Source organism: Microtus pennsylvanicus, chromosome 4 (assembly GCF_037038515.1).
Source record: "Microtus pennsylvanicus isolate mMicPen1 chromosome 4, mMicPen1.hap1, whole genome shotgun sequence".
In the NCBI taxonomy this organism is placed as follows: Eukaryota; Metazoa; Chordata; class Mammalia; order Rodentia; family Cricetidae; genus Microtus; species Microtus pennsylvanicus.
In genome coordinates, this window is record NC_134582.1 from 143372296 (window position 1) to 143516474 (window position 144179).

The 144179-nt window shown below is 42.0% G+C and overlaps 1 protein-coding gene and 2 pseudogenes across 3 annotated transcripts; all 3 read right to left on the reverse strand.

Moving 5' to 3' along the window:
• Window positions 1-15067: 15067 nt before the first annotated feature.
• On the reverse strand, window positions 15068-115268 carry Epc1 (enhancer of polycomb 1). 3 transcript variants are annotated; one of them, XM_075970761.1, is made up of 14 exons: window positions 114799-115268; window positions 56469-56628; window positions 35584-35729; window positions 34575-34781; window positions 33940-34088; window positions 32578-32737; window positions 31493-31666; window positions 31322-31411; window positions 31092-31240; window positions 29997-30346; window positions 23034-23152; window positions 21871-22012; window positions 21398-21761; window positions 15068-16411 (listed from the first exon to the last, which is right to left on the reverse strand). In XM_075970761.1, exons 1-14 carry the CDS (start codon window positions 114799-114801, stop codon window positions 16339-16341), a joined length of 2286 nt encoding a protein of 761 aa, XP_075826876.1. In that variant the 5' UTR covers window positions 114802-115268; the 3' UTR covers window positions 15068-16338. The 3 variants fall into 3 exon arrangements, with proteins under 3 accessions (XP_075826876.1, XP_075826875.1, XP_075826877.1); XM_075970760.1 differs by lacking the exon at window positions 114799-115268 and adding an exon at window positions 87465-87889; XM_075970762.1 differs by lacking the exons at window positions 15068-16411; window positions 21398-21761; window positions 21871-22012; ... (9 more) ...; window positions 56469-56628; window positions 114799-115268 and adding exons at window positions 86157-86324; window positions 87465-87758.
• A 3526-nt stretch (window positions 115269-118794) lies between these two features.
• LOC142849088 (large ribosomal subunit protein uL1 pseudogene) lies at window positions 118795-119307 on the reverse strand (annotated as a pseudogene).
• Window positions 119308-135141: 15834 nt separating this feature from the next.
• Window positions 135142-135781, reverse strand: LOC142848512 (large ribosomal subunit protein uL13 pseudogene; annotated as a pseudogene).
• Window positions 135782-144179: the final 8398 nt, after the last annotated feature.

The window sequence follows — 144179 nt, forward strand, 5'->3', positions numbered from 1 at the left end:
TTAGATGAGATCTTCATCTCTGCTGTTGATGAGTTTAAAACTCTTTCCCAGCCGGGCGGTGGTGGCGCACGCCTTTAATCCCAGCACTCGGGAGGCAGAGGCAGGTGGATCTCTGTGAGTTCGAGACCAGCCTGGTCTACAAGAGCTAGTTCCAGGACAGGAACCAAAAGCTACAGAGAAACCCTGTCTCGAAAAATCAAAAAAAAAAAAAAAAAAAGAAAGAAAAAAAAAACTCTTTCCCAAAAGGGGAAAAATGAGAAGGAGAAAAATGCCCAAAGCTGGAGCCTGAATTTGCAGTTTTGTCTCAAGAGATGGGAAAACACCTGGTCCCAGCAGACTTTCTATTGAATTTTATACGGCTTTCAAAAATAGACAAAATCTTAGCTGACTGCAAGGTTGGGGTACATGTGCTTGTCCTTCCCCTGCCCCCAGCTTACCCAGCTCAGACGATCACATGAGATTTTACTCCTGTCTTTACCAGCAGGGAGAGGGATACAGAGTTAGGTTCCATCTTTGCTAGACTAAGTCACCATTTTGACGGTTCAGGAGGTGAGAGAGGTGACTTCAGAGGAGGGAGTGCTAGAGGCACTCACCTGCAACCCCAGCACTGGGGAAGTGGAGGGAGGAGGGTCAGGAGGCTTAAGGATAGTCTCCACCATACAGTCAGTTTGGGGCTAGCCTAGACTACATAAAACTTTGCTTCCAAAAGCAAAACAAAATCAACAACTATGATCTTCACCTTCACCCACAGCCTGCACTACTGACAGAACCAGAATTTTCACAGTCCCCTAATGTTTCGCATTCACGAAAGTTTGGTCCCCAGCTGGCTATGCTGGGGAGTCATTAGATCCTGAGAGGTAACTGTTAAGTCTCAATGCCTGGGACAAATGGCTGACGGGCCTATTTAACAAAATGGTGCCTATTTATCAAAGTGAACCTGACTGCTAGGTTCTCCCAGCATCCCTCAGTCCCTACCTGTTTCAGGGTATGGCTGATATACCCATTGTCTCCCCCAAACCTTCTCCAAGGGCTGAGTTGCCCTTCCCCTGCAGGCTCTTCCCTATATAATACAGCCATTTTGGTTACACACCCCTTTTTTGCACCTTTGCCATCCTGGCTGCTGCACCGGGTTCTCTTCCCTCCTCTCTCCCTTCCCTTCCCTCCTCTCCTCACGTGGTTCAGGGTCATGTCCACTCTGAACTCTCTCAGATCTCTCTGACTCTGGCTATGTTCTTTTATCCACAGTAACTTTCTCCTCCACCATTCTTAAAAGCAGTTCCATCCTTTTCTTTTTATTTCTTCTCCATCCAGTTAGTTCCTCAGTGATTTCATTCACTGATGAGTTCTTGCTGAGCTGCCCACTAAGCGGTGGCCCACCGGGGACGTGCCTTGGAAGGTGGGTCTTTTTGTTGCTCTTGTTTTGTTTTGTTTTGTTTCGTTTTTGTTCGTCTGTTTGTTTCCAAGACAAGGTTTCTCTGTGTCACCCTGAGTGTCCTGGAACTCACTCTGTAGGCCAGGCTGGTCTTGAACTCAGAGATCCACCTGCCTCTGCCTCCCAAATGTTGGGATTAAAGGTGTGTGCCACCACATCCAGCTGGAAGGTGGTGGATTTTGTAGTCATTCCTTACTGCCCTGTCTCTGTTTCTCGGCCACAATGAGGGGAGCAGTCTCTGCTCTCTCCCTCTGCCTCCCCCCACAGTGTCCTGCTTTATCTTAGGCCCACCCAGCCTGCCATTAACTAAAGCCTCTGAAATTTTGGAATGCTTAGTAAAGTTTGGAGAGAGTTTCAGGCACCCTTCAGATGACATTTTAGTCTACTTATTAAAACCGCATCTTCTTAATCTCTGCATTTATGAAATGGAGTAGGTGTATCATTATGCATTCAAGGCCAGTGGCAAATAAAAACCAATTTTATTGAAAAAATAAAATAAAACCGCATCTTTCTGGATCTTGCCCAGCATCTGAAAAAGCTGCCCTTGCAGTGCGAAGGATTTGAACTATATCCCCAGCGCAGCATGTCTCCCTCCCACCTCCAAACCAGACTCGTTGAGACAGTAAACTGTCACACTGATACTGAGCTCCTTCTACATCCCAGAGAGACCTTGATCTTGGAATCCTCCTATCTCAGCATCTCAAATATCTGGGATTCCAGGCATGGGGTACCAGGCTTGGCTTCCGGGGATGATTCTAAGAGGCAGGCTTTCTCAACGCCATGCACTGGGGTCTAGAGGGCTATGAGCAGCCAAGTCCGGTGCTGGTGGGGATAGGGGTCCCGTGACTCCCACACCCAGGTAGAATGGACCTGCAAGAATGTCTGCCTTCTCGCTTCATCTCTCTATCTCAACACAAACATAGTGGAGTTTGAAACAAGAAAGAAACCCAGGGGAGACAATCTGTGCCAATAAATCGTCAGAGTCCACTCCAGGCTGACCCTGGGCTTTTCTTGGGGTAGGGGGCTGCAGTATAGTCCAGAGGTCCAGGGACGCCTGTGAAGACTCCTTGCACTTTATGCAACAGTGTGAATTATCTGTCAGCTTCGGGTAACAGCCAGTGTGTGATCTCAGAGAAGGCAGGGCTCTGGCAGCGAAGTCCTGCAAGGGATTCCAGTCCTAGGAAAAGGAGCCTTGAAGAAGTACTTCCTAGGAGCTGAAGGCAGACTCCGGGAAGCTTGGGAAGAACCTCGCTTCCCTGCCCCAGGTGCCCAACCAACTACCTGGCAAAGGTGAGCTGAAGTTATCAGGACGCAGGGACTGTCGTAGTCTGTGTTAGTATTCAGGCATCTGTACTGGCCTGCCCTTGGGGTCCTGACAGGAGTCCTCAGCTGCAGCCACTAAGGGCTCCTCCTGTGCACATTCGCTACGTCCCCTTTAAAAAGTAGGTCTTGCCTACCTCCCTTCTCTCTCTTTCTCCCTCTATGTCTGTCTGTCTGTCTCTTTCTTTCTTCCTCTTTTCGCTCTCTTCCTCTCTCTCTTTCTCTTCTGCCACTCTTGTCCCCAGGCACCAGTCTCTGCTCCCCTCTCTGTCCACTTCTCTACCCCTTCTCTCTCCTCTTCTATAAACCTCCTATGTGAGTCTTGTCGCATGTCATCTTTCTCTCTCATGCCACTTTTTCTAAATTACAGCAGTCTGTCCTGCCCACTTAGTCTACAGCCCAGAGAGGTGTAAAGTGGGAGGTATTGGGATATTGCCATTGTGGACAGAGACATCAAGATGGTAGGAAGTCCGGTGAAAGGCTGGCTGGCACCCACAAATCTTCCTGGCTCACTAGCCCACCTCCCCCGTCAAGAGCGCTTGCTGCTTAATTCCCTGCCTCTGTATCTTTTCCTAACCACTCCTCCAATTCGTTGACACAAGGACCCAGACTGGGTGTCTGCTGAACTCTACACCTCTGCCAGACAGTATTACCGAACTCATACCCCAGACTCGCCTTGCTGGGTTCCCTCAAACAGAACCACCCAGCTGACCTGTAACAGGCTGAGCACGGCCTAGGACAGCCATCTAAGAAAGGAAGTTGGTATTGGAACTACAGCTTTAATCTTCTATAATGAAATATCAATTTTGCAGTTAATATGCTTTTTCTGAACTATGTATGTTCTATCCAAACATCATAGGCTGTATTTTGTCTCCTGTGACGTGGGTAGATTTTTACAAACGGCCTTCAATAAAGGCAGTTGTAACCAGGACAACCCCTGGAATTCCGTGCACTTCTTGGGGTTTGCGTGGGTCCCGGGTCTCACCGTCGTATCCAAAGGGCTCCTTTTTCACATCCACGTCCTCTCTCTGAGTTTATTCAGTAGAGTGTGGCGATGTTAGAGAGCTTGCATTTGACTCCCGCCAGGTGATTTGATAAATCACTTTAGGCCGCATCTGCCCAATGGGTGACATCTTCTTGTGCAGGGACAGGTTGCTTTGATTTCTTCCCCTTTTGTTTTTACAAGGCAGAGTCTGTCATGTATCCCAGGCTGATCACCTGTTCTTGACCCTCCTGAATCACTCTCCAAAGTGCTGGGATTCCAGATGGGTGCGGCTATTTTCTAGTCCTTAAAAGCACGTTTTAAAGTATCAGGTTCACAGGGTAATGATCCTGGACATGGTCTACGCCTATTCTACGCAGGCCCCGCCCACTTAGTAACACACAGGACGCCTCTGCTTTTGCTTTTTCCCCCACTTTCTCGGCAGCCCCGTGGTTTCGCTCTATCCTCAAGATTGCCACCAGGGGGCACCCGTGGCTACCTACCGCTGACAGCGGGCTGGAGAGGCTGAACCGGACAGCAATAGGCTGCTGGCTGCTGGCTAAGAGCAATAGCAAAGAGTATTTTATCAACCAGCTATTGTCAGCAGCTTCAGAGATCTGGATCTTGTTGCTTCTGATTGGAATGGATTCCAGAAATTTCAGTTTTGGGTTATCTCTGTATTGCTAGTAAGTAAAGAGGCGTGATTGCCTTTGATGTGCAGTATGCAAGAACAAGACTAGACATCTGCCTGAGGGTTCACAAAGGTGCCCAGGTAGAGAACATCAATTTTAAGGGCTTTTTGTTACTTCATTTAAATTTTAAGATTTATTTATTTTACTTTGTGTGTATGAATGTTTTGCCTGAGCACTTGTCTGTCTTTGGATCCCTGGATCTGGAGCCACGGATAGTGATAAGCCAATGTGTGGACACCAGGAACTAGATATGAGTTTTCTGCAAGATAACAAGTGCTCTTCGCCACTGAACCATCTCCCTAACCCTTCTATTTTATTTATTTATTTATTTTTGTTGTTTTTTTGAGACAGAGTTTCTCTGTGTAACAGCCCTGGCTGTCCTGGACTCCCTCTGTAGACCAGGCTGGCCTTGAACTCACAGAGATCCGCTTACCTCTGCCTCCCAAGTGCTGGGACTAATGTATGCGCCACTACCATCCAGCTCTCCTATTTTTAGAGATTTATGTTTGTTTATTTTAAAGTGTGTGTGTGTTTGAGTGTGTGCATATGAGTGCATGCACTGAGGAGGCAGAGATATCAGGTCTCTTGAAGCTCTAGTTACAACTGACTGAGCTGCCCAATGTGGTGCTGGGAACAGAACACAGGTCCTCTGGGGAACAGTGGTCCTCTTAGCTCTTCAGCACCGAGACATCTCTCCAGCATCTCGCCAGCCCTGCACAGGTAGAAAGGACAGCTGTGACTGATGCAGAAGCTAAGCTGAGGTCTGAATGCAGAGCTGCAGGCTGGATGCACTCGCTGCATGTTTTTGTTGTCCTGTTTACTTTCCTTCCCAAGTGTCTTGCTCCGAAAGAAGTCAGGGACAGAAATAACCTTACCTATACCAACCTCCCAACTCCCCAGAGACATCAAAAGTGCCTGTGAAGAAAGCCACCTCCTACATCCCTGCCTAGTTTATTGTACCCCACAGGGGTCCCTGCCTTAGTCTGTGTGGGACATTGGTAAATATTTTATGACCAGTTCTCCACACAACAACCTGTCTCTCCTATTTTTGATTCTGTGGGGCAAGTCAGCATCAATGTGATTCCACTGAGCCCTGAGCAGGGACTGGCTGTCAGCAGTCCGTGTGTACAAAGTAGGATCCAAACATGGGTGTGGCCTCAAGAGCCCTGCTCATAATAAATGCAATGAGACTAGAAAATGATGAGTTTTGATTGCTTAGGGTCACTGCTTTTTAATTTTTTAATGTGATAAAATACGACAAAGTTTACCATCTTAACCATTTTTAATTGCTTAATTTAGTTTATTACACATTGTCACAGGACTACTGACCAGAACTCTTTGTCTACCAGTGGCTCTGGTTTTTCCCTCCACCACCCTGTGGTGACGCCCACTTTACCTCTGTGAGAAGAATGCTGTAGATAGTGTATATCCATACATTGTTTCACTCAGTATAATGTGCTCAGAGCTGCTCTGGGTTACTCGGGACTGCCTTCAGTCTCTCGGCTCAGTAATATTCCTGGGTGTGTATGCAAATTCCACCTTTGCTTTGTGGAGGGACATCTGCCTGCTCATACCTCTTGACCGTTATGAATAAAGCTGCTATAAACACGTGTACATAATCATCTTTTAGACAATGGAATGGGTGATACTCTGTTGCAGTGGGTGACAAAATACAGGCATCTATATTTCTGGACTGTATGGACATCCATAAAGACTGTTTTCTATAGTCACAGCTCTGTCCTGATTGGTCTGGGTCCACTCAGGAACAGCCCTGAGGGCTCCACCGGCTCCCAGTATGGGGCAAGCTGCAGGACACTGTCTACATCAATATTTAGTACTTGCCACATCCATTTCATAATCTTGAGGGGAAAAAAACTTTATTTTTATTTTTATTTTTGCTTTTTCGAGACAGGGTTTCTCTGTGGTTTTGGAGCCTGGTCTCGAACTCACAAAGATCCGCCTGCCTCTGCCTCCCAAGTGCTGGGATTAAAGACGTGTGCCACCACCGCCCGACAAAACTTTTTTATTTTATATTATTGCAATAATTCCATGTGGCCTAGCTGTGTGCTGTGGGTTTTGGCATTTTTACAGGTGAGTATTTTTAGTGGTTTTATGACCTCCAAAGGTTTTTCCGGTCTGTAGTACATGCACGTGGGTGTGTGGGAACATGGACCAGTGCTTGCAGAGGGCAGAGCCGGCACTGGGTACCCTCTTGTATATTATCTTGCAGAGGGCAGAGCCGGCACTGGGTACCCTCTTGTATATTATCTTGCAGAGGGCAGAGCCGGCACTGAGTACCCTCTTGTATATTATCTTGAAACAAAGCCTCTCCCCCTGAACTAGAAGCAGCAGGCCGACAACCTCTTGAGGTCTCCCTCTCTTCCCTCCATTACACAAAGCCATTTGCACGGCACCGAGAGTTTGAACTCAGGCCCTCATGCTACAAACAAGAGTTCTTATCCAGTCACCTCCCAGCTATGAGGTTTTCCTAGTAAAAGAAAGAAGCAGCAATAGCTTGCCAGAGTCTGACCAGGGGCTCAGTAAGACATTCAGCCTGGGTGAGCCACACACCCAGGTGCTCAAAGAGATTGTAAAAAGTCCTCACTCTGAGAGGAGTAAAAAGCAGTAACCATGGAAACAGAGCATCAGGGATGTTTTTGCTCCTTGTAGCATGCCACTGAGGATGTTGTTTACTATGTAGCCATTCTACTTCAGGAATAAATAGTGAGCTTCTTTTGTCTCGGTTCCAGTGTTTGCCTTTTAGCCCTCTTGCTTCAAGAAGGCCACCACCAGTTGGGAAGCACCTTGGCCACCTATAAGTCTCCCTTGATCATCAGCTCTTTCTAACCCCTCCCAACGGCTTTGGACAATTTGCATTTCTGCTTTTTTCTGCCTCAGCATTCTCAATTTGGATTGGTTTACTGTGGGGCAAGCAGCCAGACCTGGATTCAGGGACACACTCTGTGTTCTTTAATTAGCGCAAGACAAGAGGAAACAGATGCAAGATAGTTGCACGGCTGCTTTTGCTTTTGTTTTTAAAGTCAAGTGCCAGTATGCCAGACAATGTATTGAGGTGTTAGGATGCTAGAAACATACCAATAGGGGCTCTTATTCCAGAAGAAATGGATTGACTGGGCCACTGATAACCCATGCCCGGAAGCTGTCCTGGAGAGTAATTAGCTCGAATTTCGTTCCCTGCAGAGGGAACCGACACCAGAACCTACAGGTCTCAGTTTACTGGTGTGCGGTTTTTGGAAGGATAGAGCAATGCAGAACCCACCATCACATGCGAAACGGCTGTGCCAGGCTGTCAAATGCACTCTCGGATGCTGCAGCCCTGCCTGTGTGCAGACACCGTCAGTGTGTGGGTGGCTTCTTTGGAAGGAAACGGACAGCTTGGCACGAACTCTTTCTGCTCATTTGTTCTCCATCAGTTCTTCACTTTAAAGAAGTAGCTTGCTGCGGCTCTCTCAACCACCCACCACCCTTTGCCTTCTGCACTTCCTTTGGTTAGCTGTTTCTGTGCCCCACTTTTCATGAGAAACCAGCAAATAGCTAGTAAACTGATTTGTTATATATGCATCATATGCAACTCATGTATCGATCTAGTTAGCTGTTTACATATACGGTTTTCATGTAACTTTTACTAACAATTCTTACATTCACCGACCTAGAGCCCCATTGCGTGGTGGTTTTTTTGGAGGTTTACTAAGTAGATAGGAACAATTAAGCCATTGGCCACTGGTGACTGAGATGATCTCAGGATCAGTTCCCTCCCTTAAGGTCTGGGAGCTGGGCGGGAAGTTCCAAGTGCTTAGACACATGGTTAGTAATCAGGCTTGTTTGTGCATACTGTTACATCGTTAAAGCTTTTGGTATTTGTGTGTATGTGTCCATGTGAACATGGATGCTATGATACTTATGGACACATTGTTCTGTAATTGGTTTGTTTGGTTTTTGAGACATCTATCATGAAGCCCTGGCTGTCCTGGAACTCACTCTGTAGCCCAGGCTGGCCTCCACCTCAGAGGCCCACAGGCCTCTGCCTCCGACTGCTGGAATTAAGGGCATGCGCCACCCCATTCAGTTTTTCTTTTCTTGTAATTATTTTGTTTTATTTTGTTTAGTACAGCATCTTGCTATGTAGTCCAGGCTGGCTTTGAACTCAGGGTCCTCTGGCCTCCTGTTCCCAAGTGCTGGGATCACAAACACACACAGCACAACCTGGCTGACCCTTCTTTCCTTTGTGGTTTGTTGTGTATGCAGCTGCACACGTGTGGACAACCTTGGGTGTCTATCTGCATTTTCTGCCTTGCTAAAGGCAGAGTGTCATGTCTGGCTGCTGCACACACCAAGATGGATGGTCCACAACTTTCCTGGGATTCTCCTGACTGTAGAGGAACAGTAGGATGCTGGGTTACCACATCTGTCTTCATGCGGGGACAGAGGATTTGAACTCAGGCTCTCATACTTACATGCCAAGCACTTTACTCGCTGAGCTATCTCCCTAGCTTGCACCTAGCATTTAAAAGAAAATTCTTGTTACTAAAAACAAAAAAAACTGGAAAGAGTTGTATTAGTGTTTGAAGGAAGCCGTGTTTCTTTTAAGCTGTGAGATTTATTGGGGTATATTTTTAGTATTTTCTTCTTGTTTTATTTCAGTCACATTTCTAATACTGTGTTGTGGGAGCTCCTCCCGCTCCTTCAGCCAATAGCTGCTGAGATACCAGCCCATTGGGGCGTGGTCTTTCTCCCTTTAAAAAAGCGGCCACTTCCCTCTCCTCTCTCTTACTTCCTGCTCCGCTAATGGTGACTAGACTCCCTTCCTGATTGCACAGAGGGCTGTTGTCTGGGACGGTGATCTGTAAGTTTTTCCCCTTTAAATAAATAACCATTCTATTAATCATAATTCCAAACTGGTGTGGGATTGTTTGTGACTTCCGCCTTCGCTTTCAATACTGTGTCCTCCAGAAGGCCTAATCGTGTTTCCTTTTATTCCGATCAGCCTGGTTTATCTACCTTCCAGAGCTACTTAAAGACTTAGCTTTGGGCCTCTGTTTCTCATGCCTTCTGTGTTATTTTGGGCCTCCAGGCTCCTGCCCTGATGTCCTTCATGATGGACTGTCAGCTGGAAGATGAATTAACCCTTTCCTTCCCATGTTGTTTTTGTCATGGTTTCCTCATGGCGAAAGAAAGCGAACTGGCAGTCCTCACGGTGGAAGCCATCTTTGCTGTTATAAACTGACCTAGTTCCCAAGCCATGTTCTTTACTTTGTAATCTGTGTCTGCTATTAACGCATCCTTTACTCTAGACTTCTTGGCTTTAGCTTGGGTCAAGCAGACACAAAACTAGCCAGCAAGCTGGGTGATGGTGGCGCACACCTTTAATCCCGGCACTAGAGAGACCCAGCCTGATCAACAAGGCAAGTTCCAGGACAGGCTCCAAATCTACTCAGAGAAACCCTGTCTCGAAAAACGAAAACAAAACAAACAAAAACAACAACAACAACAACAACAAAAACTAGCCAGCTGATTGACTCGTCAATTTGCCATTCCAGCGTGGAAATGGCTGTTTTAGTCCAGTGAGTGCCACTATAACAAAATACCTGAGACTGGGGGAATTTTATAGAAAATTGCTTTTAAGTTTCTAGAGACTGGCAAGTTAAGATTAGTGTCAGCAGGCGGTGTCACCTGATAAGGAAGGGCTGCACCCCCCACACGGTGGAAGGGCAAAGGCAAGGGTAAGTGAGTGGATGCTGTGTGAAGTATCTACTGGAAGCGGCTTCTCTAGTCCCACTTATATCCGAGATGCAAACCTTTCCAGCTCAGTCTTCCCTTTTATAAAAAATATTATTTTTATGTGAAATGGTGTCTTGACTGCCATGTATGTCTGTGTGATGGTGCCAGGTCCCCCGGAAGAGCAGCTGGTGCTCTTAACTATTAATTATGTGTATGCGTGTGTGTGTGTGTGTGATGCAGGTATGTGCACATGTGCCCTTGAAGTCGGTAAGAAGGTACCAACCAGAGCCTCTGGAACTGGAGTTGGAAGTGGTTGTGAGACGCTGGACATGGGTACTGGGAACTGAGCCCACGTTCTCTTGTAGGAGCAATAAGCAATCTTAACTGACTGGATCATTTGTATTATTAACATACAATTTTATGATGGGTGGGAAGCATTGACATGAACTAAAACAGCTACTCCTTTCTGTTTTATATATCAGACTTCTAGATATGGATTCTTTCAATAAAAGTTTTGCCATGTTGAGCCTGTGAGATGTGCCTGCTTCCAAGGGTGATGACCCAAGTCTGCCCACCCACTGGGAGAGCTGTCCTGACTTGGGCACTCATGGGTGATGACCCAAGTCTGCCCACCCACTGGGAGAGCTGTCCTGACTTGGGCACTCATGGGTGATGACCCAAGTCTGCCCACCCACTGGGAGAGCTGTCCTGACTTGGGCACTCATGGGTGATGACCCAAGTCTGCCCACCCACTGGGAGAGCTGTCCTGACTTGGGCACTCATGGGTGATGACCCAAGTCTGCCCACCCACTGGGAGAGCTGTCCTGACTTGGGCACTCATGGGTGATGACCCAAGTCTGCCCACCCACTGGGAGAGCTGTCCTGACTTGGGCACTCATGGGTGATGACCCAAGTCTGCCCACCCACTGGGAGAGCTGTCCTGACTTGGGCACTCATGGGTGATGACCTAAGTCTGCCCACCCACTGGGAGAGCTGTCCTGACTTGGGCACTCATGGGTGATGACCTAAGTCTGCCCACCCACTGGGAGAGCTGTCCTGACTTGGGCACTCATGCTTGTGCACACACAAATACAAACTTATAATTAAAAAGGCTTTTACTTTTAGAAAGTTTTTAAGTTTGAAAATCACAGGAATGGCCAAACAGCATATTCACCCAACATACACTCATTAGCAAGGCTGTCAAATTTCATGTATGTGACCCATGAATTGAGGTGAAGGTGCCACTGTGTATATGTGGGATGTTAGGACCACACAGGTGAAGGGTCTAACATGTAGGCAGAATCATCCCCAAGGGCCTTGATTGATTGAGATGACATGAAGATTATTGAGAACATTCTCTAAGGGCCCAGTTAGCAGCACTATACAGGGCTGGGGTAGAGAGGGGGTGGGGGTTATTTACAGGAGAGATTAGCATTGGGAGCTTTGAGATCAGAAAAGGCGATGAGAAAATGCAGGGATGCCAGTTAGCCACCAGCAGCTGGACAAGACACGAGGCTTAGCTACTTCAGAGGTGTGGGACTGCAGTTACCTTGATTTCAAACACAGTGAAATAAATGTATTCAGCACTTAGGGCTTCTTCCGGAACTGAGAGAAAACACATTTTTGCGAGGCATGTCCAACCTTTGACATGCCTGACACAATGCTGCCACTCATAAAGCTCATACACATGGTGCAATCAAGTTACCAAAAATTGTTTTGTGTTGTGTTGTCTTCAGTTTTCCCTGGCTGGAGAGTGCTGGAAGCTATTAAATGTGTAGCCATGTTACTGCGGGTCGAATAAAGGTGTCAGCATGCTAGATGGTTGTCAGGAAAGGCCTTCCATGCAAGCATGAGGTCATGAGTTCGAAACCCCAGCACACACGTAACAGCTGGATGTGGTGGCCTAAGACTGTAATGCCAGAGAGGCAGAGACGAGATCCTGGAGTTCACCAGCCTAGCCAATCTGCGAGTGTTTGGTTCAGTGAGAGACCCAGTCTTCAAGTTGTTCTTTACACACATGCTATGGCACGCGCACACCCACACTCAAATGAAGTAATACTAAATATTGGAGAGGACACTGAACTCTGGCTTCCATGTGCATATGTACATTGCTACATACCCACTCCACACATATGCACACCATGCCCACTCCCCCACCCACACCTGTAGCATGAATTCTAATTATTTTTAATAAAAACCCGGAGTCAGATATTAGGGGGTGAAAGCTGAGAGATTAGAGAAGCAGAGCCGCCGGCCACTAGAGCCCTTTTACCTCTACCTATGCTCAGACCAAAGGGGTGATCTGTCCTCAGACTATGTCTCCTCTCTCCACCCAGTCATATCACTCCTGTCTCCGCGTCCCTAGTGCTGGGATTAAAGGTGCGGGAATCCTAAGTATTAGGATTAAAGGTGTGAGCTACCACTGCCTGGCCTCTAGTGGTTTAGCTCTGCACTCTGATCTTCAGGTAAGCTTTATTTGTTAAAACAAACAAAATACCACTGCACATGCCCACAGGTACCCACACTCATACAGAACCCACCACGTGTACACCTGCCCGCACCCAGAAAAGCAAGACAGCCTTCGAAACACCAGAATTCTGCAATATTAGAGGTCCTGCTCTTTTATAGAACTACAGATGTAGACCATCCCCCACTTTTAGTTTTTGTACCTATTCAGAATATTCTGGAATTATCATGTTTTATTCAGCCATGTAGTCCATAATTACAGAGAGATTGGGCATTGCATTTACCTGAAAAAAACTTAAGAAAGTGATAGCGTTAAAATATTCTGATTTCAACTTAGTAATGTTAACATAATGGCGCTTTACTTGGCCTTGTCTAATCTGTCACAGAGCCTACCAGGATGTAGGCAGTGTGGGAGCTGGGGCTGACTCCTGTCTCAAAATCTACAGGAGCACCTGACACAGTTACTATGCAATTGCTGGCCTGATGTGCGGTTTGTCTAGTTCTCTGCTGCTGTTATTTTTGAATTAACCCTCCTCACTAAAAAAAAAAAAAAAAACAAACAAACAAAAAAAAAACCTCACAAACAACAAAACCTCAAACCCTTATAATTTGGAGTTTAAAAGAGAACAAAATTACTTTACTTAGGTAAAAGCCAGTGTCTGTGAGGTATCTAGGGATCTTGTTCATCAATCGGACCAAAGCTTAGTGATAAGTGTCCTCTGCTGTTACCTTGGTAACCATGGTAAGGATGGTTACCAGGGAAACTGCATCTGTCTAACCACCGAACAGCTGTAGACAAACACTGCCACCTTTGGGGGTCTGGCTGGAGTGAGTTGCAGCCTGGGACCATGGGTCACTGCGACCTTTCCTTGCTCTCCCCAGGGCCCTTGCTTAAGCTGCTCTTTTACCACCGTGTTATTTATTTTGTGCTCTTACAACATGGTGGCAGAAGTGCGGGAAACAGTGTAGGGTCTCCCAAACTTGTTTTGAAGGCATCTCCTTTTAAGAAAATGTGCATATTAGTTTGTATGCTCCCTGAATCTCAGTTGTGATGCACAGAAGATGCTGTGTGGACCACAACCATTACCTGTCAAGCTGCAGCCCAAGAGCCAGGACTCACTTCCTCGTTCCCCACAACACTTATGAATTTGCCTGTGGACATAGCAGGCAGGCTTCTGAGGACCTTGGCTTCATCATATCTGCAGTGTGACTTGAGAAATACCGATCCTGACCTCGGTTATTCCACAGCACACTTATGCCGGCAGTTTATAGATGTTTTTCAGTCATACTGACTAGACACCGGAATAGAAAGGCAAACCTTTGCTTTCTCCTTTGAGGTAAAATCAACTCCAAACTGCCTTGCCACTATGGCTGCAGTCCTCTCATGCCCCTGATGCCTCCACCTGCAACCACAGATTCTCCAGCTCAGCCCCACTTGTTTCTACATCACGCTTTCATCTTGACTTGGATGTTTAGTATCTCAAACTTTCCTGATTCCCCAGACCTGCTTTCTCTTAAATTACTTTAAACCACTGTCATCTGCTCATGTAAAATATCTTGAACTTAAGTTTTGTCTATATGTCCATGTGGAGGCCAGAGGGCTCCCTCAGATGCGGCTCATGTTCTCAGTCCCCATGGCCTAGTTCCCAGAGTAGGCTGGTCCAGCTGAGCAGTGACCCTGGGATGACAAGCATATGTCACTACCTGGTGTGTACCTGAATTCTGGGAGCCAAACTCCTGTCCTTACTGCACCTTTGAAGTCATTCTTAAGTTCCTTACTGAACAGATTCATTAAGCAAGTGTTTTCTACTTTGAGATAGTATCTCTTTCTATAGACCACGTTAGACTCAAACTCACAGAAAGCCTCCTGCCTCTGCAGGCGTGTGCCGCATGTGGCCAGTAAGCAACTTCTAACAGGTCCCTCTAAAATCAGAAATAGACCCAACCACTTCAGGTTATCCCTTGAACCACCGTGGTCACTACCAGGAGCTCCCCAGAAACCTAGTCTGGTCAGTGAGGCAGTAGAACTCTGCTCCGAGCTCTCTTCTGTACAGAAGAGAGGCAGAGTCTTCGCCTGCATGCAGAGCTCCATCTCCAGACCCCTTCTGTGCCACACACTGCTGCTGTTCCTGCCCCAGCCTGATAGGGTGAGCACCCTCGGCTTTCTAGTCTCACTCACTGGCCCTGCCTTTTCCCTCTTTGCTTCCTATTAGGTATGACACATTTTAGATCTCAGTTTCTCTCACCTCCATGAGATTATAAATCGAGGGCGGGGATTTCTTTCACTGATGTAGGCAAACAGTCATGTCAAAATACCACTGAAAACACCAACTTTAAGTCCCCCTCCTCCCTTTTCTAAGCAAGCCCCTTTACTGAAATAACGGAAAGTCACACAGAGTTCTGGGGTTGGAAATAAAAGCCAAAGACCACTGCACGTTAGTTTGTCAACATGTAATGCCCTGGGTTTATTTTGTGAGAATTCTATCACAATTTTCCAGGTGGGATTAAAAACCTTAAGGATAACGTATGCCATTGGACTGGGCATTCAGACTTCGGTACTGACAAAGCACTAGTAGTAGTCTGGTAAGTACCGTTCTCTTCACAGAAGAGAGGTCAAATATTTCCAAAGGAAGGCACCCGATATTTGTGGCTCTGGCCTCGCAGCCTTCTGGAGAATCTTAAAAGGAAAAAAGCTGGCTGGCTGTTTTACAAACTGGAATGACGATACACGGACAGCAATTACTGCATTCTTCTCCCCTATACCCTTTCTGTAAGAACAAGTAAAGAATGAAGTCTTCAAACGATTCCACAATAAAAAAAAGTACATCTTTTTGTGCTAAAAAAAAGGGCAAGACAACATAAACTCCAGTTGTAAGGACTCCGTTTGCGTACTTGATTTAACACTTTTTGGTGTGGAAGGAAATGGGACGACTGGGCTGTTTGCAGAGCAGCAACATAACATTAGTGCTTAAGTACCAGGGGCCGCCCACACATGCAGGCGGTGGGGACGGGAAGGTTCAAGAGACTTCATTTTTAGCTTGTTGCGCGTCCTAATGGTGTAGACCGGAAGATCCCCATTGAACAGTACATTCCCCGTTTAAAAAACTGATGCTTTTTTTTTTTTTGTAAAATTCTGTATGTATGTCACCATTTTTTTTTTCACATGATACACAAAAAACTCAAGGACCCAGAGGGAACCAAGTTATGTTATACCATTACAAAATACCAAGGAGTCCACAGCTACCTAACACATTTACTACAGCACAGGAACCAATGAGGGTACAGTGTACAAAACCTGTAAACACGGCACAATAAATAGACAGCAGGTTCCGCACCATGCACATGATGTGATGACACCAGCTACACAGCTCACAGCTCACACTCTTGTTGCAGTTTGTTCCCCACCCCCCGCCCCCAAGTGCAAAGCATCACAAATGAACATTTCTGTATTCAAGTAACATATATACAAGGGTATTACAAATATGCAGTACTATACAGATAATTGCTGCATTCTTAATTTACAGATGTTGATTTTTTTCCTATTAACAGTAAGAAAAGAAAAGTTGAAGCATGAGAGATGCGCAGTGCTGCCGAGTCCCCACAGCTGCCATGGAAACGCGTGTGCATTCCATCCTCCCCCGCGTTCCAACGCCTCTGATGCATAGCACCTGATCATGTCCCCAGGCTGCAGTCCTGTTCCCAGGAAGCTACGTCACCTCCATGGCGACTGTGTTGTCTGCTATGTTGTTTAGTGCTGGCTTTTCCGACTCGTGATTTTCCCTGTTGGAATAAGAATCCAGTTACTTAACTCTCATGGACGAACTGAGACCACAAAGAAAAAGCATTATTTATCTTTAACGATGGGAACAAACTTTATTTATGGGACAGTGGGGTAAAGACGAGTATGCATTTTTATAACTATGAAAAACAGGCAAGCAGAAAGCAGGTGTCAACAGTCAGTTCCACGGCCAACTGTACTGCCGACAGACTGGAGAAGGGTCCAAGTGACCCAGCACACTAACTGTCCAAACTTCTCAAGCTCTCAAGTTCCAGCTGCAGCTGTCTTCCACACTCAACTTCTCTTCTTACATTTGTTTATTTAGTGTATGTGTGCATGCACAAGTGTGCTCATGAGTATACACAGCTGAACTTCTGGGGAGTCAGTTTTCTTCTACTATGTAGATGATTCTGGGGATCAAACAGCTTGTGAGGCTTGGTGGCAAGTCCCTTTACCTACAGAACCACCTTGGCGGCCCTAAGCCTTCATTCTTCTTTGTTGTGTATGAGGGCATGTGGAGACCCGGGTAGACAGGGGACGGCACCTTTCCTATCACTCTTCACCTTATTTTCTCAGATACGGTTTCTCCCCTAACCTGCAGATCACAGAGCTGGCTAGGCTGCCAAGGAGCTTTAGGATCTCCCAGCCCCATCCTCCTTATTCCTGTTGGAATAACAGTGTAGGGGGTGTAGGCACTCAACACTACATGTAGTTTTTTTTTTTTTAAAGTGGGCTCTGGGGGCTGGAGAGATGGCTCAGTAGTTAAGAGCACTGGCTGCTCTTCCAGCAGACCAGGGTTCAATCCCAAGCACCCACATGGCAGCTCACAACTGTTTGTAACTCCAGTTCCAGTAGATCCGATGCCCTTAAAACCAATGCAAATAAAAAAAAAATGTGGGATCTGGGGGATCTGAACTCAGTTGCCCATGCTTGTACTGGCAAGCAACTTACCAACTGAATCATCTTTCTAGGCTGTGAACCATTTTTAATCTTTATATAAACTGTGTGTCTATGTGCGTGCGCACACGTGCCAGTGTGGAGGTCAGAGGACAACTTGCAGGTTTGGTTCTCTTCTTCACTGTGTGGACACAGTGGGTCACACACAGGCTGTCAGGCTTGATGGCAAGCACCTTTACCCATAGTGCCATTTCCCGCTTCCAACCCCAAAGCTTTTCTCAGTAATTTAACATAGAACAAACCAATACGACTAAACTTCAGGTCAGGAGTTTGAATCTGGGTCCTAATGAGCCTCACTAAGGGAGACAGACACAGGATTATGAATCAGAACACTAGGCTTTAACGATTCCTGGAAAGTACAGTGAACTCTAGGAATAGTAGAGATATAGCTCTGTGAAGTCCCACAGACTGTAAATGTTCCTGTATTTGTACAATTCTGCAGCAATGAAAGTCACGATGGCTGGAGATGGGGAAGAGGAGGACTATACTCGACTGATCAGTCATGATCAGCCCAATGGGACCCAATGGGACACTGGTGCCGAGCAGACAGAGACCTGTGGGCGCGCAGAGTAAAGGCTGTCAACAAGCTGCTGCAAAACTGTCCCCATCCCCTCTCGGCTGAAGTCTCAATGTTGGCCTAACACAGCCGCTGTGGCCTGCCCACCTCCTGTCATCCCTTTTATACTAAGCTTCCTGAGTCCCTAGGAAAACCAAGTACTTGGTAACCGCTTGTATTTCCCCAACATTCTATTTCCGTTAGCCTACTCTAGCTTCTGGAGATGCCCCCTTCTCTTCATCCAATCGATCAGTACTCCAGGTGGAAGCTGATGCTTTGCAGAGCATATTTAGGATTCCCTGGTTGTGAAATGACAGTGACTGTTTACTGTTTACAAGCTGGATGGCACACAAAGCTTTCACATCTAGAACGGCCTTCACTATTCCCTGCACTTTCCTCATATCAACTTTCATTGTAGGCTTATTTCTTCTAATCTGAAAAACGCAGGTCTTTGATTCTTTTTCTCCTAATACCTTGCAGCAGCAGGATTTAATTATAGTATTCCAGTTGATACTGAAAGTGTAATAGAGCCTCAACAAAACACTAAGGTATCTACTGAAATTCAAGAAGGCAAGTGAGCAGAGAAATAATGGCTTGATTAAATGTTACTAGGCACTGACATCATTTCAACTATTAAGATTAGGGAAGGAAGGTTTACCAATCCTAAACACACAGTAAACTACAGACAAAATCAACAACACTAATATCCTAAAGAAAACACCTTCCACCCAATGCCTGGAGAGGAGCGGAACATTCAAAGTTATTGTTGTATTAAGAGAGGGCCCAGGGGCTTGAGAGATGACTCAGTAGTTAAGAGCACTGACTGCTCTTTCAGAGGACTTGGGTTTAGTTCTGAGCACCCACACGGCAGCTAATGACTGTCCATGACTCCAAGATCTGTATCACCATGATACAGACATACATGCAGGCAAAACACTAATGCAAACAAAATAAAAATAAATTATTATTAAAAAAAAAAGACTTGAGGTCCTAGCTAGAGCAAAAGACACAAAAAGGAGATCAAGGGGATACAAACTGGAAAAAAAAGAAGTCAAACTCTCACTGTTTGCTGATAATATGATAGTTTACATAACTGATGCCAAAAATTCTACCAAGGAACTTCTACAACTCATAAACACTTTCAGCAATGTATCAGGATACAAGATTAACTCAAAAAAGTCAGTAGCCCTCCTGTACACAGATGATAAAAGGGCTGGGGAAGAAATCAGAGAATCAACACCCTTCACAACAGCCACAAATAGCATAATACATCTCGGAGTAATTCTAACCAAACAAGTGGAAGACTTGTATGACAGGAACTTTAAATCTTTGAAGAAAGAAATTGAAGAAGACACCAGAAAGTGGAAAGATATCTCCCATGCTCCTGGGTAGGCAGAATTAACATAGTAAAAATGGCAATCTTACCAAAAGCAATCTACAGATTCAGTGCAATGCCCATTAAAATCCCAGCAAAATTCTTTAAAGACCTCAAAAGAACAGTACTTAACTTCATATGGAAGAGCAAAAAACCCAGGATAGCCAAAACAATCCTGTACAATAAAAGAACCTCTGGAGGCATCACAATCCCTGACTTCAAACTCTACTACAGAGCTACAGTACTAAAAACAGCCTGGTATCGGCATAGGAACAGACAGGAGGACCAATGGAACCGGGAAGACCCGGATATCAATCCGCACATCTTTGAACACCTGATTTTTGACAAAGAAGCCAAAAATATCAAATGGAAAAAAGAAAGCGTATTTAACAAGTGGTGCTGGCAATTAATAAATGAGACCTCCTGAAACTGAAAAGCTTCTGGAAAGCAAAGGATACAGTCAACAAGACAAAATGACAGCCTACAGAATGGGAAAAGATCTTCACTAACCCCACATCAAACAGAGGTCTGATCTCCAAAATATACAAAGAACTCAAGAAATTGGTCACTGGCCAGGCGGTGGTGGCGCACGCCTTTAAACCCAGCACTAGGATCTCTGGGAGTTCGAGGCCAGCCTGGTCTACAAGAGCTAGTTCCGGGACAGGCACCAAAGCTACAGAGAAAAAAGAAATTGGCCAACAAAAGAACACACAATTCAATAAAAAAAAAAAAAAAAAAAAAAAAAAAGGAGTACAGACCTAAACAGAGAACTCTCAACAGAGGAATCTAAAATGGCTGAAAGACATTTAAGGAAATGTTCAACATCCTTAGTCATCAGAGAAATGCAAATCAAAGAACTCTGAGATTCCATCTTACACCTGTAAGAATGGCCAAGATTAAAAACACTGATGACAACTTATGCTGGAGAGGTTGTAAAGGGAACACTCCTCCATTGCTGGTGGGAATGAAAACTGGTACAACCTCTCTGGATGTCAGTGTGGCGATTTCTCAGAAAATTAGGAAACAACCTTTCTCAAGACCCAGCAAGTGGTGGTGGCGCATGCCTTTATTCCCAGCACTCGGGAGGCAGAGGCAGGCGGATCTCTGTGAGTTCGAGGCCAGCCTGGTCTACAAGAGCTAGTGTCAGGACCAGAACCGAAAGCTACAGAGAAACCCTGTCTCGAAAACACAAAAAAAAAAAAAAAAAAAAAAAAAAAAAAAGACCCAGCAATCCCACTTCTGGGTATATATCCAGAGGATGCTCAATTGTGCCACAAGGACATGTGCTCAGTTATGTTCATGGCAGCATTGTTTGTCATAGCCAGAACCTGGAAACAGTCTAAATGCCCCTCAACCAAAGAATGGATAAGGAAAATGTGGTACATTTACACAATGGAGAAAAAAATAACCACATCTTGAATTTTGCAGGAAAATAGAGCTAGAAAACATTATTTTGAGTAAGGTAACCCAGACACAGAATGACAATTATCACATGTACTGACTCATAGGTGATTTTTAAACATAAAGCAAAGAAAGCCAGCCTGCAAACCACAATCCCAGAGAACTTAGACAACAATGAGGACATTAAGAGAAACTCACACAGACCTAATCTACATGGGAAGTAGAAAGTAGAAAAAGACAAGATCTCCTGAGTAAACTGGGAGTATGGGGTCCTTGGGGGAGAGGAGCAGAGAAAAATATAGAGCTCAATATCAATAAAAAAATTGTAGTGACAAAAAAATAGTTATTCAAAAAGATATTGAGTATTCTTATAGCAAAGTTATCTGTGTCTAGCACCCCAAACTATAAAAGAGACAATAAATGGTTAAACGGAAAAAAGAGAGAGAGTGAGAGAGAGAGAGAGAGGCCCAAGTCACATAAGCAACATTCACTATCTCACTGAGTGGACTGGCTCATTCTCAACTAGAGCTGGTCAACTAACACAGAATCACAACATCTACTTATTTAACAAACAAGGGATACTTATATGCACACATTTTCCATACACAGAAGGGAAAGAAGAAAAAACTCAGCCATTCCAGAAGGCTGAAGTTAGGGGCCTTACTGCGCAAACATTTTACGCTTAGAATAACTACTCACCTTGGAACTGAATCCACAGAGGATGACGAAGGGACCTTGGACACTTGACAGTTTGCTGCGGCAGCCAGCTTTAAGGCAGATGATGGAACAGCACTTAAAGTCCTAGGTATATGTCGTGCGTTTATTGGGGCGATAGAGTTTACAGTGGGGACTGATGAAGGTACAGTTAATCGGATGCTGTTCCCAAACAGAACCTGAGCTGTTGCAGAATTGGCAGCAGTTACTTGATGACTCAGTGCACTGTGGGAACCTGAAGTCTGTGTGATATTTGAAGGCTGTAACAAAGCTGAACCTGCTGTCGACGGACTCGGATGTACAAGCGCTGTTGGTGTAGTGCTGCTGAGGTGTAAGCCCTTGTATACTCCTGGGGAGAGAAACAAAGTATGTCAACCCTGCATTTGGTGCCTGTGTCTATGTGTATAAGCATGTATGCATGTCAATCCCACGGGGCCATGCAGAGCCTTTGTCCTCACCTGAGGCTGGAAGGACGCCATTCACCCCAATCCCAAGCACCACATCATCCTTCATCTTGAATCCCATCAACTGTTCTGACGTCATCAAAGCAGAAGCAGCAAATTGTGCACTAGCAGAATCCAAAGTCTTAGAAACAAAACCCTGAAAGGAAAACACCAAAGAAAGGTCATCAGTGTATTGGCCTCAAAATCAGCTTCCACAGCACTAAGAGCTGGATAGCCACTGAAACCTTAGTCTCTTCTAGTAAACAGAAAAGCTCACTGTCTAAAGGTTTATATGTCTGAGCATCCTATAAGACAATATAGAATACATAAGGCACTTATAAAAATAAACCCTTTAGTACAGAATGCAATAACAGCAAAAAGTCCAACTGAGAGGTTAGAAATATATTTCTCAAATAGTTCAGTGCTAGACAAATACATAAGGCAAATATGTAAGCGCGTCTATGTAACCTCTACACCTATTCTCTACCTCCCGCTCTCCCCTTACCCACCCTCCCTGCTCATATACAACCTATACATAACCAAAGACATTTTTGTTTGTTTTTTGAGACACGGTTTCTCTGTAGCTTTGGGGCCTGTCCCGGAACTAGCTCTTGTAGACCAGGATGGCCTCGAACTGACAGAGATCAGCCTGCCTCTGCCTCCCGAGTGCTGGGATTAAAGGCGTGCGCCACCACTGCCCAGCCAAGACATCCTTGAAATAGTAAGACAATCATCCCTTAGTAAAGAAGTAAGATATAATTTAATTTAAAAATTAAGAAGCCTCTTGGGAAATTACCTTTAAGATGCCTAGAAAACTCAATTCTCAGTCTTTTAGTCCCAAATCTATCTATGCATGATTTTCATGCTTTAAGTTTAAAAGTGGTTTTAAAGAGTAGAAGAGGTTTGGGTTTTATTCTGAAACTGCAGAGCGAGCTGCTCAGGGCTCTAGGCTGTGGACAGGGCCGGTACAGACTCCAGGCAGGCAGCAGCAACGTCCAGTTAGGGGAACTGTGCTCTTATGCTCTTATGGGCAGCAGAAGGAACAGCTTCCACACTCACCTGGAATGTTCTTTCTAAACCCTGTGTACATTCAGGCCAAAGCCACTTTTCTGCTGGTTAGATGCAAGGTTCTAGGACAACACTCAGTGAGGACAGTCATACGACACACAAGCCCTCACCTGTGGCGCGGCGGTGGCGGAGTTGCTGTTTGCTTGCTGCTGCTGAGTTTGTGCAAGCTGCTGCTGCTGCATCAGTGCCAGTTGCTGCTGGTGCTGCTGGTATTGTTCGGCTGTGAATGCTGAACATAAAACGAGACGATTCACAGAAATGCAGGCACCACAGACACCTTACGACACTAAAAATCCAGCATCAGAAAAGGACGGTTTTGTGCAAAATTGAAGCATCTGAATAGACATGATCCTGCTAGAGATCACTTCTAGATGAAAACCCCAGCTTTTTCCATTACATTTAACAAAAGTGGCTTCAATTTAAAGAAAAAAAAGAAAGAAAACGAAGCTTCCCGAGTCGCACACAGGAAACTAGCCAGTGTAGAAAGTGCTCTTGCGTTGTCAGTCCACAGGCTTGGAGATGCACTCTGTGCCGAGCATGAGGTGAGACCTGGTGACCACCATCCACTTGGGGTTTATCCAGACTGCCACGCCAAGGCGCCCAGGCCGTCCCAAGAGCGCTGTCTACATAGCTTCTTATCTTAGTCATTACAAAGGTTTCCTTTAATAAAAGGTAAATTGGACAGCTTATGACTTAAAGAGAGAGAGAAAGAGAGAGAAAGAGAAAGAGAGAGAGAGAGAGAGAGAGAGAGAGAGAGAGAGGGAGAGAGAGAACGAATCTTTTAACAGGAAGAAAAGAAGTTCCAACGTTAAGTTAATGAATTTTCCCCACCCAGTTAACCCACCTGGACAAAATCCAGTCAATAAGAACGGAGTTATGCTGATTACTGTACAGAGTGATGGCTGAGGAAAGACACTGTGTTATGCTACTTATGTGTGTCTATGGAGAGCTCAGTTCTAAAAAAGACAAACAAAAAAATGTTCATTTATTACCCCCAAAAGTGTGTGCAGTTTTAAAAAGGAAACCTGTTTCTTTATTCTTTTCCTTTTGTCAATTTAAAAAAGGGGGAGGGGAGAAAAAAAAGAGAAGCACACAACCCCAGAACCGCCTGACTGCAAGGGCTCCTTAAAGATGCCTTTCCTGTCTGAGGAGGAGCTATTTTAAGGAAAACCAAAAACCAAAAACCAGTTTATCCCCAGGTACCGGGGCACCTACTACCTATCCAAAGTTTCAGAGTTTGACTCTGCAGACACACTAACCCAGTTTGCTATGATGTCGGCCTCCCAGCCCATCCAGTTTTCTAATTTTCACTGTAACTTCGGCAGGATCTTTACTAACCCCCAGGACCGTGTTTCTGCCCGCTACCAGGAGACGACAGCTAAAACTCCCACCACACTTTGAATGGACCTGGAAGCCAAGGGCTTAAGAAAGCCCTGTACAACTATTAGACAACTATTAGCACCTACACACATTCTTGAACTGAACTGGAGAACTGCTCCTGCTGGTCCTCCTCTGTGTGTGCTACAGCTTCATTTAATTGGCGTCCACCTTGTGTAAGCTACAGATCAAGCCAATATTCTATGGGAGGCCTTACTTATGTTAGGATGTTCCCTAAATGCTGACATAAGTCATGAACACATCAACAGGTAATAGAAGTGAGCTGGGTCAAAGCCATGAAAAACCTACAAAAATGAATGCTGCCTGAAATGCAGGTTCATAGTAAACATGATTATTTATAGAAAACAACTGCTTAAACCTTAAGATACCTAATTTATTAGATATATTTTTTTTAACCAATGGGTTTGAAAGTTATACTTTAACTTCCTTTACTTTTCCAATAGGGAATATTTAGTAATTAAAAAAATACTTCTAGAAGGATCAGGTCATTACATACTTAGAAAAATCATAATTCAGCATTCACTCAAGACCTCCGATATGAGTGAAAGCAAACAGAAGTGTTCATATTACAACACCCTTTTCCTGTAAAATTCTTTTGTGTATCTTTGATATTTGTGTTTTAGTTGAGCATTTAGTGGTAATTAACAAATGCTTTTGCCCTAGTTAAATCAAGTTCATCTAGTTTCTACAGGTAGGCAAGTCAATCTCATTTTAACATCTGTCTCCCGCCGATGCAGATGCAAAGATAAGATTTAGTCAGTCAACTCCACATCTGAGATGGCTGTTTCTTGATGAAGCTATTGTGTCTGGAGTCTAGTTGTAAAATCTGGCCTGGATGTTTCTGGCAAACGATCTGTAATTAACAGAGCAACAAAAAGACTGGCAGTGGAGCGATAAAAGCCCATCACAAACAGAATCTTCAAAGAACACGCCACCTTTTGTGGGTCTGCGTCTTCATTTAAATGTGACAAGAATTAAGCGAGAGGCCTGCCGAAGTCATCTTAGCTCCCTCAAAGGACGTGAATTTGTACAAAGGTAAGGTAGCGAATGTGGATAATTAAAACGTGAGCTGATTTTATATCCAAGGTCTAAACAAGCACTCCATGGAATGAAGCCAAAGTGGCTATACTTTCTGAAGTTTCTACTAATGAACGGGGGCACCAACGCAAAAAGTTTCCAGTTATATATCTTCCTCAGATAAAGTGTAGCAACCAAATTTAACTCACTTACAAATGGTGGGCAAACCCAACCAAGCAAATCTAGACTCACAACTGCTCTGCAGAAACAAAAGACCAGGAGAAGCCCTTGGTACCTGACTTCCTCCTCACACTGGAGATGAAAACTGAGGTTCTGAAGTCACAAAGCATAGAGAAAGAACCACCACCATCACAAGTTAGCTAGACTTCAAATTTAAAACAGAGAAAAATAACTTTAGATTTAGAATCTACAAGATATAATAAAAACCTTAACAATTCACCTGTATGAGCAATATGTTAAAAAAAGAATCCTCACATGTAGGGTACCTGACCAGCAAGAGTGTAATGTGGGAAGGTAATTGTGTGGAGTAAAAGCAGACCTGGGCCAGAGGAGGACGTGGGATGTGACTTCAGATTTTTGGAAGACAGAGTGACAGTGGAGACAGTGTGACACTTAGCATGCTCCCATAAGAAAACACGAGTTTGAACTTGTTTGAGGCAGCTTTTGGCAGAACATATGGATAAGCTTTCTAAGCAAGATCCTTCAATGTAGAATAACTTGATCTGTTCTACTTCCCCTCATTAGAAATACCCAAGCAGATGTCAGAAACCACCACATGGAAATGTGACCCAGTGCTTGGAATGATCTAAGGTCACAGGCACACCCCTCCCTGTAGCTGCGGCAATCTAACTGAGGCACTCAAAGGGGTGAAGGGATACCAGCAAGAAATGAACCATTTCAAAATGGAGTATGGATTATTTAAAGACATTTATACTTCATTAAAAACAAACAAAGCCACAAATCTGTTTAAAACACACCTTTGAATCAGAAACTTCTGATTCTAACAGGCCTAACAAAAAAGGTGATTAAAACAAAAGCTGGGGATATGGCTTCGTGGTAGAGCACATGCCTGGCGTGCAGGAGACAGATTCGACCCCCAGCCCTACAAAAACAAACAAGCATAAAACAACAACAACAAACCAAGCAAAATGTGGAGTGATTCTAGTTAGTAGAACCCTTGCATTAAGGAAATTAAATCAAAGGGTTCCCAAGCTCTTAGCTACCGAAAAACCCAAATGGAAAACCAAGGTGTGTTGTAATTCAATTGATGGCAAGCCGTGTTAGACCTGAGTACACCTGGTTATGGATGACTTCAATGTGACATTTCTCTAGCCCAGTGCTGCTCTGCCGTGACTGCCCTTGCAACATACACACACACCTGCTGAACTCACAGTGCACCTTCCACAACAGATTCTGGATTAGCAAGTCTTTGAATAAAGCTTAGAGTCCTAGAGACTTACAAATGTAATACCAATCAGTGCAAAGACTACAGTCCCTTCCACACACAGATTAAGCCAAACATAATAATTGTATGCACAGAATGTCTGTCACAGAAATAAAGCAGATTTTTACAGATGGCATGAGTTTAGATAAACCACTTCCAATGATGCTGAATTCGACTGAAGCTAGGATCTTAGGGCGCATCACTGGAGTGGGAGACATCTACACACACAGACACTTCCTTCCCTCTTGTCTGTCTCTGTGTGTTTGTGTCTCTCTTGCTCTCTATGAGAGAGACAGAGTATGCAAGGGCACCAGGAGGACAAAGGACAAGTTGTCCGACTTGATTCTCTTCTTCCACCACGTGGGTACTGGGGATAGAACTCAGGATGGAAGGCTTGGCAGCAAGCAGCCTTTACCTACTGAGCCATGTTGACAGCCCCTCTAACAGAGTCTCATCTAATTATGGTAATTTGATATCCTTTCAATTTCAAATGCACAAAATGAATGTGTACTGAATTTGAAAAGTGCTGGTATAGATGAAAAAGCCTAGAAAGCTATTTGGAAACAATCCAAATCACATATTAACTAATGATTATTAAGAAGAAATAATTGATCCTTAAGTAGAGCTAGTCCTAAAAATTCTAAATCCCAACCAGCAAGTCTTTCCACGATGCCCCTTCTGTTACACGGAACAAAGGGGACGACACAGGATTCCCCGACACCGCCACAGAGGCTACCCAACATCACACATGTCCTACTCAGGCCCTTCTCTGTGCTTGCACAGCCTGGGAAATGGCCAAGACTGGCATCCCAAGCAGTAGGAACAAACTATACAACTGGGCACTCTTCAAGGAAATGAGTGGACGCATGGCGCCTCCATTCAGAGCTTCTGGTTCAAAACTAACTGCTTAGAAAAGGAGCCTGGTGGTGCTGTCTCTAAGTATAAATTCCAATTACTTGAATCAGTAATTGAATAATCAAAAAGTGATACCATTTTAAACCATCATTTAGTCTAAGCAGAAGGAAAGTATGTTAACCGACTCCCATCTGACAGGATGGCTAGAAGAGACTCAGTCTCTCAGTATAGCCAGTGTTTCCTCCGGCATCGACTAAATCAGGCTTCTTTTGGCACCAAACGTGGTTTACATCTGGGGGTTATGGTGCAAAGGAAAATTGTTTTTCAAACTGCAAGTATAATGGAGTGAGATGATTGGCCTAGGAGGCCATATTTGGACTCTGCAGGCCAATATCAAATGAGATTCCTGTCTGGAGAACGCTTTCTTTAAGGAGAAATGTGCTCCAACTCCCACAGATCACGTCAACAGCTAGGTCTTCTTTTCCGGTTTTGGGGGCTGCTAGCTGAACTCACTATGTTGAATGTACACCTGACGTAATTTACGGAGCCACAGAAAGAGTGCCAAGATCTCATGGATATTCACAAACATGAAAACAGTGTGTAGTCTGTTGGCGTTTATTCTCTAAGTATATGTGAAAATACAGCATTTCAAGAGGCCCCATTGACAAAAAAACAAAAAACAGTGATTAAGATGCAAAACTACATGATTGGTGAACTTTTGCTACAGCTGATGTTCATCTTTTAATGATACTTGAGAAATAAACCAGGAAAGTTTGCAACTGACACCATGTCCACATAAGCACCGTGCAGTAAATTACCTCCACAGAACAGTCAGAATGGGACTGGAGTCTGCTACACGCTTCAGTGTCTGCACTTTAGGAAGGACATGATGTGGATTGATGGAACATGGCTATTTTCTCTATAAAGTTCCAAAAAGTTTATACATCTTCTAAACTATTTTTTTGGGCAGTCAGTACAAGCTTACATTTCTAAACTCTCCTATTGCGCTTATTAATTAAGCCTCCACGTCAAACAGCCCTGCAGCCTGATGTTAAGGACTATACAGGACAGAGAAACAATCACTAAAATTAGTGAAACTACAATCAGTTAAACCTCAGAAATATATTTTCCAACTGATTCTCAAGTTTGGTCAGTTCACAGAATTATTTTTTTTTAAATAACTAACAAGTAAATTAGTTTATGAAGTATTTTCTGAAGACTTCTGAAAATGACAACAAATTCTCATGCTTAGAAAGCACTTTAACTGTAACCTAAATAGGTAATTAAGGAAGCAATCCTCTTTTTTTTTTTTAAAAAAAAAATCTGTATCAAAATTAGCCTAGAAGAGCTTTAACAACATAATTTAAAAAGCCAGGCAGATCTCTGTGAGTTCGAGGCCAGCCTGGTCTACAAAGTAGATTCCAGGATATCCAGAGACCCTATCTTAAAATCAAAACAAACAATTAATATTTACTCATTTATTATATTTATTTTTAAAATAATTTATTTATATTTATTTCATATACATTGGCTTGCTTGTGTGAAGGTGCTGGATCCTTACGAACAGGAATTATAGACAATTATGAGCTGTCATGTAGGTGCCAGGAATTGAACCCAGGTCTTCTGGAAGAAGCAGTCAGTGCTTGCAACCACTGAGCCATCTCTCCAGCCCCCTTTTGCTGTATTTATGTATGTGTGTGTACATGCATACATGTATGCAAGTCAAAAGACAACCTGAACAAATGGGTTCTTTCCTTCTACTGTGTGGGTCTTGGGAACTGAACTCAGGTTGTTAGGCGTGATGCTGAGGACCTGGACCAGCTGAGCCATCATCTTGATAGTGAACTTACATAATTTAGATAATGAGGACTCAAATGATTTAAAAAAGAAAGCCAAGGACATTGTAGTATTTTCAGTATTTTACTCAAATCGTACCGAAAAATTATCTAAAAGTCATTCCAAAGGATTAAAATTAAGTATCTCTCGCATGTATTCTGAATGACTATGTCAGCAAGTTATGTGTAGCTATTGACTACTTACTGGCCCCTAAATTTAGAGCAGATTAGGTGTTTAAATACACACCACCAACAACTTGGGGTCCCTTTTACTTTCTTATTACTTGAAAATTAAATTTATGAGTCTTGTGGTTCATTAACTATAACACACCATCTCTTTGTGATTTTGGTTAAGGAAGGACACACACACAAACTCACACAGCAACAATGCCATTGAGCAGAATTCAAAGCGCTACTTAAGGCATCTACAGCATAACGGGCCACACTCAACAAGATGGAATACCCGGCCCTGACATAGCAACGGAAGCCACAAAGGAACGTACCACAGTGTGTGGAGCCACTGCTGCTTTTACTCTGCGTGGAGGTACCAGTGTGGGTCCCAGGCTGTGCTGTTCCTGCTCGATTTATACTCCTGTGTAATTTTCTACTGGAGAGTTCATCAGTGTCACTGTCATGTAGGGATGGTGTCCGAGGCCTAAAGTGCCGCCATCTACATGATTTGATATCGACTAGTATCTGACTGAGGTCTTTAGAGGAAGATCTGTCCGAGGTATTGGTTTTTGAGGTATTGGCAAACTGATTGACCGGAGAAGGTTGTGGTGAGGAAAGCATGTCCAAATCCAGGTGGTGAAACACACTGTCATAGTCTGAATGCGCTCTGTCCAGCAGGACCCTGCACAAGGAGCAGACGTCAGAGATTACATCAAGAGGTTGTTTCCTTTCCCGAAAGCCCCAAAAGCTGAATAAAAGTATACTGAATACTTAAAAGCCATACTGTTCATCACTGAAGTATTTAGCTCTTTTACACAGAGGGTGCATGGCACAGGGCACGTGGCATAGCACACATGCAGAGGTCAGAGGATAATTTTCAGGAGTTGGCTCTCTCCTTCCACCATGTAGGTACTGGCATAGAACTCAGCTGTCATCTTGGTGGCAAGGGCCTCTTTCCACTGAGCCATCTTGTTGGCTCTGGTTCTTTTAGCCTCAAATCTCAGTGTTGGATTAAAATTTTCCTGTGCTTTGCGGTTCCTTCTTCCCTCCTCTCTATGCATGAAGGTATTCTCCTTCAGACCCTGGCCAACCGAGGCCACGGACAGAAGAGATAATCACTCAAGTAGTGAATGCCAACTTTTCCCCAGAATTCAACGACTTTTTTTTTTTTGTAGTTTCCTGAACCAAATCCTCAGTGTGTAAACACAATTTACACGTGTCCTTTCTTAGGATTTTAGCCTGTGATAACTGAGTTTAGATGTTAAGAAGTTGGGAAAGAACCTACATGGGCTCCATCAGAACTGCGCAGTAGGTGAGGATGGCGGGAGAACTGAGGGGAGCATGCACAGCAAGCTGGAGCGGCCTCAGTTCAAACTCTGATTTCAATGTCTAAAGCACGCGATGCAAGGAAAGCAGAAGCGAGTTACCTTCCACCGCGCCCAACCCGTCTTCGTGCAAATCCAAGACACCTCTGGGGGACGGTGAGAGTTGTTAAGCAGTATCTATAGCGAACATCCCCCAGTCCTCCATCTTTAGGGCTAGTCCAGGGCCAATTGCCAGTTTGGTCTAAATGAGGCTTAAAAAAAAAAAATCCAAATTATTGTATTTTGTCAGTTTATCTGCTGTTTGTTCTTTACAAAGAAAGTCTGACACTTACAGCATAGTACTGACAGCCTGCTTTCCTGCGGAAAGCAAAAGGGCCATCAGGGTCATTGTCTTCCTCGGCTTCCGAAGAGCCAGACAAAACCTTGAAATAAAGCAATGAGAGGTCAAACACGTGGGCGTCTACACTCCTCTTCTGAATGCAGGGAGCTGCTCCTTTGTTTACCTGCGACAGAGGCTCTTCGTCTGAGCTGGGGAAGTCATACTGGTTTAAGTCTTTAGCACTGAAGACTGGCAGTGCAGCGGGGCTTGGCTGCTGAGGAGTGGTGGCAGACGGGGGTAAGACTTTGGGCTTCTTTTCATATTTGCGCTTCGGCCGAGTAAGATCGGCCTTATCTTGCTGCAACACAGACATGAATCGGTTACACACAGAAGCCACACTCTACAACCTGCAGCCTCAGTTAATAATTTAGTTATTATTAGCTGGGGAGCCAACTGCTACACTATTAAAAAAGGCTCAGGTTTTCCTCCCTGGCAGTCTCTCCCACTCTCAGTTTTCTTTAATAATCTACATTTTCTCTGTTTAAAACAAAGATATGCTTACAATATTTTTAAAATGTATGTTTATGTATGTACAGGTGCCTTCGAAGGCCATAGAAAGTTAGGTTCCTGGAACTGAATTACAGAGTTGTAAGTCATCTAATGTAGGTGCTGGGAACTGAACCCAGGTCCCCTACAAGAGCACTGTGTGCATGTCTCCACCCAATACCAAGACAGGGTTTCTTTGTGTAGGCCTGGCCTCAAACTCACACAGACCCGCCTGCCTCTGTGCCCCTCGCCACCCCTATGCTGGGGTTAAAGGGAAAGTGTGCTAAGGCACATTTTCAAAAAGGCACAGTGACAGTCATCTTTTATTTCCCTGGTTTCCCCTTATTAATTTCTTTCTCCCTCACCAATTTTATCGCTCACAAACGTGAACTATCTGGGTAGGTATCAGCTCGTCGTATCACCACTCCCCATGCTAAGATTCTTTGATAGCCTCTCTCCCTCTCATACACAGATGTGTCACAGACATTATGACCAGGAGGCTTCGTGCTCTCTCCAAGTCTCCGCGCTGTGAATCACACTGACACTTCATATCCCTACAGCAAACCCCCTTTGTCAGCAGACCTATAACAAGGCCTTCCCTCATCCTGTGAGGAGTAAGAGAAGGAGGAATGAAACTGTCACGAGAAGCTAGTTTTCCTTCCAGTGTACAGCACACCTTACTGTAGAACTGACTTATTTCTCCTGTTACCAAGTCCTAATCACCTTATGAACTTTGAACTCCTTCCCGTCCACGACTTCCTGGTGTTTGAACTGACTGCTGTTAGCAACAGGGATGATGGGGATGGCATACGTAGGCTTCACCGGCTGTCTCTGTGCCATGACCTCGGACATGATCTCTCCACTGTAATCACCTAAATTATACCTGAAATGACAGAGAAGAAACTTAGCTGTACATATAATGGATCGTTTCCATAAACACTATGAAATGATCTATAAACCAAACTAATCCAACACACCCCTCCTCTCCCCGTTACCTTGTGTACCTGCCTCAGGTGGGATGAACTACTCTTCTGAGACATGTATCCTAGGCTGGTTGTGTATGCACTGGTGACCTTGAATGCATATGGGTGGTTTGCCTACATAACTGTCTGTGCACTGCGTGTGTACCTTCCCATGGAGGCCAGAGAGGACACTGGGTTCCTGAGAACTCAATTTACAGAAGGTGGTGAGATGTCACCTAGGTGCTGACTTTGAACTTTGGACTCTCCTGTGTCCACCACCTCCTACAGGCCATGGCAGCCATACACGGACCATGTGGTGCCGGGGCTCACACTGAGAGTTCCGTGCCTGCCAGGCGAGCACTTTAGTGGTGGAGCGAAATCCAGAGCCCTGCAGCCTTATGTTGGTGCACAAAGTGACTGGGGGAAGAATCCCAAGGCTGAGGTGCCTCAAGCACTGCCGAGGAACCCCTGCTAATTAGGGCAGGCTGTGCTACAAAGTATTTTTTCTAAATGAATCACAAGAAACTTAAGTGATTTTTCCCCCCTGGGGGGAGAGGAACTTAGAAGCAGGGCCCTTTTATTCTCTACCTCACCAAGTGGTCGTCTGAGTGTTAAAATTTATGTGCTTAACTGCAACAGGCTTGCCTACAGTGCACAATGTCCCCCTAGGGTTTCACCTCTAGAACTTAAAAATCCCCCACAAAGCCACAACCCCTCAAACGAACAACTCTGCCTCACACAACCACAGAAATGACTCAAAAGAAAAGAATTTCTCAATAGTCGGGCGATGGTGGCGCACGCCTTTAATCCCAGCACTCGGGAGGCAGAGGCAGGCGGATCTCTGTGAGTTCAAGACCAGCCTGGTCTACAGAGCTAGTTCCAGGACAGGAACCAAAAGCTACAGAGAAACCCTGTCTCGAAAAACCAAAAAAAAAAAAAAAAAAAAAAAAAAAACACCTGTGAACCAAATTACTGTGAGAAAATTAAGGCAGAATTGTGAATAAAATTTCACCAAGTTTAATCACAGTCTCTGTTACTTAAAGAAGCTACTCCTGTAATCACAAATAATCAGGAAACGCAAGAGCTGTTCTCCATCAGTCCCTACACACGAACATGACGTCACCTCTTTTCCATGATCTCCAGTGTCAGGTGCAGCAGCTCCCGCTTGCTCTTCTCTCTTCTCTTTATCATCTCCAGGATGGTCACAGCCCGGCTGAGATCCCGACGCAGCTTAAGCATTTTTTCATACGAGGCTTCATCATTTTTGCGGTTCTGAAAATATAAAGTTGTTTGCTTAACTTCAAGAAGTTCTTCTAACTAGCTGTACATAGAATGTATGCATCTGCAGGGTTTCAGTTTAAAGACACAGGAAGGGAACACAGAGTTATCAATTCTATACATAATTTTTTTTAGTGAGCCAGTATTAATATGCATTATTAAGGCCCCCATAAAAATTAAAGGTCAATTTATTTAATATTTTCCAGTGGGATTAACGGAACTTTGTGCTTGTGTGTGTTAGTACCCATAGGTCAGAAGTGGATCACTGGATCCCGCGGGGCAGGAGTCACAGGTGAGCATGAGCTGCCTGATAAGGGCACAGGAATCACAACACTGTCCCCTCTGATAGAAAAATAAGTACTCTGAACCACTGGGAAACCCTTCTAGTGTAATTTTTGGACTGCTATATGGAAGCACAGATTAAGCCATAAAAGATATCAATAACTACAGTTTTTCTTAAAAATTTAAAAATTCACTTACTTTTCGAGTTTGCATTTTTTCAGTTCGTCTTCTAAAAGCCACATAGGGATCATTTGTGCTAGAACCATCTCGCTTTTCCTGTTTTACCGATGGGATAAGTGATGGCCCTCGACAGTTCTTCCTCTTTTTAATCCAGTATTCATAGACTTCTCTAATTAACTCATCATCTTCTTTTAGCAGTAGTTTGGCTTCCTGCAGACTGACTGGCTAAATGTAAAACCATTACGTCACTTTCATAAAACATATATGCAAGAACTCAAAACTACTCATTACTGCTTCATTTAAATAACAATAAAGCCAATAATAGTAATGATAGTATGTTTTCTGAAACAGGGTCTCAAGTATTCCAGGTTAGCCTTGAATTTGTTGAGGATGACCTTAAATACAATCTGATCCTCCTGCCATCTCTCAAGTGCTGGAATCAAGATAGGTGCACACCACCACCACCACCACACTTGATTTACATGATTCTGGGGAGCAAGCCCAATGTGCACGCTAGGCAGGTATTGTACTAGCTGACCCCTTGTGTGTTCAATCTTTACAACGAGCTCTTCTCAAATTTCACAGGTCACACAGCTTGCTGTGTTTCCTGACTTTAGGATTTGATATTAGTCACGTTCTACTTGATCACCAAAAACACAAATGGCAGTTGAAGACTTTTTTGCTTTGGAGATAGGGTCAGCCTTGGCTGACCTGGAATTTAAAATGTAGAGCAGGCTGGCTTTTAACTCACTGAGATCCACCTGCCTGCCCCTGCCTTCCAAGTGCTGGGATTAAAAGTATGTGTCACCATGTTCCCTCCAGTTTATTATTTTTTTCTCTACATACAGCTGGGGTAACCAAGGCACAAAAAACTGAAAATATAGTGCTCAAAATTATACAGATTAACACTAGGCAGATATAAATTTATGTTTCGGAGTCTGCTGGCCCAGCTCTCCTCCATACTGCATAGTTTCACATAATATAGGCATTTATATTAACACACAAACACACAGAAATGAAGTTGTACCTGCTGACCACTGCCCTTTTCTAGGCGGTCAATCATCTCCTCAAACTGCAATGGGCAGATGTCCATTTTCTTCTTGAGTTTATTTACGAACACTTCATCCTCAGAGTCCAGGTCGTAGTCAGGCTGCTCAGCGTCCAAACTAAAAGCTGACAGAGGAACCATAAGCAATCATTTACCGAGTGACTTCACCAGCAGACGCCACACAGATGGCAGCAGAAAGCAAGGCCTGGGCTTCCTAAAGAACAAAGGCTTCTAGAGTCTGTCTTCAGAGTCTCACACATGCTAGCTGGCTTACTGCTATGTCTTCTACACTGGAAGCCAAGACAAATTGAATGTAGGTAAAAAACTATAAAAAAAACCACACAGGACTTGCCACCCACACTTTACATAGCATTTTTCTTGTTTTCCAATTGCCTGTCACTGCTCCATAAACAGGCTTCTGGAGACCTTTATTGTCAGGAGCCAATTTCCTCCTAAAATCATTACAGGAACCATCACCCTGGGGAGTCTGCAGAGAACCCCACACCCCTAATTGTGTTAGGAATCGGTCTATTGACAGAGCCTACCCCACACCAAAATTGGCTGTTAATGGAGAGCTATCTGTTAGCGGAACCCACCCCACATTCCAAACTATCTAAAGAACTAGGTGTGTCAACGTGAACCACGCGGCAAGAGCACAGGCCCCTGTGCCCACCCCCAACTCCTTACCCTATATAAGCTGTACCCCATCTCTAATAAACGGAGGCTTTGACAAGAACCCCCTCGCTTAGCCTCATTCCTCTCTCCTAGCTCATATCTTCCAGATAGTGCCTCTCTGGGACCCTGGAATAACTGAACTGCCAGGTGGGTTACTAACCCTAGACTAAGTAACCCACCAAGGCAATCAACACTTTATATGGAGGGACAGAGGTAGAAAGTGTTTGATTCTTTCTGCTTCTAACCAAATGATGTTTTTTAAAAAATATTTATTTATTTACTTACTATGTATACAATATTCTGTCTACATGTATACCTGCAGACCAGAAGAGGGCACCAGACCTCATTGCAGATAGTTGTGAGCTACCATGTGGTTGCTGGGAATTGAACTCAGGACCTTTGGAAGAGCAGGCTATGTATGCTCTTAACCGCTGAGCCATCTCTCCAGCCTCCAAATGATGTTTATGCCCTAATCATTCTGACTAAATTTATACTAGTCAAGTAAAATCTAAATTTTTCTATATTATTTAAGTCCTATTTAAAAATCATTTAGCTATTATTCCAAAAGACTAAGGAAGTCACTAGCAGCAGTGTAACAGCTCCCACGGTACAGGTTTGGAGAATCACCATCTCGGTGCCAAAGATGAGTGATTCGCTCTCGTATACGCTGTCAAGAACCGCCACTCTACAGCGTCTTCAAAAACTGAGGGAGGGTGATATTAAGGAAAACTAAATATCCTGGTATCAAAACTCATCTTTTTCCCTTTGGGTTATTAATTTCTAACTCTGCAATCTAATGCCTAGAATGGTGAGGCCTTTTTTATTTATTTTATTAAACTGTCTCCCTAATGTCAGTATTTGATGACTATATCAAGTTTCACATCATATAGCATGCTACTGTTTATGACTTCAGACCTACGTATTAGCCATTTTTTAGCTACTAAGCAGGTAAATGCCAACTTGATTTTTTAAAAATCCAGCTGGACATCACTCCTTCAAAGGCCATTGCCTATTATTCACCCAGGAAGGGGCTCCTATCTCTTCTGTTTCAGAAGCTAAACCCTCAACAGAAAAATGGGCTGTGAAGTTATATAATATTCTGCCTAAACTGGAAATATTTCAAGCAATACTCAAAGCTTTTGTTTCTTCTCCCAGAGACAGAGTTTCTCTGGTATAGCCCTGGCTGACCTTGAACTCAGAGATATACCTGCCTCTGCCTCCTGCGTGCTGGAACTAAAGGCGTGAGCCACCACCATTAGGCTCAATCCTAAAACCTTATAGATAGCTTTTAAAAAAATCCTGCCCCAACCATTCCCTCTCTCTGCACCATATTTTGTACTATTTTACACGTTAGTTGTTAAGCATGCTTGCTTCCTAGTAAGATGAGACTGATCTTGAAGAGATGCCTACACATCTCATCTTTGTACCTGAATGACATCCCTTCTCCTGTGCCACCTGTCTGTAGACTCAGTTGAGAAGTATGTTAGTGTTATGAAAATCTACTTAAATGGGAGGAAAACCACCACTTCAACAAACAGCCACTTGTGAACTAAGGGAACGCTCACTGGGTACCCAGAAGACTCCATTAAGTATCTACAGGATTACATGTATTATTTTATTGTCTTTTTCACTGACTTATTTTAATTGAGAATGTGGTGGGAGTGATCAAGTGGATGTCTGGATTTACAGAAGTCTCTGGCTGCTAGCACTTGTGTACTCCAGACTTTGCTGCAATTGGTCCAGTTGTTTTCCAGCTGTCTGTCACTGCTCCATAAACAGGCTTCTGGAGTCCTCTGTATGGAGGGACAGAGGTAGAAAGCGTTTCATTCTTTCTGCTTCTAGCCAAATGATGTTTATCCCCTAATCATTCTGACTAAATTTATACTAATCAAGTAAAATCTAAAATTCGGCCCCTGACACATTAGCTGCATTCCAAGTGTTAAATACCCACATGTATCTGGTGATAAGGGGCTGTTCCAGAAAGTACAAATTAGAAAACATATCCATCACTCTAGAAAGTTCTATTAAAGAAGGTTGACCCAGATCATCCCGAAAACCAAATAAATAATCAGGGGCCACTACTGAGTTCTGCCTTCTTAGGCTTTTAATGCACATGTAGGCTCTTCTCTATACAGCCCTCACAGAGAGGCTCCATGGGAAATGTGGTTCTTTAGGGCAAACCACAAGAGCAATCAGCACCACAAAGCTTAATCATTCATGTGAACGAACGCAGCTTGCCCAGTATCACCTTTACATCACACACACTCAGCACACCGGTACACACAAAAATCATCTTTAAATGTCAGGAAACTGCAATGGGAACTGGACAGGAAGATTCCCATCATGTCACCAGAGAGCACAGTCCCATTCCCCTGAGGGCCTCTGACTTTCCTGCTGACAGTGACAACACATGGAAACACTGTGTGTGCAGGAGCCTGACACAGGTCCTCCTGTCTAGCTCAGCTGGCTTGGAACCTGTGGCCCCCTCCTTTACTCCAGATTGTTAGTTGGGATTACAGGTACGTCCTATCTTTAATGGAATTCCATCAACCACACAAGCTTGGTGGCCCATACCTATGATCCCAGTAATCAGGAGGCTGAGACAGTTTGCTCCAAGTTTGAGGCAAGCCTGGGCTGTATAGCGAGCTCCCAGTTAATCAACTGCTGCTAGATAACCATCACACTGTGTATCTTGACTATATTAAAAAGCCCAGAAACACGCACAACTGAAACAAAACATGGCTGGAGATAGTTTAGCATATAAGAGGACTTGCAGCTCTTACAAAGACCTGAGAGTTTGGTTTCTACCTATGAGAGCCTTATAACTATCCATAACTAATTCTAGGAGATTCAGAACCCCCTCTGTGGGAACTAGCCATGCATGTTATGCACATACATACATACATGCAGATAAAATACTCATTCACATAAAATAAAAACCACCATGCTGTAGGTGCAATTCAGTAGTCCAACACTTGCCTCACGTGGATAAAGACCTGGGTTTGATCTTCAAAACCACAAAAACTAAAACACAGAAAAACCAACCCTTAGTATTATATATTACATACAAGAACACGCTACAAGATGAATCAAAGTGCAAAGAGCACAATCCCACATAAAATCTGATCAACTTATTTTAACAGGGAATATAAACTGACAGCAGCAGTCACTAGATCCTCTCATGTCTGGAGATCTGGTACAGAGGATAACATACTGTTGTCTCCATTCCACTTCTTACAGCACACTTCAGAAACTTAAAGCTCATCCACTGGGTTCTAAAATGTCCCATTTAATTCTCTGATTACTGGTAAGAGCACAGACAAAGGAAAATCTCTGCATCTATTATCTAAGAAAACACTCAAATTAGCTGGGCACAAGCAGGTCTGCCCACATCCAAACAGTTCTATGTGAAGCAGGACCAAGTATAATCCCTGCAGAAAAGTACACTTTCTAGGGCTGAGGAGAAATTTCTCAGTCTGGTTTTGACATAAGTACCATCTAACTCACTCACTATGCAGCCTAGGCCTTAGCCTCCCAAGGGCTAGGGTAACAGGTATGAGCCATCACACTCAAGAAGAAAACCAAACTCTCCCTGCCCTGCACCCCCGCCCTTTTTCTTTCGAAAGTCTAAATTTCTGCACATTGCAAAATAAAACACTTTTGTAATACCAGAGTGTCTTTATCTATATTTGTAAAAGCTGTAGGTTTTATTATCTCATTCCCATGTGTACCTGAAGCTATGCAAGCTACATGTATACATATTTGTTTTTTCATTTTCGAAGTCACTAGAGAGTAAGCAACAATAATGGCTTTGACCAAGACAATAATTTCACCTGCAGCCTGTATTTCAGTTCTGTTAACTCATCAGTAGTTTTCAATGACTGTCCCAGCTACTACAGAAGTTGTGATTTTAGTTGTTGTGTTTCTCTCCTGTAAAGTGGAGTATTTTTACTGTTAAATACTGTTAGCCCTCCTGAGTTTCTTATCATTACCACCCTAAGTTTATGGCCCCCTCCTTCCCAATAACTGCACTTAGATGTTCCAGGGTCATCTTGTCCCTGGGATCAGACACTTTCCTAATGACACAGGTACTCGGAGTGCTTATTGCTGTGGAATATTGTTGCTTCTTGATGACTGGATCAGGAGAAATTGAGCAATACTAAGTGAACTTAGCTTAGAAGCACTAGATAATGGGGCTGAAAACAATAACGGCTTTAATGCTTCTTCTTGCAGAATTCTGACTAGAATTAAAGAGAAAATAATGTCTTTGTTCCTGTGTCACGTCAGCATAAAAATAGAAGTGGTTTCCTAAGCTAATGTTTGATGAAATGTTAATAAATAACATTCAGTGACAGATTTACAAACTAACACCACAAGGCTACCATAGCCCTCACTATACAACAGTAATATGCACTATCATTCTGGGGACAGAGAGACAGATATTCCCAAGAACATTCGATCATGGTCTTCTTAAGGCATAATCATTTCATCCTAAAAACATCAAAAAACCAGTTAAGGCAATCTCACCCCAACCCGATTTGAAGCCGCACTACAGAACCATGGCAGTCTAAACACTGAAGTGCTGGCACAGAAACAGACCTGTAGACCAGTGCAACAGAAATAAAGTCATGCTCCTACAAACATGATGTTAAAACAAAGACTCGTGAAAGTAGGTCAGACAAAAGTTGACAAATGGGACCTCATAAAAACAACATGGCCACCACCCCTTTGTACAGTAAAGGAAATAGATAACTACGCAAAGAGACAGTAGAGAGAATGAAATAAAATCTTTGTAATCTGACAGAACTAATGTCTAGATTATACAACTAAAGAAATTAAAGAATAGGAAATCAAACCACACAATCAATAAATGGGTCAATGGAATGACCAGTTTTCAAAGGTGAAAATCAAACAGAGACTAATAAACATGAGAAAATGTTCAACATTGCTAGCTATGGAAGCAATGAAAATTACATAAAGATTGGGTCTCACCCTAGTCAGAAGGGTGACAAACAACAAGTATTGGAGAGAAAGCAAGGAGTCCTCAGCCAAGGTGGGCAGTGGACTGATCCCCTGCTACCTGCTGATGGCCAGTGAATGGCCTGCAAACAGACTCAACTAGCCACAGCGGAAACTGGCACAGAGATTCTCCCCAAATAAAAAAAATACATCTAATAGATGGCCCACTCCCTGTGCTCCCCAAAGACTCCACAGCAGCATGTCACAGACACACTGCACACAAGTGTTAACTCACAACAGCAGAGGACGAATAAGAAAACGTGGCCTGAGCACAGTGGAACCTTTCAGCCACAAACAACAGCAGTCAGGTTCTTTGCGGTACAATGTGTGACTGGAGATGACCATGTTAACAAACTCAGTCAGTTTGAAAGGTAAATGTTGCATGTTTTCTCTTTTTTTGTGGGTCTTAAGCTTTATAGAGACAGAATCATGTATTTACAAATGACATGAAAGCAAAAGATAAAAAATAAATAAAAGAGACTTTCTAAGGAACAAAGGGGACTAAGAAGGTTAAGAAAGAGGAGAGAAATAGGATGGGGGTGCAATGCTTACAACATTTTATTTCATGAAAATGGCTTCATGTAACCCTGTATTATATAAAACAAAAACAGAAATTCCAAAGAAGAATTATTGTACTTTTTGCTTTTCTTTTTTGGTGTTTCAAGACAGGGTTTCTTTGTATAGCCTTGGTTGTCCCATGAACTAGCTCTGTAGCACAAGCTAGCCTCAAACTCAGAGATTCGCCTGCCTCTGCTCCCCCGACCCGAGAGCTAGGATTAAAGGCATGTGACACCACTGCCCAGCCAAACTAGTGTAGCTTTAGGAGCGTCCTCCACTAAAATTATTTTATTTTATTGTGTACCTGTATGATTTGTGCGAGTGTAAGCACAGGCCTATTTTTTGGAAGTCGGTTCTCTCTTTCACTGAGGGATTCCAGTTACCAGGTATGTGTGGCAAGCAAAACCATGCATTTTTACACAGTGAGACATATTGCCCTAGTTTAGAAAGAAAAATGTAGGTGTGCACGCACCCCCCCAGAGTTCTTAAACAATTATATACATATTAATATATGTAATATATATAAATGTAACTGGTTCACATATAAACTATTGAGAGGGTTCCTAAGAATTCAAAGCAATGTACTCTTTTGTTTCTTAACTTTTTATTGATTCTTTGTGAATTTCACATAATGCACACCATCCCACTCATCTCCCTGCCCTTCCATATCTGCTCTCAGCCTTTGCAACCTCCCCCAGGAAAGAAAACAAAATAATAAAGATTTTAAAAAGTCTGCTTGTGAGAGCACACAATGTGTCACTATATCCTTTGGCCCAAACAGCTTTACTTGCAAATGTTCATTGCAATGAGTGATTGAACTGGTTTGAAGGGCAGGGCCAGCTCTACTGTGCTGCTCAGGCAAGGTGCCCCTCTCTCCCAGAGTGCTACAGCCAGCAAGGTGCAGGGCTGGTTCTCCTGTTCTCATGTCCTTGGGGTCAGCTCTCCCACTCTGCCCAGGCGAGGAAAGGACCAATGTACTCCCAAACTAGTTATTACTAAGTCATCTACCAGAGTCAAGAGTTAATTTTCCATTTGAAAGAAATTATACTATGTATGGTAGCTATTCTTGGTTATCAATTTGACTACATGTGGAATTAACTAAAACCCAAGTAGCTGAGTATACCTATGAGAGATTTTTCTCTTCTCTCTCTCTCCCCCTCCTTCCCTCCCTCTTTCCTTCTTCCCTCCCTCCCTCTCCTCTCTCTCCCTCCCTCCTTCCTTCCTTTCCTTTATTTTTTTAACCTTCCTGGTTTTTCAAGACTGGGTTTCTCTGTGTAGCCCTGGCTATTCTAGAACTCATTCTGTAGACCAGGCTGCCCTTAAACTCACAGATATCTGATAGACTCCGCATTCCAAGTGCTGGGCCACCACACCTAATTGAGGGATATTCTTAATGAAATCATTCCAAATAGAAAGATTCACTTTTAATGTAGATCTTTGAGGTGGGAAGATCCACTTCTCATCTGGACCACACCTTCTGCTGGCAGTCTACATAAAGGATGTGGAAGAAGGGAACTCTTTTTTTTTTTTTTTGTCTGCTTGCTCTCACTCTTGCTCGCAAGTCTATTCCTTCACTGGTATTAGAGTCTACTTTTTCTGGATTCCAGCACATACTGAAGACCAGCTGAGACTCCCAGCCTCATGGACTGAACAACTACTGGATTCTTGGAGTTTCTGTCAGTAGACAGTCATTGCTGCACAGCCTGTAAGTCACTCTAATATATTCTACCAGTCCTGTTCCTTTAGAGAACCAACTAATATATATGCTATACAATTAATTTTTTTCATTCATCACAGTATGATAAAAACCACTAATAATTCTGTTTTTTTGTTCCCCTCCTGAGATAGGACTTCTTTATATAACAGCTCCGCTGTCCTGTAACTCGATTTGTAGACTAGGCTGGCCTGGAATTTACAGAGATCTGCCTGCCTCTGCCTCCTGAATGCTGGGGTTAAAGGCATGTGCCATCACTGCCAGGCTCCATTAATAATTCTTTAAGAATTAATACCAATGTTTCTTCAATCTCTTCAACAAAACACAAAAAGAGGGATCATTCCCCAACATGTTTTATCACATCAATACTGATGGCACCTAAGTCAGGTACAGATGTTCACAGATGTGACTAATGCCCTTCACGAACACAGATGCCAAAGTCCTTAATAAACTCCTAGAGACAACATTTCCCCCAGCAATGTACTGAAAGATACAACACGCCACAGCCATGTGAGCTAAATTAAGGGTAGAAGACCAGACCAGCAGTATAACCTACCAGATTAGCAGGCTGTGCTGGTTAGAATTTTGTTCATGTAAGGCAAGATAAGAGTTATCTGGGAAGAAGAACCTTAATTAAGAAAAACATCTTCATCATATTGGCCAGTAGGCAGCTTTATGGGGCATATTTTTGATCAACTGATTCATGTGGGAGGGCTCAGAGCACTGTGGGTGGCATGACCCGGAACAGGTAGGGCTGGGTGCTGTAAGAAATCAGGTGTTACTGGCATGATCCCTAGGATTTGCTCAGCCTGTCCTCTTACCACCCAAAACTTATTCCCCAATGTTAGGGTTATATTTGGCTGTAATAATCAAGATAGTGGTGTTGTATTGAGATAAATACAAACATCAATGGGACAGAATTGAGAATCCAAAAATAAACCCAGTAGGGCAAGGTGGTACATGCCTATAATCCCAGCACTCATGAGGCCAAAGTAGGAGGATACCAAGTTTGAGTCTCTATGAGATACAAAGTGACACTCCGCCACAAATAAACTAGCACCCCCAAAATATGTTCAATTAATTTTTGATCATGGAGCCAAACGTAACTCAATAGGAGTTAGCTTCTTTGATAATGGAACCAGAGTGACTGGTTATACAAAGGAAAGACTTCAATTTCATGCTTTATATAAAAATTAACTGAAAAATGGACCACAGACCTATAATATAAAACTGCCGGGTTTCCAGAACAGAACAAAGAATGCTCTAAAAGTCATGAGTGGCAATTCATGCCACTCAAGGTTATAAAATAAGGCCCTGTCTCAAAACAGTAGTATAAAGGAGATATCAATAACTTGGATCTCACCGAAATTAATAACTTCTCTTGTGGGAAGTGAAGAGATATTTGACAAAGTGTAAGAAAATATTTGCACCATGTATCTATCTAATATGTTCTTAAGTCTAGGATAGGTTTTTTATTACTTCTCAGGAGTCATTAGAAAATGGATAAAGATAGGTGAACAGTCCTGAAAACGGCTCAAACAGATGGCAAATAAAGCTATAAAATGATGCTTTCTATTTATTCGTCTCTTCAGGGAGTGTAAAGTAAAAGTAAGATGAGATAATATTACATACAGTTCTTTCAATAACTACAATGCAAAACTACTGACCCAGATGCTGGAGAGAATATGAAATTAGATTTCACATAGGACTCTGACACTAGTCAACATGAAAACTGAACAGATTAAAATAATTATATACAACAATGACTAATTGATGGGGAACCAATGGGATAATAGGTAGATTAGTCTTGAGTAATAGAGTGAATACTTGTGAACTATTATTTATAGACAATTTACATTGGTATAGATTCTTATATATTGATAAAATTCAAATTATATTTGCTATATTAGATATGCTCCTATTTACAATATTTGTACACCTATGCAAGTTATCTTGTCATATTGTACGCATGCATATTTCTACATATGCTTAAGACATTTTGTATATTGATATAATTTTAGGACATATTTATCATATTGCATTATACATTTCTACCCCTGATTAAGATATTTATATATTGTTGACATTTTGAAGTCATTGTCCTCATTTGCTGCAGTTGTTAAAAAAAGTTTAATATTCTAATATAAAATCTTAGTCTTTAAGTTATACAGGTATTAAATATTACAGGTCAATAGTCATCCATGTTTGCCATACTTATAGTCAGACATACTTAGAGAACCTGAGTAAGGTTCTTTAGATACATAGAGATTGTATTCCGCATAAATCTTCAACCACTTCAAAAAACTGTAAAATATGGCATTTAAATAACTTAGGGCTCAGTTGACATGAGACATGATTGCTCCTGGCAGCACAGATCTATTCCAGAGAAAATGTTAAGCACTGAAGACATTTCACTTGGAGCTTGGTAAAACTGGCCTTTGAGCAAGGAACTAACAATGCCTCAACCACTGACAAGTTACATGGTATCCACACTGGACAAGCAAGACACATTAAAAAAAAAAAAAAAGACTGTCAAACCTTGCCAAGACAGGGTAAGACAGTTTTGAAATTTTTCCTGCCCCTGAAAATGGTCTGTCAGTTACTCTAGACCTTAGCCAAAGTTGGTTGCTCCAACCTTGCAAATGAGACTTTGGGTGACTGCCCAGGTAGCCAGTTGTCTCTGCCATTTATTGCATATTCTGGAAGTTCCTTAATTGAACTTCCTGTTTACTCAAGTAATATTATTTCCCTTCTCAGGTCTTGGATGGGGTTGATGATTAGACAGTCATAGTTACTTTCCTCTTATGACTTAGCCAAGCCCTTTCTAATACAAGACTTAGACTCCTTAAAATAATTATTAAAGAGGTCTGAGCCAGTGACCTGGGCCAGAGCAGGCCTCAGACAATGAACTCCACAAGAGCAGGAGCAGATCCGGACCAGTGACCTGGGCCAGAGCAGGCCTGAGGTGGCAAGCTCCATAGAAGCAGGACTGAACCAGCTACCTGGGCCTGAGAAAGCAAGCTCCAGGGGAGCAACCGCTGAGTGAGTGAGCCAGAGCCAGAGACCACTGAGAATCTCAAGTGCTGAAGATACAATAGAGGAAATAGACTCATTAGTCAAAGAAAACATTAAATCTAACAAAAGCTTAACCCAAAATATCCAGGAAATATGGGACAACATGAAAAGACCAAACCTAAGAATAATAGGTATAGAAGAAGTTCAACTCAAAAGCACAGAAATATATTTAACAAAATCATAGAAGAAAACTTTCCGAACCTAAAGATATGCCTATGAAGATACAAGTAGCTTACAGAACACCAAACAAACTGGATCAAAAAAAAAAAAAGTCCCAATGCCACATAATAAAACATCAAACATACAGAATAAAAAAAAATACTAAGAGCTACAAAGGAAAAAGGCCAAGAAACATATAAAGGCAGACCTATCAGAATTACACTTGACTTCTCATTGGGGACAATGAAAGTCAGAAGGTTGTGGTCAAGCATTATGTAGACATTAAGAGAACACAGATGCCAGCCCAGACTACTATACCCAGCAAAACTTCCAATCACCATAGAAGGACAAATCAAGTTATTCCATGACAAAACCAGATTTAACCAATACCTAGCCACAAACTCAGCTCTATACATCAACAAAAACAGACAATTGATGGTCTCATAGCAGCAAATCCCAAAGAAAGGAAAAATGCACAAATTAACATCACCAACAGTGTAAACTAAAATAACAGGAGATAGCAATCACTGGTCATTAATATCCCTTAATATAAATGGACTCAACTCACCTATAAAAAGGCACAGGCTAACAGACTGGATACAAAAAGAGAATCCATTCCTCTGCATACAATAAACACATCTCACCCTCAAAGACAGACATTGCCTCAGAGTAAAGAGTTGGGAAAAAATTTTCCAATCAAATGAACCTAAGAAGCAAGCTGGTATAGCTATCCTAATATCTAACAAAATAGACTTCAAACTGAAATCAATCAAAAGAGACAATGAAGGACATTTCATATTAGACACAGGAAAAGTCCATCAAGAAAAAAAATCTCAGTAATGAACATCTATGACCCAAATACAAGGTCACCTTCATATATAAAAGAAACACCTCCAAAGCTTAAATCATACATTTAACTCCACACACTAATAGTAGGAGACTTCAACACCATTCTCACCACTGGACAGGTCAGCCAGTCAAAATATTAACAGAGAAATGAGGGGACTAACAGATGTTATGACTCAAATGCACTTAACAGACATCTATAGAATATTCCATCCAAACAGAAAAGAATATACCTTTGTCTCAGTACCTCATGGAACCTTCTCAAAAACTGACCACATACTTGGTAAAAAACAAACCTCAACAAATACAAAAAAATTGAAATAACCCAGGTATCTTATCAGATCACCATGGTTTAAAACTAGAAATCAACAGCAATACTAATTCCAGAAAGTCTACAAACACATGGAAATTAAACAATGCTCACCTGAATCATCAATGGGTCAAGGAAGAAATGAAGGGAGTGTGTGTTGCTTTCATTGGTTAATGAATAAAGAAACTGCTTTGGGCCTGATAGGGCAGAACTTAGGTAGGCAGGAAAAACAGAACTGAATGCTGGGAGGAAGAAAGCAGAGTGAGAGAGAGCCGCCAAAAAAAAAAAAAAAAACCAGAGTTTAAAACAGCTTCTTACTGTTTGCTGGCAGCCTGCCACAGCTCCTTTAAAAAAGATTTTCCTGACTCAACAGTCATAGCAAAAAAAAAAAAAAAAGAAAGCCCCACAGTTTTAAAACATGGATTCCTGGGCTGTGCCATTAGCGTGAACTCTGGCTATGAAGCATTTCAATGGCATTTGTGAGCCCGGGTGTTTCTGTGCCCACTAGGTTGGGAGGAAAGTGGCTGAGACCATGCCTATGACTTGGCGCTCCCTGCCTGGGCAGGTTGGCGGGATCAGGTCTACTAGGCGTGCACAAGCAGGAGAGCATGGCGGATTTGGCTGTAACTCAGATAAAATGGGTTTATCTTTTCTTGGGGTTGGACTGCTGAGTATGGCTCCTGCCTGGCGGCCCCAGAGCTAACACTGGTGGCGCTTCCACCATTTTAAAATTGGAGAGAGGCAGAGCCAATATCAAGAGAAGCTGCTAACAAGCTGCTCTGCATTTTAAAAGCTCTTCAAGACAGTAGAGAATTATAGACAAAGCAATAAGGACAGATTCAGACATAAAAATACCTAAAAATGGGTCACAATGTTGAATAAATGTACATAAGGCTTGAGAGAGAGAAAAAAAGAGTATATAGAGTCATAAAATAAAGTTAATGTTTTACAAAAAAGGGTAAAAAAGGGTAAAGAGACAGAGTAAAGTAATAGAGTAAAAACAAGCCATGTAAAGATTGAAAATTCACAGAGAGTCTGGATTGTGTATATTATTGTGTTTTCTTTAAATTTTTTGACTGTAAAGGAACTAAGTACAGAGAGACATTTCATTGTATGGCTGCTAAGGTAAACCAGCACGTATATTATATAGGTATTTTGACTTACAGATTTGGGTCTAAGAATATGGTGCTTTGGAAAAGCGGTCCTTCTTTTGTTTTCACAGGAGATAAAAACCTGTGAACTGCTTCTAGACAAATATGGTTTGATAGACCACGCCCCCCTAAAAGGTCGCCATAAAAGCCCACAAAAAATTACTTCACCCAACTGGTGACTAAGATGAACCTAGCACACAAAATACATCATAAAAGACCTAATTAACAGCACCCCAATCAGCAAGAAGCAACATGGACAGCACTACGCCCATATTCCCAAATATTATTTATAATTGTTTACATTTAAAGGAGGTTATGATATAGATATGAATAATTTTCATTGATATGAATCTTAAGTTTATTAATATAAATTTAAGGTCGATTTTGTTATATGTATTTCTGATTTTGATTAAGGTATTGTGATTGTATAGCTCATTTAAAAATGTAATGTATAATTAAAAATATAAGTTAAGAGATAATCATCTATAATAGTCAAGTTTGTAGTCATGCTAGTTAGATTTTTCTAGATGTGCATAGATATATTTCAAATGGATAGGATTTCTTCATATCTTTCAAAGACTACGGAATATAGCATTTAAAAAGCTTTAATAACTTAGGACTTTTCATGACAGTGAGACATATCTGCTCTTGCAGCACAAGCTACTTTGAGAGGAAGATGGGCATTGAAGAGGCTCCTTATGGAGTTGGTTAGCCATTTGGGCAAGAAATTGCCTTGCCTGGACTGTTACATAAACTGGACATAAAGAACCTGCAAAGAGATGACTGCTGAACTTGCCTAAAGGTGAAATGATCCTTCGGAGTTCCTGCTTCATGAAAGAGTCTGCGAGACATTCTGCAGGATACAAAAGAAAGTGACTGAACTGCTTTTGAAATTTTCCTGCTTCATGGAAAAGTCTGCTGGATACTATGGGCCTGTAGGCTAAAGACTGGATGCCCCAACAGTACAAAAGAACTTTGGGTGACTGTCCAGACAGTGAGATGTCTCTGTTGTTTCTAGAGTTTTGAAAGTTGCTTACAATATAGCTCCTGTCTATTTAGATAATATTATATCCTTCTGGAGTCTTTGATGGAGTTAAAGAATTTGTAGTTATAGTATTCCTTAGTTATGATAAAGGTAAAATATATATAAATATTATAATTGCAAATCTTGCTTGATAACTGTTTTGTTATATGTAATCTTACTATATTAAAGTTAAAGCCTTCCTTTTTGTTTAAACAGAAAAGGGGGAAATGGTATAGGAGTTCCTTCTGTTTGTGTGTTGCTTTCATTGGGTAATGAATAAAGAAACTGCTTTGAGCCTGAATTCTGGGAGGTAAGAAGGACAAAGTCAGAGAAGCCATGGATCCTCTGCCTCAGATGGACACTGGTTTCTGGTAAGCAACAATCACACAGTGATACACAGATTAATGGAGAACTAAGAAGTAAGAGTTAGCCAATAAGAAGTTAGAGCTAATGGCCAAGCAGTGTTTTAATGTTTTCTATGGTTATTTCGGGTGTAAGCTAGGCGGGTGGCCGGGACAAACAAGCAGGCCCTCTCCTTGTAACAAAGGGAGAAATTAAAGACTTTCTAAAATTCAATGAAAATGACCACACAACATACCCAAATTTATGGGGACACAACAAAAGCAGTGTTAAGAGGAAAGTTCAAAATACTAAATGTCTACATAGAGAAGCTGGAAAAATCCCACACTAGTAAATCGAACAATTGAAAACTTCAAAACAAAAAGAAGCAAACTCACCCTAGAGAACTAGATGGCAGGAAATAATCAAATTGAGAGCTGAAATCAACAAAATAAAAATAAAGAAAACAATACAAAGAACCAAAGAGACAAAGAGTTGGTTCTTCGAGAAAATGAACAAAATAGACAAACCTTTATCCAAACTAACCAAAAGGCAGAGAGAGAATATCCAATGAACAGAACCAGAAATGAAAAAGGGGACATAACAACAGACATGGAAGAAATACAGAGAATCATCAGGTCATATTTCGAAAACCTGTACTCGGGGGCTGGAGAGATGGCTCAGAGGTTAAGAGCATTGCCTACTCTTCCAAAGGTCCTGAGTTCAATTCCCAGCAACCACATGGTGGCTCACAACCATCTGTAATGGGGTCTGGTGCCCTCTTCTGGCCTGCAGACAAGACTGTTGTATACATAATAAATAAATAAATATTTAAAAAAAAAAAGAAAACCTGTACTCCGCAAAATTGGAAAACTTAAAGGAAACAGACAACTTTCTGGATAAATATTCACAAAATTAAATCAAGACCAGATATGCAAATTAAACAGACCTATAACTGCTGAAGAAATAGAAACAGTCATCAAAAGTCTCAAAAAAAAAAAAAAAAGCCCAGGATCAGATGGTTTTAGCTCAGAATTCTGAAAGATTTTCAAAGAAGAACTAATACCATTACTTCTCAAATTGTTCCAAACAATAGAAACAGAAGAAACATTGCCAAACTCTTTTTATGAGGCTACAATTACCCTGATATAAAAACCACATAAAGATAGTACTAAGAAAGAGAATTACAGACCCATCTCACTCATGAACATTGATGCAAAAACACTAAATAAAATACTGGCAAATTGAATCCAAGAAACATCAGAACCATCATCCACCATGATCAAGTAGGCTTCATCCCAGAGATGCAGGGACATATGAAAATCTGTCAACGTAATCCACCATAAAAACAAACTGAAAAATAAAAGCCACATGATCATCTCATTAGATATTGAAAAAGCCTTCGACAATATACAACATCCCTTTATGATAAAGGTCTTGGAGAGAGCAGGAATACAAGGAACATACCTGAACATAATAAAGGCAATATACAGCAAGCCAACAGCCAATATCAAAACTAAATGGAGAGAAACTCCCAGCAATCACAATGAAATCAGGAACAAGACAAGGTTGTCCACTCTCTCCATATCTATTCAATATAATTCTTGAGGTCCTAGCTAGAGTAATAAGACAATAAAAGGAGATCAAGGGGATACAAATTGGAAAAGAAGTCAAACTCTCACTATTTGCTGATGATATGATAGTTTACATAAGAGACCCAAAAAAATTCTACCAAGGAACTTTTACAACTCATAAACACTTTCAGTAATGTAGCAGGATACAAGATTAACTAAAAAAAAAAAAAAAAAAAAAAAAAACCAGTGGCCCTCCTTTACACAGAAAGAAATCAGAGAAACATCACCCTTCACAACAGCCACAAATAGCATAAAATATCTCAGAGTAACTCTAACCAAACAAGAGGAAGACTTGTATGACAGGAACTTTAAATCTTTGAAGAAAGAAATTGAAGAAGACACCAGAAAGTGGAAAGATCTCCCATGCTCTTGGGTAGGTAGAATTTACATAGTAAAAATGGCAATCTTACCAAAAGCAATCTACAGATTCAATGCAATGCCTATTAAAATCCCAGTAAAATTCTTCACAGACCTCGAAAGAACAGCACTCAACTTCATATGGAACAGCAAAAAACCCAGGATAGCCAAAACAATCCTGTACAATAAAAGAACCTCTGGAGGCATCACAATCCCTGACTTCAAATTCTACTACAGAGCTACAGTACTGAAAACAGCCTAGTATTGACATAAAATCAGACAATCAGGAAGATCAATGGAACCGAACAGAAAACCCGGATATTAAATCACACACCATCAAACACCTGATTTTTGACAAAGAAGCAAAAAAAATATCAAATGGAAAAAAAGAAAGCATATTTAACAAATGGTGCTGACATAACTGGCTATCAACATGTAGAAAAATGAAAATAGATCCGTATCTATCACCATGCACAAAACTCAAGTCCAAATGGGTCAAAGACTTCAAGGTAAAGCCAGCCACATTGAACCTCATAGAAGAGAAAGTGGGAAGTACACTTGAACACCTTGGCACAGGAGATCCCTTCCTAAATAACCCCAGCAGCATAGACACTGAGAAAAACAATTAATAAATGGGACCTCCTGAAACTAAAAAGCTTCTGGAAAGCAAAGGACATGGTCAAAAAGACAACAACAACAGCCTACAAAATGGGAAAAAATCTTCACCAAACCCACATCAGAGGTCTGATCTCCAAAACATACAAAGAACTCAAGAAATTGGTCATCAAAAGAACAAATAATCCAATAAAAACAAAAAAATGGAGTACAGACCTAAACAGAGAACTCTCAAAGAGGAATCTAAAATGGCTGAAAGACACTTAAGGAAATGCTCAACATCCGTAGTCAACAGAGAAAACACTGATGACAACTTATGCTGGAGAGGTTGTGGGGTAAAGGGAACACTTCTGCATTGCTGGTGGGAATGCAAGTTGGTACAACCCCTCTGGATGTCAGTGTGGCGATTTCTCAGAAAATTAGGAAAACAACCTTCCTCAAGACCCAGTAATACCACTTTTGGGTATATATCCAAAGGATGCTCAATTGTGCCACAAGGACATGTGCTCAATTATGCTCATAGCAGCATTGTTTGTCATAGCCAGAACTTGGAAACAACCTAAATGCCCCTTGTTCAAAGAATGGAAAAGGAAAATGTGGTATATTTACACAATGGAGTACTACACAGCAGAAAAAAAATATGATATCTTGAATTTTGCAGGCAAATGGATGGAGCTAGAAAACATTATTTTGAGTGAAGTAAAACAGATACAGAAAGACAATTATCACATGTACTCACTCATAAGTGATTTTTAATCATAAAGCAAAGAAAACCAGCCCACAAATCACAATCCCAGAGAACTTAGAAAACAATATGCAAAATTCAAGAAGTCCTTATTTTTTAACTGCTGAGTAATACTCTAATATGTATATATTCCATACTTTCTTCATCCATTCTTCCATTGAAGGGCATCTAGGTTATTTCCAGGTTCTGGCTATTACAAACAATGCTGTGAGCACTGGACAGAAATCTCAAGGTCCAATTCAGGAGCAGAAGGAGAGAGAGCATGAGCAAGGAACTCAGGACCGCGAGGAGTGCATCCACACACTGAGACAATGGGGATGTTCTATCGGGAACCCACTAAGGCCAGCTGGCCTGGGTCTGAAAAAGCATGGGATAAAACCGGACTTGCTGAACATAGAGGACAATGAGGACTACTGAGAACTCAAGAACAATGGCAATGGGTTTTTGATCCTACTGCACGTACTGGCTTTGGGGGAGCCTAGGCAGTTTGGATGTTCACCTTACTAGACCTGGATGGAGGTGGGTGGTCCTTGGACTTCCCACAGGGCAGGAAACCCTGATTGCTCTTTGGGCTGACGAGGAAGGGGGACTTGATTGGGGGAGGGGATGGGAATGGGAGGCAGTGGCGGAGAGGAGGCAGAAATCTTTAATAAATAAATAAATAAAATTAAAAAAAAAAGAAAACAATATGGACACTAAGAGAGACATACATAGATCTAGTCTACATGGGAAGTAGAAAAAGACAAGATCTCCTGAGTAAATTGGGAGCATTGGGACCTTGGGAGATGGTAGAAGGGGAGGGGAAGAGCTAGGGAGGGGAGCAGAGAAAAATGTAGAGCTCAATAAAAATAGATAAATATAAAACAATAATTATTAAAACATTTAACATGTGTTTCTTAATATTGTTTATGCTGGTTATAATCCTGATTTTATACTTTATATCTGTTTTTATTGTATATAATTTTGTATTGGGCTTGAACTCTCTTATTTAGAGAACAGGGGGAGGTGATGGGGAACCTCCTTCAGCCTTTGAGAAACTGGACCAGGTTGAGTGTGACTTTGGGTACTGAAAGGTGTGCACTGGCTGCTCTCTCTCTCACCTGGATGCTGGGTTGGGTTTTTGTTCCTGATTTGTACAGAGGCCTGTAATCTGTACGTTTCCCTTAAATAAAAACCCATTTATTATACTCAATTCTGAGCTAGTGTGGAATTACTTTATTCACATTCATCTTTAACTAGTACACCTCAATAATGAACATATATAGATTAAAAAAATAGTTTATATAACATGAATGTTTACAGTGGGCCTATTTGTACTTGTCTTAATCTAGAAGCAACCCATTGGGTTAACGAACAAAGCATGTGGTACATATATATCACGGGTTTCTATTCAGCAAAAATAATGAACAGTTGACTTTTGATCCATTCATTCCTTCAGATGCTGGCCTATTGCCCCTTTACTATCAAAGAGCTTTCTAAGGAACTACCTACAGACTTTGGCTAGCACATTATAAAACTATCTTACTCTTTAGTGATCTTGTAGGAAATATTGACAAAGTAACTTTAATTCCTAACTCACTACTTAGTTTCTGGTTTACTTCACCTTTTCAACCATTTGTTTTTAAGTTGCCAACTACTTGAGGCTAGGCAAGTGAAGCTACAGTAATAATGCAATACACACCATCTTCAATCCACAAGCTCTCAGTTCACTGCCACCAAACGTAGGCCATTGGAGCAATCATTTCTAGTTCACCATCAAGTGGAATAACTATCAAATCAATGTCAACACTTAGAACATTAGCATCTTCTCCTATTAGTGTAGCACAGGTCAGAGGTTGGCAAACTAAACCCCATGAAACAACTCTGGCTTGTTAATTTTATTATCAATAAAATACAGCTGCCTTTATACTATCAAATATCAAAGACGAGTATTTGTGACAGAGAATTGTAGGGTTAAGACAGCCCCTTTAGGGGGCGGGGTTTGCCTCGGGCGAATGCGTCCGATAAATGGGCGCGCAGGAGGCGGCTCCGCCTCTTTCCTTCCTACCTCCTGTACTACGCTGGAACTTCGGTTCTGTAAGTTTATCATTAAAGTGGTAAATATTCTTTAATATCTGCATTGCATTTATTTACGCCGATACAGAGAATGAAAACCTTCCCAGGAAAATCTGACTCCTGACTTATAGCAAGTTCTTTGAGGCTAGTAGCATTACTAATTCCTAACAAAATGATAACTGATTTTATTCTGAGGTATATTAAGATCCTACTTGGCTGAAACAGCATATATTGAAATTATCTAAGGACAGATGCCATCTTTTTATTAGGCAGGTATCTCAAATAACATTTTTTTGGAGACAAGATTCATGATGACTTCAAGCTCACAATGTAGCCAAGGCTGACTTGACCTCCATGTCCCACATAGCAGAACAATAGGTGGTGGCACTGTGACTAGTCTATGCAGTTGCAGGGCTTTGTGGCTGCTTAGTATGCCATCAGATGAGACAATCCCAGACCCTCACACATCGTGTTAAATGTGGAAAACAGACTCTATTAACTTGGGCCATAGTGGTCAAGGAAACAGATTTTCCAAGTCAAATAAGAGATACACAATGAAGCAAAAGCAACAGTTAAAAGAATACTCACGCTGTATGTGAATGAGCTGCTTTGGCATCTTGAACTCCCCAGGGTAAATGGACTCATAGTAAGCGATGTTACTTTCTGCCTCAGGAACTGGAATAACCATATTATCCCGCTTCTCGCCGTACACCTGCTGTGCAGAGATAGCCCGCTGAAGATGGTGTTCCTAAAAACAGGGAAAACACAGTGTAAGCTCTAAAATGTAGTTATCATAAAGATGAAGGAGTTTGGGGAGCCCTAACAGCACAGCTAGTATAAGGTTCTTTTTGCCACAGGGGCTCATTATGTAGACCAGGCTGGCCTCAAACTCACAAAGCTCCATCTGACTCTGGCTCTGAGTGCAGGCCAAAGGCGTGCATAGCATTTTAAGATGATTTAAAGTAGAGGCACTACTTTCTCAAAAGGTAGTATTTGCCAGAGATGAGAATCTGACTAACAGCATAAAAGCTTACATCTGAAGACAAGAGTTATTTTTTTAAATATAACTTTACTTGTTCACGTTTAGGATTAATACAAGATAGGTATCAACTAGGAAGAAAATCAGCATTAAAATGTCAATGCCATTGTTTACATGGAGGAATCAGAAAATGGATCAAATTCAAACGAGCAGAGACATTCTCAGGCCACTCCACAGTAGCCAGGTTAGGCAGGGTTAGCATTCAAATGTCCAATTAAGTATCTTCAAGAGGAAAGAGAACCCATGAAGGGTGATTTGTTTCTCACGGCAACTTTAGAATTTTCCTTTATGCAATGAATAAAACTCTCCAATGGAACTAACCAACTATGCTTTACCAATAAGCCATTCTGGGCTAGAAGACACACAGAACTGACATTTGGGGTTTGGGAATGGCAGTAGCTTTCAATATAGATGTCACCTTATCCTGGTTTTGCAAATTAGACATTTTTCAAAAGATTGACTGACTTTCCTAGAATCACTTCTCTCTTGGAAACCCAGTGCTTGGGGCACATGATTAGGACAACTGGAGGGGGGAACCTAGCTATGTGTGAGGACCTTTCAACAGAGCACAGAAGTCCCAGTCCTGAAGAAGGAGAGGCCCCTAGGCATCATCATGTTTAACCTAAGTGGCTGAAGGAGCCTGGAGGGTTCGGCTACACTGCGTTGGGAATGGAATCTGAACCTCAGGTGGAAGTGACCCATCAGGCTTTTCATAATGATCAGTGCTATCCATTTAGTTTCATGTTCAAAGGTAAACACAGCAGGGCTGCAATGCTAACGATAGTACCAGGTGTTGATTAGCCGGCCATGTGAGGGTCCTTCAGGCAAACAGGGCTCTGTCCAATGATTTCACAGATGTTATGCTCAGAGGCCGCCATCTCTGGCAGCAGAACCAGGGTGCAGCTATATCAGAGCTCCAGGTTCAAGATTTCACCTCATTTGGAGCACTTGTTCCCCTATCTCAATCTAACCAAGAAGGCCGGAGAAGAAGCCTGGACTAGTTCTACAAATACTGTTATCTACTGATTTAAGCCTGAGTCTAATTCTTCCATCTTGATTCTTATACAAAATGACTTCATGAAGCCTGGTGGTGTTGGTGTACCCAGGAGACAGAAGCAGACAGATCTTTAAGTTCAAGGCTAGCCTGGTCTATAGAGTAAGTTCTATCTAGGACAGTTGGGACTACACAGAGAAACCCTGTCTCGAAATAACAACAGAATCCAACCAAACCCAAAGACTTCAGAATCCATTGCTTATTTACTGCTATATGAACATCATGACCACACAGTTCACACTGGAAAGTCTACTAACCCTGAGCTGGGGCTCCAGAGACCATAGCCCCCTTGCACTCATACCTCCATTTAACTCAGTTCCACATATTGAGAGAGAACTGCAGACACAGTTTGGGACAGAAATGTCCATTCTGAGTAACCGGAGCAGAAGCTTCTGTCAAAACTGTCTGGATGGCAGGAAAGATGGTGTGAGCCTGAATTACTCTGTCTATATTCAAATCTTCAAATGATGGACAAAGAGGCATCACTGTAGGCATCTTCTGGACTACAGAACTATGCACCTCTGCCAATTGCTGCTGGTACTACTTTCAGAGACCCAGGATGGACAGCAGACTATGTATAAGAAATATTTTATGATTCAAATATCCTGTTCATATAGTTTTATAAATTTAAAAGGTTCTTTCATGGGGATCAACTAGAAGAATCCTTTCACAGAAAGGAACTGTTATTATCTTCATAATGAACATATACTCAAAAGGTCAATCTCTGTCTCAAGTAAATTTTCTTCTGAATTTCCATAGTCCCCTCTGGACATACAGTAAGACTAATGCTGGAAACATGTACTCTGGACTCAGGCTGCTTGGATTAGAGCCAACTCCAACATCTAACAGTTTGTGATTCCTGGCAAGTGTTCCAGTCCGTCAGTGAGGGGAGAAGGAAGAGCACCCAAGAGTGTCTTTACAAAATTGGCTAGCATTTAATAAGACAAATGTGAGGCTGAAGGGTTTGGTATAATCTCTGAGCAAAATAAGTTTTGATTTAGTTATTACTCAGAAAGCTCTTATTAGTTAAGAGAACACCAGCTGCTATAAAAGTCTTGTCCTCATCCAGCCCTACAAATGCCTAATTTAGCATAAACTTACACACACACACAAAGCATTCCAGCTGTATGAAAAAGTCATTAAGAATGTATCTATTCTCCCAAATACTTTTTCTGTACACATAAATGTAATCTGCAATATATTATAAAGTGATTGATATACAGAGAGCTTTACTGTCTTACTACACGCTTGTTTCACTTGATATCTTGAAGAGCTTTCCATACCTAGACTTTATTCTCTGCAGTAGATACTCTAGGTTTCACCACACAAGTCAAATGCATGATAATTTCATAATACAAAGAGACAGTGGAGAAAAAAATAACCTGGGAACAACCTAAATGTGTACATTTTCTCCTTACATGCTACAAAAGCAAACTATCTTTGTATATGTAAAAAGTATTTTTTGGACATGGGAAACAATCTACAGACAGCCATAATGTGTTTAAACAGACATCCAACATCTATTTCAACAGTCTCTGGAATAATATTACTTAGCAACCCTGCACATTTTAATATTTTTAGGCAGGGTCTCCTTATGGAGCCCAAGTTGACCTGGAGCTCACTATGCAACCCTGGATGACCTTAAACTCAATGGCACTGTTCCTGCCCCAGCCTTTTAAGTACTGAGTTCCAAGCAGAGGCCATCACCTGGCTTAGTATCTCGTTAAAAACAAACAAAAAACCTGCCAACCTTTATTTTCTCATTTTCATATAGTATATATATATTGGTGTTAACAGGTGTGCATTTTCCTTACAAGTTATTGCTAAGTTCCCTTATTTGTTGCTTTCTGTGCTGAACTCTGGAAGGGCTGCCTCCATTTAATGTTAAAGAAGTGAGTCTCATGAAATAACAGTACAAACTTCTGCTATAGTTTTATCTTCTGGATTTTTTATGTGTAGAAAGTTCTGTAAGTCAAACTTACAGGCCGCTTTATAGTTTGCCACACTTAATCTCAGAAAAGTTGCTTAGTTAAAAACTATGGTGTGTAAACAAATCCTTTGTTTAATGTTTGTGTTGAAACTTTCCACTTACTACTGGCTCCTAGGAGACAGCAGAAACTAAGTGTGACATGTGTTTTGGTGCGTCCTAGCTGGGATACTCCTGCTCTTAGACGCCCTCCAGTCAGGAGGAGAGAGGCACTCTATACTCAGTTTGTACAGTTGTTTCCAGCTCAGAACCCTTCAGCCATCCTTCAGGGCTTAGATGAACATGGAAGACAAAGTTTCTATTTTGGGTCCTCCTGCAAATCTAACCTGCACTCTGAGAACACATCTGAAACACTGGGACTGTTGCAGTGCATCTGTAATTCCAGTGTTCCTACAGCGAGATTGGGAGTGGATACAGGAGTCCCCAGAAGCCTAAGGGCCAGCTAGGTAGTACACACAGCAGTAAATGATGAGAGAGCCTGTTTCAAATAAGGTGAAAGACTTCCACACTCTGCTGTGTCAATAGATTGATGTCTGATTATAAGAGCTGGCTGAAGGTACCTACCGCCAAAGAGTGTATGGCTCTAAACAGGGCAAGCCCTTAATTTCTGTAAAGTCAGAAAATACCTTAAAAAAAAAAAAGTCCCAGAGTTCTATTAGCTCCCAGGAGATGAACCTGTCTGAAAGGTGGGCTTGTCAATGTGTCATGAACATCTGCCCTTACTCACATGGTACTTTCTCTGTTCCAGATATTCAACATGCTCACTTCACCATGGGAAGCTCCCACTTGTTCTTCACAGTCGAGCTTAAAACAATCTTCTCCACTTCATGTACATGTACACAAAACTGTCCCCTCATGGGTGTGCTAAAAGAAGCATGTTTTATACTTAGGCTAGCAGGCTGTCATCATGTTTACCCAAAATGTGAGCTCCTTCAGAAGAGGGGGTCTAATTTACCTTTTTATCTTTTTCTTTAAAAGGTGTATTTTCTCATGGTGTTTGGGGATTATAATATTTTGGAGACAGGGTTTCCCTGTGTACCAGTCCTAGCTGTCCTGGAACTAGTTCTGTAGACCAGGCTGGGGATTATCAATTTTTAACCTTGAGGACTAGACAAGAATATCTTTGCAAATTACTGAGATTCTAGTTGAGGAATCTGGTTTATTTGATAGGATTTTATAAATTATCACTGAGGAAAGCTGAGAAAGCAATCTTAACGAAGCACAAGGAAACACGTTTCCCTCTGCTCTATAACAGAATCAGATAAATGCCACAAGCCACTAAATTTCTATTTAAGCAAGTAATGACCTAACAACAGCGGTAACAATTATTAAGACTATTCTAACTGAACTAGAGACAGTTTGTTCTAAGTAGCAACAATATATAAAATTCCTTCTGGGTAAATAAGTGATGGTTAATTTTGTTAAAAAATCTACTAAAGGGTAATAATCCAGCTACAGTCACACTAGAGTCTTTGCTGTTGGTCAAACTTCCAACAATGTTTCTTTCTGCATCTCCTCCAAATTTTGTACACAAGTCTCCTCCTACACAGATCAATGCTTATCAAGTCTCTTCCACTATACTTTCACTAGAATGGCTAAAATTGAAAAGGCCAACATCAAAAGTTGCCAAGGATTTGGAAGGACAGCATTTATAGCCTGTCATTGAGAAGAAGTCACAGTAGTTTATAAAACACAACATGTACAGTTGATATTGCTTGGCAAACTCGCTCAAATCATCTTACTAACAGCATCCAGTGTCCACAGGAGGACATGCTACAGTAACAACTCAGGGGTACAGCACTGACACCACTATCAAACAACAGTCTCCCATACCCCAAATAAGATAAATTATCGTATAGTCAAAATGTGGAATGTGAGTAATAAAAAGGAAGTAGTTACTTTTACATACAATATCACAACAACTTTCAAAACCAGCTTCATCCACAAGAGCAGCACTGGAGTCCACCTACGTGGAGTTCTTAAACACACGAAGTTAACCTATGGTAGGAAAAGATCCTGGCAACAGCCCCCTTGGAGGAAAGGCATCTCAAGAATGATGGTGATATTCTGCATTTTGATGTGGGGCTAGGTGATGCGAATATATGAATGCTAAAATTCAATTCGGATACACTATTTGTAAATTTCTCTGTATGCAAAATTCTGAAATTCTATTTCAACAATTTAAGATTATAAAGGAAGTTTTTTGTTATTTCAAAGTATGAATTATTTGCTGGTTAAGTACTAAAGTTGAGCACTGGACATGTCTGGGTGGCCTGAGAGTCTGTGGCAAGGAAGGATGTTTTACAGCCATTGCCAGAAGTTCTCATTCTACCAGAAGCTTGACAATGACGGGCAGGTCAGCAACTACCTCACCTGTTACCAGGACTGTGTAATATTAGGTCAGCAGCTCCCCAAAGGACACACGACCTTTGTTCTGAGACTCACAGAAACTGAAAAGACTAAGTCATCAGGATAAAAGGTACATCTGCTCTCCTGTGGCAGGAAGAGGCCTGTCAGTCTGGGAACAACCATGCAAACCTACCTGAGCCCCTTTTAACCGGCCTCGTTAGACAGATGGGCAGAGAATCCACTGCTTCTCAGTGAGCTAGCTTTTGTCATCTTTCTTTCCAAAACATCTTGTCTTTTAACTTAACTGGCACATGGTTTCTTTACAAAACAATCAGGGCTTAAGTACTACTATGCTCAAAGGCAAAGTAAGTTTAATTTTGATCCTTGCCTTTAAGTCCTTCTTTGTAGCCCCAATGGGCTGTTTGTGCTGTATTTCTCAAGTTCCTGCGAGGCTCGATGAGATGCTCAATAGGGAGAGGGCAAGAGTAAAATGATAGTTCCCTACTTATAGGAGTCACAATCTAATCAGAACAAGTCCCAAAGCTCCTTCCTTTCTCTCCCTTTCTGGTTAGAAACTCCATAGTGATAATGTCTACACCTCATATCAACGGCTTCTTTCCATTTGCTTCTGGTTTCTTCTAAGTCAGTCAAAGAAAGTGCGCAGCTATTCTTTGTTCAGCCAGTGTAGGCAGTACCTTGACTGAAGGCAAGCATGTCCAATGGCCATGAACAGCTACCTAAGTTCTGCTACCTGTGCAAACTTGGCTCCCCACTGTCCTCAACAGTGTCTGTGCTGCTGGTGGGTTTACATGTTCATTTCTGCTCAGATTTCACAAAAGCTGCAGACCAATCTCTTGCCATGAACACCTCCCCCCATGGTTTCTCCTGATTTTATTCAGTTGTCCCACCTTCTCTTGTGGAGTTACTCCAGCGGTCTTTCTCAAGAGGCTGCACTCATTTTTTTTATATTGTTTTTATTTATTCTTTGTGTCTTTCACATTCCATTCCATTCATTTCCCTGTCCCTTTCTATCTGCCCTCTGCCCTTGCAATCTCCCCCCAACAATAAAATAAAGAGAAAAAAAAAAACCAGTTTTGTCATGGAAACTGCAGTGTGACACACTGAGTCTCACAGTAAACCCTCTTACCCATATCTCTTTACTTGCAAGTGTTCATTGCAGAGAGTCATTGGTCTGGTTCAAGGTCTCTGGTTTTTGCTGCAACATCTATGCTGGACCCTCACTGGACTTCTCTTGGATATCTTCTTGTTGTCCTGTGTTGTTGAGATCCTGCAACTTTGGGTCTGCAGGGCCAGTTCTTTTACATGCTCCAGCAGATCAGACAGGGTGAATGTGGGTGTGGGTCAACTCATAATCCTGGCTCTGGCCTGGGTAATTGCTGGGTTAGTCAGAGGCTGAACTCTTAATCTAAGGCTCTCTACTATCTTCCTACTGCAAGCTGTTTGTGATGTGTATCTAACTAGTTCTTCCAAGCCAATAATACCCCATCACTTTCTACCCAGAGTCAGTATCTTAAAGAACTTTCTAGTAATAACAGAATGCAGTAGTTCCCTGTCTACTATTTATATCCCTCTTCATTTTATGTGACTGTACTGAGATGTCAACTTTTCCTTTGGAGCTTGCCCACCATTTTTACATAACAGTTTTTACAGCAACAGAGAAAACAGGGAGAAGAGATTTTCAAGTGTCTCCCACCTTTGAAAGCACCGAGTGGAGGATGGCTGCATCATTAGTGGCCAACCTAGGCAATACAGTCAGATGACCTCTGACAACTAGGCTATCACCATCACACTCGGCTCAAGTCTGAGCAAGGCAGAAACAGGAGAAAACTTCCTGACCATCAATGAATTGATGTCCCCAAACTACATGTATCACAATGTCAGAAGGGATGAGACATAACAGGCCAGAAGCACAAATAGATGTGGGGTACAGGTGATGTTAGCACTTGGGACGTGGAACAGGAAGGCCAAGAGTTCAAGGATAGCCCTGGCCACACAAGACCCTGCTAGGGGCCATGATGTAAGAAATGATTTGTGAAGACAAATGGGAAGGCCCAAGGAAGAGAGAAAACAAGGAAGCAAATGAAACAATGTAGAACAGTTATATCTGGGTCCAAGGTCACAGAGATCTATGCACTATTCCTCTGTGTGGTACACACATGTATGTGCAAATGTGTGCACCCAAGTGAGCTCCTGTGGAGGACTGAGTGTGGCAAGTTTCCTTTTCTCTACGTTGTTCTTTACAGACAAGGTTTTCACTGAACATGGACCTCATAAGCCTGGCTAGGACTGGCTAGCCAGCAAGCTCTGGGGGATCCTCCTGCTTCTGCACCCTCAATGCTGTTAGAAGGTGGGGTGCTACCCTTGGCTTTTTACATGGATATTGGGGATTTGCTATCAATAAGCCCCAGGATACTATCTCCACCTCCTCAGTGCTGAGATTACAAGCACAAGCCAGCATTAGTGGATTTTTCCTTTTTTATGTGGGTTCTGGAAACTAACTCAGGTTCTCACAATCACTTTATGGACCGAGTTATCTCCTCAGCCTCTGTCCTATTTCTTTTCTCTTAACTTTTCTATAACTGAAATGATCTCCAAATAATCATTCTTTAGAGAGACTTGTAGTAGAAATGGATATTTGTGTCTTCCCCTCTGCCTTGGACAGTTTGTGAACCCTGTTTTCTTGCCCCCAGGCTTTGCAGACAGCCATGCAGCTTACATGGTAGATAGCATGGTAGGTAACAGAATGATGGGACACAGTTTTGCATGGACTAAGAAAAGTCCAGGTTGACAGAATTAGTCACCTAGTCATTGTATACACTTGTGCTGACCCACCTGGAAAAAGTGATCTAAAAGAGCGCTCTTTGAGGTGGTGGTTCTAAAACCAGACACTGTCTTTGAAAAGTAGTTCTAGAGGTATCATTCAGCCACATAGGACTCGTGTGCATCAACAATCTCAGCAAGGAGTCAGGGAAGAAGGATTTGGAGTCCTCACAGGTGCCATGCCCTGCCCAACAGACCATGCCTGTCCTATAAGTACTTAATATGTCTTATTTAGGTCAGCGTGACATGTTGAAAATTTGACAAGTCCCAATTCACAATGTATAATAAGTCTCAAAATCAAGTCATAATGCTAAGCTGTGATATGTAGTTCCTCCCACTCATGAATTTTGATTTTTCGAGACAGGGTTTCTCTGTAGCTTTGGAGCCTGTCCTGGAACTAGCTTTGTAGACCAGGCTGGCCTCGAACTCACAGAGATCCGCCTGTCTCTGCCTCCCGAGTGCTGGGATTAAAGGCGTGCGCCACCACTGCTTGGCACTGATGAATTTAAAATGAGCTATTTCCCATGAAGTTTACATTTTTCAACGCAGGCTCTATTTACCATGGAGGCTCTAATGCTGAAGCACACTGTATGGAAAAAGATTAGGGATTAGAGAACTGGTCACTTCAGCCTGTCGGTGTCTGGACAGCCGCTGTTTGCCTCACAGTAGAGCTGAGGAATCTGAAGACTGGAAGGCATGCAGTCAGCATCTAACTATCTGATTCTTTACAACCCAGATCCAGACCTTTGACACATCAGTGGTCCAGAATCGCGAGACTCCCAGCGGCAGCTACTAGAGCACTCCTACTGCACGGCAAAAATGACTGAAGAGCAGGACACCCATACAACACACACTTCACCCTTACTTCTAGGTCTGTTATTATGACTTTAGAATTAAGTATCATAAAATAAATTTTACTGTTTAAAAGAAAAAAAACTTATTCAGAGAGAAGACTTGTATGATGAACAAATTTGGTTACAGCAAAAGTGTCAAGTGTGATTAAATTTGACCTATAAAAAAATAAGTTTTATTTATTTTGTTTTCCAGCTGGCTAATGTTACAAACAGCATTGAGCTAGTGTTCCATTTACCTTATTACACATTTTGTGTAAGCCACCTGAAAATCAAACTTTCAGAATGTGCGTGAATGCTGAGACCTGGGCAATTAAGGAGCCCAGGGCACTGTAATAACGGCCTGGATGGAAAAAAGTGACACTTCTGTGTAGTTACTATTGTTTCCAAACTAAAACTAAAAATAACTGTACGTAATTTTCTTCCTTTTAGTCCCTTTGCTTCAGCAAAAGCAGAGCCTCTCAGAGTCCCCTCTCATGTGTGTAAACAGCAGTGTCTTCCCACAGCAGTTAGAAAAGGCCTAGCAGCCTCAAAAATCCTCATTTTTTTCATTTGTTAATTTAATGCAGAAGGAAATAAATCTGATAACTTCAAATTACTGATAAGCTTAATATCAAGCCGTTTTTCTTTTTAATGGCATATGAAAATAATTCTGCCGGGTTGTGGTGGCGCAGCACTAGGGAGGCAGAGGCAGGCAGATCTCTGTGAATTTGAGGTCAGCCTGGTCTACAAGATCTAGTTCCAGGACAGGTTCCAAAACCACAGAGAAACCTTGTCTCAAAAAAAAAAAAAAGAAAAAAAGAAAAAAATTTTGACTCCAGTAGAATTTTTCCAACAATAAAGCAGAAAGGCATATAAAAAGGAAACATGGGCTGCTATTTATGGATTTTGAGCAGCCGCCTTTAATCCTTAGTTTCTCATGTGTATGTGGGGCACATGAAGGCCAGAACAGGGTCTCCAGGGTCTTGCTGAAGCTGGCTGGCCAATCGGACAGGCCAATAACTAGGCCAGCCAGTTAGCAAGCTCCCAGCATATCTGCCCATCTCACCCTACAACCCTGACTGGGGTTACAGGGGTGTGTAGTCATCTTGGGACTTGAACTTAGATCCTCATGCTTACACAAAAACACTCTTACCCACTGAGCAATCAATCAACCCACTACTCCCTCAATTACCTTTAAAAAACATAATCAGGTATTTGCCATTATAAGGGCAAAAGTAAACAAAAGATATAAACCTCTTAAGTACAGTGCCTAGCACTTCAAAATCAATTTAATGTCTGTTTACTTACTAGTAAAGGACTGAAAATAATACCTAACTTACAGGGTTTAATTGCGAATTTTAAGAAGTTGGATCAGCGAAGCCTTACTAAAGCTGCATATTATTCTAATGGTCATTATGATATACACGGACCGAAATAGTCATAGAAATCCTTACTGTACCTATACATGAAACACACAAGGCCTTAGAGTCACTCCTCAGTGCTACAGCAATAAAAATATACAAAACCCTCCCAAACAATAAAACAAAACTCAGCAACTACTTTTTTCTTTCCTATTTTTATTTTTGTTTCTTTGAGACAGGGTTTTTTCTATGTGGCTTTGGAGCCTGTCCTGGAACTCATTTTATAGACCAGGCTGACCTCAAATTCACAGAGATCGGCCTGTCTCTGCCTCCCAAGTGCTGGGATTAAAGATGTGTCACACCCCTGCCCAGTTTCTTTCCTTTTTTGGAGGAAAGGTTTATTCTAGCTTACGTTTCCACTTAATTGTTATTGGCTGACGGTCACTGTCCACAGTTCATTTCTGAGAACTACAGGTCTAAGGCACACAGACTCCACTCTGCCCCTTGAGCTTTTCTAGGGCAGTCAGGTCTCTGCACACTTCGAAACACAGCTGCCGTTCATTTCAAATCTACTTATGTCACACACAGTGTGGGGAAGCTCAGGAATATTTTCCAACTCTGAATGCTACCTGAAATAATTTAGTCACCTCCTTTCATGAAAACAGACAAAATGCATTAACCACCTTAATATGGGGAAGAATGAAAAAAGAGCTGCAAACTTCAACAGAACCACAGTGGCTCCAGGCCTGATCTAACTCATTATACCATCATCTCTTTAGTTGATATGTACAGTGACAGATGACACATTTCTTCTAGTAAAAATCTCTGAGTTAGCCGGGCGGTGGTGGCGCACCCCTTTAATCCCAGCACTCGGGAGGCAGGCGGATCTCTGTGAGTTTGAGGCCAGCCTATTCTGCAAAGCCAGTTCCAGGACAGACTCTAAAGCTACTCAGAGAAACCCTGTCTTGAAAAAACAAAAAAGTCTCTGGTTCACATAAAGAGTAAATACAGCTCAGGTAGCATTTAAGAGAGACTTCTTACAAACACTAAGTAAACCGTGTTATATTTGGAACTTAGGAATGCCATTAAATTTGGTGAGAATGATAGGCCAATCTTATTTAAACAAACAAACAAACAAACAAAAAAACACAAAAGTAGCCATAATCTCATTCCAAACACATAAATTGTAACAGACAGTGCTAGTCAATCTTTAGAAGTCTAAAATGGCAAGTCTACATTGCAATAATACATGTTGGCACAGGAGTGGTGTTAAACATCTGTTCAAAATCAGGGACTTTGTTCCATTTACTTACTGGAAGCTGTTTTGTGATCAAAATTTATAGGCATTTAACTGCTAGGCTAAGATTCAGAGATTTTCAAAGCACTTTCTAGCATCACCATGTTTGAAATTATGATTACTGTGGCAGCCTGGAGCCCTGGCTGACCCATGGTGACCTATTGTGACAAGAGCAAGAAATAGTCCCCATCCCCTTTCAGGGGAAGCTAGAGACAGGGTTTCTCCGTGTAACCTTGGCTGTCTTGGAACTCGTTCTGTGGACCAGGCTGGCCTTGAAGTGCTGGAATTAAAGGCGTGTGCCACCACGGCCAGCCTAAGAAACAAACTTCTGACATTATTATATCCTGAGATCTTTGAGGCGGTTACTACAGACATACCATAGCCTGATCTATGCCTATCCTAACATATAAATAGGGGGAGGGGGCACAAACAAAACCTGAAACATTAAAGAAAAACTAAAATAGACACCATAGATTCAAAAGTCAGGAAGAACAAAAACAATATATAGCGTGCATGGTGAAAATCACTCATAACAACTTGAAAAGGCCGATAACATACTTTAACTAAACCCGGGGGAAGCTTTAAAAATGAGGAAGAAAAAACAGTGCATTGGTTGTTCTGTTTGGCATTACACAAAAGGACAGACAGAAAGACACACACACTCTGTAGGGAGAGACAATGGGCAGACAGACACAGACAAAGTCAGCAGGGAGGCAGTTTTTAGAAGAGCCGCATCTGGACAAGAACACTAGCTGGCACACTGAGCAGAATGGAAAACACAGACGAAGCCAACAAAGAAGCAACACAGCACAAAGTGTAACTACGAACCAGACATCAAGAGCCTGCACGAATCAGAGGCATGCTTCTGTGTCTGCCTTGCCATAGGCAGAGAGGAGGCTGTGAACTGTTCCAGCTCCCAAAGCCCGAGCACACATCAGACGAAGCTGAGAAAGGCAAAAGAAATCTCTCAGATGTCAACACAGAAGCCACAAGAGTTATGGAGCAGGGAGCCTCCTCACAATGGCAGACGTGCCAAGGACAAGAATATCCTGTGGATTTCACTTATATCCAGACCTACAGACAGGATTATGTGTATCATCTGAAGAAAAGACTTCCTGTTTAGCGCTGTGGTTACCTGGGACTTTCAGGTAGGCTGCACCGAGGAGATGAGTTTATTCTGCCCTAAGGGAAGATCTACTAGTATTACCTCCAAATATTTACATTTCTTTCAGCCATATGCTAATAAGACTGTAATTATGGATTCCTCTATGGTTAGGTTTGTTACATCATTTTGCTAGACTCGAGCATTTACCGGCTGACTTGACATAGGTCTTCCTAAGCTTTTACTTTCACTGCAGTCACATCTGGGATTGAGACTATTCTGCCAGTCTGCATCCAGGGGTCATGAAGAATGGAAGCCCCAAGTCAACCAAGGGCATTGCAGTGATATAAGTCAGTCTTCGTGGCAGAGCCACCAGGATGGGGAAAGGCTTTCTGCTCACAGTCTAGCCTTCCCTATCCTATCTGCTAACTGAAAGGGATGTCAAGTCACAGTCACACTTATGGATCTCTACTGTCAGACAAGTGCGTGGCAGTGAAATCCAGAGGTTAAGAAACTTGTCTTAGCACAGCAATCACATGGGAAAACCAGTGTCTTGATAAAACTCCAAGTTCAACAGGAGCAAACAGAACCTTAGGATAGACTTGGTAGAAATGTATGAGTAAATTAACCAACCTAGCCACAAATAATGGAGGCATTTAAATTCAACGCTAATAGTACTTGGAGCTCAGAATCTTATAGTAAAGACTGGGACCAACCAACTTACATAAAACAAGTGCCAGCAGCAATTACTATGACAGCCTGTGAAAGTCTCATAATGGACAACTAAGGAAGTGACCTCGCTGGGACTTAAGGATCATGAGAGATTAGTAAACTCAGTAGGGGAACAGTAGGGAAATTTTTTAATAATGAGAATAAAGAGCTGGTGCTGCTGCCGAAGGGAACCTGAAGGCTTCCAAAGTCAAAAGCAACAGGCCAGATGATACGAAGCCCTGAGCATTTGTCCCAGCTAGTGTTTCCTACTGCTGTGATGAAATGCCATGACTAAAAGTAAGTTGGGGAAGAATGGGTTTACTTGGCTTACACTCCCACATCATAGTCTATCATTAAAAGAAGTTATGACAAGAACTCAAACAGAACAGGAATCTGGAAGCAGGAGCTGCGCAGAGGCCATGGAGAAGTGCTGCTTCTTAGTTTGTTCCGCTTGTTTTCTTCTAGAACCCAGGACCGCCAGGCCATGGATGGTCCCACCCAAAGCAGTCCAGGCCCTCCCCCCATTTAGGAAATACCTTACAGTCAGGTCTTATAGAGCCATTTTCTCAATCGAGGTTCCCTCCTGTCAGATGTAGCTAGCTTGTGTCAGGCTGACATAAAACTAGTCAGCACAGCATCACACACCACTTCAAAACCAGCAGCAACAGGATTTTCTGTCTTTAAAGAACAACTGATTTCTGAATAGTGAGGAGGCAGCAACTAGAATTTGAGATTGCTCAGTGAGAAACTACTTATGTCTGTGAGAAACACTGTCCCCTAAACTAGGAAAGTAGCACAGCAATGCAACATTAAAATGGTTTAAAAACTGTATTAGGATTCTTTGTGTAATATGTGTGCATGTGGATGCCATAGAGCAAGACTGTGAAGTCAGATTCTCTGCTTTCATTTTCACATGGCCTCTGAAGACTGAATCCAGGTCATCAGGCGTCCATGGCAAGCACTTTTACTTGCTATAATATTAGAAATAGTTAGGAAATTACCTAGACACTAGCATTTTATTCAGGGTAATTTTAACGTCTGCTAGCCTGCCTGAACTTGCCCAACAAAATTCTCAACCTCTTGCCAGCCTAACTCTCTATTGAGATTCAGCAAACCTGGGCATGAACTGGATGCAAGGGCAGCGTAATAGCAAGCTGTTTAGCTGGGTAAGAAAGAGACAGAATTCAAGTCAAGATATCGCTAATAAGGGCACATCAACTGTCTTTTAATAAATAAAGCTTGCCTGAAGATCATAGAGTAAAACAGTCCCATTGGTCAGTCTTACAGACAAGGCAGTGGTAACATACACCTTTAATCCCATAGCCACATTAGTTTGCTATAGAAACTGGGTGGTGCACACCTTTAATCCAGCCCTAGAGAGGATTATAAAACAGGAGGAGACAGCTCTCAGACACAGACTGATTCTGAGATTCCTGGAGGCAGGATCACCATTTTCAGACTGAGGTGGCTGGTTGCTTTATTTTTTTGGATCTTCAGGCTGAACCTGATTTCTTTGAGTTTCTATTAATTGTGCCTCAAAGGGCTAGCAATTCTTTTATAAAACTGGGAGTGGTGTCATGTGCCTATAATTCCAGCACTTAGAGGAGGCTGAGGCTAGGAAGACCAAAGAGTTCATGGCCAGCTTGGGCTGTATAGCCAGACTCTGTTTACAAACACCTGCAAAAGCTACAGGACATCAAGAAACATGTAATTATGGAGTAGACTCTTTAATAGTTTCTGATGTACAGAAGAAAAAAAACCACTGTTTTATCTTAGTGCAAATGTACAACAGGGGAAATCCACAAAAGAAAAAATGTTATACAGAATTCTCAGGTATGGCACTCCACTGCCAGACAGGAGATGGGAACTTTATTGCAGGTAGGAAGAAAGCATTTGCCATCAATTTTTATTTTCAGATCAGAAAAATGGAAATTAGGGGCTGGAGAGATGGCTCAGTAGGTAAGAACACCAACTGCTCTTCCAGAGGACCCAGGTTGAATTCCCAGCACCCACATTACAGCTCACAACCTTCTGTAACTCCAGTTTCAGGGGATGTGACGCTTCTCATATAGACATAATATGGAGGAAAAACAGCAATGCACGTGAAGTAAAAATAAATAATTTTTTTTAACAAAAAGAAGAATGGAAATTAAAGTAAAAAAGTTTTAATTCCAAGTAAAAGATCAACTTCGAGAATATGTGATTTATTCTCATCTTTGACGTTTCAGGAACCGCTGCAAGCTTACACTGAGTTTCCTTACACTGAGTGGCAACAAAACTGCTGCAAATGAAAGTCATCTCTCATCTTTAAAAAATCGGGACTTCAGGGGCTGGAGAGATGGCTCAGAGGTTAAGAGCATTGCCTGCTCTTCCAGAGGTCCTGAGTTCAATTCCCAGCAACCACATGGTGGCTCACAACCATCTGTAATGAGATCTGGTGCCCCTTTTGGCCAGCAAGCATACATACAGACAGAACACTGTATACATAATAAATAAATCTTAAAAAAAGAAAAATTGGGACTTTAAACAGACCTCTCATGCTGCCCAGTTCATCACACGAATTTTAAGGCCCATGAGAGAAGACGTGTTTGCAGATGGCATGTCATGAGCATCACACTTTGAGAATGTAGCTCTTCGTGTGCAAGCTAGCACACTTAGCTTAGAACTTCACAGATTATGCTTCAGGAAAGCTCATGACATTCTCCCAGGCTTACAGTTTTGATTTATTATATTTCTCCTGTCCTTTATGCAACCCAATCTTAAAATTCTACTTCACCTGTCTCACTCCCAACATACAAATGCTAAGTATCATTTAGAATATGACATATATATATATGTATGTGAGACAGGGTTTCTTTTTCTATGAAGCCCTGGCTGTCCTAGAACTCACTCTGCAGACCACACTGGTCTTGAACTCAGAGATTCACCTGCCTCTATCTCTGCCTCTCAAGTGCTGAATTAAAGGCATTTACCATACTGCCTGGCTTTCCCAAAACTATTTAAGCATTAGTTCAAGAAACATTTGTTACCTCAATATTCAGCTTTTCCCATCAAAGGGCTTAGCATGGTGAGCAATTATATGCATTAACTTGTTCTCTAGTGCTCAGGAGCTGTGACACTTGGAAACTGTAAGATAGTTGTCATCTGACAGTAAAAAGGGTTTACTGAGATGTCTGGAAAGGAGGACAGCACTGCCCAATGGGCAGAGGTTTGTAGTGCTAGCCTTCAGGACTAAGCGGGGACACATGTGCTTCTGTATTCAATACTGGCTGACGTGTGAGCAGCCGGGGAACAGGGGCGCTATGCCATTTATAGGACAAGGTAACCCAAGACCAGCCGTTGGGTGCACTCTAAGTGTCTCTTGGGGAAGTGACACTGTGCCAGGTCATGCAGTCAAAGGAGAGGCCTGGGTGATGAGGGACGGAAGTCATGGGCTTAGAATCTGAGTCTGGAAGCAGTCTGCCAGCGAGCAGTGTTGGCAGTCCTGCAAGACTCCTGAACCTGAGTCAGAACTGCCAGGAAAGTGGCTCCTGGGCCCTCTGAAACCATGAGATTATAGATGTCTGATGTTTCAGGCTGCTAACTTCAGGGTACTTGCACAGTAACCCCTAAAATATCAGAATACCTTTGGAACTGGTCCATGGACCAGAGCGAGTGCATCAGTGAAGAGGACATTGATTAAAGCCTGGCAGTGTGTCACATGGCTGTGCATGGCTGTGCAGGTCAGAACACAAAAGCAAGGGGCATACATCCTTAAGTGCAGGCACAAAGTTTACACTGCCTTTGTTTGTCTGATTAGTGAACTGGGTGCTGGAACTTACTTGGGAGATTTTCTGAACCAAAGTTGGAAGTGCTTTTATTTTTCTGTAATAAATAGTAACAACACAGTAATAAATAATAATTAAAATAAGGGTTCTTAAAACAAGAGCCAGGCTGACAGCTTTGAAAAAAAATTGCAGTATCTCCTTATAAATAAAGCAAACATTTGGAAATGGATGCTGAGAGTAAGTACCATCTTCCTTCCCTAGGCCTCCCCACTCATACACTGGGATCCTAGGGAAGTGCTGAGACAACAGGTTCAGGCCTTGCCTTGTGCTGCAAATCTCTGAGACCTCAGAAGGATCAGAAAAGGTGCCAAGAGTACTTGTTTCACAGATTAGCTCATAAAGCCTTTCAGAAACTTAAGAGTGCTGTCTCTCCATAGGACTAGTAAAGGGATGAGCTCAAAGAAACTTATCCACACAAGCCAGGCTGGTGGAAGCAGGATTAGGAATCCAAGGTCATCCTTGACTGCAAGCTAATTCAAGGCCAACACGGGCTACAAGATACTTTCTCAAGAAAACCAAATAAATAATTTAATTATACAAATAGTTTCAATTAATAGAACAATACAATTTGAAGAAGACTCAAAAGTTTTTTTAAAAGAATTATATATGTAGAACGCTGGTCTCGAGCTGAAAGAAACAAGGGATGGTAGAAAATAGATACTGTTGGAAGCCCAAATGTTGGTAGAAACCAAACAAATGACTCAGTATTACACGTTGAGAAAGGGCAGGTAATAATAACCTATATTTTTAGCTTTCTGGATCAAGAATAATGCTCATGAAGCGGAACACCAGGAACTATACCCAGCAACTCTCAATTAATTGTACTGAATTGACTTAGGTAAAATACCAGCCTTTGAGCTGATACTGTAGCAGGATGAACCTTTGGGGGCTTTGGGCCCCGGTAAGTAAGAATCAGCTTTATGCAGAGGGATGTGAATCCTACGGTGATGCCTCTCAGTCCTGGCCATGTGCAAAGCCTCTCATATTTGCCCAGGGAGATCTAATTTCCAACAGCAATATTAACGGTATATCAACTCTGGGATCAAATCATAAAAGACTATGGCCCTCCCCTGACACTTTTATTCTAGAGGAAGTGAGGTGCTATGTTGGAAAGACAGCTTCTCCAGGCCAGTGGCATGAAGGTAAGCCACTTCCAGATCTTCCGTCCTCAGTATCAAGAAGTATTGCGGGATATTTGTGCGCTGTGTGAAAATGTGTTGCTGTGATTGGTGTAATAAAAAGCTGAACAGCCAATAGTTAGACAGGAGGTATAGGCAGGACTTCGGGGCAGAAAGAACTCTGGAAAAAGGCAGTGAGGAAGCCAGCCAGATGCGGAGGAAGCAGCATGAGTAGTATGGAGAAATGAGGTAACAAGCCAGATGAAAATAAACGGGTTAATTTTAAGTATAAAAACTAATGGGACAAGTCGAAGCTAAGGCGGAGCTTTCATAATTAATAAGTCTCTGTGTCATTATCTGGGAGCTGGTGGCCCAAAGAAAAATCCAAAGACTACAAATAAGTATTGGTTCAAGCTAAATTTGGGAATAATTTGTCATGGAGCAAAGAACTACTAGAACAGGCTTCCCTTGGAGTCCCTGACACTCTTGTGAGTTCTTTCTCACCTTCCCTAAATCTAGTTCTGCTCTTCAGTAACGAAATGAAACAAACAAAAAGGGGAAAACGGGGCAGGAAGAGCAAAGGAGCAAAGCAAAAGACTACAAGTGGAGACATTACATCACACCAGGCCCCTAGACGTGACAGGAAGTGAAAGACTACAAGTGGAGACATTACATCACACCAGGCCCCTAGACGTGACAGGAAGTGAAAGACTACAAGTGGAGACATTACATCACACCAGGCCCCTAGATGTGACAGGAAGGGGGGTTTTTGCATCTTCATCTCGAGACAAAGAACAATTATAATCCTTCCCAAGAAGTGCTTTAACCTTTGTACAGAAATTCTTAAATATATCAGTGGAATAGTAGTTTCACGAGCTTAGTTACTAAAATAGCATGTCATGGTAGCACATGCGTGAGGCAGAGACAGGTAGATCTCCATGAGTTAGATGTCAACTGGGTCTACATAGTGAATTCCATACCAGTCAATGCTACACAGGGAGATCCTGTCTCAAAACAAAATAAGAAAATACGAAAATACACAGAACATGTTAGAAGGCACGGAATGCCCCTCCTCTCCGCGAATCCTTTAGACAGTTAATAACTTTTTCACAATGCATTTACACCCCTGAGACATCCCATGGGAAACTGGGCACACAGTTAGGAAAATGATTTATCTGAATTGATTTTCTTGTCCAGTAAGCAATTCTTCTGAATTATGCCACACTAAATAATAAATAAACTAGACTGCATAAAAACCAAATCCACTGTCAATTAAAGCACTCCCCAACCTTCATGTCCTCATGTGATAGACATTGTATAACATTCTAAGCAGTTCTAGCCTTCAGGGACTAAAGCCAAAAGCAGTTAAAATGATTTTGAGTCCTTACACTGAAGTATTACAATGAGGTGATAATGCCCACAACAGAAGTTCTGAGAAAATCTAATAACTGTATACTATACAGCACTTTACATACTAACTGCAACCTGGAAAATGCAGTTATGTCTCAAAACTACATGAAAAAAAGAAAGAACTCACAGAGACATGACTTCGACAAGATGCAGGTAATTCACATAAAAATCTTATCTATTAGAATGTTCTGTAGGGCTAGAGAGATGGCTCAGCTCTTAGCAGCACGTCCTACTCCTTTAGAGGTCCTGAGTTCAATTCCCAGCAACCACATGCTGGCTCACAACCATCTGTAATGGGATCTGATGCCCTCTTCTGTCATGCTGGCATACATGCAGAAAGAGTATTCATATGTATAATATGTATAAATAAATAAATATATAAATATTTTAAAATGTTCTGTAGGACTACTTTTTATTGTGAGATGTATATAGGCCACTTTTTTTTTTTGTTTTGTTTTTCGAGACAGGGTTTCTCTGCAGCTTTGGAGCCTGTCCTGGAACAGGCCACTTTTTAATAACTCAATAATATCCCAGTAATTGTGACAGTTGAAAGTAGCCTCTAAAGCTCCCAGAAAGTCTCCAGGTAGGAAAATAGTTAAGTCTCTGTCAAGAACCGATGTAGAGAAAGGAGAGGTCTCAAAAAATCCATAACAACCCATAAAGGTCTACTTACTGGACATTAGAACAGCTGTGCTATGTAAAAATTCTTCAGCAAGTATTTATGAAGCATGGTGACGCATATCTGTAATCATAACACTCGGGAGGTAGTGGCAAGAGGACTGTTGCACACCTCAAAAGGATATAACTGACCATGAGGGGTGATAAGTATCACTCCAAGTTCAGAGAGCTTGGAACTTTTACCCATGAGCAGCCCTTCATCAGACTCACATCATGGTCCCCTTGCAGCTCAGCCTCCAGCGGGAGCAGGGGCGGCAGGGGGGGCACAGCACATCAACTATTACTGCAGAGTATCAGAACAATGGGATGACTCTGGCTCCTACCACATTCTGACCTCACAGTGGCTAATGTGACTCAACCTCTCCACTCTTCATGACTTCTCCAATTCTTCTATTTCCAGTTCCCTCACCTTCCTGTTCTAAGTGGTTCTGCAGTGTCTCGAGCATTTGTGTAGCTGTCTTTTTCCTTAACATACAAACCTACAAGTGTGGTACTGTCTTCCTTCATTCCCACAGCTAGCCGACACCATGCTTTTTTGTTGTCCTTGAATACGACCATATTCTTCTGAGAGTTGCCACATGCTTTGGTAAGCCAGAGCTTCACACCCCCAATACCACACCCTGTTATCATTCTTAAGAGTATCCACACCTATTATCACCCAATACCAAAACTCTCACAGACAATTCTACCACCATTCCTGAGGTGGTTCTACCCGAGAGCTTGGTTTCACCACTTAACTATACCTCTAAAACCTACACTCAAGCACCGTGCTCTTTCCTTATCTGACCGTTCCCTTTACATATCCGCACACTCCTATTTTCACAATCAGTTCAATAGAACCTTCCATTCTAGTACGTTCTCTATCAATTTTCTGCTCTTCTTAGCTCCCCTGTGTCTTCTTCTTCCTCTGCTTACCTAGTTTAGATTCCCATGGCTCAATATCATAATCTGCTTCACAAATACTTGTGATTTTAGCATTCCTCTCATCCTCTTCTAAACTTGCCGAAAAACTTCAACCTTAGATAAACCCCACTGTTTACACTTTGTACCAAAAATCAAGTCCAGGCTGATCTCAAACTCAAACCAATCCTCCTGCCTCAGCTTCAGTGTGTTAAAATCACAGGTGTGCTTCATCCTTCCCAGTGCCATCCTGGTAGTTCTAGTTGGATGCCAAATGCTGAGTTTTGTGCTGAGGATATTTGTGTGTTTATTACCTCCCAAGGGTTGTGGTCTCTGTTCTGGAACTCAAGTTGCTTTAACCCACACGTGTTTGAGCCCTAGTGTTCAATATTTGCAAGCCCAGAGCAGTCTTTAGCCTAGAATAAAACTGGTGATAATTCACGAGTGCTTTTCTAGATGGATGTCCCTGGTGGCCAGGCAGGCTAACATTTCTCAAACACCCCCCTCCTTCTCTCAAACACTTGGAAGTTCCTCATCAGCTCAGAGCAACCCCAGGATCCCTGGTGCTCTTTGTGTGCAGCCCTTCTATGCACCCAAACTCTGAATTCTTTCTCTTCACCACAGTGAGCTGCCAGGCTGTACTTGCGATTTCTCCCCTGTGCTGTGACTCGAAGACCCTCAAAGCGGTCTGTGGTTCATCTTTCTCCACTTCCCTTGTCTGGGTTAGGACTCTGCAACTAGCTTTTAGAGATCATCTGTAGACCTCAGTCCCTTTCATTTTCTGCCCTATTTTTTTCTTTCCCTTTCAGAGCAAAGACATTCCAAAGCATCCCCTGTACCTGCCATGTTCCCCCTTAGCCTTTTACTATTTCTCTAGGAATGAACATTCCTCTCCACCACTTTACCGCATTAGATTTTCCCATCGTCTTCGCTGGTGCCTCTAACAGTCCTGCCTGAGTTGTAGGTCACCGCTTTAAAAAAAGCAGGCAAAGGCAATGTAAGAGTAGAACGGTTCATTTTGCCTTATGGTTTAAGGGGATATAACACTACAATGAGGGGAAAAGTGGGGTAACTGGAGGATGTTGCCATAGCTGCTTGTTACAAGGTGTTGACCAAGGAAGACAAGTCCACTGGAAGTAAGACAGGGAGGGCTATTTCAAGACTGCCCCAGTAACTCACTTCCTCCAGCTAGGTCCCACCTTCTAAAGGTTCCACAACTCGCAAACAGCTTCATCCACTGGTGTTCCAGAGTCTAAAAATACACAACGCCACCCAGTCTACAAGTACCAACCCATGGCTTTCAAACCCTTCTTGTTTTCAGTTGCTCACTGCACTACATTCGTATATGCCTAATTAAATTTGGATTAAGAGGCTTTTCAAACTCTCTCCCTTCTCTATACCCTCCTTCCTAATTTCCCCCAACTCGTTAAGTGTCCCCATCATATATTTAGCCACTCAAACTAAAACTCAGGGCATCTTCCCGGCATCCTTTCTCTGTATACAGTACATTCAAATGCACATCCCAGAACTGCTGATTTTATCTCAAAATGTGTCTCAAATTCATTGAGTTCTCTTCATTTCCATTATCATACCACCTTAACAAACAAAGTCCTCCCACTCTTTCCGAAAGGACTAAATTCTCCACATGGTATTTCAGAATGATCTTGGTGGTGGTGGTGGTGGTGGACGACTGGCAGAGTATGTTGCTTTGTTATAAGAAACCTTATTTCAAAGCACTTCTAATTCCTCACCCTGAGGACCCACCCACTGGCCTCTTGGTGCTCTACAGCTCCACCATCGTGTTCTGGTCACACAGGTCTTCTTCTGGGCTTTTTACCTGGAAAGTTCTCTGCCCTGAGGCTCTTACTACCAAAGTGCCAAGTAAGGGTACCTTTACTACTACTTAAAAGAAAACTGTCTTTCTTCTATCTGGAGTTCTGTGTTTTTATCTTACTGCCACTTAAGAATCATGTTAAAAGTTTACTTTTATACACTCCAATCTCATCCAATCATTTAATTAAATATTGACATTTACTACATGCCAGACACTATTTCAGACTCTCAAAACCATTTGCAACGGAAGCAGATAGCTTTCCCACCTTCATAAAGTCAACAGGTTGGAGCATAAGGTGGTCACTGCTGCATCCACACGACTCATGAGACTCCCAGAGAGAGAATGCAGCATTTGCTCCTTAAGGGAACAAAATGGGCTTGGTTGTGTGACTGTCTGCACAATGCCTTTCAACTCCAGTATCTCTAGAATAATAACCAAATTTTTACTTTACACTTCGAAACTACTATATCTATATATTTAAACTTCCGACCTCCTGTACTGATAAACATTAATTGAAACCGTGATTACAGAATTCTGGTCCTAACCTCAAATTCTCACAACAGCCAAAGTACCCTGTGACCATTTCATTCATTTCATCCTGTGGAACCTTCAGAACTTGGCTTTAACCTTGAGTCTACAGAGACTAAACCAGAAGCAATTACTCAAGAACCCTGATTAAATGGTGCCATTAATTCATCCAAGATTTAAAGCACAATGTCACGTTAGCAGGAAACTATTATAGCTCAGGACCCCTGTGTTCCACAGCTTAGAAAACATAGCCTTTTGTATACCCAAGCGACAGCAGAGGCTGGACTAGACTTAGTTCTAACTAACTCCCTAATTACACTTAAAGACAGTTTTTATAACTGTATTGTGGAACTCTAGAGAGAACACATTTTATACCAGATAAAGATTTCAGATTACATAAACGTTAAATTAGTTTTGAGCATCAATAAAAAGGTCATTCTAAAACTGACTAATACTTGGCAATATAGAGCATTTGTGTGTTCACCATTCTTACGCAGGCCTTCCTTACTCCTCACTGTTACCCTGCTGAAACACCAACGGACTGGTCCACCCAGGAAGGTTAAGTGACCTGGGAAAGGACTCACGGTCTAGGTGCATTTTCTTAGTGTATATAACTATTTGGGGCTCTAAATTATTAAACTGATTCATTCCAATACATAAGAATACTGGAACTGAGAAAAATATCACCCACAGGACATTTTAAGTTGTTATGTGTGTACCTGCCAACACCCAGAGGTGCATACTCCAAACGACTTGTTTCAGAGACCTGTTGCACAATTCAGTCAGCTATGTCATGTCACAATGCACACCAAAGCTGAAGGAAGCTTTTTAAAGCTAATGTCATATTGATCAAGAATGCATGCCTGCACTCATTAAGGCCGCAACCCACACAGAACGCCACAAACTTCAAGGCCAGCAAGTTTGTTACCTATTTACAACAGAAACAATGACTGTTGGATGGACTTTACTCACTGTAGTTAAAGGTGCAAAGTTGACTTCCACTAAATTAAAAATACTTCACCAGTCCAGTAACTAACTGGACTTTTCTTAAGTTTTAAGAAAGTTAGCAGAGTTCAACCTATGAACATGCTGAAGATAACAGCACTGAACAATCCGTTGAAAGGAATTCTATGAAGGTAGTTACGTCAGTGATTTCCTTACAATCTGACCTACTCTCACCAGAAAGTCACTGTTACTTTTCCCTTTTGTGACAGATCTTACTCTTCAGCCCAACACAGCTTCTGATCACACCCGCCCTTTCTCTGTACATGAGCCATCAGGTCTGGCTTTTAGAAGTATCGTTTTAATGTTCCAAAGCTTACTTCAGAAGCTACATATACTCTCTTGCCTCTAAGTTACATTATACTTTCATGTCACTTGTGTGCCCAGAAACAACTACCTAACTGTAATATAAAGCTTCATTTCCTTGTGTGTTATCTAATTCTAAGAAGTAGAGAGTCAGGGTTTTCATACGTGTAAGCAGAACACTTAACAAGTGATTAAAGACCCTACCAAATATTGTTAGTTTGTGTGTTTATATGCTTTCCATAGCTGTTATTCTTAAATACTGTGCCATGGAACACAAAATATAAAGACCATTCTGTTTTCAATAGAACACTGGTATAGTATTCAATTCTTTCTGAGACTTACAAACTTTTAGAAACAGACTTTTATTCCTTGCTTGTTCTGTATTTAAACAGTGCTTTTGATTAAATTCTAGTAATGAAAAAATATAATTTGGTAAAAAATTTTTATTGCTGACCCACAAAGATTCCTTTATATATATAAGCCATCCATTTTTATCATAATTCCTTAAGAAAATAAAATTGAGAATAAACTAACTCCAAATATCAAACTGCAAAACAAAATGGATGCTAAACTCATGCCTCTGTGCTGAGCTAAACAGCCTCCTGTCTCTGGAAAAGATGATATATCATTGCTGAGTGCATTCCTTTACAGAGCTTGGTTTCCAAATAAATATATTAAAAGCTCTAGAAGAAAAAGTTAACAACACTTAAGGCAACCAGGCATGGCAATTTTTCATGGGTCCCTTTGGTAGCTTTTTCTTCAGTTTCTTTCTGGGTTGCCCAGTCCTGTTTTTCAATTATTATCCCTTTATTAGATTTATTTTAAAAACAACTGCCATATTGAGATAAAATGAAGACGTCTCCATGTGAAGAAAGTATGATTGAAAGACTTCACAAAATGTTGAGTGCTTACCAAGAAGCTGTGTAATCTCTAACCCAGCCTAGAAATGTTTACTCAGTCAATGCAGGTGTGACTCAGGATCCTATGACCCCAGTACCCAGGAGGTAGATTCAAGTATCAGGAGTTTCATGGTAAGACTCAGCTACCTGACAGGCTGTTTCAGATAACCAAAGATCATCTCGAAAAGTACCCTGGACAAACTGAAAGTGGAAACTGAACTTTATTTTCTCAAATTATCTTTTGCTATCTAATGCCCAACTCTTCCCCAATTCCTTCCTACTCCACACTGTCCGTAGTTTCTAAATTCTGCTTTTCACTTCATCTGCAAGACCACTGACAGGATGGAAAAATGGGCTGAATTTTTACAGCTTTCGACCCAAGAGATAAAATTAAACTTGGCTTAGCATATTAAAGGCAAAAACCCCTTTTCTTCAGAGCTCAAGCTTATCACTTATTTTTATGAAACTGAAAATCCAGATCTTTGTTAAAAAAATTAAATGCAGAGCTTTTTATATTAGGAATATGTGCATACTTACAATTTCCCCCTATGTTAAAAAAGTTTTAGAAGAAAAAACCAAAACAGTCTATGAATTCTTTACGTGGGTGTGGTAGAACGAAGGCGAGACAAGGCAGGACTATCAGACTGTTGAGTCTCGTTAGAATCCTATAAATCTAGAGTGGTAACACTACTATATATCAGGCCAGAACGAAGGTGAGACAAGGCAGGACTATCAGACTGTTGAGTCTCGTTAGAATCCTATAAATCTAGAGTTGGATTATGATAGATTTCTACCAGTCTTAACAGTGTGGCTAATATCAACGTGGTATCACTTGCATTCCAATTTCTTCAACTATCCCAGTCAACCCAGGACACAGGCTAAGTCTCCACTCCTCATAAATAATGGCCTGTTCCCTATGCCCTCAGGAAAAGGAAAAGTAACTCCAATTTGTTAAACACCATTTTAAAAACAACCAGTTAAGACCTGCAAATATGTTTCCATACAAGAAAACTGTGAAGTCTCCATTTTAATCGTGTAAGTCACCTGTAACAAACCCATCTAATAGTGCTAATCTCTTTGGAAAGGTACCCTTCAATTATAAGTAAAATTGGAGTTGTTCAAGTATTATAATGAAATTACATATTCAAGAGATGCTAAATGGTAACAGGTCATCCACTTCTCATTTGTTTGATAAACTTTTGTCTTTTTTTAGTGCTTCACTGCTCCTCATGAAGTTACTGTTGTTTCCCTGGACTTTAAAGTTTAAGGTGACTAAATACAAAATTTCCATTAATTGTTACCCCTCCCCCACGGGGCTTCACTGTAGCTTTAGAGCCTGTTCTGGAACTAGATCTTGTAGACCAGGCTGGCCTCAAACTCAGAGATCTGCCTGTCTCTGCCTACTGAGTGCTGGGAATAAAGTGTGTGTGCCACCACTGCCCAATTTAACTATTAATTTTTGACTTAGCAAGTTGCTACTTATTACACTGAACCAATTGAAACATTTAATCCCCAACATTTACAATTTAGTCAAATGTTTCAAGTGCTACAATCGTTATTTTTTAGTTCTACATTAAAAAAGGCTTTATATAGAGTAATGATGTTTTGCCGCCCCCCCCAAAAGAAGGGGGTATCGTCATTTATAGGCCAACACATTCATCTTTTTTTTTTTTTTAAAGGTACTGGAGATGGACCTAGGGCCTTAATACAAGGTAACATTCTATCACTAAAGCAGGGAGGGCCCTAGTCCTTTGCTTTTGTATCCATTTGAAGATAGGGTCTTGATAAATTCCCTGGGCTGGTCTCAGCCTGATTATAGATTTGTGTTACCAGGTTTACAGCTTTATTCAGAATAAGAGTACACTAAGAAGTTACGCTCTCAGAGCTAGATTTCTAAGCTGATACGGTGGCTGCCACTTACTTAATCCCAGCATCCAGGAGGCTGATGATGGAGGATAGTGTATTTAAGGCAAGCCTGGGCTACACAGTCAGATCAAGACCTAGATTTCTTTAATCACAAAAATATTATAAAGGCAACAATTATATCCTTAGATAGATACATTCCATACTACAATTCTGTGGATGTATTTTTTTTATCATGAAATGCTTTCTTATTCAGCAGTGAGAAACCACTCTCATCTAAACCTGTTTTGTCTAATTAGAATCCTATTAGTCCATGAAGTTGGATTTGATAACTAAATCCTATTTCTAATAGTCTCAAGACGGACACTAAATTAAGATGACACACCCTTTTCTAAATTCCACAGTCTAGGCTATAGGAGCTGGTAGGAGGCACATGCCTCATGGCTGAACTTTGCTTTAACTCTTTTTGCAAGTACAAAAGATTAACTCCAAATTACATCATGTTTGGTATTCTTCAGTACTGCACAACATATATTTCCAACACCGTGACTTACAGAGCCTGTCACCAGTGGCTGGACACAACACTGTGGAGTAGTTTGTTTACCAAGGATTTCATCTTTCTCTAGCAAGAGACCTAGGCTTACTCATACACAGTTTTGGTTGGCTGTGACTTGAAAAATTCTAAACAGATGATGGAAAAAGAAATCCCCATATCTAACAAAAGTTGTACCTTCACCTGTTAAAGCCCAGTGACAGTCACTGCATATCACCAATACTGTCTCAGGGAACAAATTATCTGTAAATGCTAACATGCACGGACAGACCCTTCGGTTGAACTCAGCTCTTTTTAGGTTGTAGCTCTCGTGACTGCCCAAAAGACTCAGAGAAGCAAGACCTAACTCAGCTTCTAAAGTGTACTGTTGTGGGTATTGCGCTTGCCTAATTAATGATTTCCACCTCAGATGCACAAGAGCTACAAATTAATTCCTCAAGCAGGGTAACACCAGCACCCCGATAGTATCTGTAAAACTTACATGGAGAAACAAAAATAAAACAAAAAGACAAGATTCTGCAGTCACAAGTACTTTAATTTTTTTGAAAGAAAAAAGACAAATAGCTTATTTTAAAAATAAACAAATGGCACCATTCTACTCTAAGTTGATACAGGTCAAAATCAGAGCACTGCTCTCACAGACAGTAAGCTGCTGAGAAGTCAGAACACTACCCCGCACATCTCAACTACTGCATACACTTAGCACTCGCTGGGACCCTCCTCCCCAAAGTCACATTTGACTACCAAAACTATTTTACTTTAAAAGGTTAAACAACCCAAGCAGTTTAAAGAGTTTTATTTTGAAAAACATTACAGAGAATAGAAAATTCTTACAGTGCCAACAGAAGTATTACAGTACAATTTCCACAACAAAATTGGAACATACAAGTCCATGGGAATCCTCGACTTCCTTGAACTGTCAACACACTGCACCCTGTATAAGTGGCTGGACCTGGAAACCAACGTATGCAATTCCTTAGAATCAGAGGGTATCACGTTATAATGTTAAAAAAAAGATCTGGGGGAAATGAGAGGAAGATTCTCTTGTCTCGGGGTCCGGACCCAATTTCTACAGCAAAGCAAAGGCCACGGCTATAGTAAATCATCTATTATTAGCTGTATAAACAATCAAACTACTGCAGCCCACCCGTTAGGATATCTGTGAAGAATTCATTCAACTTTAGCTCTTCCAAAATTTCAGAGTTTTAACAGTTATTGAACCAGGTCTTCTCCAACCTAAATTTAAGTTACAAACAACTAAAAAGTTGCAGGCTTTAAAAGAGAGCTACGCGTCGTAAACAAATCTGCAACACTGTCTCAAAGTAGGTGATGGTGGTGGTGGTGGAGGGGGGGGGACAGTATTGTTTTCTTTTCCCCTCTGTATTGTAAACAAATCTGCAACACTGTCTCAAAGTAAGTGGGGGCGTTGTTTTGATTTCTAGCCGCCGGGTTAACCAGGATAACCAGCCCTGCGTGGGGAAGCAAAAGTACACTGCGAGTTGTAGCCTCTCTAAAAGTAAAGGCGTCTGTGCAAACAAGGCGCCCCCTCCGAAGGTACTTGCAGAAAGGGGAGAGACTCGGTCAACAGGACAGACCCCTCGCAGGCTCCACGTGCTGGCGCGCCCGGAGCCTGCGCCCGCAGCCGCGCCACCCAGCGCCGGCTCCGGAGCGCCACCCAGCGGCCCGACGGGGACCTGCAGGCGCGGCCCACTCCCGGCGCGCTGCACCCCCACCGCCGCCCAGCCCGCTTTCCCTCTCCGGATGCACAAGGCCCAACCCAAGAACTGAGACCACAAAATGGCTGCCGGCGGCTTCGTCACGTGACCCCTTTGTGCCTTTCGGGCCCCCGAACTCCGCGGGACCCGGGTACCGGCGGCCGAGGGCGGCGCAAGGCCTTCGAGGGGGCCCCGCCGGGCCGCAGCGGCCCGGGACCGAGCACCGGGGAGGCGGGGGACCGGCCCGGCCGGCGACCGAGAGTCGGCGGCGGAGAGAAGATGGCGGCCATTTTGTGTGGGTCTGCTGCTCCGCCGCCGCCGCGGGCAGCGGAGGGCGCGGGCCTGGCGGCGGGTCGGACAGGGGAGTTAACACGTACCGACTCCTCTTCCTTCTCCATTCCGGTGGGCATCTGCGGCACGGCCCGGTTTATCGAGGCGTATTCGTGCAGGTCGGGCAGATCCTCACAGCGGAAGACCGGCAGCGGCTTCGAGGCGTCCAGCGCCCGCGCCCGAAACGACAGTTTACTCATCTCAGGCGCAGCAGATACCTCTCCGCTCTGGGGAAACGGCCCCGGCCAGCGGGATCATGGAGAACCGGGGTTGCGGTCTCCACTCGCCTGCCGCGGCCGGGGACTTGGGGGCGGAGCGCAAGCCCGCCGTCCGGGCCCTGACACCAGCCGGGAGGGTGGGAGGCTGTGCCGCTCCGCGCCTCGCTCGCTCTCTTCAATACGCCATGGCCAACATGGCGGACATTAAAACTCCACTGTGCGCTCTTCAGCCAACCCCAGCCATTCCCCACACTGCATCGCGCAGCGGCGCGGGCACGCGCGGGGGGAGCGCGGGCTCGAGCGGGCGCCGGCGCGGCACGGAGCGCGCGTCCCGCCAACCCCCGGCCCGCCGGCCGCCGGCCTCGCCTGCCTCGCCTGCCTCGCCGGCTCCGCCCGGCCGCCTCGCGCCGCCCTGCGCGCTCCTCGGACGGGCGAAGGTGCGCCGGGCTCTCGGCGCCCCGCCGGCCCTGGAAAGGCCGCCGCCACGAGCGGCCGGGATGCTCGGGCCTGCGTCCCGGGCGCGGGCACCTGTCACCGCGGAGCTTGCCGCGCGGGGCGAGCGCAGCGCAGCGCAGTGCGGGAGGTCCAGGAACTTGGAAATAAAAATGCACGCGAAACCACAAGCTTACTCTTAAGTCAAACAAACTTTGAGTTATAATTCTGATCAGGTTTTGCATCAAATCACTGGTCAATCTCCCCACTCATATATTCAGTTTTAAAGTAGTTTTTTCCAAGCCTACATTTTATTCACCCCCTTTAGTTTAATTGAAGCAAACAGAATAATTACCCCAAATTGTAACAATCTTTGGTGAAACAGTTTGCAAATCCCAAAGCCAATCCAATATTGCTAGCTCGCTTGAGCATTTCTGCTGTATTAGAAAAACGTTACTTCAATGTAGCCGTAGGTTCACACGCTTACCATCTGTTCTCTGGGAAACTTTGTAAAATCGAATCAAAGACCTGTGGCGGTTCGGTGGCCACACCAGGAACGGGAGAGTAAAAGTTAATTTATTGAAAAAAAGGTGTTGATAAGACTTCTAATATTTGGTTTGTATTATACATGAAAATAAGCACCCAGATACCTCTTTTTAGTGAGATATTTTATAAACCGGGAAAGCTGTTAGGGTGAATTTTAAAAGTTTGGCGGCAAAATTCCAAATGTTCATCATAATTTTAAAAACGTGTTCTAAGTCTGCTTTCGTCCCTGAGGGCTACATAGTAAAAATAATCACCATACTTAAATACAGGGCTTGATATGAACTGTTAATTAGTTTAGCGTGCACAGGCAATCTCTCTTAGGTTTGTTTCTATGTAACATTAATTACGACCTTTGTCCTAAAAGAACATGCTTTGCTACACCAGACCCGGGCAAGCGGACAAGCAGAATACAGACTGCAGTTCTCCAAGATTATCCTAAAACTCCAATACTGACAACTCATTTCTGGGAGGCAGTGGGACTTTCACCTGCCTTTCCTCCAGCATCTAGGTTGGCTAACTGCCTCTCCCGAGGAGTTAGGATGAAAACCAATGCTTATTATTGGAACTGGAAGAAGTAGTCTGCACCTAGGGTGAGGCTCTAAGTATTCACAAAAGGTTTGGGAGATGATATCCCAGTGAGATCATGTAGTTAAGCATGCGTTATGGAAGGGGAGAAGAGAGGAAGGGATAGACAGATCTCAGAGCCATGGAGACCATACCACATTCCGGGAACCCAAAGAACTGCCGGATTCACCGTGAAACACACTCCTGTATTTAGGTTCAACAGTTAGGGAAACATTGGCTAAACATTATGGTAGCTGTCCCCAGGCCTATAATATTAGGCTACTAAAAATCCTAGTCAGAGAATTTATAGTTGGGAAACATAAGATTTTAGAAGACAAAATAGTGTCTACTGACTGAGCCAAGGAAATAAATTATTTAATCTTCCCCCTTGGTAGCATGCACAAGGGCCTGGGTTCCAATCCCAGCAACACAAAACAGACTGCCAAGCAGCTTGTGGCTATATGCTGTCCACTTCCTACACCATAAGTAATGGGCATGGCTGAGATAATCTCTTTGTTTTCTAGAAACTCTCAAATCATCCACGACCAACTTAGATCTACATGCAAATCAGTGTGCCCTTTACATGCAACATGCCTGCTAAGGAGCACTTGTTTTCGAACCAGTCCTCCATCCATCTCCTTGTACCCTGTAATCCAAGTCCAGGTCCTTCTCGGTGTCCCAGCACCCTGGAGTTCCACTCCTCTGCTACATTCATTCCATACATCCTTGTCCTGAGAAGCAGGACACTGAGGAAGCCTCAGATCTAATCTTTTTAGCTCTCCTCCTCAAAGATTCCTTAGGAAAAACCATGGGCCCCTATCTTTAACATTTTAGTCCATTTTTCACTTAAACCTCCATCTTTTTCTAAGTATCCCCAACAAAAGCAATATGAAATTCTCAATGCTGCAAAAATGTATACTAGTGCTATATGCTGAATACACTTAATTTTCCTCAAATGGAAACATCTTTGAAAAGAGATTTGTCATCAAAAGAGCTATAATCCATATCACAAATAGATACTAAAGAGGTGATAATGGGCTATCTCTGTAGGGGACACAAACATGACAGCACAGCAGAAGAAAGCAGTCAGGGCAGGTGTGGTACCCCTGGGATTCCAGCACTCAGAAGGCCGAAGCAGGAGCTATCCTCCTGTGTTGCAATCAGCGTAGACTATGCAGGGGACCCTGTCCAAAATAAAAACCAAACAAGCAAGCCAGCAACTCTCTCTTTCTCTGTAGGTGTGGCAGCAGACAAGCTGAGCAAACATCATAGATGGCAGTATGGGACTTGATTCTGAAAGATGCCAAGGGGAATGGCACAGTAGAAGAAAGAAAGGTATTAGTGGAGGAGCTGAGCTGTATGAACAGGACCGCGGGAGGAGTGATTGCCAGGTACTCGGGAAAATGGAAGAGTTACTCAGCTAGGGAATAGCAGGAGGCACCCACAACAATCTTGTTACAAAAGTAACAAGTACAAGTGGCAGGCATTTGAAAGATAGTATCAAAGTAGAAAGTAAAGAGATACTTATCTCTTTGGAGTGGGATTGCAGGTGCTCTTGCTGTTTGTTCTCAGATAGGGTCTTGATATGAAGTTTAGGCTGGCCTGGGACTCACAATCCTCCTCCCTCTGCCTCATCAGTGCTAAGATACAAGTGTTAGAGGTCTATCCATTGCCCCCCACATCCCACCATGAGATGCAAGGTTTAATCAATGGAAATAATAATTACTTATAATATTGTCACCCTGATATTATGAACATAGTTCAAAATGTGCCTTTAGCAGGGCTTCACAGTACACACCACAGGTCAAGTTGCCTGAAACCCAACTTCTACTTCATGTCCTCTTTACCCAAGTCATGTGTTTGTAATTGCTCCATATTTTGCCCATAAGGAAAGCTTAAGTTGGTTTTAGGATGCAAGTCAAGACCTCCTGTAATGCTGCTCACACTACTCCCCATTATTACTCAAGTCAAGCTCGTTCCTGTTGAGTCTCATCAACTCCAGCAATCAGCATAGCTCTCCTATCTCCAGGTTTTGACTCATACTTTTAGACCGTCTTGACCAGCGCTAGACTACCTTCAGAAATCCTATCTTACAACAGTGTCTTGAAGATTGAACAAAACAATCCACGAAAACATTTAGAATGGTCCCTGGCCACAGAGCACAGTCTGTAGATTCAAGTTATTGCACTCGATGGCACTGAGATTGGAAGTAATGACCTCGCATGCCCAGTGTTCTGTACTCAGCTTCATATATCATCCTCAGCCCTGTTTCTCTTTTGTTTCTTTGCCTGTTTTTTTTTAAAAGATGTTTTCCCTACATACTCAGGCTGGTGTGAACTACTCTCCATCCTTTTGTCTCTACTTTCAAGTGCTACTAAGAAAAATTTTATTATCCATCAAAATCCAACTCAATATCACCTCCTCCATTAAACTGACAACTTAATTCATCTAAACTCTACTTTTCTAATCTGAAAACCAAACAAGGAATTAGATAAACTCAAAGATCCTTAAGCCTACATGAACCTTGCATTTTCTGAAGTCAACTCCACTTTGATCAGCAAGAATAATGCCCACCGCTTACTGCACACTCACCACACTCTTGGCAGTAATATTCCACTCCCTCCAAGCTATCCCTACTTGATGTGTCTGCTGGGTTAGAGATGGCAGGGAAGCTGCCTACTGTCACAAAGCTGATGAGAGACACTACAGAGGCTAGAACAGAATCTCTACTATCTTGATTTTAGAGGGGCAGTCTCAGAAATAAGATTTAAGTGGGGAGGGAGAACATAAAATGGGAAAGGAGGGATAGTAGGGTGCAAAGAACATGCTGGGTATTGTTCTTTAGGAAGGTGGAAGAGATACGGACACGTTTGCACTAAAGGCAAAGAATGGTTACAGATGGACTAACTTTAGGACAATCTTCTCAATTATAAGGAGGAAGACATAAAAGCAGCAATGGAGAGTAATACAAAGAGTTAAATTCTTTGATAGGACAACAAGATTAAATATCACAATAGCAGGTTAGTTAGCAGGAGTCCAGCTTCCTCGTTCCTGTAAGCACTTAATATTTATTTACCAAATATTTGATTTAGAGTTAGGACAAAGCAGTCTGTGCTAGAAAAATAAGAAAATGCAGTATGTATAACCTCTCAAAGGGAGATGCTACTTTTGCATGCAATTGGGGAAATAGGAAAATAATATCTTTAAATATGGATGGACTAAATGAGATAGGAGGCAGTATTGAATGAACATGCTTTTATTTAAGGCAACAATTTCCCTTAACTTGTTGTTTTTAATTTTCACAATAAGCCACAAAGAAATGACAGTAAATAATTCTTCCAACTAACACTTAGCAAAATTTAGTCTGAGTACCCTGTATGATAAGTTGGGTGTTTTTTTTTTAACCTAGAAAATGCTAGAAAGGAAATACTACAGTTTATATTGCAATATATTTACCAAAGTATCAATCAATCTACATGCTGAGTTATCTATATTGTGATTTATGCCTACAATTTAAAAACTTTAAAGTGATCTCACCAATATGGACATTAAAAAAAAATCTCATCCAGCCTATCTTATTATGTAAACTACATTCTAAAGTCATAGAAAACCCACTTAACACCACTGCAGATTTTGTCAAATCAGAACTTCTACCCCTCTAAGTCTTCAGTTCCTACAGGCAGGCAACTGAGACCCTGATTGCATTCTAATGAGGTGTTTACCTAGAATAGCTGGAGAAGGGTGGAAAGCCAGAGGTGGAAACCACTGACACTTGAGCGTGAACGGCAGCAACTTAGTGTTTAGCTGAGAAACCAGAATTCTTTTCTAAGTCATGGATCTGAACAACTAGGTGGCCCAGAAGAATAAAATTCCATATAGAAAAATATTTAAAAATGTAAGAATTAAACTGTGTTCAAAATATCTAGCAGAGTGTAGCTCACACGAGTTGTGTTAATTACTGTTGACTCACTCAGCGCACTAGGGTGCTCACAAGAGGCTTGGGGTCCAGGAAGGACCATGAGTCAGAGCAGGGGGAAGACTGAGCTTCAGAGAACAAGCTTCGGGTTCCATTTCCCAAGGAACACACCTGTGAGTCAGTCAGGCACAGTTGGCACAGGAGGGGTGACGGAGTGAAATCTGAAGGAACAAAAAAGCCGCCAGTAAAATCATGCCCTAAGTGAGTGATCAGACAGGGGTCTGGACGGATGGGAGATGAGAGGCAGTGGAAAAGCCAGGTCGCATGGAACTGCTTCTGCACAGGATGGAATGTTTTCTAGTGTCTTTATAACCCTGGGTACAGGACTGTCTTTCTTGTCATCAAATAAGTTAACTTTAGCAAAATAGAGTGCTGTTTCCACTGTGTTTGTTTTGACTGACACTCTGTAACGTCGCCTGCATATACCCTCTGCATCCAGTTCCTTGTCCTTTCCACAGGAGGGAAGAGAGAGGTAAGATTGCAGGTGTCAGAAGTGAGTCACACAGCAGAGGGTGGAGCCCCAGGGAACACCAAAAGAGTCCAGAGAGCAGGGGAAGAAGAGCCTGGGGACAAGCTGAGCTCATCAGGAGAGAGCAGAGGGCAAATGTCAACTGGTTTCCAAGTGCTGTTCTATAATGATTTTCTTCAATTTTTATGTTTTTCTCTAGTGTTGGAGGGAAGTGCCATGTATAGATCAGAGAAGAACTTGTCAGGATTCTCTCCACCTTTGGATTCTGGGCACTGAACTAGAACTAGGTTGTCAAGCTGGGAAGCAGGCACTCTCACCCACTGAGCCGTCTCCTGCCCCCCCCCCCCCATTTAGACTTTTGTACTTTGTTATCACAGGCTCAAGCATTTGAACACTTGGGCTCAGCTAGTGACACTGTTTTGGGAAATCGCAGAATTTTCGGGGTCTAGCTGGCAGGCATAATTCGGGACTGTTTGAGGATTCTCCACTAGAGAGGCTCTCTGCTTCTGGATAGCGCCACCTAACCAGCTCCTGCTACTATGAATCAGCCATGCCTTTGCCACAAGACTGACCTTTCCCTCTCAACTGTTCTTCCCCTAAGTGTTCTGTCTGCTATTCTGTCATAGCAACAAGAAAAATAACTGATTCATTCACCTACCAAAGAACTGGAAGGGAAATATCGGTTCAGGTTGAGGCCCTAGCCCGCGGTTCTCATGGCATTTACCCTCATGACATTTCTTGCATTAAAGGGGTGCATTCCATACATGCATGCATTGTATATCCTCCTTCTGGGTCCAAAAATGCAGGCGCTACTGCACCAAACACCCATCTGCCTCCGGGAATTGCAGATGGAGACAGAATCCACATCGAGATCTGACTTCCTGATAGAAGTTTCCCAAACATGGGACACATAGGCCCGAAACCTAGACAAGCAAGGCTGTGTTCACACCTTGAGATGTGGTAATATATTTGTTTAATCCATTTATTCACAAGGTTAACATTTTGGTATTTTCATTTCTGCCAATCTTTTTGGGCTTGCTTTGTTAGTTTTTGGTTTTACTTTTTCTTTACTTGTTTTACATTGTCAGAACAACACTACGTATTCTTGATAACACTACTGCTATCTGCTTCATGGCCTTTGTACCTTCATACAATTTGAGGATGTCCCATTATTACTAAATATTCTTTTAAAAGTATTTTTCAGATAGGATCTCACTGTGTAGCCCAAGCTGGCCTCAAACTGCTACCTCTTGCCACAGTATCCCACTCTGGCTAACTATGTTCAGTCTCGTATATACCATATGTACCACAGTTTTCTTAAGCATTAGCCTCTTAAGAGACCCTTCTCACACACTGACTCTTATTTACTATAAAGAACACATATAAGACCAGGTGGTGGTGGCACATGCCTTTAATCCCAGTATGCAGAAGGCAGAGGTAGGAGGATCTCTGAGAGTTCAAGGCCAGTCTAGGCTACATAGTGAGTTTCAGGGCAGCCAGGACTGTAGAGAGAAACCCTGTCTCAACAGACAGACAAACACATATAATCTCAACAGAACACTTGTAAAAATGACTTAAAATTTTCATGGTTTAAGACAGAAAAGACTGAATGTGTGATTCTTTGAATAAAGATGATTCTGTATCTATAAAAATTAAGGTTGACAACAGCTCTTCATCTTGAATAGCTGGGCAAAAACCCTTTGGTCTTAAATACTAACGTGTCTTTCCAGATATTAATTTGGCATTTTCCAAAAGTATGTTTTTATAATATACCAGTCCAGATACTCTGAGATAAAAGCTACATATAGTTATATATATGCCAGCAGGGACTGGATAGGTAGCTCCATGACAACACTTGACTAGCATGCTAAAGACCCTGGTTCATCCTTGGCTCTAAAGAAATAAAAGAACACATGAAAATTAGTACAGACCACACCTTGCCCTTTAAAAAGCTGTGGGTTCATGATGTATAGGCTCAGAGGCAGCCTGCAGAAAGAAATGCAGAATACAACATATCTCAAATGTCTCTGAATGTACCTATAGCACACTTTGGCAAATTCTAGTCAAGAGAACTCAAGGAAATAAAATTTCTAACCACATTATGCATCTAATCATCTAAGATGCCTGATATACAAACTTCAAAAAACCTTGAAAACCTATATAGTCATAAAGTATTATATTTATTACCATTGATTAAGATTTTTTTAATATTTTATTTTTATGTTTAGTTATGTGTGTTATGTGCGCGTACTCAGGTGCACAGGTGCCCATGGAAGTGTGAAGAATGCATAGACGGCCTGAAGTTAGAGTTAGGGTACCTGTGAGCCACCCCACAAGGGAAGTGGGAACTGAACGGGGTCCTCTGCAAGAGCAGCAGGTGTTTGTAACTGCTGAGCGCCAAGACATTTAAACAAAGAACGAGACAGAATTCGTACTGGAGCAGATCGCTACACTCCACACCCTGTATCTAAAAGAGTTCAACTGTATTTAAGCCTCAGCACTTCTCAAAGGGAACTGGGATGGGAAATTGCTTCACTCTAGTCTAAGCCCTCGGAGCTGTTCTTTCTCATTCCAAAAGCCAAGAATCATAAGCCTATCAGTAAGGCTGCTCCAAGGCTTTGATGACATACTTCATGCAAAAGAGTGACCCGAGCAAGCTTTATTTATTTATTTGTTTTGCTGAGACAAGGTCTCCTCACTGTGTAGACCAGGTTAGCCTAGAACTTTATCATACAGCCCAGGTTGGCTTCAAACTAGAGATCTTCCTGCTTCAGCTGTCCCAAGGCTGAGATTACAGGTGTGTGTCCCATTGCCCACCTTCACAGACTCCTTTTTTTCTGGGGCCGGGGGGTTGAGACAGGGTTTCCCAGCAGCTATAGAGCTAGTCCTAAACTTGCTCTGTAGAGACCAGACTGGACTCGAACTCACGGAGACCCTCCTATGCGCCACCACCACCTATCATTTTTAAAGGACATCTGTATTATACCCATTTTACTTTCTCAGCTTTCATTCCTTGTCGCTGCTCTTCTCCCAGTTACTACAGTGGGAACCATCTCTCCAAATTCCAAAGTCCATACCAACGTAAGGAAGAGCAGATGAGTCAACTCAATGCCAACATGGTAACTGGGAAGTAAGGGCACACAGCCCTCAGAATAACACAGCAGAGCATAAATCCATGCCCCGCTCAGTGCCTGCAATTAATCACAGAGGACTTAGTTGCTAGAGAGATTCCCTCACCTATTTCCCTTTCATATGAAATCTTTAAAACAATTTTAGAGAATGTCTAAATCAAGCTCATTATTACATAAATGCCGGGCTGGATTTATACTAACCTTTTCAGCTATTCAGTCCTTTCTCTTGAAGAAAACTGTAAATTCTAGACCTTAAACACAAACTGCAAATTTTAAGCCTCTCTCTTCTCTTTCTTGCACCCTTCATGCTTCTCTCCCTCCCCTCCCCATCAGTTTCTGTCCCTCTGTCTCCCTCACTAAGGATGGAACCCATGGCATTGTGCCTGTCAGGCAAGAGCTAGTTCCTGGATGCAACCTCTTATTTGAGGCAATATTAATGCACACATACTTTTCTGCACCAGATTTGGGGAAATACCATGCTTGCACTGTGCCTTTCTAGTGCTCCTTTGTCATAACACAACTCTCTTGGTCTTTGTTTTCTTGAGTTATTCCAATGTTTTTCCCAGATCACTGAAAGCTCACAATCTATGGAAAAAGCCATGTTCTGAACTGGGAACAGACGCTACAAAATTGTCTTGCTTCAAATTCTTAATTCTCAGTAGGAATAAAAGAATAATTTTATGTAAGTATAAAAGAAGAACATGGGGCTGAAGAGATGGCTCAGTGGTTATGAACACGGGGCCAGTCTTTCAGAGGACCAATGGTTCATACATTAACAGGTTTGTGAGGAAGGGCTCTGTCGTAAGAGAATGCTCTTCCTCCCTCTCCCTGTGCTGCCTGACAGCCATGAGGTAAGCAGCTTCCATCACACACTCACTGCCATAATGTCATGCCTCGACACAGGCCTAGTGACCACTGAGTCAAGCTCGATTCTCAGCATCCACATGATGGTTCAAAACCATCCCAAACACCACTCAAGTGACCTGACTCCCTCTTCTGACCTTTTCAGGCACTGCATGCATGTAGTGCATAGATATATGAGCAGGCAAAATACACAAATAAAAACAGAGAAAACCATGTTTAAAAGAGGATGATTTCATGATATGACCTCCTCCTGCTGTGTTTCAATGACTTATCTTAAGTAGTAGAGGGCATTTCCAGCCACGTGACGTTCTTTTAGAACTGACGCAAGAATAAACTAAAACTTAGTCTTTAAAGTCCTACCTTTCTTGTCTCGTGGTTATCCATGAGCATCTTCTTTTAAAGCTGCCAGTCAGCTGTGTGATTTCCTCCCCCTCCCTGTGTTGCTGGGCACCAAACCTACAGCCTTATTCATGCCACCCTCCTGCGTGACCACTGAGCTACCCATACCCATAGCCTCATTCTTTCCTCAGTCTCTTGGGTCTCCCTGAAAAGGCTGAATTCTTGGGGGTGATGATAGTCTCCTGCAGTTAGCAGAAAAAAAATGACATATAAAAAATTAAATACAGGTGCTGGAGAGATGGCTCAGAGGTTAAGAGCATTGCCTGCTCTTCCAAAGGTCCTGAGTTCAATTCCCAGCAACCACATGGTGGCTCACAACCATCTGTAATGAGGTCCGGTGCTCTCTTCTGGCCTGCAGACATACACACAGACAGAATATTGTATACATAATAAATAAATTTAAAAAATGAAATACAGAGGAAGCTAAGCACAGAGAATTCTTTGAGAAGCCATGCCCACGTTCTCAAACATACCTTTCTGTCTTCGAGTACCTCTTTCTTCTAATCCTTGTGTTTTTCTTTTAATAAAATCTCCAACTCTAGTTCATTAAAACAGAAGAAAAGCTAATCAAAGACGTTCAGGTGCCAGTGAGGCAGCCCTGTGGGTGGAGGGCATGGCCATGGGAGCGAGACGACCTAAGCTCCACCCTGGGAACCCACATAAAGGCAAAGGCGGGAGCCAGCTCCCCAAAGGTCAGGACACAACCCCTACCACACATACACATACACAATAATAATGAGTAAAACATTTAAAAAGCTTTTGAGATAATATGTGATTTGTAATGAAACTATGCCTTCAGTATTTGCTATTAGTATGTATATCTACATGATGGGCAAAGACTAGTTTAGAGTTTTAATCCTCCAGAATCAGGAATTTCAGTGACTGAGTCAAGGGAGAGGGTGCCTTAGGAGCCCCTAATACTTGACAACAGACAAAAGGGTTTTTCTTTTTCTTTTCTTTCTTTCTTTCTTTCTTTCTTTCTTTCTTTCTTTTTTTTTTTTGCCTTCATCACTAGGGATGAAAATCAGGGCCTCTTGCATGCTAAGTACTCATCCTGCCCCACAGAAGGTTCCTGTAGTACAGCTGGATGTAGCTTTGCACTGTGTGTGCAAATGTGATGTAGGGACCCAAGCAGCTCACAAACACATCTTTAACACTAGAGAAGAAGGATGTGGGGTTAATATGAAGAAAATGACAAAGACCTTATAATAAAAGCTGACACGGAAATGATTAAAAAAAATTGTCTAGGGAGGGAAAAAAAATCTGCAACTAGTGTGATATTCTTCCCAAAAAAGGATGGAGAATTTCCTTGTAATAGGTTGAGAAAACAATGAACACAATAGAAACCAACAACAGCGATGTAAACACTTCGCCCATTTTAAGTGTTACATGTGTAAAGAATCAATCTAAATCTTCACAAAAAAGCTTGATTATGTCTTATATAATAAGATGTTCTGGTCTTTTTTTTTTGTTTACCAAGCCCTACCCCATGCCAACATATTTGTATGACAACCAGGGGAGAGAGAACAAAGGAAAAGATGTTTTGACCTTGTTAAATTTATTTCCTGTTCAAATAAACAGGCTACACTATTTTATACCCTATTTGAAAGGTATAGTTTGTTATCTTTATGCTTCCAGATTACAAAATTATTTATCAAAATAAAACACGAGCAAAAGTTATTTACTTATATCTAGCTTAGGCAAAAAGTATATTTGTTGTTTCTGGTTCTCTTTAAATTTAGAACTCAATATTCAATAATCACAGAGTAGTAGGGCACTAATAGATTTGGTCTTTAGAAGAGTTAAATGTGAAGCATTCCAATACACAGAGAAAGGTACAACATAGAGACCTGGTGCAGAATGCAAAGCCTGCAGAGATGACAGCCTCCAAACCTAGGCAGGGTGCTGAGAATCATGGGGGAATGGAGAGGGATGAGGGCACTGGCTGAGGTGACTCCTGGGCCTGATGTGGTGCAGGGAGAGAACTGCACACAAATATGCATGTGCGGGTGTTCCTGCGTGTATGTGCACACACAAATAAATAGGTTTATAAAATAATTTTTAAAGGTATATGAGGAAACTTTCATTCTTTTATAGCTAAAATCACTAATTAGTCAAACATTTAAAAAATTAGCACGGGTGAATCTCAGTGGTAGTACCTGAATAAGTTTACTGCAGACAATTTTAAATGTAGATATTATGAGAAGTTTCACTCAGAGTCCAACAAATGGCAACCCCAGTGGCACATGGTCCTCATCAGTACACTCTAGGGAGCTGAGGTCATCATCAGTACACTCTAGGAAGCTGAGGTCATCATCAGTACACTCTAGGAAGCTGAGGTCATCATCAGTACACTCTAGGGAGCTGAGGTCATCATCAGTACACTCTAGGGAGCTGAGGTCCTCATCAGTACACTCTAGGGAGCTGAGGTCATCATCAGTACACTCTAGGGAGCTGAGGTCATCATCAGTACACTCTAGGGAGCTGAGGTCATCATCAGTACACTCTAGGGAGCTGAGGTCATCATCAGTACACTCTAGGGAGCTGAGGTCATCATCAGTACACTCTAGGGAGCTGAGGTCATCATCAGTACACTCTAGGGAGCTGAGGTCATCATCAGTACACTCTAGGGAGCTGAGGTCATCATCAGTACACTCTAGGGAGCTGAGGTCATCATCAGTACACTCTAGGGAGCTGAGGTCCTCATCAGTACACTCTAGGGAGCTGAGGTCCTCATCAGTACACTCTAGGGAGCTGAGGTCATCATCAGTACACTCTAGGGAGCTGAGGTCCTCATCAGTACACTCTAGGGAGCTGAGGTCATCATCAGTACACTCTAGGGAGCTGAGGTCATCATCAGTACACTCTAGGGAGCTGAGGTCATCATCAGTACACTCTAGGGAGCTGAGGTCATCATCAGTACACTCTAGGGAGCTGAGGTCCTCATCAGTACACTCTAGGGAGCTGAGGTCATCATCAGTACACTCTAGGAAGCTGAGGTCCTCATCAGTACACTCTAGGGAGCTGAGGTCATCATCAGTACACTCTAGGGAGCTGAGGTCCTCATCAGTACACTCTAGGGAGCTGAGGTCATCATCAGTACACTCTAGGAAGCTGAGGTCATCATCAGTACACTCTAGGAAGCTGAGGTCATCATCAGTACACTCTAGGAAGCTGAGGTCCTCATCAGTACACTCTAGGAAGCTGAGGTCATCATCAGTACACTCTAGGGAGCTGAGGTCATCATCAGTACACTCTAGGGAGCTGAGGTCATCATCAGTACACTCTAGGGAGCTGAGGTCATCATCAGTACACTCTAGGGAGCTGAGGTCATCATCAGTACACTCTAGGGAGCTGAGGTCATCATCAGTACACTCTAGGGAGCTGAGGGCTGAAGAAACTGAGTTTGAGGCCAGTCTGGGCTACAAAGTGAGATGCTGTATAAAACAGTCAAGAATAACTCTAAAAACTTGCACAGTTACATGTTTGAAAATTTAGAATTCTATGTACTTATTATGTAAAATAATATGTACATTCAAATTTAAAAGCGAATTATTCGTTTGGGTTTAAGGCAGATTCTCATGCAATTCAAGTTCGCTTGAGCCTCCGGTGGTCGCACCTCTACTGTGATTGAAGTTACGTGACCACACATCTGGTTCAATTCATTATTAATAAAACCTGCAGTTTAATTTTCAGAGTTACTGTGTCCATTCAGTTTTTTTTTAACAGTATAGCTGAATATTGGGAAAATGAAAGATCTGGGGCTGGAGAGGTGGCTCATCTGTTAAGAGAGCGCTCTGCCCTTCCAGAAGACTTGATTACAGTTCCCAGCACCCACAGCTGATAGTTTACAAGCACAGGTTAACTCCACTTTTATGGGACTGGTCGCCCTCTTCTGGCCAATAAGAGAAATTGCATTCACATGTGCACCCCTCCCACCAAATACATGTATACATAAAAAGAAAATAAAACTAATTTTAAAAGACAAAATCTTAGAATCATATAAATGTGTGCTGCAGCTGAAACACACGTGTGTGAAGCTTTGGTTCCTATGCACAGGACGCTTTCTGTTCTCTAAGGTAACATCTATGTTGCTCTGCCATTAGTCTAGCACAGTTACGCTAATATTTTACTACCTGTGAATTTTTATTCACTTGGGGAAAAAGGCTGTTGTATTAGAAATATAAACTCGGGGCTGGAGAGATGGCTCAGAGGGTAAGAACACTGGCTCTTCCAGATATTCTGAGTTCAATTCCTAGCAACCACACGGTGGCTCAGAGCCATCTATAATAGTATCTGGTACCCTCTTTGGGTGTGACACCCGATTCTGTGTCACCCTCTTGGTACAGTTCGTGCGCCACTGTTTCCTATGCGAGTTGGGCAGGGCCTGGAGATTGAAAGAACACACAAGAGACCTAGGTCATTTGACAGGAGATCAGCCGAATGCCATTTATTTAACTTTGGGGAAACCCTTATAAACCTCGCTGCTACACAAGAAATTCCCCCCAGGCAGATGGAAATTGCCACACCCAAGATGGAGTAAACAATGCCCTACAGAAATCACCAGGCAGGGCAGAGGGAGCACAGGAACAAACAGGATGTTTTAGCTGGCTGACCAGAAACTGTTCTCAAAATGAACCCCAGGAGCAGGGGTCGACCCGGGCCCTACATTTTGGCATGTAGGCATACATGACGGCAGAACATTGTGGATTATAAAAAATAAATAAATCTTAAAAAAAAGACCTATTTTTTTTAAAAAAAGAAATATAAACTCACAGTTGACAAGAAATGGTAGAGAAACAACCTACAAATTCTATCAACTTTTTGGCGCCCTCACGCTGCCCCTGCTGCCCTGTGCCTGTGTTTAGTCTTCCCACCTCTTTACTCTTCCATCAAAACTGGCCAGAGACGGAGATTGGAAGCTTCCCAGCCCATGGCCAGTGGCGAGCAGATGGCAATGCATACAGGCTCTCCTCTGTCGCTACCATTTTGTGGGTTCACATTTGGACTGTTCTGGGGGCACTGAGTTCTCTCCATTGCCTAAGTACACCACACTGTTTTCTAGTTCTTTCCAGAGGCGTTGTGTCTCTGTCTTACCTATGTTCATCTTGCTTTCTTTACTTGGCATGTCCTCTTGTCAATTTCTGCAGGTACAAAGTCTACACAGCCCACAGGGCTCCAGTCAAAGCTGCCTTCTCTAGAGCTGACCCCATGCCCAAATCCTGCCCTTTCTGTTTTCTCTTTAAACCTCAGGTTGTTGTTGTTTTTTTTTTTAATGTGGTAGAAGTTCAATAAAGATTTGCTTAATAGGTGAAAAGGAAATAATACAGAAATTCTTGAAAAGTCTGTTTCATTTGCTGATAGTGAGTGTGTGTGTGGGTGTGTGAGTGAGTGTGTGTGTGAGTGAGTGTGTGTGTGTGGGTGTGTGAGTGAGTGTGTGTGTGTGTGTGAGTGTGTGTGTGGGTGTGTGTGGATGTGTGAGTGTGTGTGTGTGTGTGTGTGTGGGTGTGTGAGTGAGTGTGGGTGTGTGGGTGTGTGTGAGTGTGTGTGTGTGAGTGTGTGTGTGTGGGGTGTGTGTGGGTGTGTGTGTGTGTGGATGTGTGAGAGTGTGTGTGTATGTGAGTGTGTGTGGGTGGGTGTGTGTGGGTGGGTGGGTGTGGGGGTGTGTGTGAGTGTGGGTGTGTGAGTGAGTGTGGGTGTGTGTGAGTGTGTGTGTGAGAGTGTGTGTGTGGGGTGTGTGTGTGTGTGTGTGAGTGTGTGTGTGTGGGTGTGTGTGGGTGGGTGTGTATGTGTGGGTTGGTGGGTGTGGGGGTGTGTGAGTGTGGGGGGGTGTGAGTGAGTGTGGGGGGATGGGTAGGGGGGTGCTTGCATATAAGTCTGTGCATGTGAGCATGAGAGTGCACATGCAGAGGCCACAGAAATACGTTGAATGTCTTCCTTGATCACTCTCCATCTTAATGACTTGAGACAGGGTCTCTAGCTAAACAAGAACTCGCCTTTTGGGCGAGGCTGGCTGGCTCAACCTGTCTCCAGCACCCAACACTGAGGTTAGAGGCACCTACAGCCTTTTCATCCGAGTGGGAGGGATCTGAACCCGTCTCATGCTTACTACAAGTGCTCTTACCCATGGAACCATCTTCCCAGTCCATCCCAGGAGCCGTTCCAATACTGAAAACTCGTGTTTAAAAGAGGCGGTGGGGTGAGGGTGGGCACTGGGCTCGACCAGGGCTCTGCATAGGAAGGACGGCAAGTGCTCTAGCACTAAGCTAAGTTCTCAGATGTGGGCTGATCTAGTGCCCATCTTATCTCCTAGAGTTGGGATCTCAAGTTTCCTACAGTTATTAGAGGTTTGGTCCCACAGTGGTGCTCTGGGGAGATGGGAGGACTTTAGATCATGGGGGAGGATCCCTACCCTTACTACATGGCACCCCACACAGTGATGGGACCAGAACTCTCTAAAACTCTTTGACTTTACAAGTTAATTATCTTCGATGATTTGTTACATGATTAAGGAAAAGCATGGAAAAGAGTTTTGACATCTGCAATCAGAAAGCGAGTTCACAGAATGTATTGAGAGCTTACTGCGGGCCAGTAGTAGGCTTGGGTGCTCCAAATGCTTTAACACACTGTTCCCACATTGCTAACATGAGGTAGCAACACCACCTGTCACAGGAAACTGAGGGTCGGGGTGATATCTGACTGGCCTGACATAATCCAAGTGTAAAGGGTGCAGTCCAGAACACAGGTGAGCACACTCGGGAGTGACTCATTTGGATAGCATTCTCAACTAGAAGGGAAGGGGTCTAGTTGGCTTTTCTGTATTACCCTGTTAGCTGGGGCTCTCTGGAAATGTAGCCATACAGTCAGACAAAGCCCCATGCAATGTTCAGAGCCCACCAGGTATGTGTTGCATCTGCAAGAGCTGACTATTCTACAAAACAGAAGGGGAAGCCATGTTTAAAAGTCTCTGAGGCAACGGGTAGTGGTGGTGCACGCCTTTAATCCCAGCACTTGGGAGGCAGAGGCAGTTGGCTCTCAGTGAGTTCGAGGCCAGCCTGGTCTTCAGAGTGAGTTCCAGAACAGGCTCCAAAGCTACACAGAGAAACCCTGTCTTGGAAACAAAAAATAATAAATAAATAAATAAATAAATAAATAAATGAAAAGTAAAAAAGAAGCCTCTGAGGCTTTGATATAGAACACTATTTGTATATTCTAAAAGATTAAGAAAGGCAAAATCCAAATATTTGTCAATGTGTGAAGACTGTAAAATTCTAATCCAAATTGAGCATGGTGACATTGTGACTGAGGCAGGAGGTTCACAGGTTTGAGGTTATCCTGGGCTACATAATGAGAACATGTCTCAGAATATTCAAAATAAAATAAAAATTAAGAAAGATTTTAGTCTTCTTTAAAAATAGGTAAAAAGCCAGTCAATATCTCACTGAAATATGCTTCTGGAATATCTTCAAATTAAAAACCACAGTGAACACAAGGGAGACTCAGCATGGCTCAGAAGTCCTGGACAAGTTTGTAGCTGTCTTCTAACTAAAATCTCTGCTTATCAAATTCCAGCAAGCTTGCAACTCCCCGGGACTGTACTCGAGGGTATAAATGTTTCCTTAGGAGCTGAGCACACCGCAAGCCAGGATGACTTACAAGGCACTGAAACAGGGTCTCCTGTGGCTAGCCTTGAACTCACTACGTAGCTGAGGTAGTCCTCGACCAAGCCTTGTCTGTCTCCACCTTCCAAGTGCCCCCAGGCCCAGCTCCTAGGTGATTCACTGAAAGGCGCTGTACTGGTAATGACGAACTGGATGGAAGCCGGTCCAATACACTTTTAGGCGGCACACCTACTAAGTTTGTGTCTCTCCCCTAGCTAAAGTCTGTGGCGTGGGCCTTCTGTTTACAGTTTCCCTTCACACAACAGGCTGGACGGTGCAGTTTTCCTCTACTTACTCTCCATCTCCACCTCCTGGGCGAAGGATATCTAGTTACTAGATGAGAGTGGCAGCGCTAGTCCAGTCACAGCTGTTCTGAGTTCCGGCTTCGCGGCTAGCTTCAACAGTCATTAGCTTGCTGATTTAGGTCCTCAGCCTCTCGCTGTCTAGACCATGAAAACCTGTGGAAACGCTATTCCCAGCTCCTGGACAGATCAATAAACTCAGGATCTCCTGAGGTGAGGCCTAGGCATTCGATCTGCACGTTTCTGGGTGACCCACATGTAGACAGCAGGCTGAGAGGGCAGCCCCGACATTAGCAAGGACGAGGCTCTGGCTCCCGTCCTCAGCACCACACAGTGAATAAACACAAGCACATACATGAACAGCATTGATAACAGTGTGACTCTGCCACAGTGTGGAGGATGCAGACACATGCTGGACCAGGGCGACCCAAGAGAGCCTTCTAGAACCACAGGAATGTTTCATAGTCCTGCTGCCCAGTACAGAAGTGACTACTAAGTAACCACTTGAAATGCAGGTGGTACAGTTGAAAAATTGGAACTTTGAAGTTTAAATTAATTTAAATTTAGGCATCTATAGATGCACACAGCAAGCAGACTAGTGTACTGGAGAGCCACAGTCCTTGAATTTTACACCATTTTAAGTGAGTCGAGTCTATTACTAAATGGGTACTAATAATGAATTTGTGTTTGTGTGTGTCTGCGCACACATGTACACATCAGTAAGCACCCTGTTCTGCATGAGGAGGTCACAAGACAATTTTGGGGAATAGGTTCTCTCTCCTTCTGCCATGTGGGTCCCAGGAATTGGCCTCAGGTCATGAGACTTAGCGGCAAGCACCTTTACCCGCTAAGCCATCTCACTGTCCTCAGACTCTTCTAGATTCTGGGACACACTACTCATACCTCTTTGAAGGTCACAACACTTTCCTGGCAAGAACTCCAGCTGAATGGAAGGACAGAATGAAGGTTCTACTGGCTTCTGAGGAAAAGTAAGGACCGTGAGTTAGCTGCCTCTTCTCCCCACTCAGATAAAAACTAAAAAGTGAAGGCCTTCAGAGCTAAAAGCTCTTTAAGTCTTGGAGCTTCCTAATGGAGAGATAAGGTGATTAAAGTCCTCTTTAATCCTTGACTCAATACAGTGCTTTCCAACTGGGGGTTGTGACCTTTGCCTTGGACGAGGTAGAGTTTCCAGTCATCTGTGGAGTCAGCCTGAGTTCCAGGGCTAAATATAGGTCGCTGGCAATGACAGCTTCCCTTTCTCAGACACTTGGAAACCAAGTCCTATCAATGAATGGGGTTATTCATGGCTGGTGGGATACAAGGATGAGGGCAGCCAGGGAGATGACAGAGAGAGGACTCTTCCCACTGCAACTTCCTACTGAACAAAATCAGTAAAGCTGCTTTTACCTGATTTCCAAAGTGACTTGTAAATTGTGGGTTGCTTTTTTGAAATTCAAAAAAATGTTATGCTTTTTAATTTAACAAAGTTTGAGGGAGCAAGAATGAACTTATAAATCTCAGCGGCAATCCAGACTGGGACACCCCCCCCCCCCCATTGCTGCAACACAAGCAAGAGAATTGCGCAGCCAAACATTTTCCAATTGGGAAATCAACACCCAGCAAGTCTTTGTCAGCGATCGTGGTTCCTGAGGCTGCCCTGCCCACCTTATTTAATATAGTGACATGTATTCATTCATTATGTCTGCCACTTAAAATAACAGTTTGTGACTTTTTTTTTGAGGCCTAATTAAATATCATGGTTTATAGCCTGAATGTACTAGGCAGTGCTCTCTAAAGGTGTACCCCGAAGGAGTGCATACAGGCAGGCAGTGTTCTCTGAGGGTGTAACCCGAAGGAGTGCATACAGGCAGGCAATGCTCTCTGAGGGTGTACCCCGAAGGAGTGCATACAGGTCATTTGCAACTGGCTTAAAGAGCAGATTCTCAAAGAACACCTGCTACATCCTGAATACAGAACCAGAGGGGTGCAACCTAGCACTCTGTATTTTCATAAACCACCCAGGTGCTAAAATTTAACACCCACTGACCTAAAGTATTCCAAATCCTCCCGAAAATGTCCCTCAGAAAAAAAGGCTTTCTTATAACCTGAAGAAGCAAATGACTAAAACATTTTATTATTTTTTCTTAAGTTATTATTACTATTGCACATGCTAGCTCATGTGTACATGCAGAGGGCGACTTTCAGGAGCTGGTTCTCTTCATACACATGTGTCTTCCAGGACTCGAACCCAAGCCATAGGTTTGTGCATCATACACCTTTATCCGATGAGTTATTTTAGAACCTAAATCTGGTCTTATATGTTATAAAATAGAAGCCATCATTCTATCTAGACTTAATTTGAAGAGTAATGAATTTCCCTATTTCAACAAGGTTTCTTTGTTTTTTGAATGTAATTCATTTTCATAAGTTTAAAATTTGTAAAAATCAGCTTCTGAAAGAATCTCACTAGATATGCTTAATGATGTCATACAAGGGTACCTTAAACTAACTCAACATAGAGAACATCAGAAGTAGGGCCAGGTGATCACTCTGCAGGTAAGAGCCCTTGCACCACAAGCCTGATGACTGAGTTTGATTCCAAAACCCCAGACGAAAAGAGAGAACCAACTCCCACAAGCTGTTGTCTGACCTCCACATGTACATACCAGGAATCACACATGCACACGAAAGTAATAAATAAGAAAAATTTTAAAGAAAATTTCAGATGTGTATCACTGCTAAATGAGGATCACTCCTCCCATGAAATAATTATTGGTTATAAAATAACAAATAAATTCACTAGAAAATTATGTAGTTATAGCATATCATGCATTTAAAATATGTCAACTCACAAAATGCAAATTTACAGCTATCTAACGTGGCAGTGGGGAAGAGGTGAGCGTCTAAGTTCCAGCTCTAGTTTTTCATTTACTCGGTAATGTGGGCCAAGCCCAAGGTGCGCCACTCTCTCTGCCTGTTTCCTCCATAAAAGTGGGTTTACCTGTCCTATCCTACTCCATGCGAGGTTCAGAGAGAGCTCTAGCTGCAGGACACACGCTCCAGTTGAGTGCTGCTGCTGTTTGTTCATGTGTGCCTGCATGTGTTTAACATGCACCAGGTACAGGGCAGTGCCTGTGGAAGCCAGAAGGCGGCGTCAGAATGCCTGGAATGGGAGTTACAGGTGGTTATGAGCTGCCATGTAGGGGCTGGGAATTGAATGTGGGTCCTCTGGATGAATCACAGTGCTCTTAACTGCCGAGCCATCTCTCCAGCCCTGGCTGTTCATTTTCAAATTAGCTAGCTTGTGACTAGTCTGGCCACCATGAACACAGATGATACTGAGCCTTCATCACTCCAGACTGTACACACAGTTAAGTCTACACAAAGCAAATACAAGCTTATGACACTGAATTCTGGACACTCAGCAAGCACCCACCTTCTAAGAATTCGTCTCATCTCCTTTAGTGACCAGGTAAAGAGTGTCCAGTGACCTCTGTGCTTCTGGGAACGGACATCTCTCTTTGCAAAAGCAGAAAGTCTCCTGATTATGAAAACTGTGATCCTAGACTGATGCTTGTATCTCAGCAGCCATCTTGATATCACTGATGTCAAAGGAGAAAACTCCCAAGAAGGTACATAAAACAGATGAGCTAGGCAGTCAGACCGAGAGCTGGCTTTCCTCCAGATTACTTAGTTAAATAATAAATGCACCTAATTTTAACGTCGTTATCAGGTGTTAAAATGTTAGTACCAAAACAAATTATGTGATTAATATAGCCTATAGTACTGAGCTACCTGGTTCTGTAACTAATTTTGCTGTTTTAAATCACTACAACTCCTTAACTGTTCTTTCCGCAGTTTGTCTGTGCAGAAATAACATTCATTTGACTTTTCCTGCTCCACACTTGCTCAGCAAATTAAACATCAGCTAGATGTCTAATGGATTAACTTCATAAAATAATTGTTTTGTCTCTCTTTAAAATTCCTGTCGTATGTCAGAGATTGCTACAGTTAAAAATAGGAGTGCGTATTAAAAGGAGTGCTGAGGTGGCTCAGGCAGCAGAGAGCTCGCTGTGTAAGCATGAGGACCTCAGATCAGATGACCAGCACACATACGAGAAGCCAGGCAGGGTGTCATGTGCCTGGAATGTCAGCAACAGGAGGGCAGCTAAGGCAGGTGGATCCCTGGGGCTTCTTGCCAGCCAGCACAGCATAATTGGTGAACACTAGGTTGCAGTGAGAGACTTTGCCTCAAAAATTTGGAATTCTAATGTGGTATTTGGTTACTCTTTTTATTTGTCTATAACACTGTAACGGTTGATAATCAACACAGTGATGTTTGAGTCATGGCTATGTGAGTAAAATGTACAAAATACATTTAATAAAAACCATGAGCCAGGACTGGTGGCACACGCCTTTAATACAAGCACTAGTAAGGCAGAGGCAGGAGGATCTCTGAGTTCGAGGCCAGACTGGTCTACAGAGCAAGTTCCAGGACAGCCAGGGCTGTTACACAGAGAAAGCCTGTCTTGAAAATAATAAATAAAAAAGAATCATTATATAATATCTTCTTGTTGCTGTTGTCTTTGGTTTTGGGTTCTCTCTTTCTTTTCTTTTTGAGACAGAATTTCCTAAAGCCCTGGCTGGCTTTGAAACCCTGAATCTTGTGTCACCGTAACCCAGCTTAAGAGTTTTTTATGTTGTTGTTTTGTTTGCTTTTTATGTGCATTAGTGTCTTGCCTGCATGTATGTTTGTGTGAGAATGTAGGATGAAGTTACAGTTGTGAACTGCCATGTGGATGCTGGGAATTGAACTCAGGTCCTCTGGAAGAGCAGTCAGTGTTCTTAACCACTGAGGTATCGCTCCAGTTTTTTGTTTTTGTTTTTCAAGTTAACATGTAGGATTGTGGGTTGAATCATGACCATCAATACAAACAAACAAAGAAATGGAGCTCAGAGACACACCCCAAACTCCTCCTACCAGGGAACCCTCTCAAGTGCTTTCTCACACAGATAAGCCAATGCTGGACTTAGTGCTTTGTAACAGGAACGGACACGAGGCTGTTATCTAGTTGTGTTATCTGTCTGTGCTATAGCTAAGACATGAAGGTCCGCCACCAGCTCCCTAAGCTGGCTGTGAATACTTGGTGCCCAAATGATGTTCCTTTTCAGATCCATACAAACGGGTCAAAATTTAAACATTTTCCTCCTCTAGAAATTATACGTGGCTCCAAGTGGGAACACCCCACACCTAAGGCCTCAGATTTAAACCATCATTAGAACAGGGAGCCATGTTGGGCTTTCGGGTACATAAGAGAAGGAATCTTTCCCTTCTCTCTCTCACTACTGTGGCCCAGCATCTTGTCCTATAGATGGAGAGAGCCTGATCTCCAGCATCCAAAACCCCTGGTGAAATCAGTGTTACAGCAAGCATAAACCGTGTTTATCTTTTCAAGAATGAAATCTTTATCTCTGCATTATGTTCTTCCTGGTGTCTTCATTTGAGGGCCATTGTGGAAAGATCAAAACCAAGTCAGAACACAACACACCCATTTTGCATATTATTTTTCTTTCCTTGGCAACACCACGCCAGGAAGAGTAGATTGCCTTTGTAGAATATCTGTAGCGTGTTCAAGAAATAACAGAGAAGAGGCGAATATGTGCAAGAAGGACAAAACAACAGCATTTAAAACATGCAACTTCAGATCTGGATTGACATGGCATTCGGAGAGTAGACAGTCTTCCTTTAAAAAGCTCCCCCCAGTTAAGGGAGCCTAGCCCTGAGCGTGGGCAGCACCTTTTCCCTTTGCTGCCTCATCCTACAGTTACCTATTACCTAGGGGTTTGGCTAGCCTGGGAACACCAACGACCACATCGTAAGGAATTAGTAAATTATATTGGTTCAGTACATTAAATTTGAATATAATCTTCAGTTTATTCCTATTATTGAAGATTCAAAGTTCATTTTCCTGAGCTATATTGTTTAGAATCCAACTTAAAGACTGTCCCTGTCTTCTGTATCCTTCCTTCTGCAACCTGTTCCCTGACCATTTCAGTGTTCATTAATCTCTCCCTCCACAAGAGGGATGGGCAGTGTACACAGGTACACACACACACAGATATTTTAATAGAATCAATTTGGTTACTTGCTACTACTGTATCTGATAAAAATATGCGCAAAAAAGTATCAATTTTACTGAGATGACATAACAAAATTTTGAAAAAAAATATTTTTGATTGCCCATGATCTAGCAATTACTGTCATGAAAAAATTTAATTGGTTCTCTATTTGTTAAGTTTTATAAAGAATTTTTAACGATCAAAAGAAAAATTTGGTTTTATAATGAAAAGCATAAACACACCAAACTCATGCACTAAATGTCTATAAAATGTCATCAATTAAGAAGAATTAATTCCCAAAGAATCCAGAGCTAAAACGAAGCACCTGGTACATTTTAAAATGGAGAATAATATAAAACAGGAAATTGTTTTTACTTCACAGATTTAAACCTCTTTACTCACACAATGATGGAAAGGTCATCTAGGAGAGTATGTGTGACAGAAATGCCTATGTGTATTTTCAGAAGTAACGCCTGAACTCTAATGGTTACTTCATAATCAGTGATGTAATAGTCAGGAGAACAAAGAGGAGTGCATAGCCACGGTGGACTTCCCAGTTCAGTTTGCTCTTAGAAGAGGTGACATTAGGCAAACACTGCTAGTTTCAGAACCCGAACAAAATGAAAAATTGCTGCATTATGGAGAACAGAATATTTTAGCAATAAATATGCTGGAAGGTATATTTTATTCAGCTGATCAACTTCGGAGAACTAAAGTCTTGAGCACAACCAGGTTAAATAACACATTTACACCTGCAATATTTCATTCCATATATAATCTATACTGTCAGAAGCCACACTTGCATCTAGACTCTACAAAAGAGAGGAAATGAAATGGGCCGGCGGACAAACCTCTGAGCACGGTATAAACAAGATACAGGCATTGGGCATAATCATCCTGAAGTTCAAGGAAAGAGATAAACAGATTCTAGGAGATACGATTTCTACACATTTCACACACTCTTTCTCTCCAGACGGCTAAAGGGTAGTGAGAAAGGCACGCATGTATTTCAGAATAAATAAAGACATTTAACAACACGACACTGTCACTCTCTCAAGACAGAACCTATTAATCAGAGAACCCTGATGCTTTTTAGTTGTTTTTATTTTATTTGGCAAATAATACGTTTCAAGGTATAATTCCTCCCACTTTCTCTCTGAACTGAGGGCATCCCCTATTATCTCCACAAACAACTAAATGTTTACAGAAACCAGTTAAACCAATGTCATATTGTGACATATTTTGTTCCTAGCAGGCTTGGGGCCTAAATCCCATATTCTGTAATCAGATAACTCTCAAGAACAAAGATGTAACCCATCCTTACATGTGTGCACATCGATATTTTTAACTTAAAAGTAGGTGTGTAATATTCTTAAAAAAAATCTTAGTTCCAAAAATATTTGCTTAGAAAAACAAACAACAACGCTATCTATAAATTCAATTCAAGGAGCAGCTCAAAACAAAACGGACAAGACAAGGTACTAGAACATCTTCAAGACAGGCTCAGAATAGGTATTTGAGAATTCCCTTGATTCAAAATGAAATTCAACTTTTACAATGTCCAAGGAACTAATACTCAAATGTTTTGTTAAGGTGAAAGGGTCCTAATGGGCATGGTTTTGTAATATAAGAAAAATATAAATATCAAATGCTGGTGAGGATAGAGAGGGTAAACGCCAGCTTTTTATTAAAGAATCTGGTGGAGATAATAAATCAGCTCAGATCAAACACAACTGCCAACTGCATGCTTGCCCATAATGTCCTCCGAATTGGATGTGACGACATGTCTGTTCTCACCATGGTGCACAGTGCACAGAAAACGCTTAAATAATATAGCTGACCAAATTGAACTTTCTTTATGAAAATTAAAGGATAATAGATAAAATCTTGCCCCACCTTTTTTCTTCCTTTTTTCTTTTAGTAAAACTGACAAATTGTTGAGGAGCACTACAGCGCCACCAACACAGATCAATGCAGAACAAAAAAAAAAAAAAAAAAAAAGAATCTCCCACCGTGTGCAAAAAGAAGAAAACTAGAAAAATACCAAAAATTACAAAATGTCTCCCAAATGTACCTTTCCGGAGAAAACATAAGATAGATCTACAGAGATGAATCGACAAGGAGCTTTAGAGAAATCGCATCCTAGACCACAAGTTAGATCCGCTCAGCAATAAAAGAGCCACTATTTAGCAACAGCCATAACTTAAACCCGGTTATGTCAATCTCCACCTTCACTATACCAGATCTGCTTTCTGTAGTTTGTATTCAAGTACTCCATCAAGGGGATCACAATAGGTCTATTAAAAAAATAAAAACTACAACGGTAGTTTGCTTGTTGATAATTTACTCTGTACAAATTAGGCAATAGATAATTTTTATAAAGAGGATATGTACATATTTGGTACTACCAACATTGCTGGCACACAAAAAAGTCCATCTTGAAACATCTGAGTTCCCCTGTAGTTTACAGCAATTAAAGTATAATTTTCATTATATATGTTTATCTCTAACAATGGAGAAAAAAAACTGTTTTTTTTTTTTTGTAAAATTAACCAGGCAGAATTACGTGGAACGTGCACAGATCGAAGCTAAAGAAAAATACAAAGATTGGTTTTGTGAGAAGAAACACAATGAAAATATCTTATCTGGTTCTCCTTTCAAAGAAGTAACACCAAGAATGTTTAAAATTATAAACTTACCATCAGTGTAGGCAAAGCAGCAACCAGCCCTCAAAAAAAAATTGTAACAATATAGGCTGGGGACTGGGTTGTCCAGAAAAAACAGCCTCCGGGTAGCGTACGGATCTTCAAACATCCTGAAAATATTTGGTAAATCAAAAGTGAGACTTTCCTCCATGGAGGGCGGCGGAGCGGGGCGGGCAGCCGCAGGATCCGAGGGCGTTCGAGGGACTGGAGCAAGCAGGAGGATGCGGAGCGGGCGGCGGCGGGAGGCTCGGGGTTAACAACTTTGCGCTGGCGGGCGGGCGCGCGCGCTGATTGGCTGGCGGCCGCCCAGCTCGCTCCTCGCTCCCGCCTCCCGCAGCTCGGAAAGAATGCACGACTGTGCCATTTTACCGGGCTCGGGAGAGCGCCGCCGCCCGGGCCCGAGTCGGGGCTCGGGATTAAGTGACAAGCACAACAATGGCAGCGGCCGCGTCCTCGGAGCATCTGGGCACGCCCTTACGCGCCGCGCGTGGGGAGGCTCCACGCGAGACGGCGTCCGTGGGGGATGTGCATGCGGACGCGGCCATTTGGAAGAAAAGCCCGTCTGAGTGTGCTCGGTGTGACTTCCCCTAGGGCCTCCTGCAGCCACGAGCACCACGGTCCCTGCATTAAGTAGCCGAATCCTGACCTAAGTTGAAACCATATTCAGCTTCCCTCGTCCCCCACCCCATTTCAACACGGCTTCCAAACCCCTTCCTGACCAGCCCAGTTCTACTGCTCCGCCTTACAAACAAAATGGCTGAGGTGCCCAGTTTTTTTGGATCCTTCCACCCGGCCTCCAGGAAGTGGTAAAAATTCAAAATAAATACAGCACTAAAGTACACCCTTGAATCTGAACTCCGGACCACCCTTTGGTGTGGGTTCTTGCGGGGTGTCTAGGAAACGCGCCGCTTTCTTGTTCTTTTTAAAAATTCTTTTAATTGTTTTGAAAAGAACATCAATCATTAGGGATTTACTTGACTGTAATTTGAACTTCCTGCTTTACATATTTATAAGGTTTTTCACCTATCTTGGCAGGCTTTCAAATTAAGTGGGCTGGGAAACTTGATTCTCTTCGGTTGTGAGTGGAGTAGGGTTGCTGCAAACAGTCTTTTCTAATAAAGACAGTCTGAAAAACTAAACATAAAAATGTTAGAGGAATCCAACACTTGTAATTGCAAATGTAAAGTCCCAAAGTCAGCTAATACTTATATGTGAACTGAACGTGTTCACTGTACAATTCTTTGCCAACTAAATTTCTAATGAGTCAAGAGATGAAAGAAAGAAAAAAAAAACACTAAAGCATGAAAAAATGTCGAAGAATTGCCTACATTCTTCAAGACCACTCCCACCCCTGCAAAGGTCTTGGCTAGTATTAAGAGGTAACCGCCTTTAAAAAAAAAAAAACTATAGCAAGGGTTACTGTGTTACTGATTGTCTACAAGACTCTGAGAATGAGAGAACAAATACTATTAATTATAAGACGATTACAATAAGCAGGGCCTACCTTCAGTAAACCAGAAGGTTGATAACACTAGAATTTTGTCAGACAGGTAGTGACCACAGGCATGGGGCTCATTTAATAAGAGTATGAGCACTCTCTCTGGCTTCCAGATTTTGTCCCTGTTCTACAGTCAACTGAAGTAAATAACTGGGGTAGGCCTGGATCCACATATATTTAATGAGCAGTCATGGTAAGAAAATATCTAAAGAGGAGTAAATGCTAATGTAAGTATACGGGTAGGTCCTTTTTACTACCTGTAGGCTAGACTACTCTGAGCACTTTGTTAGGTATGCATATTTTAAATTATAAACTTTCTGATGAAATAGCAAAATGAAAGATAAAGTATAGACAAGTTCTCAGAAAAGAATGGAAGAAAAGCAACCTTGAGTTTGTTATAGTTCTGGGGAGCTCAACATTTGCTGGACACAGTGGTTGATGTTCATAGATATCAATGAATAAGCATGTGGTTTATCTCCGATCTCATGGAACTTAGAATCCAGAGGCAAACAGACAAGTGGCAAGCTAACAAATACATAATTAAAAATGTCGGTGAGCGCGTCTACAAAACACTGCAGCAGCACAGAGAACGCATCAGCGAGGACACACAGAGGCGCATCTTAGCAGATGACATTGATGGTAGACATGAAGGATGGGAAGCTAGGAAATTACTTGGGAAATAGCAGCACGACTTACACTAAGTCACCGAGGCAGATGCCAGGGGCACGTTCTACAAGAGACATGGAGGCCAGAACCCAGAATATACCTAAAGAAAGGGAAATGGTTATATTTGGTCAGAGGTTCTTATAGGATTGAAGTTAAGAGTGAATGAAAAAATAAAAATAAAAAAGGACATGTCTGCTCCAAGGTATGGTGAAGGAGAAAGTTTACTGTAGATAAGAATACACAGCCAGAGATAGGCACATCTGGGAGAGTCCAGAGTGGAACTGACCCTGAGTCATGTGAGGAGAGACGGGAGAGGAAGGGAGAGTGGGGAACTAGGTGCAGCAGCCAGGAGGCCCAAAGTTAGTGAAAGTGTGGGCAACTATGACTGGATTATATAGGGAAGAGTCTCTGGGGGAAGGGCAGCCCAGCCCCTGGACTGGAGAAGTTTAGGGTAGGGGACTGGCATATCAGTCATACCCTGTAACAGCTAAGGACTAAGGGATGCTGGAGAAACTGGGCAGCCAGGTTCGCTTTGATCTGTTAAATAGGCACCGCAGCCAATTGTCCAGGCTTTGAGACTTCATAGAGGACTAGATGTATAAGTGGGACTGAAGTTGAGAGGACTCAGACCCACATGAAGCTCAGTCTTTAAGCAATGAGCTACAGACAGTGACTAGACAAGCACTTGGAGATTCTGATGGTGGTAAACCCCAGGACAACCAATGAACCTGCCTGCATCATGGAGCTTTGCTTTTCATCCATGTGGTAATAGCCAGTGATGATGGTTTAATTCATTAATAAATATGAAAAGGGGCCGGACGGTGGTGGCACGCATCTTTAATCTCAGCACTCAGAAGGCAGAGGCAGGCAGATCTCTGATTTTGAGCCATCCTGGTCTACAGAGTGAGTTCCAGAACAGCCAGAGCTGCACAGGAAACACTGTCTCAAAAAACACAAACAAACAAACAAAAATCCCATAACTATGAAAAAGAAAGTCATTAAAGCAGATCACCCATAATAGCAGTAAAAATTTCAAAAAGCAGCAATACAGACAACTATTTGCCTTGACTTTCTGGTTTTCTTGAGTTGTGCTGATTTGTACTTTGATTGTTTTCCTAGTTCAGGCCTACCTGGCTTTAGTACTTTGCTTTTTTAAATTCTTACTTTTTTTTTTAAGTTGGGCGTGGTGGTACACCCCCACAGGGAGGCAAGGCAGGTGTAACTCAGAATTCAAGGTCAGCCTGGTCTACACAGCACAAAACACACACACACACACACACACACACACACACACACACACACACACAAACAAAAAATTCTCACACCTTTTTACACCTTTTTTTCCCCTTGGTTTTTCGAGGCAGGGTTTCTCTGTTGCTTTGGAGCCTGTCCAGGAACTAGCTCTTATAGACCAGGCTGGCCTCAAATTCACAGAGATCCACCTGCCTCTGCCTCCCGAGTGCTGGGATTAAAGGCGAATGCCACCAATGCTCGGCGAAAAAAAATTCTTACACTTTTTAGTCAGTTGAAAAACCTGAGAATCTTCTATATTTATAAATGCAAAACATTGTTGAAGCTTGAATTTTAGAATACTTACTTATGGGAGGGGGAGGGAAGGGAAATGGGAGGAGATGGAAATTTTTAATAAGTAAATATAAAAAAAGAATACTTACTGAGAATAAAAAGTAATTTTTAAAAATTTCTTATCTTTAAAATTTGGTATCTGACTTCTACTAAACCAAAACGCCATGTGTAGATGAGCAGAAGGAGGAGCTCAACTACTAAGATTGAGAACACCCAGTGTTCTGTCAACTCAGTGAATGCCCTCAGGAACCAGAATTTTTGGACACTTCAAATTGGGAACAGGTTGGTGTATGAATAAAATCTTTTCCTCCCACTTTGGCCACCATCTTTTCATTGTGTGTAAGCAGGGAAGGGAACTTGCCAGCCTTGTTCAGGCCTGGGCCCAGGATATGCGAGATCTGCTTGATCAGAGACTCAGAGGCCAGAAAGGCGTCATACTTCTTGGCCAGCTTGTTGACCAACTTCTTGTTCTTATTGAGCTTCTTCAGCGCCTCGATGTCCATGTGGGAGATATCCACGGCCTTGGCCTCATCGCAGTGCTGCTGGTCCCCCAGGATGCACACTTGGGGCGAGGGGTGGACTTGAGCCTGACGGTGCCCGAGAAACGCTTGTCCTTCTGGGGGTCGTAGTTCTTCAGGCTGATCTGCAGCTCCACCGTTTCCAGAAACCTGCGGCGCTTGCGCTGGTTCCCGTGCAGGACTTCCTGCACCGCCTCGTACAGGGTGTTGCGAGAGACTTTGCTGCTCATGGCTGCAGAGGCTGCGGGAACTGGAAGGAAGAGACTCTCTTGGATAATTTAGAAAACAAAGCAAAGCAAAAACAAACTATTCTTAGCTGAAGTCAGCATCCGTAACCCTAACAAGCATGGACAGCCCCAGTTTGGAAATACCCAGCTTTGTGCTCACTAGCGAATGGCAGTATTAAAATTTGTTTTCTTGGGGAAATCCCAATATCACCCCTTGTGGTTTCTCTGTTTCTGCCTTAAGAAAAGTTTCTGCCAACTTATTTTCAAGCAACACTTGACAATTTTGTTTTCCAAATGTTCTGGCACTTTTAGATGAGATTGAAAGTGTTGATTTCAGAACGTGAAGGTGGTTTTAGGTGCATTTACTCATTGCAAGATTTGCTCACTGCAAGCTTAATCATTGCAAAGGAAGGGATCTCCAAGTAGCGTCACTCCCAAAGCAGTCTGTGGAGGCTGGCGTAAGGTTGTCTCTGACTCGTCAAGAACTTTATTTTGGGCTCATTATCCAAACCAGTGTTTTATGACACAGTTTTCGCCAAAGGGATGTGGCTGAAATTGTTTGGTAGGACTCACAACAAGTCAGTTAAAGAGAGCTCCCTGCTAGTACATGATACTCATCAAAGTATTCAGGCAGGTCTTCTGTCTCAGCTAATCAATGCTGTGATTGCTTCTGACATCCCAATGTGCTTGAAAGGTGCCCCTCAGCAAAAACAGCCATGTCATGAGCTGGTAGCAACAGGAGAGGGAGGACAAGGGTTACGTGTGGTCAGCAGAGCCCTGGATACACAGCCACCAGCTCTAGTGAGCATTGGGTGCTTGCCCAATATAACTCAGCAGCAGTGTAAACCAAAGGAAGGTTAGAAGTCCACTCACTCTATCTGTACACATGCCTTTCACGAATCCCGAGGGCACTGAGCAAAGCTGCTTCAACACTTCATTTTTGTTTTTTTAAATATTTTTATATGATCCTTGGTGTTTTCTTTTCTACACATTTAACAGAACTTTTACTTTATTGTATTTAAAATTCTTATGCTTTATTCATTACTCCCTCACAAACATACATCCAATACTCATCTAATTTTGTTCATGCATTTTTTTTTCCTTTTAGGGCAATGATTTCTCATTTTCTAACTTCCTTTTTTGCCTTTATGTTTCCTCCTTCACACACACACACACACACACACACACACACACACACACACACACTTAGTATTTTGACTTTACTTTATTAGCTTATGAGATTATGGGGGCCAATTACATTCCAACTACCACACTTACTATGTGCTGAACTCCCCAGCATGTCATGCTTTCTTTTCTTTCCTTTTCTTTCTCTTTCAGATTTATTAATTAATACATAGAGAGTTCCCGGACAGTCAAGGCTACATAGAAAGGTCCTGGAAATAAATAACCTAATGGTGCAGCTCAGGACCCTGGAGAATGAAAATCGAACTAAGCGTAGCTCAACAGGCAGACAGACAAAATCAGTAATGGCAGGACAGGAATTAGTGAGATGGACAGAACAAATAACAAAAACAGTAGAATCACTGGAACAAAGAGTTGGATTTTTAAAAGATAAACAAGATTGGCAAAGCGTGTGTCACTGAATGGAAGAGAGAGGATCTAAATTAATAAACTTAGAATTGAGAAAGAAGATATTACAGTAGATATCAATGGAATTCAGAAAAATCATTAGGTCTTACCTTAAAAAACACACTACACTAAGTTGATAAATCTAAAAGGAATGGATCAATTTTTAGTCATATGAGCTAGCAAATTAAACCAAAACAGTTTTAACAGAGCTATATCAAGTAGTGACATTGAAGCAGTAAATTTTAAAAATCCTCCAGTTAAAAAAAATTTCAGCCCCAGGTAAGTTTACCAATAGATTTTACTAGACCTTCAAAGAAAAAGAAAAAAAACTGACACCAAAGATTTTCAAACTATTCCATAAAATAGAAAATTAGAAAATATCACCAAACTCTTTTTATGAAGCTGGTATTATCCTGATACCAAAAGCAGGGGGAAAATGTCACAAAATAAAAGAAAATTACAAGCTATTTTCCCTGATTGAGCATGGATGCAAAATTTTTCAAGCAAACTCTTGCAAACTAAATTCAATAAAGCATCAACTTTATCTAAAGATCCCTCACAGTGACATAGTTGACTTTACACCATCAAGGAAGAAATGGCTCAATATATGTGGTAGTTTGTAATTGCCTCCCCCCAACTCATAGGAAGTGGCACTGTTAGGAAGGGTGGCCTTGCTGGAGTAGATGTGTTCTTGTTGGAGGAAGTGTATCACTGTGTGGGCAGACTTTGAGCTCTCCTATGCTTTAGCTATGCCCAGTGTGGATACAGACTCCTGCTGCCTATAGATCAAGATGTAGAACTCTCAGCTCCTTCTCTAGCACCATGTCCACCATGATAATGGACTAAAACTGTAAGCCTCTGAAACTGAGAGCCATGGTTGTTTTCCTTTATAAGAGTTGCTGTGGTCAGGGTGTCTCTTTACAGCAAGTGAAACCTGAAGACAAAAGTTGGTATTGGGGACTCGGGTACTGCTGTGATAGCCTGACCATGTTTTTGTTTGGAGGAATTTGGACTTTAGAAGTTTGGCTTAGGAAAGCAGTGTATGCTTTAATGGGTCATACTAGTTAGAAGCACGGAAGACAGTGGTGCTGAGGGTGACGTGAACTGTGGTGGCCTGGCTCAAGAGATTTCAGAGGAAAAGAATACTAATATGTGCCTAGAGATTATTCTTGCAATATTTTGGTGAAGAATGTGACTGCTTTTTGCCCTTGTCTGAAGAGTCTTCCTGATGTTAAAGTGGAGAGATTTGAATTAATTCTACTGGTTGAGGAAAGCTCAAAATAGTCTAGTATTGAACTCTACTGTGTGGTTATTAGTGGTCACTCTAATATGGATCTATAATGAAAAGGAGCAAGCAAAGCAAGGAAAAGTACAAAATGTACAATTTGAGGAGAAAAAGAGCACCAGGAAGTGGAATGTAACTAAGTCTTGTGGTCAAGGAGATAAACAGATTAAGAAATGGGATGAAGGGGTTGGTGACTTCTGTACAACATTCCCCCTCCCCTGAAGGCGTAAGTCACAAACAATGCCACACCGATTTGGGATTATGATTAATAGGGTGGTATTTATTTAAAGGGGAAAAAACTTACAGATCACTGTCCCAGGCAACAGACCTCTATGCAACCAGGAAAGGAGTCTAGTCGCCGGCGGAGCAGGAAGTGAAGAGAGAGAGAGAAGAGGGAAGTGGCCGCTTTTTTAAAGGGAGAGAGACCACGCCCCAATGGGCTGGTATCTCAGCAGCTATAGGTTGGAAGAACGGGAGGACCTCCCGCAACACCTCCCCCTTTTGTTTAAATAAGAGAGTTCTAAACCTACTATGAAATTATATACAATAAGTACAAATATCCTATTCTAACTAGCTTAGGTCTTGTATAATAAATAACTTGGCCAAGTCATGAGAGAAAGTAACTACATTTATATAGTCTTCAACCCCATCAAAGATCTGAGAAGGGAAATAATGTTACCTGGGTAATTAGGAAGTTCAGTAAAACAACTTCCAAAACATGCAACAAATCACAGAGACAACTAGCTACCTGGGCAATCACCTAAAATCACATTAGCAGCATTGAAGCAACCAACTTTGGCTAAGGCCTAACATAACTTACATACCATTTTCAAAGGCAAGCAACTTTTCAAAACTATCTTACCCTGTCTTGGCAGGATATGACAGTCCTGTTTTATCCATTGATGCATGCTCTGTATCTCTGTCAGTGGTTGAGGTGTCAGGAGCCAATTTCCTCCTAAAATCATTACAGGAACCATCACCCTGGGGAGTCTGCAGGGAACCCCACACCCTTAATCGTGTTAGGAATAGTTCTATTGACAAAGCCTACCCCACACCCAAATTGGCTGTTAATGAGAGCTATCTGTTAGTGGAACCCACCCCACATTCCAAACTATCTAGGGAGCTAGGTGTGTCAACTTCCTGGCCTACAGTGACCTGACTGAAGATAACCTCCTGCCTACGTGACCAACTCGGACCATGTGACCAACGTGAACCACGCGGCCAGAGCCCAGGCCCCTGTGCCCATCCCCCAACTCTTTACTCTATATAAGTTGTCCCCCATCTCTAATAAACGGAGGCCCTGACAAACTTCGCATGGCCTTCTTCCTGTCTCCTAGCCCATATCTTACAGGTAGTGCCTCTCCGGGACCCTGGAATAACTGATTGCAGGGTGGGTTACAACCCCTAGACTGAGTAACCCCCCAAAAGGCAATCGACAGTGGCGCCCGAACCAGCGACTGGGAGCACGGCCAACTATCGGACGACGAAGCACGGTCCCGGGACAACAACAAGAAAAAAAAAAAGAAGATTCTGCGGCTGTAGAACTCAGACAGACCTGCAGAATGAGGTAGGCGCAAGATCACTGTCATCCAAAAAGATATGGGGCGTTCAAAGGAAGAGAAATTCATACAGGAATTTAATCAATCACTCAGGGAGAGAGGAGTAAGAGTCAAAAACAGAGATTCATGTGTTTGCTTTATGTGTTTGCTTGCGGACTCAAAAGGGAGTCCCTCGAGATGCGAGAAGCTAGGGTACAATCCACACAGCTATACCTGCCAAGCAGGCTGGCTGTTAGGGCTAGAGAGCCTATGTTTTTAACCCCCTGCCATGTGGAGCGAAAGCTGACAGGCAGGTTTGCTATAAAGAAATCTAGATTCAAAAAGCTGCAGCTTCATTTAGGACAGTAAATATGCTTCTTTTCCATTTTAAAAATCTTGCTTCTTGGTCAAAAATCTTTAGTTTGTAGGTATATAAGTTTATATCTAAGGTAGATTAATTTCAGTACTGTGTTTCTGTAAAAAAGTTTTAAAATCAAAGATTGTGATACATTCAGAGGATTTTTAGAATTGTTTAGGCTATCCTGAGTTTTTATTTCTTTCGTATAAGGTTGGAGATTGTTCTTTTGAGTTCTATATTGTTCTTTCGAGTTCTGTAAAAAGTTTTGCTATAATTTTAATGAACATTTACATTAAATCTGTGAGTTCTGTGAAAAATGTTGCTATAATTTTTAATGGACATTTACACTGAATCTGTAAACTGCTTTCAGTGAAATTGTCATTTTTGCTGTGTTTCTTCTGCTTTCCCAAGAAAGTAGGGGATCTTTCAAGATTTAAAGTTCTTATACAAGTTTTTCCTTTTGTACGGCCTGCTCTTGGGTGGGAGATATTGTTTCAGCTTGAGGTCCTTTCCTGCTGCCAGGTGTGGCTTCAGGATGGACTGCTGAGACTCAGGCCTCAGGCCTCTTAATTAAATTTATCAAGGGCCAGAGTTATACTCTAACAAGTGATAATGGTTAAAAATAAAAAACATTTCCGTCTTCACAGGCAGAGATGACAGGACCCAAAACTTCTGTCCTGTATTCTGTATTTTGTGGTATTCATGGATATTTAAAAGGATGATGTCTCATTTATCCTAGGTGTAAAAGAGGTACATCTGGGTTATTTTCAGATTCTAGGCTATGATAAAGTGGTTCTGCTCTGGGCATGGCTGAGCACGTGTCCTTGTGGTATGGTCAAACAACTTTGTATTTAGGCCCAAAAGGGGTATTGCTAAGTTTTGAGGTAGATATTTGCCTAATTTTAAAAAATAGACAGAATGGGGGTCCCTCAGTGCTGGGGAGACTCTCACTCAGGTCTTGGGATGGTGCAGCCGGCACATAGCTCGCTCGAGACCATCCTTGCACACGTGGCCTTGGTTGGTGGGGGAGGAGTTCGACCCCCAATGACCAGGAGAAAGAATTTTTTGAGGAAAGGGGCCACACCCCAGTGGTCCGGGAGGGTCATAAATTCCAAAAATCCTGTGGTGGTCGCAGGAGGACAGCTCTCCTGCCTTGGGACCACTCCCAAGGTTGTAATCCGCTAGTTCCTAAAACAGTACTGTGATAATTGCAGCTGGAAAACCTGTTTTTCGAGGTTAAGGTCTGGCTTTGTCTTCAGCTGGTTCCTAGGGCAGGGTCTCTGAAGCGGCTAGCCCTGGATTTTTGGTTATTCTCTTCCTGCTGGGAGAGTCTGGATTCATCCAGGTTTTTTAATACTAGGTATGATCCAAAAGTGGCTGTGTCAGCATACACTTCCAGCACCAGTTTACACTTCCAGCAATAAAGCCTTTTCTTTACCCACATTTTCTTAAGCATAAATTGTTAACAGTAATTTTTAATCTTGGTCATTTTTACAAGTATAAGGTAAAATCTCAGGGTTTTGGTTTGCATTTCTCTGATGGCTAAAGGATGTTATGTTTGAAAGTTTTTTGAGTGTCTCTCAGTCATTTTTAAGTTCGTCTGAGAGTTTTCAGTTTAGGTCTGTAACAAATATTTTTATTGGATTAAAATTTTTAATAACTAAGTTCCTGAGTTCTTCATATATTTTTGGAATGGATTTATGATAATAAAGATCTTTTCCCACTCTATAGCCTTGTTATACAAAAGTTTCTCAGTTCAGGAGATTTATGGTTTCTCTAAATGTTTATGCCACTGAGGCTGTGTTTGAGATGCGGCAAAGTGTGCTTCAAAAATTTTTTTTCTGTAAGGTTCAACATAATTTTTATATGCTGAGGCCTTTGGCTCATTTAAACTTAAGTTTTGTACATGGAGATGGATATGGATCTATTTTCATTCTTCTACATGTTGGTGTCTAATGAGGCCAGCATTATTAATTAAAATGCTTCATTTTTCCATTTTCCTATCTGCAAGGCAGACTTAAAACTTAAGAGGAGGATAGCTTACAAACTTTTGGTTAGAGGTCCAATGGTTAAAGCCCTAGTTATAATATTCTTATGGGAGACCTTAAGCCGCTAGGTAAAATTCTTACAAAAAACAGTTTCCAATAGAGAGCTTAAAGAAAGCTGCCTAACAGGTACTCAAGCAGGTAAAAAATAAATCAACAGGTAAAGTATACAATAATCAACAAATACAGTATATTAATTATAATTCAGCTATGGCAAGTATGTATATTAAATGTAAAACTTATTCTACAACAGTTTTATAAAAAATGCTGTTTATGGCTAAACCTTCTCAGTTTTGCCAGTTAAGATATTAAACTCTTAATTTAAAACAGTAGCCTGTCTGATACAAAAGGGCAGGATGAAAGCTAAAAAATGGTTTGACAAAATGTTGACTATGATCAATACTTCTTATACTAAACAATAGATTCATTGATAATTTTAAGGTTAATTCCTGGACAATTGTCTTTGCTCAATTCAAAGGCAAAAACAATAATCTTTTCCAAGATCATTGCTACAATTCACACAACTGTATTTTGCTAATGTTATAGCAAAAATATCCCTTAAAGGATTTTATGCTAAATTTTACAAATGGCTTTTCCAATGGAAAAACTGCATATATGGCTAATACAAAAAAATTAAAAAAAATTATGAAGCGCAACAAGGCTCCTTGGAAGCAACTCATAAAAGTTACAAGCAGATCCTGATGCAAATGGATCTGGCGTGATAACACCAAGCTAACCTTTGCTAAGGCAAGGTGGAAAAGCCCGTGCAATGCATTATGAAAAAACCCGACCTATATATATTTGGGGTCGAGGATATGTTTATGCTTTTTTCATAGAAAGAAAATAAAAGCTAGATCTGCCGTCGTGGCTGTGGACATCCCACAGAGAAGTTCCAGAGAGGAGACTGGGGAGAAGTCCTTGGTCCGGTCTTTTCCTGCCCCCGAGGAGGAGAGGAGTGCCTGATAACAGAACCTGCTACACCACTCTGCAGGACGTCAATTCTGCCCCTAGAGAGTCCAGAGAGACCCACCTGAGATAAGTGCCAGGATGTGCTGCTTCAGATAGCTGACTCCAACTCACCTCACCCAGGAATCCCACCTGCCCTGAAGCACTAATGCTGAGCTCCTTCTGCAGTTTGAATTCTGGTTTGCTTTGAAACTAAGATGCAGACTAAACATCAGACAGTTTTAATCTTTGGCACACAACTCATTTTAATTAAAATATTAACCTCTCTTAACTTAAGAAGGGGAAAGATTGGGGGTTCCTGTCACTGTTGCTCAGAGACTGGAACTGGTATTTGATAGCAACAATGTATATCATTGTGCTCTTACTGCAATTGACCTAATGATATTTAAAACTGCTTATAGATGTTGGGAAAAGTCTGACACACGCTGTAAAATGTTTGGGTTTAATGCATATGTTAAAAATTTTAGATTTAGATCCCTTTTACACTGCCCTAATTGTTGGCAGGCAGCACACGTAATTTTATGTGGAGTAGGCATTTAGAAAGGAGGATACCAAAGGCCAGACTAAAAGGTGAATACTGGGTTTGGAAAATGCCCTTTCTTCTTGTCTGGAAGATGGAGTTATTGGTGCCCAAAATTATATCATTATATTTTGTTTGAGGAGCTCCTCACAGCCTTTTCATTAGTGATAGACACAGGGGCCCAATGACGGGAGTTAGTGTGGATCCTAACATAACTGACATACCATTTTCAAAGGCAAGCAACTTTTCAAAACTATCTTACTCTGCCTTGGCAGGATATGACAGAACTGTTTTATCCATTGATGCATGCTCTGTATCTCTGTCAGTGGTTGAGGTATGGGCATTTCTTTGCCCAAAGGCCAGTTCTGCTAAAAAGAAAGGCTCCAGGTGGAGTGTCTTTGGTGCTCAACATTCTCTCGGGAATAGAGCGGTGTTGCCAGGAGCAATTGTGTCTCACTACCACAAAACTCTGAGTTAGATTAAAGGCCATTTTCTACAGCTCTTTGAAGAAGTTGAAGATTATCTATCTATACTGAGTATAATCTCTATATATCTAAAGAACCTGATTAGTCTAATTATAAATGACAAACTTAGATGACTATTAATCTATATAATTCTCAATATCTATCTAACTTAAAGACTAAGAAAATAAACTACTGTGAAACAAATGAGGACAATGACCTCCAAAAGTAAACAATGTACAAATATACATTGCAGTAGGTAAATATGTATCAATACACAAACATTATATAAGTATCTTAATCAGAGGTAGAAATGTACACTGCAATATGGTAAATATATACAATATATATATCAATACAATATATGTCAATACATAAAAAATGTTTTAAACAGAGGTAGAAACATGCATGCATACAATAGTCAATATAATTTAACTTTGTATCAATATACAAGAATCCATACCAATATATTTGTCTAAAGACAGTAACTCACAATTACAAATCTATTATCCCATCATCCCTCTCTTTTTTTTTCAAAATGATCCCTGAGCTTATAAAATTCCTCCCCCAACCCTCAATCGTATACTAATTATAATCAACCCCTAAAAGATGTCCCTAAACTCAAGGGCAAACTTTACTGGGAAAGGGGATGTCGTCCTCTAGAATTACTTCCAGCTGTCATAGGGGCGACGTTCTTTCTGGGGGATCCTGTGAAAGTAAAATGATGGTTAAATTTCAAGATCAATGTCTTTTAAAATTGCCAATAGTCTCTGAATATTTTGTGCAGGTCTGGCCAAAATGTTGTATAAGATGTGCACCATTTCAGCTAACCAAGTTGGAACTGTCTTGTGCAGTTGGTACCCAAAGCAGGTCTTGTAGTAGCGCTATCAGTATCATGACGTCATATCAACCAGGTGGAGTTGTTGTTATGGGGCCCCATCTTCTTCCTGGAAACTTCAAATGTCACTTCAGGAAAAACTCATTGTTCATTGTGAAAAACTTAAACATTAATCATATAGACATATATATATATATATATATACATATTCACTGAAAGGCATGATAGATATGTTCAATGAAAAGTATGATAGATATGAAGAAAAGCAAAGATGTTTTCTAAATTCATATTTCTTTCTGTCCCATATCATGGCTCTTGACATGAGACAGAAACTCCAGAAACTCTGGGTTTTTCTCTTACTAACAGGCTTGGAATTGGAGAGGGACTGAGCCAGAGTCCAACTTCAAAACCAGCTTTATAAATTTAGAAATATGGTTTAATATTACTTACACAACCCTTTCAGTTTTCTTGATATTTCCTATTGGGCAGGTATTTTTCCATCTGTCAGTATCCAAATATCCAGGGTCCCTTGAATTTTTCAAAGATGAGTGTTTTCCTGTGGAGATGAGAACAGAACCCTGCCCCCATTCTATATGTTTTTCTTACCACCTGTATGAATATCATCATTGTGGATAAGTTGTCATTTCTCCTTTCCAAGAGGTTTCTCCTCTTCAAATCAAAACTTTATTAATTTTGATGGTATCCACAATTTTTCTTCTCCTGTGGAAACAAGAGCAAAACCCCTTCCCCAACGTAGCACATCTCCTGGCTTCCATTAAGAGGTCAGCACATCTTTGAAATAAATCGGTTGATTTAGTTCAGCAGACTTTTCCATTATCCAATGTCTCTCTGCTGCTGTCGTTCCTTTCTCATTAGTGTTAAGAAAATTCAAGGTTAATAAAGCATTATGTATTCTATTTCTGGGGGTATTTTCGGTCCCTTTCTGTTTGTTCAGCATATCCTTTATAGTACGATTTGATCTTTCTATAACTGCCTGACCTGTAGGATTATTTGGTATACCTGTAATGTGTTTTATATTATAATAATCAAAAAAGCGTTTCATTTTCTTAGATACATATGCTGGACCATTGTCTGTCTTTATTTGTGCAGGTATACCCATGATGGCCATAACTTCCAATAAATGTGTGATTACTGAACCTGCCTTTTTTGAGCTCAGGGCAGTAGCCCATTGAAAACCTGAATATGTGTCTATGGTGTGGTGTACATATTTTAATTTACCAAATTCCATAAAGTGGAACACATCCATCTGCCAGATTTCATTTCTCTTAGTACCCTTTGGGTTACTCCCTGCAGGCAACGGTGTTTGATTATAGAAAGAACAAGTAGGACATCTCTTTATAATGTCCTTAGCTTGTTGCCAAGTAATGGAAAATTCTTTCTTTAGGCCTTTACTATTGACATGATGCTTCTTATGAAATTCTGAGGCCTGCAACACACTTCCAATCAATAATTGATCAATCTCAGCGTTGCCTTGGGCTAGAGGACCAGGCAGACCTGTATGGGACCGGATGTGTGTTATGTACATCAGACAAAGCCTGTTCCTGATTATGTCTTGTACCTGGATAAACAATGAAGTCAACTCTGTGTCATCTGGTATAGATTCAGTGGTTTCAATATGCAAGATAACTCTTTCTGCATATTGTGAATCTGTAACTATATTAAGAGGTTCTTTAAAATCCCTTAGCACCATAAGAATGGCATATAATTCTGCCTTCTGGACAAAATTATAAGGGCTTTGTTCCACCTTACTCAATTCATCTGACTTGTAACCTGCTTTCCCTGATTTATTTGCATCAGTATAGAATGTACGGGCTCCAATAACGTACGTTATTGGAGCATCACGTACAATTCTAGGAAGAATCCAAGAAATTCTTTTTATGAGGTTAAGTCTACCACTTTTGGGATAGTTGCTATTAATTTCTCCCAAAAAATTAGCACAAGCTCTTTGTTCATTGTCTTCCCATAACTTTTTTATTTCTTCAGTAGTAAAAGGCACTATAATTTCTGCTGGGTCTATACCTGCTAGTTGACGAAGTCTCAGCTTACCTTTTATAATTAATTCAGAGACTTTTTCCACATAAGTTTTTAATTTTTTACTTGGTTTATTAGGTATAAATATCCACCCTAAAATAATATCTTCCCTCTGCATTAGAATCCCTGTAGGAGAAATTCTGGAAGGCAATATGACTAGGATGCAGCTAAGATTTGGGTTCACCCTATCCACATGTGCTTCCTGTAATTTTTCCTCAATCATTGTCAGTTCCTTTTCTGCTTCAGCTGTCAGTTTTCTTGGACTATTCAAATCTTTATCACCATCTAAGGTTTTGTTTAAATGAACTATTAGATCAGGTGTTATCCCAACAGCTGGTCGTAGACTGGAAATTTCTCCTAACAATCTTTGGAAGTCATTAAGAGTCTTTAAGCGGTCTCTCCTAATTTGTGCCTTTTGCGTTTTAATTTTCTCTAACCCTATTCTGTAACCTAGGTAATTAATAGAATTTCCTCTTTGAATCTTTTCAGGGGCAATTTGTAATCCCCACCTAGGCAAGACTTTCTTTACTTCTTCAAAGATCCTTTCTAAAGTATCTTTATTTGAATCAGATAACAAGATGTCATCCATGTAATGATAAATGATGGACTTGGGGAATTGTTTACGAATTATTTCCAATGGCTTACTTACAAAATATTATCACAGTGTAGGACTATTGAGCATACCCTGTGGGAGGATAGTCCATTGATATCTCCTATTAGGCTGAGAATTATTATAAGTAGGCACTGTGAAGGCAAATTTTTCTCTATCTTTTTCTTGTAACGGTATAGTGAAAAAACAATTTTTCAAAACAATAACTATAAGAGGCCATCCTTTTGGTAACAGAGAAGGCAAAGGAATTCCAGATTGTAGTGGGCCCATAGGTTGAATTACTTTGTTGACAGCTCTTAGATCTGTCACCATTCTCCATTTACCAGATTTCTTTTTTTACAACAAACACAGGAGAATTCCAAGGGCTGGTTGATTCTTCAATATGGTGAGCATCTAGTTGCTCTTGCACCAGCTGTTCCAATGCCTGTAGTTTATCTTCAGCTAGAGGCCACTGTTTGATCCATATTGGCTTTTCAGTTAGCCATTTTAAAGGTAGGGCTGTTGGTACCTCTAAAGGTTTGATAGTTGCTGTATGTTCTTGTACAGCCTGAATGGCTGGTGACCTTTTTCCATAATACCTCATCATATCCTTCCCAGAATTATGAGTTTCTGGAAATACAGGAATGTTAATCTGGGTATTCCATTGCTGTAGCAGGTCACGGCCCCGTAAATTTATGGCAATATTGGCTATATATGGCCTTAGTCTTCTTATTTGCCCTTCGGGCCCTATCCATTCAACCCATCTTGTGCTTTGTTTTACATGAGATAGGGTTCCAATTCCTAGGAACTGAACATCTACCTCTTGAAGAGGCCAATTCGGATGCCAAGATTCTGGGGTAATGATACTTACATCCGCACCTGTGTCTAATAAGCCTTCAATAAAAGTGCCATTTATACAGACTCTCAGCTTTGGTCTTTGATCATTAATAGAAGTCTGCCAAAATATACGTTTACTCTGTCCTACTGGGTTTTTTGACTCATCCTCCACACGTAATTCATCATTTAGACCAGTATTACTTTTTACAGCAGAAATTGGAACTTTTAATTTTCTTGGTGAGGCACGTTCTCCACTGTGACTGGGAATGACTGGGCCACTGTTGGCTTGGGGGCCTGCGAGAGGCCCCCCAAGGAGTTTCCCGATGATATCAGATTGCCCTGTCTGTGTGTTGTTGACCTACATTCGTTGGACCAATGCCTGCCTTTACCGCATCTCCTACATATACCTGAAGGCCGAGGTCTCCTATTTTTGTCATTCCCAGAAGAGATATTATTCCTAGAAATTCTTTGCCTGCAATCCCTTTGCAAATGTCCTAATTTACCACAATTAAAACACCTGGCAGTTTGATGTCTCCTCATTGCTTTGGAAATTGCTTCTCCTACCCAAGATTCATCATTATAGCTAAACGTCTCAACATTCATCGTATGCTGAATCCATTCATCCATAGGTGCTGATCTAGACTTTAAAGGCCCAATTATCTTTTTGCATTCTATGTTTGCATTCTCAAAAGCTAGAGATTCAAGAAGTATTCGTCTAGCTTCTGGGTCTGTTACCCCTATGTCCAGAGCCTTAATTAATCTTTGCAAAAAGTCAATAAAGGGTTCTCTCTGTCCCTGCCTAATTCTGGTATATGATTCAACCCTTTTTGCTGGATCTTGTATCCTATTCCAAGCATTTAAAGCTGCTTGGTGACATAGACACAGTACTTCATCGTCATAAAGAGCTTGGACCTGTGGATCAGCATATTCTCCTGCACCAAGAATTTGATCTTGGGAAACCTCAATACCTTTTGCTCTTCCTTGCTGTTCCATATGTTTGGATTCTTCTCTGAAATAAATTCCAAACATCAAGGAAGGTCCATTATCTAAAACTGCAGACACTAACTGATGGAAATCATGGGGGGGGGGTAGCTCTAGCATTAGAAGCCCAAGTCCTTATCATTTCCTTTACATATGCATTGTGCAAGCCAAAATTAACATCAGCTTGCTTAATTTCTTTCAGATCATTCATTGCTATTGACTCCCTTCATATTCATAGCTTCTCTGACTCCCTTTGAGCCTTTAGAAGTTGACGCTTTGTCAGAATTAAGTATAGGGTAATGTCGCTAGTACCCTGGGTAAGCCAGTTCTAATAGCTGGTGGAGGCATTGTATCCTGTCCTTGTGCCTCCTTACTCTGTTCACCAGCTGCAATAATTTCTCCAATCTTTTTAAATCTTTTTATCATTGTCTCTCTTAAATCCTGAATCTCCTGACCTGTATATATTTCCAGTGATTTCACTGAGGTATCAATTTTTTGGTCCCCATTCTGCACCTGTGATTCCAAAGCTTTAATTTTTTCCTTCAAAGATAACATGTCCTCCTTAAACTTTTTTTGTATATCATGTAGATTCCCATCTTGGAGGTACATTTTGTCTATTACCTTATCAAAACTTTGTGATAAAGTCTGAAGGTCAAATTCAACAGCCTGAACCCTTTCAGGTAACTGTCTAATACCCTTGGATATGGAATCAATTTTGTCTGTCATAGTATCCACTTGTTCAGATAACCTCTGATTTTCAATAATTTTAATCCTGTCAATTAGTTGTTCATTATTAGTTCGTAAAGATTCTATCATTATTAGGAGTGCCATATTCTTCTGTTCATTATTAGTTTGTAAAGATTCTATCGTTCTTAGGAGTGCCATATTCTTCTGTTCATTATTAGTACGTAAAGATTCAACTGTTCTTAGGAGTGCCATATTCTTCTGTTCCTTTTTAGTACGTAAAGATTCAATTGTTCTTAGGAGTGCCATATTCTTCCTTAATGATAGAATATGGAAAATAAAACTGAAGCCTAGTAACAAGCAAATTAAGGTATCACCATAATCATATAAACCTTGTATGATATAATTCATTGTATTAGTAAATATAAATTTACTAATCCATTGTATTAGTGAAAACAAAGCAGTAAAATTTGCGTTAGAAACGAAAACTGCCATATTACCTATTATCCAGCAGGTGGCGCTGTTGCAGTCGCGATGAAAACATGGTCCTGTTTCAGTGCCTTAGTAGATGTTAAAAACTGGAAAATGCAAGTTTCTCAACAAAGTAAATGTAATCAAATCAATTCCAGAGACGGAACCAGAAACCCAGAATCCAGGGGTGGAGAAGAGCAATCTGGAAGCCACTTATGCCTCCACGTGACAGAGTCACCCTGAGGGGTTGCAGCTTTCAGCAACCGCGTGCTCTGGTTCGTGCCACTTAAGAGCTGTGCTTGCAAGGGAGATTTAAAAATGACTCAGAAAAGAGCAAACCACGTGGGCAGAGACTACGCGGGCCTGTGGAGTTTAAATCCACGTGGGGAGGCCAAAGCTGCTGCTGCAAGGCACAGGCAGCGGCTGAGGAAGGGAGGGCTCCCGCCAAGCTGAACTAGCGGCCGCCAAGCCGAACTTGCGGCCACCAAGCTGAACTCGCGGCTGAGAGCGGGGAAAGGAGAGGTTCTAAAACCAAACGTTGGGCGCCAAAATGAAGGCATAAGTCACAAACAATGCCACACCAATTTGGGATTATGATTAATAGGGTGGTATTTATTTATTTATTTATTTTGAGGCACAAAGAGTCTTTATTGGGCTCACACAAGGAGTCCATTGGTCTTGAGGACCTCTGTGAACTTGCAGATTTTCTTCTCCACGTTCTTTTCCGCCTGTTTCCGTAGCCTCAAGAGCTGCTTCTTCTTCCGGTAGTGCATCTTGGCCTTCTCCTTCCGCTTCTCCTCCAGAGTGGCTGTCACTGCCTGGTACTTCCACCCGACCTCATGAGCCAGACGCCCCAGGTAAGCAAACTTCCTGGTAGGCTTCAGCCGCACAACCTTGAGGGCGGCAGGGACCACCATTCGCTTTTTCTTGTCATAGGGTGGAGGGATCCCATCCAACACCTTGAGGCGTTCCAGGGCAGCCTGGCCTCGCTTGGTCTTGTGGGGCAGCATGCCTCGCACAGTGCGCCAAAAAATGCGGCTCGGGGCTCGGAAATGGTAGGGGCCTCGGGAGGGGTTGGTGTTCATCTGCTTTCGGAGAAAGGCCAGATACTTCAACTTGTTTCTGTAGAAGTTTCCGGAAATGTTGCTGCCCTCACAGCGAACAACGACCACCTTTCGGCCCAGCAGTACCTGCTTGGCCACAATGGCTGCCATGCGACCCAGAAGATGGCCTCGGCTGTCCAACACCAGAACCTGCCCCTCCGCCATCTTCGGCAGTCGCCTGGGAAAGCGGTGGTATTTATTTAAAGGGGAAAAAACTTACAGATCACTGTCCCAGGCAACAGCCCTCTATGCAACTAGGAAAGGAGTCTAGTCGCCGGCGGAGCAGGAAGTGAAGAGAGAAGAGGGAAGTGGCCACTTTTTTAAAGGGAGAGAGACCACACCCCAATGGGCTGGTATCTCAGCAGCTATAGGTTGGAGGGGCAAAAGGACCTCCCGCAACACTCCTCCAGCTAAATTTCCGATTTGTGAAAAGGTGTTAAAGAAAAGCTCAGAACTGAGTGTGGTGGTGCATGCTTTTAATCACAGCACTCTAGAAGCAGAGGCAGACATATCTCTGAGTTTGAGGCCAGCCTGGTCTATAGTGGAAGTTCTAAGACTTAGAAAGTGAAGGTAACCATTGAAAGCAAAAAGCTGGTAAAGAGTAATTGAACAAGAGGGCCTTGTTCCAGCCCCAGAAAGCAGCAGAACCCGGCAGCTTCAGTCATGTGGTTCTGACATTAGAGTCAAGGATAGAAGAAAGGGTCTATGGACTCTTCCTCTGTGACTAAGGAAAGCTACTGAGGCCAGGAGTGTATCAGGGGTGTCCCTGAATGGAGGCCTAGAGAGGCCTTTGCATGAAGCCATGACGTTGAAGCCTAGATTGCCATGGAGAACCCAGGATGTTGGAGATGCCAGAACATGGAATACCTGCCAGGGGAAGCTGCTGACAGGTAGTGGAACCAGCTGAAGAGAAAGAAGTGTGTTGCAGTCGACAAAGCTAAAAGGAAATGGAGATCTGAAGAGCATTTTGACATCAGACATGGAGATGCAGAGTTTGGCATTTGCCCAGCTAAATTTTCGTCTTGCTTTGGTCCAGTATTTCCTCGCTATGCTCCTTTCTCTATGTTTTGGAAGAGTATTATACATTGGAAGTATTTGATCTGTTTTTTTGATTTTAGTTGTACAGGGGATTACAGTTAAGAGATTGACTCTCAGAAGAGACTTTGAACTCTGGACTTTTAAACATTATTGAGACTGTGATAGACTATGGGTACTTTTGAAGTTAGACTAAATTCATTTTGCATTATGATGTTTCAATCTTATGGGAGCCATGGAATGGAATGCTGTAGTTTGAATGTAATTGGCCCTCATAAGCTCAGTAAGAGGGGCGCTATTAGAAAGTATGGCCTTATTAGAATAGATGTGGCCTTGTTTGAGGAACAACAAGATGTGCCAGTGTGGAGGCAGGCTTTAAGGTCTTCTATGCTCAAGCTACACCCAGTGTGGATACAGACTCCTCCTGCTGTCTGTAGATCAAGATGTAGAACTCTCAGCATTTTCTCCAGCACCATGTCTGTGTCCCACCATGAAGATAATGAACTAAACCTATAAAACTGTAAGTCACCCCAATTAAATGTTTTCATTTATAAGAGTTACTGTAGTCATGGAGTCTCTTCGTAGCAATAGAAACTCTAATACAATATATATATATATAGTGCTATAAATTACACAAATGAACACAAGAACAGAAATCACATGATTATTTTTATATATACAAAAAACTCTTTTGACAAAAACCTCTTCATGTTAAAGTCCTAGAAAAATTTGAAATAGATAGAGCAGGCCTCAGAATGATTAAGTCTGTTTATAACAAACCTATATCTAACATAATATTAAATGGGGAAAAATCTCAAAGCATTTCCACTAAAATCAGTAACAAGATGTGGGTATTTACTTTCTCCATTTTTATTCAATATAGTACTGGAAGTCTTAGCTAGAACAATAAGACAAAAGAAGGGGTACAAATCGGAAAGGAACACAATATGATATATTCTTACCTAACATTTTTTTGAAAAATCTCTATAGTTTATAAATAATTTTAGTGAAGTGGCAAAATATAAAATCAGCATAGTCTTCCTATATATCAGTGACAAATATAAGTAAGAAAAAAACCAGGGAAAAAATTCCATTCCTAATTGTCTAAAAAATAAAAGCCTTGAAATAAAGGTAAACAAGGATGTGGTGCTAGACAATTCTGTATTCTGTCAATTATGTTTTAAATAAATGCTGATTGGTCAGTAGCCAAGCAGGAAGTATAGGCAGGACAACCAGACAGGAAGTAAAGGTGGGACAATGAGAACAGGAGTATTCTGGGAAGAAGGAAGCTTCCTCTGCAGTCCTGCCCAGACATGGAAGAAGGAAGATGTGACCTGCCCCACTGAAAAAGGTACTGAGCCATGTCGCTAACATATACTAGAATAATGTTATAAGAGTTAATAAGAAGCCGGGTGGTTGTGGCTCACGCCTTTAATCCCAGCACTCGGGAGGCAGAGGCAGGCAGATCTCTGTGAGTTCGAGGCCAGCCTGGTCTACAAGAGCTAGTTCTGGGACCGTCACCAAAAGCTACAGAGAAACCCTGTCTCGAACCCTGCCCCCCCAAAAAAAGAGTTAATAAGAAGCCTGAGCTAATGGGCCAATCAGTTTATAACTTATAGAGACCTCTGTGTGATTTTCTTTGGGGCTAAGTGGCTCCGGGAACCAGGCAGGACAGAAACCCCAACAAGCAGGCCCTCATGCAACAAGGATGTGAAAGACTTCTATGATGGAAACTTTAAAACGTGAAGAGATAAAGAAGGGAAGACATTAGAAGATAGAAAGACCTCCCATTCTTATATATCATAAGACTCAAAAAAGGACAAATTCAAAATCTCTTTATCCTATCTAAAGTTTGTGGTGATATTTTATGTTTTAACAAATAAAGCTTGTCTGAAGATCAGAGTGCAGAGCTAAGGCATAGAGGTGAGGCAGTGGTGGCTCACACCTTTAATCCCAGGACTCAGGAGACAGAGGCAGAAAGATCTTTGTCAATTTAAGGCCACCTTGGGCTACATGAAATTGATCCCATGTAAAAGAGAAACAGAGCTCACACAAAGGTGATCCCAGCACTTGGGATCCCACACCTTTAATCTCAGCACCAGGGAGGTGGAGACAGGAGTGACATGGCTGAGTGGAGAGAGGAATAGAAGACAGAAGGAGAAAGAAGCTCAGTGCAGTCTGAGGCAGTCAGTCTGAGGCAGCAGTTTGAGCAGTAAATCTGATTTAATCTGAGGAAGCAGTCTAAGGACAGGATGGCTCCTTTGGTCTAAGCATTGATTGGTAGAGCTAAGAACTCTAGTGGCTGACTGTTCTGCTTCTCTGATCTTCAGCTTTCACCCCCAGATAGTTGACTTGAGTTTTTATTATTAAGAACAATTAGTATTTGTGGTACAAAATCATTCTCTTGAGTCAATGAAATCTCAATAAAAATTTCAGCGATAGTCTTCATAAGTACAAAGAAAATCTTAAAATTTATATGGAATTAGAGAAAAACCTTGATAATCAGAACAATCTTGAGAAAAAAGAATATTGCTGATGATATTACTAAGTTCAAGTTATATTACAGAATCATAGTCATGAAACCCACATAATAAAGTTAGCACAAGAACAGAAATATAGACCAATGAATTAGAACAGAGGGTTCATAAATAAATCCAAGAAATTGAAACCATATAATTTTTAAAATAAAAATTCACATTCAGGAAAAAAGTATCATCAACAAATTGCACTGGGAAAACTGGATAACTATATGTAGAAGAATGAAGCTAGATCCCTATCTTTCACTCAGCATAAAACTCAACTCCATGTGGATCAAGGACCATGACGTAAGACCTGGAAGTGCTAGGACAAAAAAGGGGGAGAACACTTGAAGATAGGGGAATAGGAAAGAACTTTCCAAATAGGACCCCAATAGCTCAGAAAATTAGTTCAACAGTTGACAGATGGGAGCTCATGAAACCAAGAGACTTTTGTACAGCAAAGGAAACTGTCACTCAAGTGAAAAGGCAAACCTACAGAATGGCAGAATGTTCTTCTGTGTTGATGGTGGTTTCTGTCCCTCCAGGTCCCACAGCCATTTAGTCCCAAAGAAACACACAGAGTCCTACATTAATTATAAACTGGTTGGCCTGTAGAGGAATGTGGTACAGTAGTGTTGCAGGGATAGCCCGACTTATCAGAAAGCCAGGATATACTTAAAGCCACAATAGGACAACTTACATTAACCCATAATTCCTGTCTGTGTTAGCCACGTGGCTTGGAAACTTTATCAGTGAGGCATTCTCATCTTGCTTCCTCTGCATCTGGTGACGACTGCAGACTGAGCCTTTCCTCTTCCCAGAATTCTCTTGTTCTTGTTGCCCCACCTCTACTCTGCCTGGCTACTGGCCAATCAGCATTTTATTAAACCAATACAAATGACAAATCTTCATAGGGTACGAGACCATTGTCCCACAGCACATCTGACATAGGATTAGTAGAATTTACAAAGAACTCAGGAAACTGTCAAGAAAACAATCACTAAACTCAAAAGTGGACTATACTGACCTGAACAGAGAGTTCTCAAAAGAAGAAATATAAATGGTTAATAAATATTTTAAAAGGTATTCAACGTCATTAGCCACAAGAGAAACAAAACACTAGCCAGGCAGTGGTGGCGCACGCCTTTAATCCCAGCACTCGGGAGGCAGAGACAGGCGGATCTCTGTGAGTTCGAGGCCAGCCTGGTCTACAAGAGCTAGTTCCAGGACAGTAATCAAAAAAAAAAAAGCTACGGAGAATCCCTGTCTCGAAAAAATAAAATAAAAAAAAGAGAGAGAAACAAAAACTAAAATTACTTTGAGGCTCTATCTCACCCCAATCAGAATGGGTATCACCAAAAATACAAACACCAAACAGATGCTGACACACATGTGGGGAACAGACGAACCCAAATCTACTGGTGGTGGAAAATAAACTGGTACAGCCACTGAGGAAGTCAGCCTGGATGTGTTTCAAAGAGTTAACCATTACCATATTCCCAGCCTTGATACTCTTGGGCTCAGAGAACTCCATATCCTTCTACAGAGATGCTTGCACATCAATGTTCCTTGTTGCTCTCTTCACAACAGCTAGATGGATTCAACCCTGATATTTGTCAACTGATGAACACCAGGGAAATTGTAGTACATGGACACAATGGGATTTTATTAAGCTGAAGGGAAAAATGAAGTCAAAAAACTTTCAGGAAAATGTTAAACTGAATGAGGTAGCCCAGACCCAGAAAGACAAACACATGTTTTCTCTCATATGTAGATCTTAGCTTCAAGTTTTCCTGTTTGTGTTTTTTAATTTGGAATGTCTGCAGAGATCAGGAAGTTGAAAAGCCATCGTGATTGGGGAGGGGAACTAAAGACAGAAGAGGGATAATGGAACCCATGAGATCTGAAACTACAGGTTTGGAATACTGGGGGCTAAGGCTTTAAGCTGGGATGGAAATGGTATAGAATAACCAAACCTAAGAATGCATAAAAAGAACCTTACAGAAATCTACTAGATTTGTGTGTGTGTGTGTGTGTGTGTGTATGTGTTTCAAAGAGTTTAAGAGTTTGAATGTACTCTGGATATGTATGTGTGGGCAATATCCTAGAAGACATGAGTTGTTTAATAAAAGTGTTGAGCTTGGAACACCACCCTACCAGTTATTATTATTCAGGGAGGCCTGAGACATCTTCCTGGCCAGGGGGAGGGGGTGGGAAGGGATGACAGATTATGACTATTGCCCTTGCTCTTGGTTGCCCACAGTAACTCAATGGGAAAACCCTGTTGTTGAGGCACAACCTTAATAATAGGACATTGAGAAATCAAGCTGAAACTGACCTAGAAACCTTTTCCCTGCTCCCCAGCTTTCAAAGTTCCAGAAAGTGCTGTGTAGTCTTAGAATAGAAAAATCATTGATGGTTTTATCCAGTGGTGGACCTGAATGATACAATACTAACCTGCCAGACAAGATTTGCCCACAGGTCCAAAGGAAACTCCATTTCTGCAAATACCAAAAGACAAAAGAGACAAATGGTTTCTGTGTTGCCTATTAGCATACCAAAGCATGGGATTATGGAGGAGGAAGGGTGAAGGGGGGACAGAGAGAGAGGGAGAGAGAAAGAGAGAGAGAGAAGAGGAGAAAGAGACAGAGAAGGGGGAAGCAGAGAAGTGGGGAGAGAGGCAGAAGCAAAGCTGCCTCTCCGAGAGGAAGATAGAAAAGAGAATGAGCTCAGGCCGGAAGCTGAAGATCAGCCTGCCTCAGCGGATGGGGAGGGGAATGGGTGTGGCTTGTCTCTTAAAGGGACCAAAACCATAACATTCCCAAGTCATCCTTATAATAAAAAGCACACACGTCAAGGAAGCAGAAAAGGAAGGGCCCAAGATGGCGACAGGCAGGTCAGAGGTAATGGGAATGGGCGTGGCTTGTCCCTTAAAGCGACAGGAAAGCACAACACATATTATTTCCAATGGCTGACTTACAAAGTATTGACACAGGGTGGGGCTATTGAGCATCTCCTGTGGAAGGATAGTCCATTGGTATGGCCTAGTAGGCTGAGAATTATTGTAAGTAGGCACTCTGAAGGCAAATTTTTCTCTATCCTTTTCTTGTAAAGGTATAGTGAAGAAGCAATCTTTCAAATCAATAGCTATAAGAGGCCATCCTTTGGTAACAGAGAAGGCAGAGGAATTCCAGACTGTAGAAGGTCCATAGATTGAATCACCTTGTTGACAGCTCTTAGATCTGTCACCATTCTCCATTTTCCAGATTTCTTTTTTACAACAAACACAGGAGAATTCCAAGAGGTAGTTGATTCCTCAATATGTTCAGCATCTAATTGCTCCTCTACCAGTCTTTCTAAAGCCTGCAATTTATCTTCAGCTAGAGGCCATTGCTTAACCCATATTGGCTTCTCATTTAGCCATTTTAAAGGTAGGGCTGTTGGTACCTCTAAAGGTTTGTTATTTGCTTTATGTTCTTGTACAGCTTAAATGGCTGGTGACCTTTGTTCACAGTACCTTATTACATCCTCCCCTGAATTATGAGTTCCTGGGACCACAGGAATGTTAATCTGGGTATTCCATTGCTGTAATAGGTCATGGCCCCATAAGGTAGTTACTAAACCTCCCCTCAGAAGATAGCTACTAGTGAGAGACAATCCCTTTAGATAAGTTTTGAATCACTGGTTATTGGATATCCACCACTGCTAATGTAATAAGCCAATCAAACCAAATTAATAATCCAGATTTAATGAACAGAGCAAAGTATTCCTAGGTGACCCTCAGGAGGGCAGGAGAGGAATCACATGGCAAATATGGATATCAGATCTTAAGTAGCCTATGGGTGTGGTCTTGAGCAGCCCCCGGGCAGAAGCCAACCCTAGGTGGACTTTCTGAGGGGAGGGGCTGCTGCATGGCAGGCGTTTTGATGGAGTTTGGAATTGGAGGAGTGAGATCTGAGTGTGAAATGGGACCCTAATCTGGAGATCCCCAACATTTTGGATCTATGGTCACTGACAGGTTTCTCATGCTTTGGTGGATGGTCCCTGGATGGTAGGTTGCAGCTTTGGTGGATGATGTTTTAGGGAAGGGTTTTGGGAGTATTGAAGGAGAGAGTTAGGGGTGGATATGACTGAGATACATTGTTATACATGTATGCTATTACCAAAGAATAAATTTAAAATATTATTTCTAAAAACTCATTGGTATCTATAGGCAAGAAAACTACAGAAACTATACAAATATATGGAAACTGAACAATATACACACGCATAGCCAGTAAGTCACAGAATCAATGAAAATGAGAGGACAACTTGCCAAAATTGTTGGAACACAGCTAAGAACATAGTTAATAGCTCTGACTGCTATGTTAAAAAACAAATCAGGAAAACCAAATTAAACAACGTAACATACCCAACGATCCCAGTAAACCAAGAATAACACAAACTCAGAAGCAGCAGATTAAAAGAAACAAGAAAGACCAGTAAGTGAAATGAAAACGGAAAGAACAGATAATCAAATAAAAAGTTGGCTCATTGAAAAAAAAATAAGATTAGCAAAGCCCTTGCTAAACTAACCAAAATAAAGAAAAGACCCAACTTAACAAAGTTACCAATGAAAAGGAGATATAACTACTGATTTTAGTGAAATACAGAGAATCATTATGGAGTACTTTGAAAACCTATATTCCAAAAAACCTAGAAAAGGTAGAAGAAATACATTCCTAGGTATATGGATATATGTGACCTACCAAAACTAAATCAAGAAATATGAACAACTTAGCCAGACATATTACTACCAATGAGATTGAGGAGTTAAGAAAGAGAAGTCCTGGATCAGAGAGGTTCACTGCTGAGTGCTGCCGAGTCGTTGAAGGGTCAATGCTAATGCTACACAAACTTCTATGAGCAGACAGGGAAGAAACCTGATGACCAAGTTATTCTATGAAGTCAGCACCACCCTGGGTCCAAAACCAAAGACTCACAGATGAAAAAAAACAAACAAACTTTAGA

Coding starts and splice junctions, on each gene's coding strand:
- Epc1 (XM_075970760.1), bottom strand. CDS start 87,617: ATGAGTAAACTGTCGTTTCGGGCGCGGGCGCTGGACGCCTCGAAGCCG. Junction 34,782..35,583: donor AAAAGGGCAGTGGTCAGCAG/GTACAACTTCAT, acceptor TTTTACATTTAG/CCAGTCAGTCTGCAGGAAGC. Junction 31,667..32,577: donor AGGAGTTCAAAGTTCATAAG/GTGATTAGGACT, acceptor TCTGTGTTGCAG/CAAGATAAGGCCGATCTTAC.